At 47.8% G+C, this 116,095-nt stretch overlaps 1 protein-coding gene across 4 annotated transcripts; it reads left to right on the plus strand.

Annotated features, from left to right (window-relative positions):
- Positions 1-1,687: 1,687 nt before the first annotated feature.
- On the plus strand, positions 1,688-89,478 carry LOC140732915 (serine/threonine-protein phosphatase 4 catalytic subunit-like). Of its 4 annotated transcripts, none has more exons than XM_073055609.1 (9): positions 1,688-1,764; positions 25,321-25,459; positions 62,486-62,537; positions 63,154-63,204; positions 64,779-64,880; positions 65,452-65,625; positions 71,711-71,837; positions 79,050-79,239; positions 86,156-89,478. In XM_073055609.1, exons 2-9 carry the CDS (start codon positions 25,362-25,364, stop codon positions 86,283-86,285), a joined length of 924 nt encoding a protein of 307 aa, XP_072911710.1. In that variant the 5' UTR covers positions 1,688-1,764; positions 25,321-25,361; the 3' UTR covers positions 86,286-89,478. The 4 variants fall into 4 exon arrangements, with proteins under 4 accessions (XP_072911710.1, XP_072911711.1, XP_072911712.1 ...); XM_073055610.1 differs by lacking the exon at positions 1,688-1,764 and adding an exon at positions 1,788-1,916; XM_073055611.1 differs by lacking the exon at positions 1,688-1,764 and adding an exon at positions 14,784-14,857.
- Positions 89,479-116,095: the final 26,617 nt, after the last annotated feature.

Genomic DNA, 116,095 nt, shown 5'->3' on the forward strand with positions numbered 1-116,095 from the left:
TCAGTTCATTCTTAGTAGTGAAACTCACCCCATGCAGGTGCACAGCTCCTGCAGTTTGCCCCTCCAAATGAAGGTGCATCTTCAGCCAGCCATCTCCCTTTTAACATGCCTGATTTTGATGTCAATGCCGGAGTATTAGTGGAGTGAGGTTCTGCTCTGTCCACGGGGGTTCTGAGCTTCACATTGAGGAATGTTGCTGTTGTTCGGCTTTGCTGTCAGCTGAGTTTGACTGAGGGAGGCTTTGCCTGGCTCCAAAGCTGTTATTAAACGAGGGGCCAAAGCTGCACACACAGTACGGGTGATCCCATTTCGAGTAACAGAACTTTTCCCTCATGGAATTCACCGATCATGTCTTTCATAGAATTTATGAAGAAAAAGTAAAAAACATAAAATTTAATTTTTCCAGCTTGTTTATTGATCCACATGCAGATGATGTAGTATGGCATTACAGAAAATTGCGATTTAATAATAGGAATATATTCCCCCCACCCCATGATACTGGGTCCCCTGTACTCCCAAATCAGCCTCACCAACACCCTTCAACAATACTTCTCTACTCTTACCCACTGTGCCACACAAGATTTCCTAATCCCGTCATCCCGGTTTTCAGCTTTACTGCAACGTACTAACGTTAAAAGACTGCCAATAGTCAACGTTTTTTAAAAAACTGCGAGCATTTGTTCCCAATCTACTTTCATCAGATTCTCTCATCCCCCGTTTGAGGACTAACCTTATCCCTTTCTTTAACTATCTTATTCTGTCATTGTCTCCCTGTTCTTCGCCCTCTACCCGTGTCGAAACCCTTGAACCAAACCTCTCCGGAAGGGCGTTGAACTGAAACATGGACCGTCGATGGTGCCACCAGCTTTTGTGGGCTCTTTCCGGTCCTTGCCAGAAACGGATTTAAAATCAGACAGTCCTGCCCAGAGCTTCTCCCGTGTGTTGCTCGGATTTCCAGCATCTTTCGCTTGTGATGTGAACTATGTTGTTTTCACCGTCCCCTCCCCTCCCCTCCCCTCCGACACTCCAACCTGCAGTAAGAAAGCCGGGTTGTTTGGGAGAGCCACACCAGTTCAATCTTCATTGAACCCCGGTCATTTTAGCGAGCAGGCAGGTATCCAGTGTGGGAGGTTTGTCTCCAGCTGATGGCAGGCGGGACCGTCTCTCACTCCACGTGGGGGAGCGGCTCCTGAGCAGAGCTGCCATACGCCCTCGCTAACCTGTCCTGCTCCTCCGACAGCGCTTTATTTCCGCCCTAAGCCCCGGGCAGGGTCCCTTTAATAGAGTGGGAGGTGGTGAGTTTATAATCCCGGAAATCCATGGGCTCCCAGAGTGCGGTGAGCAGACCGGTGTCGGGGCTGTGGGACTACATTTCCCAGAGTGCTCCACTCAGGGCGGTGAGCAGACCGGTGTCGGGGCTGCGGGACTACATTTCCCAGAATGCTCCACTCAGGGCGGTGAGCAGACCGGTGTCGGGGCTGCGGGACTACATTTCCCAGAGTGCTCCACTCAGGGCGGTGAGCAGACCGGTGTCGGGGCTGTGGGACTACATTTCCCAGAGTGCTCCACTCAGGGCGGTGAGCAGACCGGTGTCGGGGCTGCGGGACTACATTTCCCAGAGTGCTCCACTCAGGGCGGTGAGCAGACCGGTGTCGGGGCTGCGGGACTACATTTCCCAGAGTGCTCCACTCAGGGCGGTGAGCAGGCGCCGTTGGCTTTACAGGCCGGTGTCGGGGCTGCGGGCTGCAGTCCGAGGCATTTCAGGTAACGACGCCGGTCCCGGGGCTCTGAGAGGTGCCCGCTACCCGCCGCGTTCACTCGCTGCTCTGAGAGCGCTCGCTTCAGAAGATGGCTAAAAGCCCAGGCGGAAAGAGGAGACTGTTTCACTGAGACATACGGCGAGCTGGGTTAATGTGGTCAGTGCCCGCCAGGGAAGATAGGGATGAGTGACCCGGGGAGGGGTGAATGACCGGGGGTGGGGGAAGGGGTGAGTAACAGGGGAGGGTGGAGGAGGGGGTCAGTGACCCGGGGAGGGGTGAATGACCGGGGGTGGGGGAAGGGGTGAGTAACAGGGGAGGGTGGAGGAGGGGGTCAGTGACCCGGGGAGGAGGAGGAGGGGGAGGGGTGAATGACCGGGGGTGGGAGAAGGGGTGAGTAACAGGGGAGGGTGGAGGAGGGGGAGGGGTGAATGACCGGGGGTGGGAGAAGGGGTGAGTAACAGGGGAGGGTGGAGGAGGGGGAGGGGTGAATGACCGGGGGTGGGAGAAGGGGTGAGTAACAGGGGAGGGTGGAGGAGGGGGTCAGTGACCCGGGGAGGAGGAGGAGGGGGAGGGGTGAATGACCGGGGGTGGGAGAAGGGGTGAGTAACAGGGGAGGGTGGAGGAGGGGGAGGGGTGAATGACCGGGGGTGGGGGAAGGGGTGAGTAACAGGGGCGGGTGGAGGAGGGGGTCAGTGACCCGGGGAGGAGGGGGAGGGGTGAGTAACAGGGGCGGGTGGAGGAGGGGGTCAGTGACCCGGGGAGGAGGGGGAGGGGTGAATGACCGGGGGTGGGGGAAAGGGTGAGTAACAGGGGCAGGTGGAGGAGGGGGTCAGTGACCCGGGGAGGAGGGGTGAGTAACAGGGGAGGGTGGAGGAGGGGGTCAGTGACCCGGGGAGGAGTGAATGGGACAAGTGAGGGTGGAGGAGGGGTGAATGACAGGGCAGGAAGGGTGAATGAGGCCGGTGTGGAGGAGAATGACGGGTAGAGGAGTGAATGATGGGGAGGGTGAAGGTGGAGGGGTGAATGACGGGGCAGGAGGAGTGAATGATGGGGAGGGTGGAGGAGGGGTGAATGACGAGGGAAGGCGGGGAGGTGAGGAGGGTTGATGAAGGATTGAATGTCTGGCTGTGGAAGGTGTGAACGGTTACAAAGGTCGTAATGAGTTATTGGTGAGGGGCTGATGAAATATGACTGGTGGAAAGAAGGGGCTATTGATTGGGTGTCAGTTGTTGCTCAGGGGTTATTGATGTTCTGTGCAGGGAAGTTGTTGGGAGTTTATGATTGGGGTCTTATGGTGGATTAATTGCAGAGCGAGGTGTTAATGGATGTGCGACAGTGGCAGAAGGTAGAGGAGGATTCAGTGGTGGGTAATCTGTGGGCAGTGGTTGATTGGGGTAGGGAATAGTGTGTGGTGGAAAGGTGTCAGTGTCAGGAAGAAGGGGTTGCTGGCATGATGGACGAGGAAATCTGGAGCAACACACACAAAATGCTGGGGGAACTCAGCAGGTCAGGCAGCATCTATGGAAATGAATAAACAGTTTACATTTTGGGCCAAGAGCCTTCATCAGGGCTGAAGAGTAAGGGGGGGGGGAGTTTGTGTTACTTTGGATGAAGTCTGATGGTTTAACGTCTGGACCAAGTCTGATTTGTGGAGAAAAGGTTGGCGTATTTCTGTTATTTTTTGGTATTGCAGATGAGTTTCCTGTCATATATACCAAGTGCGATGAACGGTGCACATGGTAATGCCCAAATGTGTGGTAGTTAATGCCGAATTGTTCTAGGTTGAGCCTGCGTCACCCCGATGAACTGGTGCGGCCCTGTTGACTGTGCTTCTGTTGTGCAAGTGAGTCCTGGGAATGTGGCTGTGATAAACTTCCCTGGAGTGATGCGGCGGGGAGCTGCAGATGGCAGTGTTGCTTTGCGCTGTCCATCTTGCACTTAGTTTTGCAGGTGATGCATACTGCACTGACTTCATTGCTGTGTCCTGAGGAGAGTTCAGGGTTTTAGTTGTTTTTGGAATGGCCTTGTGTTAGGAGATGAGTCGTTCACAGCAGTTATTCGGCTTCCAACACGTTCTTGTAGGCGTAGTATAGTTGCGTTTTCGATCAACTGTACATGAGCAAATAGAGGGATTTTGAGTAGAAACTAATGTTACTGTCCACTAGCCTTGATACTGTTTTTGCTTTACTTCTGTGGTTAACCATCTAAGTTGATGTGCTTTGCATTCAAATTGGCATTTTGGAGGAGAGGAACTCCTGACACCTGGTCGTTTCCTCCTTTCGGCTTAGATAGATAGATAGATAGATAGATACTTTATTCATCCCCATGGGGAAATTCAACTTTTTTTCCAATGTCCCATACACTTGTTGTAGCAAAACTAATAACATACAATACTTAACTCAGTAAAAAATATGATATGCATCTAAATCACTATCTCAAAAAGCATTAATAATAGCTTTTAAAAAGTTCTTAAGTCCTGGCGGTAGAATTGTAAAGCCTAATGGCATTGGGGAGTATTGACCTCTTCATCCTGTCTGAGGAGCATTGCATCGATAGTAACCTGTTGCTGAAACTGCTTCTCTGTCTCTGGATGGTGCTATGTAGAGGATGTTCAGAGTTTTCCATAATTGACCGTAGCCTACTCAGCGCTCTTCGCTCAGCTACCGATGTTAAACTCTCCAGTACTTTGCCCACGACAGAGCCCGCCTTCAATTCTTTCTGTAGTCTGTTTACGGTAATCAAAGGCCTGACCAAAAACGCTCTGCTCCATTTTGGCAGCTGGTTTAACCATCCCATTTGCTGCCTCTTTCCCCTACCCAGTCCAATCTGCTGATAGATTCTAAAGTCTCAGTTGCAAATATTCCGGAATCAATCTAGATAAGGAGCACAACATTATAAAAAAATAAAAATAATTAATGGAAGACAAAGTAATTATTGATTGCACACTTTTGCACGTGATACTGATCGCTGGAGGAACTCAGTGTGTCAGACAGCATCTGGACCAAAATGCAGATGGGAATAGTAAGCTGGTATGGATCTGAAGGGCTGAATAGCAACTTCCTGTGTCGTTATAAACACCAGACATAATATGAGAGCAGGTCTAGGCCGTTGATTAGAACAGAGATCAAGTAATTCTTGATTATTGTGTGTAGCTCTGATGACGTTGCTAGAAAGTTGTTATACTGGAGAGGTTGCAGAGGAGCTGTGACGGCTAGTGCAAGAGTCGAAAGCTTGGGTACACAGGTTTAAAGTAACCTGTAGGGTCAGGGTGAGATGGGTTTGAACTGCTTCACCAGGAACCAACTGCCTGAAGGTTTGCAGTAGAGGAAACACAAATTTCTGCAGTTGCTGGGAATCCCGAGCAAGAAACACAATTGCTGCACAAACTCACCAGGTCGGGCAGCAACTATGGAGAAAAATAAACAGTTGACATAAAATCCAACCTGGTGTTTCTTTAAACTTCCACATATTGACTGGGAATCCCATACTGTCGAAGGACTAGATGGGATGGAGTTTGTCAAATGTGTTCAGGAAAGTTTCCTTCATCAGTACGTGGAAGTCCCAACGAGGGAGCGTGTGATACTTGATCTGCTGTTAGGGAATGAGACAGGGCAGGTGGCAGAAGTTTGTGTGGGGGAACACTTTGCATCCGGTGACCACAATGCCATAGGTTTCAAAGTAAATATGCAAAAAAAAAAATAGGTCTGGTCTGCAGGTTATGATTCCAAATTGGAGTAAGACCGATTTTGATGGTAGTAGAAATGATCTGGCAGGTGTGGATCGGGACAGGCTGTTTTCTGGGAAAGGTGTATTTAGTAAGTGGGAAGCCTTCAAACAGAAGCATTTTGAGAGTGCAAAGCTTGTATGTGCCTGTCAGAATAAAAGGTAAAGATGACAAATGTAGAGAACCTTGGTTTTCAAGAGATATTGAAGCCCTGGTTAAGGAAAAAAAAGCAGATGCATACAGGTGTAGGAGCAAATGGGGTGGTTCTGGAATACAAGAAAGGCAAGAGAATACTTAAGAAAGAATTCAGGAAGGCTAAAAGAAGGCATGAGGTTGCTCTAGCGGACAAGGTGAAGGAGGATCCTAGGGGATTCTACAAGTATGTTAAAAGTAAAAGGATTTCAAGGGTCAGAATTGGTCCTTGGAAAGATCAGAATGGTGACCTATGTGTGGAGCCAAAAGAGACGGGGAGATGTTAAATTATTTGCCTCTGAATTTACTTAGGAGACAGACACGGAGTCTGTAGCAGTTGATCCGCTTTGCCTCACCCTGCACAGATTAGAGAGCTGGAAAATTGAAGTGGATAAATCCTCAGGCCCTGACGAAGTGTTCCCTCAGACCTTGTGGGAGGCAACTGCAGAAATTACTGGGGTCCTAGCAGAGATATTTAAATCACAGTTAGTGCAGGTGAGGGGCCAGCGGATTGGAGGATAGCCAATGTTGTTCTGCTGTTCAAAAAAGGCTCTAGAAATATATCAGGAAATCATGGAACAGTGAGCCTGACATCAGTAGTGGGAAAGTTACTGGAAGGTGTTCTGAGGGACCGGATATATAGTATTTGGATAGACAGGGACTGATTAGGGATAGTCAGCATGGCTTTGTGTGTGGTAGGTCATGTCTAACCAATCTTGGAGTTTTTCACGTGACAGCAAGGTTGGGGGGTGGTGGGGGGGGGGGGGGGTGTAGTGACCAGCAAGGAAGGCTTGCAGTGGGATCTGGATTAGCTAGAAAAATGGCAGGTGGTCTTGCATAGTGAATGGAAGAGGAGTTTTGGAAGAAGAAAGGGATCTGAAAACACAGGTCCATAATTCATTGGAAACGGCGTCACAAGTAGATAGGGTCATAAAGAACATTACCCTTCATAAACCAAAGTATTGAGTACAGGAGGTGGGATGTTGTGTTGAACATCGGTGAGGCCTAATTTGGAGTATTGTGTACAGTTTTACTCACCTACCTACAGGAAAGCTGTAAATGAGGTTGAAAGAGAACAGAGAAAATCTACCAGGATGTTGCTGGGACTGTTGGACCTAAGTTATGAGGAAAGATCGAATAGGTTAGAACTTTATTCCTTGGAACGTAGAAGATTGAGAGGAGAGTTGTTAGAGGTATTCAAAATTATGAGAGGGTGTAGATGGGATAAATGCAAGCAGGACTTTTTCCACTGAGTTTGGGTGGGAGTACAACCGGAAGTCATGGGTTAAGGGTGAAAGGTGAGAAGTTTAAGGGGAACATGAGGGGAAACATCTTCGCTTAGAGTCATGAGAGTTTGGAATGAGCTGCCAGCACAAGTGGTCTTCATCAATCGTGGGATTGAGTTTAGGAGCCGAGAGGTAATGTTGCAGCTATATAGGACCCTGGTCAGACCCCACTTGGAGTACTGTGCTCAGTTCTGGTTGCCTCACTACAGGAAGGATGTGGAAGCCATAGAAAGGGTGCAGAGGAGATTTACAAGGATGTTGCCTGGATCGGGGAGCATGCCTTATGAGAATAGGTTGAGCGAACTCGGCCTTTTCTCCTCGGAGGATGAGAGGTGACCTGATAGAGGTGTTTAAGCTGATGAGAGGCATTGATCGTGTGGATAGTCAGAGGCTTTTTCCCAGGGCTGAAATAGCTAACACAAGAGGGCACAGTTTTAAGGTGCTTGGAAGTAGGTACAGAGGTGTTGTAAAGTTTTTATGCAGAGAGTGGTGAGTGTGTGGAATGGGCTGCCAGCGATGGTGGTGGAGGCAGATACGACAGGGTCTTTTAAGAGACTCCTGGATAGGTACATGGAGATTAGAAAAACAGACAGCTATGAGTAACCCTAGGTAATTTCTAAGGTAAGGACATGTTTGGCACAACCTTGTGGGCCGAAGGGCCTGTATTGTGCTGTAGGTTTTCTATGTTTCTATGTGACCTCAATTTCAATGTTTGAGAAGTTTGGATAGGAAATAGATGGTAAGGGTATGGAGGGTATGGCTGTGGTCAATGGGAGTCGGCAGTTTCAGTGGTTTTGGCATGGACTAGATGGGCCAAAGGGCCTGTTTCTGATGTGCTTTTCTATGACTTTGACACCTTGGGTTGATATGTTAATTCTTCTCCATGGATGCTGCTTGACCTGCTGGTTTCCTCCAGCATTTTTTCTGTTGCTAATATTTCAACCGTAGTTGGTCATGGAGTTGGCGCAGGGCAGGAAAGTGGGGTTACTCTTACTGTCTTGGCTGAATGCCTCTTGCATCCTAGTGTTTCTGATCCAGTGAGATCAGGACTTGTGGCAGTCTGTTCTGTCATGCTGAACATAAGCAGGTTGAGGATGGGTTTGCGATGTTGGGCTTTGAGAGGAAGCAGAAGAGAATGATTCACTCTGTATCTGGAGCTGGCTGCAGGTACGTCAGCCTTGTCTCCTGCTGCAGCGGTCTATCACTCAGGGGGCATTTCTGGAGCTGCCTTTTACTTCAATGTCCGGGGACTTTGAGGAGAGGACACCTACTTCTGTCACTTTTACCACTGTGCACTTTGTAGCTGTACCAGCTTCGCTCTTCGTTTCAAAAGCCATAGTAGCAGAATTGCACCATTTGGCCCACTGAGTCTGCTCTGCCATTTGATCATGGCTGATTTATTATCTCTCTCAACCCCATTCTCCTGCCTTCTCCCTCTAACCTTTAACAGCCCTGCTAATCAAAAACCTGGCAGCTGCCACAGATGCATAATCCTTTGGCTAAAGAAATTCCTCCTCATCTCTCTTCTAAGGGAACATCCTTCTGATCTGAGGCTGTGTGCACTGGTTTTTGATTCCCCTACTGTAGGAAATATCCTCTTCATATGTACTCTATCTAGGCCTTTCAATATTCAATACGTTTCAATGAGATCCCTCCTCATTCTTCTAAACTCCAGGCTCAGAGTCATTAAATATTCCTCATGGGGTACCACAGATGCTGCCTCTGGCATTCCCTTCTCTATTGTACCAGAAAGAGCAAGAGTAGGGTGGGCAATAAGTATGGCTGTGCGTTGCAGATTATGATGCAGATCTGGTTTGGTGTCTTGTGGCTGCCCAGGTTTGAACTTGTCTCTGTTTAACATGACAGTAGCTGGCCAGTGGTGCACCAGACTACGAGGCCAAAGGTCCCGGGTTCGAATCCGGCTGGCTCCGTTCATTAGGGTTAGGGTTCCATCTGTGCTGGGCTGAGCATCGAGCTAGCAATGGCTTTGTGAAAAATAACACTCTAAGGAGAGTGTTGTTAAGGTGTATGTGTGTTAGAATTCATCAACTGTGGGATTGAGTTCAAGAGTCAAGAGGTAATATAATATAATGAAATATAATACTGACAAGTGTGAGGTCTTGCACTTTGGCAGGAAAAATAATAGAGCAAGTTATTATCTAAATGGAGAGAAACTGGAAAATGCTTCTGTGCAAAGGGATCTGGGGGTCCTGGTGCAGGAAACACAAAAAGTTAGTATGCAAGTGCAGCAGGTGGTCAAGAAGGCCAATGGAATGCTGGCTTTTATTGCTGGGGGGATGGAGTATAAGAACAGGGAGGTCTTACTGCAGTTGTACCGGGTATTGGTGAGACCACACCTGGAGTACTGCGTGCAGTTCTGGTGTCCATATTTAAGAAAGGACATACTGGCTCTCGAGGCAGTGCAGAGAAGGTTCACTAGGTTAATTCCGGGGATGGGTGGGTTGATGTATGATGAGAGGTTGAGTAGATTGGGACTCTACTCATTGGAGTTCCGAAGAATGAGAGGCGATCTTATTGAAACGTATAAGATTGTGAAGGGGCTTGATCGGGTGGATGCGGGGAGAATGTTCCCAATGATGGGTGAAACTAGGACTAGGGGGTATAGTCTTAAAATAAGGGGATGCTGTTCCAGGACTGAGATGCGGAGAAATTTCTTCACTCAGAGGGTAGTGGGGCTGTGGAATTTACTGCCCCAGAGAGCTGTGGAAGCTACTACACTCAATAAATTCAAAACGGAGATAGACATTTTCCTGGATAATAATGGCATTAGGGGATACGGTGAGCGAGCAGGTAAGTGGACATGAGGCTAGGTTTAGATCAGCCATGTGATCTCCTGGACCAGTTTTCGATAGCCTGGATGGGTCGGAGAGGAATTTCCCAGATTTTTTCTCCTCAATTGGCAACTCGGTTTTTTTCCCCGGGTGATCACATGGGTTTGGGCGGGATGAATAATAAAATAAAATGGGTGGCATGGTACCCTGTTGGTTGGCACTGTTGCCTTGTGGGATTCGGTGAAAACTAGAGTTAAGATTGGATCAGCCATGATCTTGTTGAATGGCGGAGCAGGCTTGAGGGGCCGATTGGCCAACTCCTGCTCCTATCTCTTATGTTCTTATGTAATGTTACAGCTAAATAGTACCCGGGTCAGACCCCACTTGGAGTACTGTGTTCAGTTCTGGTCGCCTCACTACAGGAAGGATGTGGAAGCCATAGAAAGGGTGCAGAGGAGATTTACAAGGATGTTGCCTGGATTGGGGAGCATGCCTTATGAGAATAGGTTGAGTGAACTCAGCCTTTTCTCCTTGGAGTGCTGGAGGATGAGATGATGAGGGACATTGATTGTGTGGATAGCCAGTGGCTTTTTCCCAAGGATGAAATGGCTAACATGAGGGGGCATAGTTTAAAGGTGCTTGGAAGTAGGTACAGAGGGCATGACATGGGTAAGTTTTTTTTACATGGAGTGGTGAGTGTGTGGAATGCGTTCTAAGAGATTCTTATATAGGTACATGGAGCTTAGAAAAATAGAGGGCTAGACAGTTTCTGGAGTAGGTTACGTGGTCAGCACAACATTGTGGGCTGAAGGGCCTGTAATGTGCTGTAGAGTTCTGTTTCTATGAGATGACAAAAAATGCCATTCGAAGAAACGTGACAGTAGATGGCGCCAGAGGGGCAGCGAAGAAGCGTGACAGTAGATGGCGCCAGAGGGGCAGCGAAGAAGCGTGACAGTAGATGGCGCCAGAGGGGCAGCGAAGAAGCGTGACAGTAGATGGCGCCAGAGGGGCAGCGAAGAAGCGTGACAGTAGATGGCGCCAGAGGGGCAGCGAAGAAACGTGACAGTAGATGGCGCCAGAGGGGCAGCGAAGTGATCTGAGTTGTGTGTGGGATGACTTGCTAACACACTTGCCCCGATTTTTTCCAGTTGATGGCCAGATTGTACTGAAGTGAGTTTGCTTTAGTATTCCAGGTTTCTGTCTCCTGGACACATGGGGCTGAACCAGCAAACTCTCTTCATTCAGAGGCATCCTGCGAGTTGTAGCAAGTTCTTGAGGCCCTGTCCAAGGATACCCTAACACTTTCAAACACTCTTTCAAACACTTTTGCCCCATTTGAAAATATACCTGACTTGTAAACTGTGAAGTAAATGTAGATCTACTTTGAGGTATTTAAATCTAGAGGATGTGTTTAAAGGTGAGTGACAGGATTACAGGAAGTCTGAGGAAGAATATTTTACCCTGATTAAATTCTATCTTGCCACGACTCCATGTAAAAATCCAGGTGCTCTGTGTCGTCCCCCCCCCCCCTTTAAACAACCGTAGTTGGACATTTTCATTTCAAATGAAAACCAGATCTGTGTAAAAAAAAACGAGGGAGCAGGTATGAAGTGGGGTCATCTTACACTGTTCCCTCTAGTTCTGCCTGGCCTGTGAGATGTGTCACTCCACCTTCTTAACCCTGAGATAGAGACATGTTCTGCAAAGGCATTTTCAGTGGGCACAAATTTCATGTTCAGGAACCCAGGCATAAACTGCTGTGCCATTTATTGATTTTGCTTTGTCTACTTTTAGTGAAAAGAATGTTTACTAAGATTACTGAATGGTCCACGATCTCTTATCTCGTTGCTCCTTGGCACTATTTATTTACGTCGTTCATTACGTTGTTCTGCTGCCACACGTTTCACAACATGTCAGTGATTCTAATTGTACACACACAAGTGCAGGTGATGAGAAAGGTGGCAGTATTTCCTTTCATTCTTGCCCGAGTTCCCCTCTGATGAAATCCTCCAGCACTCCATTTAAGATCATTGTGTTGTTTGCCGATAAAGCTGTTTTTCCTGCCAATCCATGAGAAAATAGAAAACTTCCTGGGGTATTTTACACAGATCTGGCCGCTCTGCTGTTAGGATACATTGGCTTTAGTAGGAGTGTAGTACTGATCTCCCCGAAGTGTAGCCTCAGCTCCAGGAGCCAGATATAACTCTGCTCACCCAAATCAGCAGGAAGTGAACGTGAAGAAGAATATGGGAGTGTCTGTTTTGGGTTGCCTCACCAAAGAGGATCTGGCAGCAGTTGGCAGAGTGAGAAGGTGATTCATGGAGATGTTGCTAGAGTTGGAGGAATGCAGTTCAGGAGAACTTTGACTTGTGATTATTTTTGGGACAAGGGAGAATGGCAAGGAGTTTAATGTGTAGAGAGGGTAAGCAGAAAAGATCCATTTCTCTTAGCAGAGGGCAGGAACCAAGGGGTACAGATTAACGTTGACTGGATTAGAGGGAGCTGAAACAATAATTTCACTGAGCGATTGAGGCCTAGAGTTTGCTGTCTGAGAGTGAGGTACAGTCGGCCCTCCTTATCCGTGGATTCAACCAACCGCGGATCAGGAAAACCCGCAAGTTCTCTCTCCAGCATTCGTTGTTAGAGCATGTACAGACTCTTTTTCTTGCCATTATTCCCTAAACAATACAGTATAACAACTATTTACATAGCATTTACATTGTATTAGGTATTATAAGTAAACTAGAAATGACTTAAAAGTACAGGCAGTCCCCGGGTTATGAATGAGTTCCGTTCCTGAGTCTGTCTTTAAGTCGGATTTGAAGTCGGAACAGGTACATCCGGTATTATTTAGCCTCAGTCAAGCGTTTTTCTTAGTATATAGTACATATTTTACCTGTCTATGCATATAAAACACTTAAACATACATATTTCACTAATTTAACCACTGCGTTGCTTAGTAATAAATGTAACTTTCATCGGGTCAGGGCCTTTCACATTCTCCATTAAAGTTGTTCCGATTGTTGACCGACTGTAGTCTACCGCTTTTCCAATGACTGATGGTGTTTCACCTCTTTCCGATCGCTTTATTACTTCCACCTTATTTTCAATCGCGATCGTGATTATTTTCGTGAACAGAAACACGGCAGATTCAGAGCTGCGCTGCCAGGTCCTAGTGTCCACCGCACTGAGACATGTTAAATAAAGTCCAGGGTTCCGCTGGGTCCTAAAGACCACTGCACTGATACATGTTAAATAAGGGACTTGAGCATCCGCAAATTTTGGCATCCGTGGGGCGTCCCGGAACCAGTCCCCCGCGGATAAGGAGGGCCGACTGTAAATATGTAGATGAGCACTTGACGATCTGTAACCAACAAAGCTACAGACAGAAGAGTGTTTAACCTAAGTAGCTCCTTTATATGCAGAAATGCACGCAAAGGACTGAATGACCTCTTGTGCTGTACATTTCCATGTTGCTGTCTTGTTGCTTCACAGTGGTTCAAGGTAAAACGGGAACGTTTATAGGAGATTTATGAGGATCTTTTTTGACATGAGGTAGGTAGGTGCCTGGAATGTGCTGCCCGAGGAGCTGCAGTAAAGAGGGGATGTAGGGATGTAAACGACGTGCAGGTAGATTGGCATCATAGTCTGGACAGGAATGTGGACTGGAGACTATGAGCACAAAGTATTGAGTGAGCCAAGGCGCATGTTAGGAAAGTAGAGTACAGATGTATGGTCTCAGTGGATAATGATATAAGCATGGGTCTGATTGCTTTGCCTCTGCCTGATATTTTTTGGAAAGTTTAATGTCTTATTAACTGGAGTTAATAAGTGGCAAGAGCATAATGTTTCTAGACCTGGTGTTTTGTCCAGATAATAGCCTCATTTAATAGCTGACAGCTTTTCTGCAGTTGGATGTCAGCTATTAAATAAGGACATTATCTGGACAAAACACCAGGTCCGGAAACATTATTCTCTTCACGCAGACTTCCTTCCGGGTCTTAGCTGCTATTGAGATGGACAAGACCCGGAAGGAAGTCTGTGTCTGCACTGTCGGTGTAGTCTAACAGCAGAGGTTCAAAGTAAATTTATCATCAAAATGCGTATGTCACCACGTATAGCCATAAGATTCATTATCTTGTGGGCATACTCAATAAATCCATAATAGGACCAATGAAAGATGGCACCAAAGAAGCTGATGTTAGCTGAACGTGATTTCATCCCATGACAGAGAAGAGAAACATTTTCTTATTAGTGGGAAGAACCAAGTGGCTTATAAGCTTAAGATCATTTAAGGTCATTAACAATCAGAAGTTAGCGATTCCATGAACAGGAGATGCAGAATACTGTTCCTCAAAGTCTTGAGTACCCAGTTAGTATCTTGGAGCCCAACATTGATTCAGCTGAAGTGTAGAAAATGAGAGCAGGGGATTAAACATTCACAAGGATACTGAGTACTAAATTAGTGGAAGAGTTGGTGAGTGACTCATTTCCATTTGAGAGGTAGCCTTCACTCAGCGATCAATATTATTTGTTCATGTATTTGTTTAGCAGTCCTTCGATCTCAAAATGACTTGCATTGTCCATTTTTCTGGGTCCTGAGTTGACTGATGCCATTATAGGACCAGCAGGCGCCCCTCAGATAGGGCACGAGGGGCTTTTGCAATAGCAGCTGGTAGGTAGTTTGTCCTCTTTCAACCGGGTGCAGGCTTGCTTGATGCCACCAATGCATCCTAAATACTTCTCTTGTGGGCTAGAGAGAGATTGGTCGGTATTTCAGCCAGAGGTTCTCTTCCCCCTCCCTACACAAAAGAGGCTTTCCCTTGTATTCCTTCTCCCTGTCTGGGGTTGGGCATGTAAATGTTGGTCTGGGATAAGACAGTGACGTTATACTTCCAGTGATTTGTTAGTTACTCTCCAAGGGCTTGAGGTGTTGCTGTGGGCAACCTAGGTCTCAGAAGCACAGGAGGGCAGAAATCACCGTAGTTTTGATATTAAAATATCTTTTTCTTTAGATTATACTTATTGAGATGTGGCTCCCATCGAAGGCACATTGAGTCAAAGGGAGTGGTTCAGGATCTCACTGTGAACCTTTACTTAGAGGTCAGTGTTGTACGGTAGGGATGGGTTGTTAGAAAACCATAGATGTGCAGATGTTGAGCATGAGGCCCATGCTTTCCTATACTTCGGTAAGGGAGTAGACTTTGGCAAGGAGCTCTGTCTCTGAGAACATAAACCTTCAGTGTCATTTGCACACTGTAGCTCAGCTATTGAGGTTGGAGTGACCGAGGTTCTGGAGTGTAGTTGTGGAAGGTTGAGCAGTTTCTATTAGCTTCTAAAGAAGCTTGATGGTCCTCAACTGTCCCCAAGAATTCACAAAGCAGAATCCATTCAGCCTTCAGAGGTTATTCTTGCAAAAGCAGGAATGTGGACTGGAACTGGGGCCATCTGGTTAGAAAGATGCTGGCTGGTCATGTGCATAAGAATCCATCGGCCAAACAGTAAGATCAAATCTTTCATTGCCATTTTCATGATGAGCTGGTTCACCTAATGGTTATTTGTTGTTGGACAAAGAGTAGGATTAAAATGGAGTACTTGGCTTCAATTGCCTGTAACATAATTGGCTTGAAATTGGGATTCAGTGACAGATGTATTGAACCACAAGCAAAACAGAAGTGGCGGTTATTTTTGGTCAACCAATCATTTTGGCTTGCTAGGTTGTTACTGGGAGCTGAAGTTATTCCCATACTAATCACATTTCTAAATAGAGAAAGCAGCCCTGATTCACTTATAAAACTGCTTTCTTCACCTTTGGAAAACTCTATCTTCGTGGTGTTGCTACTTCAATTCTAACATCCTTTTACAAATCTTGATGTCCCACAGCTTTGTGTAGTCTCTTTAGACTGGCTTTTGGAGAAGCTCACGCAGAAGCTGACTGGACCATAGTAAGCCGAAATGGATAACTTCTGTAATGTTTTACTTCTCTGTGCCCTGTGTTTTTTGAGCCTGGTTTTTCCATGTCACGATAATTAGTATTTTCACTGTTGTAATATTTCCTTTCCCACCAAACCAAGTCTTTGGTTGTAGTAATCATTGGTATGCAAGCTATGTGGACACTGCTAACTGGGATCTGTACTTAAAAGGAAAGAGTGTGTGTTTCATAAGAATCTCCCTCCCTGTCTTGTTGCTGAATGGACTGTAGCCTTGTCATCCTACACAAACCACAACTGGGCTACATACCCCATTCCTCTCCTACTGCTACTTCCATACCCTTCACCTTACTGTAATCCTTGTGGCTTTCTTCTGTTCTTGATTTTTCCAAAACTCCCCAGCTTTTCCTCCAACTCACCATGGCCTTTGGCTCATCCACAGCTCTGCCAATAATCCTGTAGCACCATCTTCATGGCAGCAGTTCATTGTTTGAAAGTTCTTCATCTTTGTATATCTCCTTAGATTCTGGCCTCCTCTGGACTGAGAACCTCAGATTCAATAATTAATCAAATATACATTGAAGCATATAGTGAAGTGTGTTACCTGTGTTAACAACCAACAAGACCTAAGGATGAGTTTGGGTCAGCTACAGGTGTCACCACATGCCCTCAATGCTTGGCAGAGCAGTACGAGCAATGACAACAACAGCAGCAACAAACTTCTTTCCCATTCGTACACACACAAGGGCCTCCAGCTGCTGGACAGGCCACCTCCAGGCCTAGCCTCTAGTTCTTGGCCCCAGACGCTCAGACATCAGTCTCCATTCTCTAGCCCAGACGCTCAGACATCAGTCTCCAGCCTCCATTCTGTAGCCCAGACGCTCAGACATCAGTCTCCAGCCTCCATTCTATAGCCCAGGCGCTCAGACATCAGTCTCCAGCCTCCATTCTGTAGCTCAGACACTCAGACATCAGTCTCCATTCTCTAGCCCAGACGCTCAGACATCAGTCTCCAGCCTCCATTCTGTAGCCCAGACGCTCAGACATCAGTCTCCAGCCTCCATTCTATAGCCCAGACGCTCAGACATCAGTCTCCAGCCTCTATTCTGTAGCTCAGACACTCAGACATCAGTCTCCATTCTCTAGCCCAGACGCTCAGACATCAGTCTCCAGCCTCCATTCTGTAGCCCAGACGCTCAGACATCAGTCTCCAGCCTCCATTCTATAGCCCAGGCGCTCAGACATCAGTCTCCAGCCTCCATTCTGTAGCTCAGACACTCAGACATCAGTCTCCATTCTCTAGCCCAGACGCTCAGACATCAGTCTCCAGCCTCCATTCTGTAGCCCAGACGCTCAGACATCAGTCTCCAGCCTCCATTCTATAGCCCAGACGCTCAGACATCAGTCTCCAGCCTCCATTCTATAGCCCAGACGCTCAGACATCAGTCTCCAGCCTCTAGTTCTTGGCCCCAGACGCTCAGACATCAGTCTCCAGCCTCCATTCTCCATTCTATAGCCCAGACACTCAGACATCAGTCTCCACACTCCATTCTGTAGCCCAGACTCTCAGACATCAGTCTCCAGCCTCCATTCTGTAGCCCAGACGCTCAGACATCAGTCTCCAGCCTCCATTCTGTAGCCCAGACGCTCAGACATCAGTCTCCAGCCTCCATTCTGTAGCCCAGACGCTCAGACATCAGTCTCCAGCCTCCATTCTGTAGCCCAGACGCTCAGACATCAGGCCTCCAACTTCTGTACATAATTTTTTTCCCCTCCATTTGGACCTTATTGAGTATCCTGACGTAAGGTCTTTTCCTCAAATTTCCGTTTTGTTTTCACCTGTGCTAAATTCCTTTTGTGTCTCAGTTACAAATTGTGTTCATGCTACTCTGACTTGTTTTGGATTGTTTTGCCATATTGAAAATAAGAGCACAACACATACAAAATGCTGGAGGAACTCAGCAGGCCAGGCAGCGGCCATAGAAAAGAGCAGTTTTCATTTTGGGCTGAGACCCTTCATCAGGACTGAAGCCAACTCAGGTTTGCTGAGTTCCTCCAGCATTGTGTGTGTGTGCTGCTTGGATTTCCAGCATCTGCAGATTTTTCTTGGTTGTGATTGAAAATTTTAGAGCTGGCTTCCACCGCAGTCTGTGGCAGAATATTCTGCAGATTTACTACGTTGGCTAAAAAAAAATCCTTGCTTCTGTCCTAAAGGGTCACCCCGTAATTCTGTGGCTCTGTGCCCTAGTTCTGGATACCCCCACCTTAGGAAACATTCTCTCTGCATCCACCCTCTCTAGTCCTTTCAACATTCGGTATGTTTCAATGAGAGCTCCCCGCATTCTTCTGAATTCCAGTGAGTACGGACGCAAAGCTGCCAAACGCTCCCTGTATGTTAACCCTTTCGTTCTCAGAATCATTCTCGTGAACAATCTCTGGACTCTCTCCAATGACAACACATCCTTTCTGAGATATGGGGCCCAGAACTGTGGACAATACTCCAAGTGTGGCCTAACTAGTGTCTTAGAATATGATAACAATGAGATAAAGCTATTCCCCTTGAAATAAAAGCCAACATTGCATTTCCTGCCTTTACCACTGACTCAACCTGTAAATTAACCTTCTGGGAGTCTTGCACATGGGCTCCTAAGTCCCTCTGCACTTCTGATGTTTGAACATTCTCCCCATTTGGGTAACAGTCTGCACTTTTGCTCCTTTTACCAAAATGCATCAGCATACATTTCCCAACATCTGCCACTTTTTTGCCCATTCTTCCTAAGTCCTGTTGCAATTGCTTTGCTTCCTTGATACTATCTACTACTCCATCTATCTTCATATCATCTGCAAACTTTGCCACAAAACCACCAATTCCATTATCTAAATCATTGACAATGTGAGAAGCAGCGGTCCCAATACTGACCCCTGAGGAACATCACTAGTCACCAGCAGCCAACTAGAAAAGGCCCCCTTTATTCCCACTCTCTGCCTACTGCTTGTTAGCCATTCCACTATCCATGCCAGTGTATTTTCTGTAACTTCATAGGATTTTATCTTGTTAAGCAGCCTCAAGTGACACCTTATCAAATGCCTTCTGATAGTCCCAAGTAAATGACATCCACTGACTCTCCTTTCACCACCCTGCTTGTTACTTCCTCGAAGAACTCTAACAGATCTGCCAGGCAAGATTTCCCTTTACAGAAACCATGCTGACTTTGACTTATTTTATCATTAGTCTCCAAGTACCCCAAAACCTCATCCTTAATAATAGACTCCAATACTTTCCCAACCACTGAGGTTAGGCTAACTAGCCTATAATTTTCGCAAACACGAGGAAATCTGCAGATGCTGGAAATTCAAGCAACACACACAAAATGCTGGTGGAACACAGCAGGCCAGGCAGCATCTATAGGAAGAAGTACAGTTGACGTTTCAGGCCGAGACCCTTCGCCAGGACTAACTGAAAGAAGAGATAGTAAGAGATTTGAGGGGGGAGGGGAGATCTGAAATGATAGGAGAAGACTGGAGGGGGAGGGGTGAAGCTAAGATCTGGAAAGTTGATTGGCAAAAGGGATACAGAGCTGGAGAAGGGAAAGGATCATGGGATGGGAGGCCTAGGGAGAAAGAAAGAGGGAGGGGAGCACCAGAGGGAGATGGAGAACAGGCAAGCAGTGATTGTGAGAGGGACAGAGAGAGAAAAAAGGGGAAAAATAATAAATAAATAAATAAATAAATAGGGATGGGGTAAGAAGGGGAGGAGGGGCATTAACGGAAGTTAGGGAAATCAATGTTCATGCCATCAGGTTGGAGGCTACCCAGACGGAATATAAGGTGTTGTTCCTCCAACCTGAGTGTGGCTTCATCTTGACAGTAGAGGAGGCCATGGATAGACATATCAGAATGGGAATGGGACGTGGAATTAAAATGTGTGGCCACTGGGAGATCCTGCTTTCTCTGACGGACAGAGCATAGGTGTTCAGCGAAACGGTCTCCCAGTCTGCGTCGGGTCTCACCAATATATAAGAGTTCGCACCGGGAGCACCGGACGCAATATACCACACCAGCCGACTCACAGGTGAATTCAACACATACAAACAAGCTAGATAAACTCAGCAGGTCGGGCAGCATCTGTTGAAATGAGCAGTCAACGTTGTGGGCTGAGACCCTTCATCAGGACTGAGTGACTTCGTGAGTCCTGACGAAGGGTCTCGGCCCGAAACGTTGACTACTCCTTTCAACGGATGTTGCCCGACCTGCTGAGTTCATCCAGCTTGTTTGTACGTGTTGATTTGACCACAGCATCTGCAGTGTACTTTGTGTTCACAGGTGAAGTGTCGCTTCACCTGGAAGGACTGTCTGGGGTCCTGAATGGTGGTGAGGGAGGAAGTGTACGGGCAGGTGTAGCTCTTGTTCCTTTTACAGGGATAAGTGCCAGGAGGGAGATTAGTGGGAAGGGATGGGGGAGAACGAATGGACAAGGGAGTCACGTAGGGAGCGATCCCTGCGGGAAGCAGAAGGTTGGGGAGGGAAAGATGTGCTTGGTGGTAGGATCCCGTTGGAGGTGGTGGAAGTTACGGATAATTATATGTTGGACCCAGAGGCTGGTGGGGCGGTAGGTGAGGACAAGGGGAACCCTATCCCGAGTGGGGTGGCGGGTGGATGGGGTGAGGGCAGATGTGCGGGAAATGGGAGAGATGCGTTTGAGAGCAGAGTTGATGGTAGATGAAGGGAAGCCCCTTTGTTTAAAAAAGGAAGACATCTCCTTCGTCCTGGAATGAAAAGCCTCATCCTGAGAGCAGATGCGGCAGAGACGTAGGAATTGTGAGAAGGGGATGGCACTTTTGCAAGAGACAGGGTGGGAAGAGGAATAGTCCAGGTAGCTGTGAGAGTCCGTAGGCTTATAGTAGATACCAGTAGATAAGCTGTCTCCAGAGATAGACAGAAAAATTTCCTGTGTATCCCTTTTGCCAATGAACTTTCCAGCTCTTAGCTTCATCCCTCCTCCTCCTGTCTTCTCCTATCATTTCAGATCTCCCCCTCCCACTTTCAAATCTTTTACTATCTCTTCTTTTAACCATGTGAACCTTAAGTCAGTGCTCCCCAAATTCCATCAGTATGTGGACTTTGCAACGAGGGGGGAGAACATGTTGGACCTGGTTTACACAAACATCCCCGACGCATACCAGGCAGAGCCCTGCCCCCACCTCGGATACTCAGACCACATCTCTGTTATGCTAATTCCAGCATACAGGCCGCTCGTCAGGCGCTCCAGACCAGTTGAGAAGCAGGTGAAAACCTGGCCAGCAGGAGCCATCTCTGCTCTTCAAGACTGCTTTGAGCACACTGACTGGCACATGTTCAGGGAGGCTGCAACTGATGGCAACACTACCAACTTAGAGGAGTACACAGCATCAGTGACCAGCTACATCAGCAAGTGCATCGACGACGTCACTGAGTCCAAGACCACACGCGCTAACCAGAAGCCATGGATGACTGCAGAGGTACATGCGCTGCTGAGGACCCGCGACTCCGCCTTCAGAGCAGGCAACAAGGCAGCTTTAACAACAGCAAGGGCCAAACTGTCCTGGGCCATCGGAGGGGCAAAGCGTGCATATGCCCAGCGAATCCACAGCCACTTCCAGGACAGCGGCGACACGCGGCGCATGTGGAAGGGCATCCAGGACATCACCAATTACAGGACAACATCACCTGACTGTGCAAGTGATGCCTCCCTCCCAGATGTGCTGAATAACTTCTACGCCCGGTTTGAGGTGGAAAATGACGTGGCGGCGAGGAAATCCACCCCTCCTGCGAATGACCAGGTGCTGTGTCTCACCGTGGCCGATGCAAGAAGAACCCTGTGCAGGGTCAACCCACGGAAGGCTGCTGGACCAGACAATGTCCCTGGTAGAGTGCTCAGAGGATGTGCAGACCAGCTAGCAGATGTTCTCACTGACATCTTCAACATCTCCCTGAGCAGTGCCACCATTCCAACGTGCTTCAAGGCCGCCACCATCGTCCCCGTGCCGAAGAAGTCTTCAGTGTCCTGCCTAAATGACTACCGTCCCGTTGCACTTACATCCATCATCATGAAGTGTTTCGAGAGGCTCGTCATGAGGCATATCAAGACCCTGCTGCCCCCCTCACTGGACCCCCTGCAGTTTGCGTACCGTCCCAACCGTTCAATAGACGACACCTTTGCCATCACCCTCCACCTGGCCCTAACCCACCTGGACAAAAAAGACACAGACGTTCGAATGCTGTTCATAGACTTCAGTTCAGCATTCAACACAATCATCCCTCAGAAACTGATTGGAAAGCTGAGCCTACTGGGCCTGAACACCTCCCTCTGCAACTGGATCCTAGACTTCCTGACTGGGAGACCTCAGTCAGTCCCGATCGGGAGCAGCATCTCCAACACCATCACACTGAGCACGGGGGCTCCCCAGGGTTGCGTGCTCAGTCCACTGCTGTTCACTCTGCTGACCCACGACTGTGCTGCAACACACAGCTGGAACCACATCATCAAGTTCGCCGATGACACGACCGTGGTGGCTCTCATTAGCAAGAACGACGAGTCAGCTTACAGAGAGGAGGTGCAGCGACTAACAGACTGGTGCAGAGCCAACAACCTGTCTCTGAATGTGAACAAAACAAAAGAGATGGTTGTTGACTTCAGGAGGGCACAGAGTGACCACTCCCTGCTGAACATCGACGGCTCCTCGGTAGAGATCGTAAAGAGCACCAAATTACTTAGTGTTCACCTGACGGAGAATCTCACCTGGTCCCTCAACACCAGCTCCATAGCAAAGAAAGCCCAGCAGCGTCTCTACTTTTTGCGAAGGCTGAGGAAAGTCCATCTCCCAACCCCACATCCTCATCACGTTCTACAGGGATTTCATTGAGACCATCCTGAGCAACTGTATCACTGCCTGGTTCGGAAATTGCACCATCTCGGATCGCAAGACCCTGCAGCGGATAGTGAGGTCAGCTGAGAAAATCATCAGGGTCTCTCTTCCCACCATCATGGACATTTACATAACACACTGCATCCGCAAAGGAAACAGCATTATGAAGGACCCCATGCACCCGTCATACAATCTCTTCTCCCTCCTGCCATCTGGGAAAGGCTCCGAACCATTCGGGCTCTCACGACCAGACTATATAACAGTTTCTTCCCCCAAGCTATCAGACTTCTCAATACCCAAAGCCTGGACTGACACCTTGCCCTACTGTCCTGTTTATTATTTATTGTAATGCCTGCACTGTTTTTGTGCACTTTATGCAGTCCAGTGTAGGTCTGTAGTCTAGTATAGCTTTCTCTGTTTTTTTATTACGTAGTTCAGTCTAGTTTTTGTACTGTGTTATGTAACACCATGGTCCTGAAAAACGTCTCATTTTTTTACCAGCAGTTATGGTCGAAGTGACAATAAAAGTTGACTTGACTTTCAGTTAGTTATGACGAAGGGTCTTGGCCCGAAACGTTGACAGTGCTTCTTCCTATAGATGCTGCCTGACCTGCTGTGTTCCACCAGCATTTTGTGTGTGTAGCTTATAATTTTCTTTCTTTTGCCTTCCTCCATTCTTGAAGAGTGGAGTGTCATTTGCAATCTTCCAGTCCTCCAGGACCATGCCAGAATCAAGTGATTCTTGAAAGATCATAACCAATGCAACTGTTATCTCTTCAGCAACCTCTTTTGGGTCTCTGAGATGTAGTCCATCTGGTCCAGGTACTAATCCACCTTAAGACCTTTTAGTTTGCTTTGTAATAGTAATGACACTCACTCCTGCTCCCTGACACTCATGGACCTCTGGCCCACTGCTAGTGTCTTCCACAGTGAAGACTGATGTAAAGTACTCATTAAGTTCATCTGAGATTTCTTTGTCCCATGTTACTACTTCACCAGCATCATTTTCCAGTGGTCCAATGTCAGTTCTCACCTCCCTTTACTCTTTATATAATTGATAAAATGTTGGTATCCTGCTGTATATCATTGGCTAGTTTGACCTCATATTTCATCTTTTCCCTTTTAGCTTTTTTATTTGCCTCTTGTTGGATTTTAAAAGCTTCCCAAGTATGCCCTTTTCTAGTTTTTTATGCAGTCCTTAACTTACTTTGTCAATCATGGTTGCCTACCTCTGCGATTTGAGAACTTCTTCCGTTGTGGGACATACCTATCCTGTGCCTTGTGAACTATTCCCAGAAACTTCAGCCATCTCTGTTCTGTCATCCTCGCCAGTAGCCTCCTCCAATCTTTCTGGGCAAGCTCTTCTCTCATGCGTCTGTAATTCCCTTTATTCCATTGTAATACAGATACATGTAAGTTATGCTTCTCCCTCTCAAATTGCAGTATGAATTCATATTATGATCACTATCTCCTAAGGTCTCCTTTCCATTAAGCTCCCTAATAGGATCTGGGTTATTACACAACATGCGATCTAAGACAGTCTTTCCCCGAGTAGGCTCAAGCACAAGCTGCTCCAAAAAGCCATCTCGTAGGCATTCAACAAATTCCCTCTCTTGTGATCCAACACCAACCTGATTTTCCCAATCCCCTTGCATATTGAAGTCCCCCATTACAATTGTGACATTACCCTTATTACATATCTTTTCCAGCTCCCTTTGTAATCTCAACCCCACATCTTGGATACTATTTGGAGGCCTATATATGATTCCTATAATGGTTTATTTTTACCCTTGCAATTTCTTAACTTCACCCATAAAGATTCTACATTCTCTGACTCTATGCCACCCCTTTCTAGAGATGAAATTGCATCTTTTACTAACAGAGCCTTCCTGCCTGTCCTTTTGATACAAGTATATCCTTTGATGTTAAGCTCCCAACTATGGCCGCCTTTCAGCCACGACTCAATGATGCCCACAGCATCATACTGACCAAGCTCTAATTGTGCCACGAGTTCGTCCACCTTATTCCAAATGTTACACGCATTTAAATACAACATCTTCAGTCACGCAACCTTCACCCTTTTGAATTTTGCCTCCTTGGAACAATTTAACTCCTTACTTTGTCTGCATTTCTACCCATTCGTTGGCTTGTCCTTCCTTGTTACACCCATCATCTACTTGTAAACCTGTTGGCTCATCCTCAGCTTTATCATCCTGGTTCCCATCCCCTGCCATATTAGTTTAAACCACCATCAACAGCTCTAGTAAATCTGCCCACTCCAATTCTTCAGCCACACATTTATCTGCCACCTCACTCTATTCCTATCCCCACTGTCGCGTGGCACAGGCAGTAATCCCGAGTTTACTACCCTTGAGATCCTGCTTCTCAGCTTCCTTCCTAATTTGCTATATTTTTTTCAGGATCTCCTCCCTTTTTCTACCTCCGTCGTTGCTACCACTATGTACCACGACATCTGGCTGCTCACCCTCCCTTTTCAGGACTTCTGGCTTGCAGTCCCTAAACCCCAACATTTGTCCAAGACCTATCTTTGATCAAGCTCTTTGTCACCTGGATGACATTTTGTATGGTTCAGTATTTTTTTTAAGTTTGCCTGAGTGAAAGCTAAGATTTTGTTGCCTAATAAATGGGTTGTTATATATGTACTCATTGGTTCTTTCATAGGCAAGCTATTTCTTCTTGTTTTCACCAAGTGGTCCTTGTTGTACTTCAGGCTGCTGTTGTCTTGGAGACCTTCTCGTTCCCTCTGCTGCCATGGCTAATACTAGTGACCTGGACCATCAGATAGAGCAGCTGATGCGCTGTGAACTTATCAAAGAATCGGAAGTGAAAGTGCTGTGTGGCAAAGCCAGGTATGGAATGTTTCCAAGCTGAAATCAGTAAGCCAATAATAATCACTTTACATGCTATTTACTTGAATGGTGTTAACGTACAAATGTGTTACTTGTTGCTGAAGTGGACAAGATGACAGGGATTACTGCACTGAATTAGAATTGGTTTATTATTGTTCTCTGCTGAGATACGGTGAAAAGCTCATCTCTCACGCTGTTCATAAAGATCAAACCATTACACAGCGCCTGTAGTGAAATAACAAAGCATAATAAAGTGTCACAGTTGCAAAGTGCTGAGCAGGGCAGTAGTGAGGTTGCCTCCCAGCCCATAATGTTGTCCTGATCTTTTAACCTACTGTGAGGTTCATCGAACTCTTCCCTCCCACATAACCCTCCATTACTGTGCCTATTAAATGTCTGTCTTTTAAATGTCCCTAATGTGTCTGTCTCCGGTACTCACCCCGTGTGGAGAAAACCTACCTCTGACGTCTCCCATGCTTCTAATCATTTTAAAAGTATGCTGTCTTTTATCAGCAATTGCCCCCTGGGGAAGAAGTTTCTGCTATCCGCTCACTCATGCCTCCTCATCTTATCCACCTGTAAGTCACTGTTCATCCTCATTCGTTCCAAAGAGAAAGGCCCTAGCTTGCTCAGCCTTGGCTTGTGAGATACTGCAAGCGTTAGAGTTAGAGCAGTACACAGTCGAGAAGGCTATGAACAGGCCTCCCTCATCACTATTAAGGACCCTGAACAGTGCTTCCCCTGTGAATCTATCAGGATAGTTTTTGTGACCAGTGTGACCTCTACCTTCAAGAGACCCAATCCAGAACGGGGAATGGCTTTAGAACATGGAACATAATGCACTACAGCACAGGCCCTTTGGTTCACAGTGTTGCGCTCACCTTTTAACCTACTCTAAGAACAATCTAACCATTTCCCTCCCACGTAGCCCTCCATTTTTCAATTATCCACGTGTCTCTCTAAGAGTTTCTTAAGTACCCCTAATGTTTTTAAACAGACTCCCATCCCATTCTTTCTTCCTTAAAATTATTCCCCATAATTAGCCATTTCCTCTGGCTATCCACTTGATCCGATACACCTCAATCAAATCAGCTCTCATCCTCGTTTACTCCAGAGAGAAAAGCCCTACTTGCTCAGCCTATCCTCTTTAGACATGCTCTCTAATGCATGCAGCATCCTGCAACCTCTTCAAATATCCCACACCCTTCCTATAATAAGGTGCCCATACTCCAGATGTGGTCACCTCGCAGTTTTGAACTCAACGCTTCGACTAATGAAGGCCAACAAACCATGCATCTTCGTAACCACTGTGTTCATTTGAATCTACCACGGGTGTAATTTGATAATATTCTCAGCACTGAAAGTGTTAGCTGAAGTTATTATTGCAAAAACTGACTCGATGAAAATGATAGCCAGTGAAACCATTTTATCTGTAACGGGGAAGTATCAGGTGAGCCAATTAGAGAAGGTGTGGGCTATTTTCTGAATGGGGAAGGAAGTCAGAAATCAGAGGTGCAAAGGGACTGGAGTCTGTGCAGGCTGTCCTAATGTTTACCTTGCAGGCTATATGTAGATACAGGTGGAATAAGCCCTGCTTTAAACCCTCCTAATCACGGGACAATTTACAATGGCCTATTTATCTACCAACCAGCATGACTTTGGACTGTGGGAGGAAATCGGAGGAACAAATTCTTTGCTTTGAGCAGTGCCCAGTCCGAGGTTGGAGAGCAGAAACCTGAAAAGACATAGCTTGCTTAGGTTTCCCAGCTGAGTAGAAAAGGCAGCAATTCATGGTACTTGGAGCTTTGAGCAGCACCCAATCAGTATTCAGGATTGGTTAACAAGAACAAATTAAAGTAAGGCAGAGCGAGTGGAGATTTTAAGCTTTAGGTCTCCAAAGCTTCGGTGAGGAAAGGCTTGAGTAAGAGAAGGCAAAAAAGCTGTGGGTAGAGTGGCTCTCTCCCCCACACCACAGTTTATTGCTTTTCTTCCTTTGTATTTGCTCAGAGAGATGAGTGGAGATAGGGCCTCAAGAAAATGAGGCAGGAGAAATAATAACGGGGGAACAAGGAGATGGCAGGTGAACTAAATGAGTATTTTACATCAGTCTTCACTGTGATGTGAAAGGTATTGAAGGGTGCGAGGGAAGAGAAGTGGGTGCAGTTACTGTTATAAAGGAGAAGGTGCTCAAATAACTGAAAGGCCTGGTCACTTAGACCGGATGATCTGCACCCCAGGATTCTGACAGAGGGAGTGGTAGAGATTGTGGCGGCACTAGTTATGATCTTTCAAAAATCATTGGACTCTGGCATAGTGTCAGAGGATTGGAAAATTGCAAATGTTACTTCACTTTTTTTAAAAAGGAGGAAGGCAACAGAAAGGAAATTATAGACCGGTTAGCCTGTCCTCAGTGGTTGGGAAGTTGTTAGAGTTAATTGTTAAGGAGGAGGTGATGGAGTACTTGGTGACACAAAACTAGTGTAGCCCTCTGGTAAGCCTCAGGCTCACTCAGCTCGCTTCCGTCCAGGGGGAGCAGCCTTCCAGCCCCACCAAACTGGGTAATCAGCTGGTGTAGATGCTGTGTGATGTCCCCACCAAGCTCAATAACAGACAGTACACCATATGCGATTAAATGATTACACTTTATAGATCGTACTGGAACTATGTACTTAATAGAGATACAATATAAAAGGAAAAGTAAAAGGCGCCAAACTTATCAAAGTCCAACCACTTCGTGCATAACTGTTGGAGCTCAGTTAACGATGTCTTCTTGCCACCATTCAATTCCCTCCGACCTCCTCGACCCGCTGCCTGGGACCAACAACGGTGGTCGGCCAGGCGCTCCACACAAATCTGTCCTCGGCTCCTCTCCTCGCCGAAGACCCTGGGCCTCGGACTCCCGCTCGGGGTCCGTTCCGTCGCCCAGCTTACAGCATCGCGTCTCCTCTCTCTCCAAAGCCTGCAAAACAATATCTTACAGACCCACAAGAAAGAATAACATCTATCCCAATTGGTTAACAAATGAATACAATTCTCGTTATCAGTAATTATAACCCAAACAAGCTGCGAGAGAAAAGCACTTTCTCAGCAGTTACCATAACAAAGAAGCATTTTTATTTTTAACATAACAAAGAAGCCATTTTATTAAAAAGATTCTCCCTTAATGAACATTGATGATGAACATGTTGGAATTCTTTGAGGAGATTATAAGTAGGGTAGATACAGGGGATGCAGTGGATGTTGTATATTTGGATTTTCAGAAGGCCTTTGACAAGGTGCCACACATGAAGCTGCTCACCAAGTTAAGAGCCCATGGTATTACAGGAAAGTTACTAACATGGTTAGAGCATTGGCTGATTGGTAGGAGGCAGCGAGTGGGAATAAAAAGATCCTTTTCTGGTTGGCTGCCAGTGACTAGTGGTGTTCCACAGGGGTCAGTGTTGGACCACTTCTTTTTAGGCTGTATATAAATGATTTAGATGATAGAATAGGTGGCTTTGTTGCCAAGTTTGCAAATGATACGAAGATTGGCGGAGGAGCAAGTAGTGTTGAGGAAACACGAGGAAATCTGCAGATTTCCAGCTCTTAGCTTCATCCCATCCCCTCTGGTCTTCTCCTATCATTTCGCATTTCCCTCTCCCCCTCCTACTTTCAAATCTCTTAGTATCTTTCCTTTCAGTTAGTCCTGACGAAGGGTCTCGGCCTGAAATGTTGACAGCGCTTCTCCTTTTAAATGCTGCTTGGCCTACTGTGTTCCACCAGCATTTGTAAGTGTTGAGGAAATGGGTAGGATGCAGAAGGACTTAGACAGATCAGGAGAATGGGAAAGAAAGTGGCAAATGAAATACTATGTTGGAAAATGCATGGTCATGCAATTTGGTAGAAGAAATTCACAGACTATTTTCTAAATGCAGATAAAATCCAAAAATCTGAGATGCAAAGTGACTTGGGAGTCCTTATGCAGAACACCCTAATGGCTAACTTGCAGGTTGAGTTCATGATGAGGAAGGCAAATACAATGCTAGCAAGCGGTCTAGAATACAAGAGCAGGGACGTGATGCTGAGGCTTTATAAGGCACTGGTGAGGCCTCACCTCGAGCATTGTGAACAGCTTATGGCTCCTCATCTAAGAAAAGGTGTGCTGACATTGGAGAGGGTTCAGAGGAGGTTCACAAGTGTGATTCTGAGAATGAAAGGGTTATCATATGAGGAACGTTTGTACTGGCTGGAGTTTAAAAGAATGGGTGGGGGGGTCTTATTGAAACCTTTCAAATACTCCTAGACGGAGTAGATGTGGAAAGGATGTTTCCCACGGTAGGAGTGTCTAAGGCGAAAGGGAACGGCCTCAGGATAGAGTGGTGTCTATTTAAATCAGATGAGAAATTTCTTTAGCCAGAGGGTGGTAAGTTTGTGGAATTTATTACCACAGGCAGCTGTGGAGGCCAGGTCATTGGGTTTATTTAAGGCAGAGATTGATAGGTTCTTGTTTGACATCAAAGGTTACAGGGAGAAGGCCAGAGGTGTGGGGCTGAGGGTGGGGGGGAAAGATCAGCCATGATTGAATGGCGGAGCAGATTCAATGGGCCAAATCGTCTATTTCTGCGCCTATGTCTTATGGTCTAATGCCTGGAATTATATTCTTGTAGCCAATAGTGAGACTAATGCAGGAGGGCTGGGACTGCCAGGTCAATATTTCGGGATTTAGGGGAACAAATTTGTACAGAGATCTCAGTGTTGCAAATCTGTAGAGAAATTACAGTCTGTTGCAAGAAGCGTAAGGTTGGTGTAGTAGATGATTTTAATTTTCCACATAATGACTGGGACCACCACAGTGTGAAAGGATTAGATAGGATAGAGTTTGTCAAATGTGCTTAGGAAAGTTTCCTTAATACATAGAAGTCCCACAGAACCATAGGACATTACAGCACAGAAACAGGCCTTTTGGCCCTTCTTGGCTGCGCCAAACCATTTTTCTGCCTAGTACCACTGACCTGCACCTGGACCATATCCCTCCATACCCCTCTCATCCATGTACCTGTCCACGTTTTCCTTAAATGTCAAAAGTAAGCCCACATTTGCAACTTCATCTGGCAGCTCATTCCACACCCCTACCACTCTCTGTGTGAAGAAGCCCCCCCCCATGTTCCCTTTAAACTTTTCCCCCTTCACCCTTAACCCATGTCCTCTGGTTTTATTTTTCTCCCCTGGCCTCAGTGGAAAAAGCCTGCTTGCATTCACTCTATCTATACCCATCATAATGTTATATACCTCTATCAAGTCTCCCCTCATTCTTCAATGCTTCAGGGAATAAAGTCCTAACCTATTCAACCTTTATCTGTAACTCAGTTTCTCGAGTCCCGGCAACATCCTTGTAAACCTTCTCTGCACTCTTTCAACCTTATTAACATCCTTCCTGTAATTAGGTGACCAAAACTGCACACAATACTCCAAATTCGGTCTCAGCAATGCCTCATACAACCTCACCATAACATTCCAACTCTTATGCTCAATACTTTGATTTATAAAGGCCAATGTACCAAAAGCTCTCTTTACTACCCTATCTACCTGTGACACCACTTTTAGGGAATTTTGTATCTGTACTCCCAGATCCCTCTGTTCTACTGCACTCCTCAGTGCCCTACCATTTACCTTGTATGTTCTACCTTGGTTTGTCCTTCCAAAGTGCAATACCTCACACTTGTCTGTATTAAACTCCATCTGCCATTTTTCAGCCCATTTTTCCAGCTGGTCCAAATCCCTCTGCAGGCTTTGAAAACCTTCCTCACTGTCCACTACACCTCCAGTCTTTTGTATCATAAATTTGCTGATCCAATTTACGACATTATCATGCAGATCATTGATATAGATGACAAATAACAATGGACCCAGCACTGATCCCTGTGGCACACCACTAGTCACAGGCCTCCACTCAGAGAAGCAGTCCTCCACTACCACTCTTTGGCTTCTCCCATTGAGCCAATGTCTACACCAATTTACTCTCTCACTATATAACCATATATATAACCATATAACAATCACAGCACGGAAACAGGCCATTCCGGCCCTCCTAGTCCGTGCCGAACTCTTAATCTCACCTAGTCCCACTTACCCGCACTCAGCCCATAACCCTCCACTCCTTTCCTATCCATATACCTATCCAATTTTACCTTAAATGACACAACTGATCTGGCCTCTACTACTTCTACAGGAAGCTCATTCCACACAGCTATCACTCTCTGAGTAAAGAAATACCCCCTCGTGTTTCCCTTAAACTTTTGCCCCCTAACTCTCAAATCATGTCCTCTCGTTTGAATCTCCCCTACTCTCAATGGAAACAGCCTATTCACGTCAACTCTATCTATCCCTCTCAACATTTTAAATACCTCGATCAAATCCCCCCTCAACCTTCTACGCTCCAATGAATAGAGACCTAACTTGTTCAACCTTTCTCTGTAACTTAAGTGCTGAAACCCTGGTAACATCCTAGTAAATCGTCTCTGCACTCTCTCTAATTTATTGATATCTTTCCTATAATTCGGTGACCAGAACTGTACACAATATTCCAAATTTGGCCTTACCAATGCCTTGTACAATTTTAACATTACATCCCAACTTCTGTACTCAATGCTCTGATTTATAAAGGCCAGCGTTCCAAAAGCCTTCTTCACCACCCTATCTACATGAGACTCCACCTTCAGGGAACTATGCACTGTTATTCCTAGATCTCTCTGTTCCACTGCATTCCTCAATGCCCTACCATTTACCCTGTATGTTCTATTTGGATTATTCCTGCCAAAATGTAGAACCTCACACTTCTCAGCATTAAACTCCATCTGCCAACGTTCAGCCCATTCTTCTAACCGGCATAAATCTCCCTGCAAGCTTTGAAAACCCACCTCATTATCCACAACACCTCCTACCTTAGTATCATCAGCATACTTACTAATCCAATTTACCACCCCATCATCCAGATCATTTATGTATATTACAAACAACATTGGGCCCAAAACAGATCCCTGAGGCACCCCGCTAGTCACCGGCCTCCATCCCGATAAACAATTATCCACCACTACTCTCTGGCATCTCCCATCTAGCCACTGTTGAATCCATTTTATTACTCCAGCACTAATACCTAACGACTGAACCTTCTTAACTAACCTTCCATGTGGAACTTTGTCAAAGGCCTTGCTGAAGTCCATATAGACTACATCCACTGCCTTACCCTCGTCAACATTCCTCGTAACTACTTCAAAAAATTCAATAAGGTTTGTCAAACATGACCTTCCACGCACAAATCCATGCTGGCTACTCCTAATCAGATCCTGTCTATCCAGATAATTATAAATACTATCTCTAAGAATACTTTCCATTAATTTACCCACCACTGATGTCAAACTGACAGGTCTATAATTGCCAGGCTTACTTCTAGAACCCTTTTTAAACAATGGAACCACATGAGCAATACGCCAATCCTCCGGCACAATCCCTGTTTCTAATGACATCTGAAAGATCTCCGTCAGAGCTCCTGCTATCTCTACACAAACTTCCCTCAAGGTCCTGGGGAATATCCGGTCAGGACCCGGAGATTTATCCACTTTTAAATTTCTTAAAAGCGCCAGTACTTCCACCTCTTTAATTGTCATAGGTTCCATAACTTCCTTACTTGTTTCCCACACCTTACACCATTCGATATCCTTCTCCTTAGTGAATACCGAAGAGAAGAAATCGTTCAAAATCTCTCCCATCTCCCTCGGCTCCACACATAGCTGACCACCCTGATTCTCTAAGGGACCAATTTTATCCCTCACTATCCTCTTGCTTTTAATATAACTGTAGAAGCCTTTCGGATTTACTTCCACCTTATTTGCCAAACCAAACTCGTAACTTCTTTTAGCTTTTCTAATCTCTTTCTTAAGTTTCCTTTTACATTCTTTATATTCCTCGAGCAATTCCTTTACTCCATGCTGCCTATATCTATTGTAGACATCCCTCTTTTTTCGAACCAAGTTTCTAATATCCCTTGAAAACCATGGCGCTTTCAAACCTTTAATCTTTCCTTTCAACCGAACAGGAACATAAAGATTCTGTACCCTCATAATTTCACCCTTAAATGACCTCCATTTCTCTATTACATCCTTCCCATAAAACAACTTGACCCATTCCACTCTCTCTAAATCCCTGCGCATCTCCTCAAAGTTAGCCTTTCTCCAATCAAAAATCTCAACTCTAGGTCCAGTCCTGTCCTTCTCCATAATTATATTGAAGCTAATGCTATTGTGATCACTGGACCCGAAGTGCTCCCCAACACATACATCTGTCAGCTGACCTATCGCATTCCCTAACAGGAGATCCAACACTGCCCCATCTCTAGTCGGTACTTCTATGTATTGTTGCAAAAAGCTATCCTGCACACATTTCACAAACTCTAAACCATCCAGCCCTTTTACAGAATGAGCTTCCCAATCTATGTGTGGAAAATTAAAATCTCCCACAATCACCACCTTGTGTTTACTACAAATATCTGCTATCTCCTTACACATTTGCTCTTCCAACTCACGCTCCCCATTAGGTGGCCTATAATACACTCCTATCAGTGTTACTACACCTTTCCCATTCCTCAATTCCACCCAAATAGCCTCCCTAGAGGAGCTCTGTAATCTATCCTTCCAAAGCACCGCCATAAGATTTTCTCGGACAAGCAATGCAACACCTCCTCCTCTGGCCCCTCCTACTCTATCACACCTGAAGCAACTAAATCCAGGAATATTTAGTTGCCAATCACACCCTTCCTGCAACCATCAAAAACTCTTGATAGATTTGTCAAATGGTAGGCCGGTAAATTTGACATCGGTAGTAGGTAAATTATTGGAAGGTACTCTAAGAGATAGAATCTACAAGTATTTGGATAGACAGGGACTTATTAGAAAAAGTCAGCATGGCTTTGTGTGTGGTTTAACCAATCTATTAGAGTTTTTCGAGGAGGTTACCAGGAAAGTGGATGAAGGGAAGGCAGTGGATGTTGTCTACATGGACTTCAGTAAGGCCTTTGACAAGGTCCCGCATGGGAGGTTAGCCAGAGGGTGGTGAGTTGGTGGAATTTATTGCCATGGATGGCTGTAGAGGTCAAGTCATTGAATATTTTTAAAGGGAAGGTCGATAGGTTCTTGGTTAGTCAAAGGTTACGGGGAGAAGGCAGGAGAATGGGGTTGAGAGGGATAATAAATCAGCCGTGATAGAATGGCAGCACAGACTCGACGGGCCAAGTGGCCTAATTCTGCTCCCATGTCTTATGGTCTTGTGGTCTAATACCTGTTCTAAATAACCAGTGAGCACAACAAATAGTCTTTGCAATAATTGCAAGGTATTTTCACAATGAGGCAATCACTGCCTTCAGTACTCTGCCACAGAACCTACTAAGCTGGCCTCAAGAACCTACGAAGCTGGCCTCAAGAACCTACTAAGCTGGCCTCAAGAACCTACTAAACTGGCCTCAAGAACCTACTAAGCTGGCCTCAAGAACCTACTAAGCTGGCCTCAAGAACCTACTAAGCTGGCCTCAAGAACCTACTAAGCTGGCCTCAAGAACCTACAGAACTCCAGTCTTGCTCTGTCTGGTGCTTTAAGGTCAGACCAAGATCCATAAATCTTGATTGCAATCCAAAACTGATAGTGCCAGGGTGGTCTGTGGATGGAAAGGATTACAATAATGTGACAGGTTATGAAGTTTGTAATTATAGACTGAAGATGTCCTGGCCTGGATCCCAGAAGGAATTAGGCATATCCTTCTGCACCATTTCACTGCCAGACACAGAAAATAAAATCCTCTGACAGGATGTGATCAATAAAGAAGGGGCAGCGTCACCACACAGTACCCCAATCATTGTGGGGAGGAGGACTCGCTGTTGGTTACAGTCACCACCCTGCTTTAACAGAGGTAAGTACAGCAGCTCATTGCAATATCCTGATCCAGGCCTGTCACCTGTTATTAAACTAGACAGTCTGAGGACATTTACCTCACCTATTCTTCAACAACTGTACTGGCAGCTCTCTCATCTCTATCTGCATTGTCCCAAGATGGCAGCTCTCTCATCTCTATCTGCATTGTCCCAAGATGGCAGCTCTCTCATCTCTATCTGCATTGTCCCAAGATGGCAGCTCTCTCATCTCTATCTGCATTGTCCCAAGATGGCAGCTCTCTCATCTCTATCTGCATTGTCCCAAGATGGCAGCTCTCTCATCTCTATCTGCATTGTCCCAAGATGGCAGCTCTCTCATCTCTATCTGCATTGTCCCAAGATGGCAGCTCTCTCATCTCTATCTGAATTGTCCCAAGATGGCAGCTCTCTCATCTCTATCTGCATTGTCCCAAGATGGCAGCTCTCTCATCTCTATCTGCATTGTCCCAAGATGGCAGCTCTCTCATCTCTATCTGCATTGTCCCAAGATAGCAGCTCTCTCATCTCTATCTGCATTGTCCCAAGATGGCAGCTCTCTCATCTCTATCTGCATTGTCCCAAGATAGCAGCTCTCTCATCTCTATCTGCATTGTCCCAAGATAGCAGCTCTCTCATCTCTATCTGCATTGTCCCAAGATGGCAGCTCTCTCATCTCTATCTGCATTGTCCCAAGATGGCAGCTCTCTCATCTCTATCTGCATTGTCCCAAGATAGCAGCTCTCTCATCTCTATCTGCATTGTCCCAAGATGGCAGCTCTCTCATCTCTATCTGCATTGTCCCAAGATAGCAGCTCTCTCATCTCTATCTGCATTGTCCCAAGATGGCAGCTCTCTCATCTCTATCTGCATTGTCCCAAGATAGCAGCTCTCTCATCTCTATCTGCATTGTCCCAAGATAGCAGCTCTCTCATCTCTATCTGCATTGTCCCAAGATGGCAGCTCTCTCATCTCTATCTGCATTGTCCCAAGATGGCAGCTCTCTCATCTCTATCTGCATTGTCCCAAGATGGCAGCTCTCTCATCTCTATCTGCATTGTCCCAAGATAGCAGCTCTCTCATCTCTATCTGCATTGACCCAAGATAGCAGCTCTCTCATCTCTATCTGCATTGACCCAAGATAGCAGCTCTCTCATCTCTATCTGCATTGTCCCAAAATAGCAGTGCTAATAAAAACATTGCCCATGCAAATTTAATAGTGATGGCCTGAAGGACCCTACAAGATAATTCTCCTCAGACAATTAATTCCTCGGTGATGCCAACAAACTGAAGCCTCAGGAATGCCTAACTGCCCCAACGTATTATCAAAACTTCTGACAAATTCTGGTTCTCCAGCAGAGAATACCAGGGCAAGTTTTCTGAGACCCATCACGCCAGAAGCCACATCCTCGACATGGAAGAGATTTTCCACTGCCTTCAGTGCCTCGGTTTGTGACGTTTACTGGGAGCACTGCAGTCTGAAATGTTGTTGAGGATCTCTCATCCATCCCAAGATCACAACCATCAGGATCAGGACCAGGACTGCCAGCCTGGGTAGCAGCTTCGTACTACAGGTTGGCCACCACTGAACTCTCGTCACCAGGACAACAAGCTGTTCACTGAACAGTTTACATTTCAAAATTGCCAAATTTGCCAAAGCCAGTGCCGCCAGTGGGAGACTCCGTGAGAATGTATGAGAGCGGAGAGGACTCAGCCTTACCACCAAGCTGAAGGTCTACCGAGCAGTGGTTCTCACCACCCTCCTCTGTGCCAGCGAGACCTGGACTGTCTACAGCAGACACGCTAAACAGCTCAACCACTTCCACTTGAGCTGCCTCCACAGACTTCTCCACGTACGATGGCAGGACAAAGTCCCAGATGCGGAGGTCCTGGAGCGGGCTAGCACCCACAGCTTCTACACCCTCCTACAGAAGGCCCAAGCCAGATGGGCTGGCCATGTTGTCAGAATGTCTGACAGTCGACTACCAAAACAGCTGCTGTATGGAGAGCTGAGCCAGGGCAAGCGCTCAATTGGAGGGCAGAAGAAACGTTTCAAAGGCTGCCTCAAGGTGTCCCTCAAAGACCTCAACAACAATCCCAGTAGCTGGGAATCGCTTGCTCTGGACCGCCCAACCTGGTGGAGCAGGACCACTAAAGGAGCGTATGCAGCAGAAATCAGACGCACCGCAGAGGCTCAGAGGAAACTTGCTGCGCGCAAGGCTCGAGCTACCTCCACTTCCACTGCAGCACCTACCCTCATGTGTCCCACATGTGGGCGAGCTTTCAGGGCCCGGATTGGCCTCACCAGTCACCTCCGGACCCACAGTCACAAACCCTCCACCTGACAGAAATCGTGGTCATCTTCGACGCCAAAGGACGAACAACAGCAACATTTCAAGTTGCTGCTTGCTCACTTCACGTGCATTTTGAATTGTATTTTATTATATAATAGCCCCAAGCAAATTAGATATAGAAAGTCAGATGACAGTAAGCATGAACTTGATGTTATCTACAATGTAAACAACATTATAAATAGTGTTTGCAGTGTAGTGACTGGAGGTGGCGGGGAGGCTAACTGGTGGCGGCTCAGATTTACTGCCTGGAGCAAGAAACTTTTAAGATGGTGTGAAGTTTTTGTTTTAATAACCCTATAGCACTTTCTAGAAGTAAACTTTTGGAAAAGGCAGTTTGCAGGGTGGATAGTCTGTCTCCAGTGTCTTGAACTGTATCTTGATATCACGAAGCGTGCATCAAATTGGTTGAAGACTTTCATCAACCATTCTGGGGACTGCTGCAGAGGCCGAGGTGGATTGTCCACTTTGTACTTCAGCTGAAGGTTCTTGCAAAAGCTCCAGCTTTTCCCTGCTCTGATGTACTGGGTTCCCTTGCCATTAAGAATGGGGATATTTGGCCCCGGCTCCTGCAGTGAGTTAGTTGTTCAAGTGTCCACCACTGTTTGCCTTAATGAGGCCTGGCTGCCAAGCTGGGGTCTGAGCTGTTGGTAGTGGGGTAACATGGTTATATCATCTCAAGTTGTCTTGGGTTTGGCATGCAAGTAATTTTGTCCTGCAGGTTAATTCCTCATTCTGTGGTGTGCTAGGTGCTACTATCGGGAATGTCATTGAACTGAGGTTTGACAGTGATGGTCCAGCCAGGGGTATGCTGGGCAGATTGTGCTTTGAGTATAATTCTGCTGCAGGTGACCCGCTGTGCCTCATGGGTGCTCAGCCTGCCCCCAGAGTATGGTGGTATTGCCACACAACACCGTATTCTCACTGGGACAGGAGTTCATTTCCACAAGTGTAGTGGGCACCTAGCTATACTGGAATGGTCAGATGCATCTCCCGGAGGATGAGATCAAGTTGCATCTTTCCTCGCTGTCTGTTCAGTAGTGGTGCCTCTGAGCCACACCCGGGTGCCCGGTGCTCTCTCTGGTTGGAGTAGTAAATGCAGTAGAGTTGGTTCATCAGCTGGTGCTTTCCTTGCCCAAGCTTAACCTGTTGCCATGAGATTTCATGCTTGAGGACTCTTCCCACTGTATATTGTGGATTCTGTCTTGATGGTTCAGGAGAGGTGAAGCAACGGCGACTATGATGTCTGGTGACTGCAAGATACGATTCCATGAGTATGACTGTAGTAGGCTGTTGCTTGCTTCATTTGGGAGATGACTCTGCAACTTTGGCTCAAGCCCCCAGATATTTTTAAGATCTTGATAGGGTCAACGGGGCAGTCTTTGTTATTTGTTGTTCCAAGTACCTCAGTCAATTCTGGCTTAGTAAATAGTCAGCCACAACACTCCAGGTCTGGAGTCAGACCTGGTACAGATGGCAGATTTCTTTTTTCCCCACCCTTTGGCTTGCGGGATATGAGTGAGATAGGTCTTTACAACAATGGTTTTCCTAAAACATTTTCATTATCACAATCTGTTCTGGAGGGAAGGTGACCATGAACAAAGTCTAATATCTAGATTATTTGAATCCAGTGGCTCAAATCACTTTGAAGTTTGTGACGATCTGAAACACTGACAGGCTTCTATACTGCGGATATAATACGGACACTGTACTGACTCTGTGTTTTTGTGTGGCTCACTGTTTTGAATCTGCTGTCCACGTTTCGTGCCTTGCACCTGCCCCCAGAGGAATGCTGTTTTGTTTGGTTGTAACCACGCATGGCTGAATGGTCATTAAACTTGATTTGCATCATGGCCTGGTATGGAACAGCTTGAATGGAAAAATCCTTCAAAAAGCATAGAAACAGAAATCTACAGCACATTACAGGCCCTTCGGCCCACAATGTTGTGCCAGTCATGTAACCTACTCTACAAACTATCTAGAATTTCCCTACTGCATAGCCCTCTATTTTTCTAAGCCTCATGTATCTATCCAAGAGTCTCTTGAAAGACCCAATTACATCCACTTCCACCACTGTCACTGGCAGTGCAATCCACATACCCACCACTCTGTGTGGACAAACTTGCCTCTGACCACCCCCTTGGACCTACTTCCAAGCACCTTAAAGCTATGCCCCCTTGTGTTAGCCATTTCAGCCCTGGGAAAAAGCCTCTGGCTATCCACACGATCAATGCCCCTCATCATCTTGTACACCTCTGTCAGGTCATCTCTCATCCTCTGTCACTCCAAGGAGAAAAGACCAAGTTCACTCAACCTATTCTCATAAGGCACGCTCCCCAATCCAGGCAACATCCTTGTAAATCTCTTCTGCACTCTCTATATAGTATCCACACCCTTCCTGTAGTGAGATGACCAGAACTGAACACAGTACTCCAAGTGGGGTCCAATTAAGGTCTTATAGAGGTGTAACATTACCTCACAGCTCTTGAACTCAATCCCACGGTTGATGAATGCCAACACACCATATGCCATCTTAATAGCACAGTCAACCTGTGCAGCAGTTTTGAGTGTTCTATAGACACGGACCTCAAGATCTCTTTGATCCTCCACACTGCCTAGAATCTTACCATTAATGTATTCTATCTTCAAATTTGACCTCCTGAAATGAACCACTTCACACTTATCTGGGTTGAACTCCATCTGCCACTTCTCAGCCCAGTTCTGCATCCTGTTGATGTCCCGCTGTAACCTCTGACAGCCCTCCACAACATCCCAATTTTTGTGTCATCGGCAAACTTATTAACCAACACTTCTACTTCCTTATGCATAGAAACATTGAAAATAGGTGCAGGAATAGGCCATTCGGCCCTTTGAGCCTGCACCGCCATTCAGTATGATCATGGCTGATCATCCAACTCAGAACCCTGTACCTGCTTTCTCTCCATTCCCCTTGATCAGCCACAAGAGCCATATCTAACTCCCTCTTAAATATAGCCAATGAACTGGCCTCAGCTGTTTCCTGTGGCAGAGAATTCCACAGATTCACCACTCTCTGTGTGAAGAAGTTTTCCCTCATCTCAGTCTTAAAAGGCTTTCCCTTTATCCTTAAACTGTGACCCCTCGTTCTGGACTTCCCCAACATCGGGAACAATCTTCCTGCATCTAGCCTGTCCAATTCCTTAAGAATTTATACGTTTCAATAAGATCCCCCCTCAATCTTCTAAATTCTAGTGAGTATAAGCCTAGTCGATCCAGTCTTTCTTCATATGAAAGTCCTGCCATCCCAGGAATCAATCTGGTGAACCTTCTCTGTACTCCCTCTATGGCAAAAATGTCTTTCCTCAGATTAGGGGACCAAAACTGCACACAATATTCCAGGTGTAGTCTCACCAAGGCCTTGTACAACTGCAGTAGAACCTCCCTGCTCCTGTACTCAAATCCTCTTGCTATGAATGCCAACATACCATTTGCCTTTTTCACCGCCTGCTGTACCTGCATGCCCACTTTCAATGACTGGTGTACAATGACACCCAGGTCTCGTTGCACCTCCCTTTTTCCTAATCGGCCACCATTCAGATAATCTGTTTTCCTGTTCTTGCCACCAAAGTGGATAACCTTACATTTATCCACATTAAATTGCATCTGCCATGAATCTGCCCACTCACCTAATCTATCCAAGTCACCCTGCATCCTCTTAGCATCCTCCTCACAGCTAACACTGCCACCCAGCTTCTTGTCATCTGCAAACTTGGAGATGCTGCATTTAATTCCCTCATCTAAATCATTAATATATATTGTAAACAACTGGGGTCCCAGCACTGAGCCTTGCAGTACTAGTCACTGCCTGCCATTCTGAAAAGGTCCCGTTTATTCCCACTCTTTCCTTCCTGTCTGCCAACCAATTCTCTATCCACATCAATACCATACCCCCAATACCGTGTGCTTTAAGTTTGCACACTAATCTCCTGTGTGGGACCTTGTCAAAAGCCTTTTTAAAAATCCAAATATACCACATCCACTGGTTCTCCCCTATCCATTCTACTAGTTACAACTTCAAAAAATTCTATAAGATTCGTCAGACATGATTTTCCTTTCACAAATCCATGCTGACTTTGTCCGATGATTTCACCCCTTTCCAAATGTGCTGTTATCACATCTTTGATAACTGACTCTAGCATTTTCCCCACCACCGATGTCAGGCTAATTCCCCGGTTTCTCTTTTTTAAAAAGTGGGGTTACATTAGCCACCCTCCAATCCTCAGGAACTAATCCAGAATCCAAAGACTTTTGAAAAATTATCACTAGTGCATCCACTATTTCTTGGGCTACTTCTTTAAGCACTCTGGGATGCAGACCATCTGGTCCTGGGGATTTATCTGCCTTTAATCCCTTCAATTTACCTAACACCACTTCTCTACTAACATGTATTTCCCTCAGTTCCTCCATCTCACTAGACCCTCGGTCCCCTACTATTTCCCGAAGATTATTTGTGTTCTCTTTAGTGAAGACAGAACCAAAGTAGCTATTCAATTGGTCTGCCATGTCCTTGTTCCCCATGATCAATTCACCTGTTTCTGACTGTAAGGGACCTACTTTTGTCTTAACCAATCTTTTTCTTTTCACATATCTATAAGAGCTCTTAGAGTCAGTTTTTATGTTCCCTGCCAGCTTTCTCTCATAATCTTTTTTCCCTTTCCTAATTAAGCCCTTTGTCCTCCTCTGCTGGACTCAATTTCTCCCAGTCCTCAGGTGTACTGCTTTTTCTGGCTAATTTGTATGTTTCTTCTTTGGACTTGATACTATCCCTAATTTCCCTTGTCAGCCACGGGTGCACTACCTTCCCTGGTTTATTTTGCCAAACTGGGATGAACAATTGTTGTTGTTCATCCATGCGATCTTTAAATGCTTGTCATTGTATATCTACTGTCAACCCTTTAAGTGTCATTTGCCAGTCTATCTTAGCTAATTCACGTCTCATATCTTCAAAGTTGCTCTTCTTTAAGTTCAGAACCTTTGTTTCTGAATTAACTATGTCACTCTCCATCTTAATGAAGAATTCCACCATATTATGGTCACTCTTACCCAAGGGGCCTCGCACAACAAGATTGCTAACTAACCCTTCGTCATTGCTCAATACCCAGTCTAGAATGGCCTGCTCTCTAGTTGGTTCCTCGACATGCTGGTTCAGAAAACCATCCCGCATACATTCCAAGAAATCCTCTTCCTCAGCACCCTTACCAATTTGGTTCACCCAATCTATATGTAGATTGAAGTCACCCATTATAACTGCTGTTCCCTTATTGCACGCATTTCTAATTTCCTGTTTAATGCCATCCCCAACCTCACTACTACTGTTAGGTGGCCTGTACACATCTCCCACCAGCGTTTTCTGCCCCTTAGTGTTATGTAGCTTTACCCATATTGATTCCACATCCTCCAGGCTAATGTCCTTCCTTTCTATTGCGTCAATCTTTTCTCTAACCAGCAACGCTATCCCACCTTTTCTTTCCTGTCTATCCCTCCTGAATATTGAATATCCCTGGATGTTGAGCTCCCATCCTTGGTCACCCTGGAGCCATGTCGCTGTGATCCCAACTATATCATATTCATTAATAACTATCTGCACATTCAACTCATCCACCTTGTTACGAATGCTCCTCGCATTGACACACAAAGCCTTCAGGCTCGTTTTTACAACAGTTAGCCCTTATACAATTATGTTGAAAAGTGGCCCTTTTTGATTTTTGCCCTGGATTTGCCTGCCTGCCACTTTTACTTTTCACCTTACTACTTTTTACTTCTACCCTCATTTTACACCTCTCTCTGTCTCTACACTTGTTCCCATCCCCCTACTACATTAATTTAAATCCTCCTGAACAGCAGTAGCAAACGCTCCCCCTAGGACATTGGTTCTAGTCCAGCCCAAGTGCAGACCGTCCTGTTTGTACCGGTCCCACCTCCCCTAGAACTGGTTCTAATGCCCCAGAAATTTGAATCCCTCCCCCTTGCACCATTTTTCAAGCCATGTATTCATCTGAAATATCCTCCTATTTCTGCTCTGACTAGCACGTGTCACTGGTAGTAATCCAGAGATTATTACCTTTGTGGTCCTACTTTTTAGTTTATCTCCTAACTCCCTAAATTCACCTTGTAGGACCTCATCCCATTTTTTATCTATATCGTTGGTACCTATGTGTACCACGACCACTGGCTGTTCACCCTCCCACTCCAGAATGTCCTGCAGCCGCTCAGAGACATCCTTGACCCTTGCACCAGGGAGGCAACATACCCACCTGGAGTCTCGTTTGCGGCCGCAGAAACGCCTATCTATTCCCCTTACAATCGAATCTCCAATCACTATAGCTCTTCTGGATCCATAAAGCAAGGTCTCCTTGGATTCATGCCGCCTCACTTACTGAATGAGCCTGGCACGGGGAACATTATCAAATGCCTTACTGAAAACCATATATACTACATCCACTAGTCTACCTTCATCAATGTGTTTTATTACATCCTCAAAAAATTCAGTCAGGCTCGGAAGGCATGACCTGCCCTTGACAAAGTCTGTCTCTAATCAGATTATGTCTCTCCAAATGCTCATAAATCCTGTCTCTCAGGATCGTCAACAACTTGCTCACCACTGAAGTAAGTCTCACTGGTCTATAATTTCCTGGGTTATCTCTACTCCCTTTCTTGAACAAAGGAACAACATTTGCAAATTTCTAATCATCTGGTACTTCTCCCGTCCCTATTGATGATGCAAAGATTATTGCCAGAGACCCAGCAATCTCCTCCCTCATTTTGCACAGTAGCCTGTGGGATATCTTGACTGGTCCCAGTGACTTGTACAACTTAATACCTTTCGAAAGCTCCAGCACATCCTCTTTCTTAATGTCTGTACACTCAAGCATTTTGGTCTGTTGTAAGTCATCCCCATAAATGCCAAGGTCCTTTTCACTCGTGTATACTGAAGCAAAGTATTCTTTAAGCACCTCCACTACCTCCTCCTGTTCCAGGCACATGTTTCCACTATCGCAACTGCTTGGTTCTATCCTCACACAGCTTATCTTCTTGCTCTTCACGTACTTGGAGAATGCCTTGAGGTTTTCCTTAATCCTGCTCGCCAAGGCTTCCTCATGGCCCCTTCTGGCTCTTCTAATTTCATTCTTAGTTCCTTCCTGGCATCCTAGTAATTTTTTTGGAGCTTTAACAGTACTTGAACCTTTCTTAAACTTCTCTTCTTAACTAGATTTTCTACATACTTTGTACACCGAAGTTCTTTTACCCTACCATCCTTCCTATGCCTCAATGGAACATAACTATGCAGAATACCATGCAAGTGTCCCCTGAACATCTGCCACATTTCTGCCGTGCATTTCCCTGAGAACATCTGCTCCCAATTTATGTCCCCAAGTTGCTGCTATTGCCTCAATTAAATGTTTTCCAAAATGTTCTGCTCTTATCCCTCTCCAGTGTTACAGTAAAGGAGATAGAGTTGTGATCACTACCTCCAAAACGCTCTCCCACCAACTGATCTGACACCTGACCAGGTTCATTTCCCAATACCAGATCAATAACAGCCTCTCCTCTAGTTGGCTTATCTACATATTGCATCAGGAAGCCTTTCTTTTCTTTTTAAATCTTTTTATTAATTTTCAAATACATAAGCATAATAACAATAGTGGTACAGAGAGATTGGGATTACATTGTTGGTAAACAGTATATACGAGTATCAGCTATAGATAACACAAATGTACTAAGCCTCCCAAACTCCTAATGTAATTAAACATGATAGAAAAATATATCAATAAAAAACTCCAAATTAGAATTAAAAAAAACTAAACTAAACTAAACAAAGCTGGGCTATTATATTACATCGGATACAATCAATGTCGATAACTCCGCTCCTCTATCCAAATATTTAAGGATAATAAAAAGGATTCGGAAAAGGTCCAAGTTTCTTTGAATTTAACTGAAAGCTCAAAAGTGACCATATAACCATATAACAATTACAGCACGGAAACAGGCCATCTCGGCACTTCTAGTCCGTGCCGAACGCTTACTCTCACCTAGTCCCACCGACCTGCACTTGTCGTGGTTTCTTGAAATAACCAGGAGACGCAGAAGATTCTTCGAGAAATTTAAGCCTTTATTTGCAAACAAAAGCTGAGACAATTAATGAACTTGTCACTAATTGCCCGCCGAGCCTAGTACACAGTATTCTTTATCGTAATTTCTTATCTTAGTTTCATTAACATACCCTATCTCCTATCTTAGTTTCATTAGCATACCCCATCTCCTATCTCAGTTACATTAGCATACCCCGTCTCCTATCTCAGTTACATTAGCATACCCCGTCTCCTATCTCAGTTACATTAGCATACCCCGTCTCCTATCTCAGTTACATTAGCATACCCCGTCTCCTATCTCAGTTACATTAGCATACCCCGTCTCCTATCTCAGTTACATTAGCATACCCCATCTCCTATCTCAGTTACATTAGCATACCCCGTCTCCTATCTCAGTTACATTAGCATACCCCGTCTCCTATCTCAGTTACATTAGCATACCCCGTCTCCTATCTCAGTTACATTAGCATACCCCGTCTCCTATCTCAGTTACATTAGCATACCCCGTCTCCTATCTCAGTTACATTAGCATACCCCGTCTCCTATCTCAGTTACATTAGCATACCCCGTCTCCTATCTCAGTTACATTAGCATACCCCGTCTCCTATCTCAGTTACATTAGCATACCCCGTCTCCTATCTCAGTTACATTAGCATACCCCGTCTCCTATCTCAGTTACATTAGCATACCCCGTCTCCTATCTCAGTTACATTAGCATACCCCGTCTCCTATCTCAGTTACATTAGCATACCCCGTCTCCTATCTCAGTTACATTAGCATACCCCGTCTCCTATCTCAGTTACATTAGCATACCCCGTCTCCTATCTCAGTTACATTAGCATACCCCGTCTCCTATCTCAGTTACATTAGCATACCCCGTCTCCTATCTCAGTTACATTAGCATACCCCGTCTCCTATCTCAGTTACATTAGAATACCCCGTCTCCTATCTCAGTTACATTAGCATACCCTCGTCTCCTATCTCAGTTACATTAGCATACCCCGTCCCCTATCTCAGTTACATTAGCATACCCCGTCTCCTATCTCAGTTACATTAGCATACCCCGTCTCCTATCTCAGTTACATTAGCATACCCCGTCTCCTATCTCAGTTACATTAGCATACCCCGTCTCCTATCTCAGTTACATTAGCATACCCCGTCTCCTATCTCAGTTACATTAGCATACCCCGTCTCCTATCTCAGTTACATTAGAATACCCCGTCTCCTATCTCAGTTACATTAGCATACCCTCGTCTCCTATCTCAGTTACATTAGCATACCCCGTCCCCTATCTCAGTTACATTAGCATGCCCCGTCTCCTATCTCAGTTACATTAGCATGCCCCGTCTCCTATCTCAGTTACATTAGCATACCCCGTCTCCTATCTCAGTTACATTAGCATACCCCGTCTCCTATCTCAGTTACATTAGCATACCCCGTCTCCTATCTCAGTTACATTAGCATACCCCGTCTCCTATCTCAGTTACATTAGCATACCCCGTCTCCTATCTCAGTTACATTAGCATACCCCGTCTCCTATCTCAGTTACATTAGCATACCCCGTCTCCTATCTCAGTTACATTAGCATACCCCGTCTCCTATCTCAGTTACATTAGAATACCCCGTCTCCTATCTCAGTTACATTAGCATACCCTCGTCTCCTATCTCAGTTACATTAGCATACCCCGTCCCCTATCTCAGTTACATTAGCATACCCCGTCTCCTATCTCAGTTACATTAGCATACCCCGTCTCCTATCTCAGTTACATTAGCATACCCCGTCTCCTATCTCAGTTACATTAGCATACCCCGTCTCCTATCTCAGTTACATTAGAATACCCCGTCTCCTATCTCAGTTACATTAGAATACCCCGTCTCCTATCTCAGTTACATTAGCATACCCTCGTCTCCTATCTCAGTTACATTAGCATACCCCGTCCCCTATCTCAGTTACATTAGCATACCCCGTCTCCTATCTCAGTTACATTAGCATACCCCGTCTCCTATCTCAGTTACATTAGCATACCCCGTCTCCTATCTCAGTTACATTAGCATACCCCGTCTCCTATCTCAGTTACATTAGCATACCCCGTCTCCTATCTCAGTTACATTAGCATACCCCGTCTCCTATCTCAGTTACATTAGCATACCCCGTCTCCTATCTCAGTTACATTAGCATACCCCGTCTCCTATCTCAGTTACATTAGCATACCCCGTCTCCTATCTCAGTTACATTAGCATACCCCGTCTCCTATCTCAGTTACATTAGCATACCCCGTCTCCTATCTCAGTTACATTAGCATACCCCGTCTCCTATCTCAGTTACATTAGCATACCCCGTCTCCTATCTCAGTTACATTAGCATACCCCGTCTCCTATCTCAGTTACATTAGCATACCCCGTCTCCTATCTCAGTTACATTAGCATACCCCGTCTCCTATCTCATACCCTATCCGCTTGCAACGCTTATCACCAGCACATTAGCTTCTCGATTCGCCACCAATATTTCTGCTCAGTCGCCCATAATTGCTCTAGTCTATTTCCTGGAACACGTGTCCCTCTTCCCGGCCTTGACTGGTCCCCATACCATCACACCACTCCACGATCCCATCTACCACCGTTATCTCTACATTGCTTACTTTCACAGTTAGCTACATTCTTAAGGCACTGAGGCAATACAGAGATTACATTCTGGCCAATAAGTTGGATACATAGCAAATAGCAAACACAAGGCTGTTTACATAGTTTTGGTTACACAACAAACACTGCAACTTTATTCTCCAATACACTCAGCCCATAACCCTCCATTCCTTTCCTGTCCATATACCTATCCAATTTTACTTTAAATGACAATATCGAACCTGCCTCTACCACTTCTACTGGAAGCTCATTCCACACAGCTACCACTCTCTGAGTAAAGAAATTCCCCCTCATGTTACCCCTAAACTTTTGCCCCCTTAACTCTCAACTCATGTCCTCTTGTTTGAATCTCCCCTACTCTCAATGGAAAAAGCCTATCCACGTCAACTGGATCTATCCCCCTCATAATTTTAAATACCTCTATCAAGTCCCCCCTCAATCTACTACGCTCCAAAGAATAAAGACCTAACTTGTTCAATCTTTCTCTGTAACTTAAGTGGTGAAACCCAGGTAACATTCTAGTAAATCTCCTCTGTACTCTCTCTATTTTGTTGACATCTTTCCTATAATTCAGTGACCAGAACTGTACACAATACTTCAAATTCAGCCTTACCAATGCCTTGTACAATTTTAACATTACATCCCAACTCCTAAACTCAATGGAAATGATCTTTCTTTTCGGTTAGTCCTGACGAAGGGTCTCGGCCCGAAACGTCGACAGTGCTTCTCCCTATAGATGCTGCCTAGCCTGCTGTGTTCTACCAGCATTTTGTGTGTGTTGTTGTTTGAATTTCCAGCATCTGCAGATTTCCTCGTGTTTGCTCCTAAACTCAATGCTCTGATTTATAAAGGCCAGCATACCAAAATCTTCCTTCACCACCCTATCCACATGAGATTCCACCTTCAGGGAACTATGCACCATTATTCCCGGACCACTCTGTTCTACTGCATTCCTCAATGCCCTACCATTTACCATGTATGTCCTATTTTGATTATTCCTACCAAAATGTAGCACCTCACACTTATCAGCATTAAACTCCATCTGCCATCTTTCAGTCCACTCTTCTAACCTGCCTAAATCTCTCTGTAAGCTTTGAAAACCTACTTCATTATCCACAATGCCACTTATCTTAGTATGTATCTATCATCTGCATACTTACTAATCCAATTTACTACCCCATCATCCAGATCATTAATGTATATGAAAAACAACATTGGACCCAGTACAGATCCCTGAGGCACACCACTAGTCACCGGCCTCCAACCTGACAAACAGTTATCCACCACTACTCTCTGGCATCTCCCATCCAGCCACTGTTGAATCCATTTTACTACTTCAATATTAATACCTAACGATTGAACCTTCCTAACTAACCTTCCGTGTGGAACTTCTGATTTTTTCTAAATTTAAACAAGATACAGTTTGGGAAAACCATTAGAATGTAGTAGGAGGATTAATCTCGTTCCAATTCAATAAAATGGATCTTCTGGCCATTAATGTAACAAATGCAATCATCCGACGAGCTGAAGAGGATAGGAAACCTTCCTGAACACACCTGACAAACTCCTCCCCATCTGAACCACTTGAGATGCCAATCGATATTAGGAAAGTTAAAATCACCCATCACAAGAACCCTATTATAATTGCACCGTTCCAGAATCTGCCTCCCTATCTGCTCCTCGATGTCTCTGTTACTTTTGGGGGTCTATATAAAAAAAACAATTGAGTTATTGCCCCCTTCCTGTTTTTGACTCGGTAGACAATCCCTCCGTGACTTCCTCCTTTTCTGTAGCCGTCTCTGATTAGTAGTGTCACGCCCCCACCTCTTTTGCCTCCCTCTTTTTTTTTGAAACATATAAAGCCTGGCGCACTCAGCAGCGATTCCTGCCCCTGAGTCATCCACGTCTCTGTAATGGCCACAACATCATAGTTCCACATATTGATCATGCTCTTAAGTTAATTCGCTTTGTTTATGATACCCCTTGCATTAAAATAGACACATTTCAAACCATCTGGCTGAGTACTTCTTTGCTCTATCATCTGCATAGCCTTCCTCATAAATTCCCTACAAGCTGTCTCAACTTGTGTGCCAACTGCCCCACCCTCTGCCTCTTCACTTTAGTTCCCACCCCCCTGCAAATCTAGTTTAAACCCTTCCCAACAGCAGGATATTGGTTTTCCTCCAGTTCAGGTGGAATCCATCCCACTTGTACAGGTCACCCCTTCCTCAGAAGAGGTTCCAATAATCCAGGAACTTGAAACCCTGCCCCATACACCATCTCCTCAGTCACTCATTCATCTGCGCCATCTTCCTGTTCTGACCTTCCCTAGCTCATGGCACCGGGAGTAATCCGGAGATCACCATCTTGGAGATTCCACTCTTTAGCCTTCTTCCTAACTCCCTAAACTTACTGTGCAGAACCTCTACCCCCTAAACTTACTGTGCAGAACCTGTACCCCTCTCCTGCCTATGTCATTGGTACCAACATGTACCACAACCTCCAGCTGCTCACACTCCCCTTCAAGAATATCCTGCAACCGCTCGGAGACATCCTGGACATTGGCACCTGGGAGGCAACACGTTATCTTGGTGTCTCTTTTTCTGTCACAGAATCTCCCATCTGTCCCCCTAACTATAGAGTCCCCACCTGACTTCAGCCTACCCTTCTGAGGCTCAGAGCCGACCACAGTGCCATTGGTCTGGCTGCTGCTGCCTTGCCCAGATAGGTCATCCCCCTCAGCAGTATCCGAAGGATTATACCTGTTACTGAGGGGAATGGCCACAGAGGAACCCTGCACTGACTTCCCTCTCCCTTTACTTCTCTCGGTGTTCACCATCTATTCCTTGAATTCTGCACTCTAGGTGTAAACACCTGCTCAAAAGTCCTATCTATCAAATGCTCTGACTCCTGGATGATCCTAAGCTCATCCAACTCCTTAATGTGGTGTTTCATGAGCTGGAGCTGGCTGCACTTCCCACAGATGTAGTCATCAGGGAGACTATCAGGTTTTACGAATACCACATCCGACAGGAGGAGCTTTCCACTGCCAATGGACAACCAAGACCAAATCCTCTAACCTGTTTCTTTGGCCTCGGCCTTTTCTCATTGAAGGCTCGAGTCAGAGTCTGACACTCCTACTCTCACCGCTGGCCTGCTCCCAACAATGGCCCCGCTTGCCCCTTCTGTACTTATTTAATTCACAGTGCTCTGCTCCCGAAGCTGATTGGACCTCTGGAATATCCGAACACATGTGAAGCCTTCTTTTTATACTAGCGTCACCAACCTGCAAGTTCATCGCAGATACGGCGCTCCCCACCACTGAGCACACCCCCACCACCCAGGCCATGCTCTCTTCTCACTGCTGTCATCAGGGACCCCCACCACCCAGACCGTGCTCTCTTCTCACTGCTGTCATCAGGGACCCCCACCATCCAGGCCATGCTCTCTTCTCACTGCTGTCATCAGGGACCCCCACCACCCAGACCGTGCTCTCTTCTCACTGCTGTCATCAGGGATCCCACCACCCAGACCGTGCTCTCTTCTCACTGCTGTCATCAGGGATCCCACCACCCAGACCGTGCTCTCTTCTCACTGCTGTCATCAGGGATCCCCACCATCCAGGCCATGCTCTCTTCTCACTGCTGTCATCAGGGACCCCCACCACCCAGGCCATGCTCTCTTCTCACTGCATGCCATCAGGGACCCCCAACACCCAGACCGTGCTCTCTTCTCACTGCTGTCATCAGGGATCCCACCACCCAGACCGTGCTCTCTTCTCACTGCTGTCATCAGGGATCCCACCACCCAGACCATGCTCTCTTCTCACTGCTGTCATCAGGGATCCCACCACCCAGACCATGCTCTCTTCTCACTGCTGTCATCAGGGACCCCCACCACCCAGGCCATGCTCTCTTCTCACTGCTGTCATCAGGGACACCAACACCCAGGCCGTGCTCTCTTCTCACTGCTGTCATCAGAACCCCCACCACCCAGGCCGTGCTCTCTTCTCACTGCTGCCATCAGGGACCCCCACCACCCAGGCCGTGCTCTCTTCTCACTGCTGCCATCAGGGACCCCCACCACCCAGGCCGTGCTCTCTTCTCACTGCTGCCATCAGGGACCCCCAACACCCAGGCCGTGCTCTCTTCTCACTGCTGTCATCAGGGACCCCACCACCCAGACCGTGCTCTCTTCTTGCTGCTGCCATCAGGGACCCCCAACACCCAGACCGTGCTCTCTTCTCACTGCTGTCATCAGGGACCCCACCACCCAGGCCATGCTCTCTTCTCACTGCTGTCATCAGGGACCCCCACCATCCAGGCCATGCTCTCTTCTCACTGCTGTCATCAGGGACCCCCAACACCCAGACCGTGCTCTCTTCTCACTGCTGTCATCAGGGACCCCCAATACCCAGGCTATGCTCTCTTCTCACTGCTGTCATCAGGGACCCCCAATACCCAGGCTATGCTCTCTTCTCACTGCTGTCATCAGGGACCCCCAATACCCAGGCTATGCTCTCTTCTCACTGCTGCCATCAGGGACCCCCAACACCCAGACCGTGCTCTCTTCTCACTGCTGTCATCAGGGACCCTCACCACCCAGACCGTGCTCTCTTCTCACTGCTGTCATCAGGGACCCCACCACCCAGACCGTGCTCTCTTCTCACTGCTGTCATCAGGGACCCCCACCACCCAGGCCGTGCTCTCTTCTCACTGCTGTCATCAGGGACCCCCAACACCCAGGCCATGCTCTCTTCTCACTGCTGTCATCAGGGACCCCCAACACCCAGACCGTGCTCTCTTCTCACTGCTGTCATCAGGGACCCCACCACCCAGACCGTGCTCTCTTCTCACTGCTGTCATCAGGGACCCCCACCACCCAGGCCATGCTCTCTTCTCACTGCTGTCATCAGGGACCCCCACCATCCAGGCCATGCTCTCTTCTCACTGCTGTCATCAGGAACCCCCACCACCCAGGCCGTGCTCTCTTCTCACAGCTGTCATCAGGGAACCCCAACACCCAGGCCATGCTCTCTTCTCACTGCTGTCATCAGGGACCCCCAACACCCAGACCGTGCTCTCTTCTCACTGCTGTCATCAGGGACCCCCCAACACCCAGGCCGTGCTCTCTTCTCACTGCTGTCATCAGGGACCCCACCACTCAGGTCCTGCTCTCTTCTCACTGCTGTCATCAGGGACCCCCGACACCCAGGCCATGCTCTCTTCTCACTGCTGTCATCAGGGACCCCCACCATCCAGGCCGTGCTCTCTTCTCACTGCTGTCATCAGGGACCCCCACCACCCAGGCCATGCTCTCTTCTTGCTGCTGTCATCAGGGACCCCCAACACCCAGGCCGTGCTCTCTTCTCACTGCTGTCATCAGGGACCCCCACCATCCAGGCCATGCTCTCTTCTCACTGCTGTCATCAGGGACCCCCAACACCCAGGCCGTGCTCTCTTCTCACTGCTGTCATCAGGGACCCCCAACACCCAGGCCGTGCTCTCTTCTCACTGCTGTCATCAGGGACCCCCAACACCCAGACCATGCTCTCTTCTCACTGCTGTCATCAGGGACCCCCAACACCCAGACCATGCTCTCTTCTCACTGCTGTCATCAGGGACCCCCACCACCCAGGCCGTGCTCTCTTCTCACTGCTGTCATCAGGGACCCCCACCACCCAGGCCGTGCTCTCTTCTCACTGCTGTCATCAGGGACCCCCACCACCCAGGCCGTGCTCTCTTCTCACTGCTGTCATCAGGGACCCCCACCACCCAGGCCGTGCTCTCTTCTCACTGCTGTCATCAGGGACCCCCACCACCCAGGCCGTGCTCTCTTCTCACTGCTGTCATCAGGGACCCCCAACACCCAGACCATGCTCTCTTCTCACTGCTGTCATCAGGGACCCCCAACATCCAGGCCATGCTCTCTTCTTGCTGCTGTCATCAGGGACCCCCAACACCCAGGCCATGCTCTCTTCTTGCTGCTGCCATCAGGGACCCCCACCATCCAGACCGTGCTCTCTTCTTGCTGCTGCCATCAGGGACCCCCACCATCCAGGCCATGCTCTCTTCTTGCTGCTGCCATCAGGAAGAAGGTACAGGATCCTTAGGCTATCAGGTTCAGGAACAATAATTACCCCTCAACCATCAGACTCTTGAACCAGAGGGGATAACCATTCAACTTCACTCACCCCAACACTGAATTGGTTCCAAACCTATGGACTCTCTTTCAAGGACTCTACAACTCGCTCTCTATATTTATTTATTTTAATTTTGTTTTTTTCACTTTGTATTTGCAGTTTGCCTTTTGCGCATTGGTTGGTTGTTCATCTTTGTGTGCAGTTCCTCGTTGACTATTGTATTTCTTTGTAGTTACTGCAAATGCCTACAAGAAAATGAATCTCAGGATTGTATGTGGTGATAGACAGGCAGACGGACATACTTTATTGATCCCGAGGGAAATTGGGTTTCGTTACAGTCGCACCAACCAAGAATAGTGTAGAAATATAGCAATATAAAACCATAAATAATTAAATAATAATAAGTTAATCATGTCAAGTGGAAATAAGTCCAGGACAGCCTATTGGCTCAGGGTGTCCTTAGAAGGTTGGTGTCATTCAATGTCTGTAGTGAGATGCTGAAGATGTTCTATAGGTCAGTTGTGGAGAGCGCCCTCTTCTTTGTGGTGGCGTGTTGGGGAGGAAGCATTAAGAAGAGGGACGCCTCACGTCTTAATAAGCTGGTAAGGAAGGCGGGCTCTGTCGTGGGCAAAGTACTGGAGAGTTTAACATCGGTAGCTGAGCGAAGGGTGCTGAGTAGGCTACGGTCAATTATGGATAACTCTGAACATCCTCTACATAGCACCATCCAGAGACAGAGAAGCAGTTTCAGCGACAGGTTACTATCGATGCAATGCTCCTCAGACAGGATGAAGAGGTCAATACTCCCCAATGCCATTAGGCTTTACAATTCAACCGCCAGGACTTAAGAACTTTTTAAAAGCTATTATTAATGCTTTTTGAGATAGTGATTTAGATGCATATCATATTTTTTAATGAGTTAAGTATTGTATGTAATTAGTTTTGCTACAACAAGTGTATGGGACATTGGAAAAAAAAGTTGAATTTCCCCATGGGGATGAATAAAATATCTATCTATCTATCTCTGAGGGAGGAGTTGTAAAGTTTGATGGCCACAGGCAGGAATGACTTCCTATGACGCGCAGTGTTACATCTCGGTGGAATGAGTCTCTGGCTGAATGTACTCCTGTGCCAAACCATATGCATGTACTTTGATAAGAAATTTACTTTGAACTGTGATAAATCTGCTGTGCCAAAGCCTCCTCTTGCCTTGGGCTTTCCAAAGACGTTTATTGTTTCAATTGGTTTCCTTTCCAGCACTTGTTGGCATTCAGCTGACAGGCAGCCAGCCCCAAAAGTGCCTTCCACTCCTGTCGTGGGTGGTGTCGTGAACCAGTAGCCCACCTGCCATCTGCAGCGCAACGCAAAACCCAATGGCACTCACGGGCCCCAGTTATGCTGGCCTTTTTATTGGCTACTTAGAACAGTCCACATTCCCTGGTAGTGTTTCCTAACTCTTTCTGTGCTACAATGGTGACTGCATTGTACTGCTTCATGTCTCCACGCTGAGCTCATCAATTTCACCTCCAATTTCCACCCTACCCTTAAATTCATTCCCTTTTCTCAGTTCCTTCATCTCAGCTGTACCTGCTCCTAGGATGAGCCTTTCCTCTCCAGGATATCAGAGATGTCCTTCTTCAAAGAGTCGAGTTTCCATTCCTCCACCATTGATGTCACCCTCACTTGCATCTCCTTCATTTCCCGGACGTACAAGCTCATGCTACCTTCCTGCACCTCAACAGTGATCTCGTTCTCACCTACCACCCCATGAGCCTCTGCATCTGCACATCATTCTCCGTAACTTCTCCCATCTTCAACAGTACCCTATCACTAAACACATCTTTACCTCCCACTCACTCGCTGCTTTCTGCTGGGATTGCTCCCTCTGTGACTCCCTTGTCCATTCATCCCTCCCTCCTGGCACTCATCCTTGCAAGCAAAGTAAAGTGCTGTACCCGTCCATACACCACCTCCACCTCCATTCAGGGCCACAGACAGTCCTTCAGGTGAGGCAACAATTCACCTGCAAATCAGTTGGGGTTGTCAACTGTATCTGGTGCTCCTGATGTGACCTCCTCTAAATAGGTGAGACCTGAAGTAGATTGGGGACTACTTTGTCGAGTACCTTTGCATCATCTACATAAAACAGGATTTCTCAATGACCAACCGTTTTAATTCCAATTCCCAATACTACTGAGATGAGGCCACCCTCAGCTTGGAGGAGCAACACCTTGTATTCTGTCTGAGTAGCCTCCAACCTGTTGGCACGAACATTGATTTCTCCAACTTCTCGTAATGCTCCCCTTCCCGCTCTCCCATCTTCAATTCCCCATTTTTGCCCCGCATCTCTTCTCTTCTCACCTGCCTATCACCTCCCAGTGCTGCCCCTCCTCCTTCCCTTTCTTTCATGCTCCACTCTCCTCTCCTTATCAGACTCTTCAGTCCATCCCCTTTCTCTACCTATCGCCTCCCAGCTTGCCTTATCTCTTCTCTCCCCATCTACCTGGCTTCAGCTATCACCTTCAAATTGTACTCCTTCCCCTTCCATTCCAGTCCATGGGTGCTGCCTGATCTGACTGTTTCCTTTCTTACTATGTTGGTCTTTGGTTTTGTCTGGTATCCGTAGATGACTGGTTGAGCTTGCCCCTCAGTGTGAATGTTTCCTCATTCCTCCAGTGTCCGTTGTTTCTGGCGATCATGGAGAAACCTGTGTGGGTGAGTTTCTGAAGTTGAGAAGCTGTTGCACTCTCTAGTCTTTGTAAATCCGGGTCTAGTAGTAGCAATAGTTATTACAACTTTGGTCTTGGTTGCAGTGGATGGCTTTCTGGCAGAGGTTAGAGGGTTTTGTTTAAACAGGATCTCATGTATTCATCTTCCCATCAATCCTTACCAGATTGCCAGTCCCTGCTGCTGAAAAGCATCCCCAAGGCATGATGCTACCTTCACCATACTTCTCAGTAGAGATGGCGCTACCTGGCTGATATGCGGTATTAAATTCACGCCAGACGTACGGCTTAGTGTTGAGGCCAAAAAGTTTCACTTTAGTCTCATCCAACCACAAGACCTTCTTCCACACTTTTACAGTATCTTCTAAGTACCTTTTGCAAAATCTTGACCGGCAAGGATAGGCTTTTTTTGTGGCCAGGGCTTCTTCCTTGCACACTTGTATAAAGACCCTTTTTTGTGCAAGACATTAGAGATTGCAGAGCCATGAACTTCATCTGCAGTTGTAGCCACTGACTTTTTCAGCTCACTCAGTGACTGTTGGCATCACAATTGCCTCTCTTACAAGTGTCATTCTCCTCTGGCGACTGATTTCAGACTGGCAGCCTGACCCAGGCGATGCGACTGTAATTTCATATCTGTTCCACTTTTTCACGATGGGCTGCACTGAGCTGAGGTAGGTTGATTGCCTTTGAGGTGGTCTTGTACCCTTCCCCAGATTGGTGCTTCTCTATTATCATTTCCCTAACTTGTCTTGAATGCTCTTTTGTCTTCATTTTGTTTTGGTCTGTTGAAAATTTGCCATATTGTTAGACCTTTCAGAGAATGGGTATTTATTCTTGTAAATTCATTGAAAACAGGTGATCCTCCAATTTTCTAATTTAACAAATTGGGTGAGTTGGTAAGGTAATATATTGCACCTGAGGAAAGTTAGCATAGTAATTACAAAGGGAGTGAATATTTTCAGTTTCACAATTTTGGATTTTAATTTTTAGTAAATTGTTGATAAGTTATGGAATTTTTCTTTTGAATTGATGCACGATATTTTGTGATTAGCTCTAAAAATACTACTTCAATATATTTTAAATTTAGAAAATGAGACAGTGAAATGTGAACAAGTTGTGAGGGCTGACAGCATTTGTGAGGAACAGTATATCCTATACATGCATAATACACACGTGCATGTGTTCTGCTAGTTGGGATGTGCTTCCATTGTAAATATGTAATTCTACAATGTCACCTGACTACATTCAAAATGTTAAAATTAAGTAGGTAATTATAGCCATTGAAACTGTAGTTAATTATTTATTATTGTCTTTGTGCTCAAAAGTGTAAAATTGGAAGAGGAGAGCTCGATCCTAGTTGAATGAAATCCCCCTTTTATCTCCTGGGTACAGCTTTCACATGGCTCAGTTCACCAGTTACAACAATACTGAATGAGGGAGCGGAATGGCTTATTCTTGCTTAAAATCTTGCATTTGCTCTTGTTGGGTGGCCTTACAACTGTTCCATTGTTTCCCACAATCTGCTTGAAGATCTCAGTGGAATTCCAGTAGATTATGTGTTGATCCAGACTTCAACATCTGCAGTCTCTTGTATCTCCTGCTCAGTTAGTTTTAACTTTTATTAACATTCTGTTGCACAAACTTATTACAACTTCTGAAGATTACCATAACATTGGAGAGGGATAGGAACAGACAAGTTAGGGAAGTGTTTAATTGCAGTCAGGGGAATAATCAGGCAGGAACTCGGAAGCATAAATAGGGAGCAGATGTTCTCAGGGAAATGTACGGCAGAAATGTGGGAAATGTTCAGGGGATATTTGCGTGGAGTTCTGCATAGGTCCGTTCCAATGAGACGGGAAAGAATGGTAGGGTACAGGAACCGTGGTGTACAAAGGCTGTTGCAAATCTAGTCAAGAGGAAAAGAAGAGCTTACGAAAGATTTAAAAAAATAGGTAATAATAGAGATCTAGAAGATTATAAGGCTAGCAGGAAGGAGCTTAAGAAAGAAATTAGGAGAGCCAGAAGGGGCCATGAGAAGGCCTTGGTGGACAAGATTAAGGAAAACCTCAAGGCATTCTACAAATATGTGAAGAGCAAGAGGATAAGACATGAGAGAATAGGATCAATCAAATGTGACAGTGGAAAACTTTATGGATCTGGTGGAGATAGCAGAGGTACTTAATGAGTACTTTGCTTCCATATTCACTACGGAAAAGGATCTTGGTGATTGTAGGGATGACTTGCAGTGGACTGAAAAGCTTGAGCATGTAGATATTAAGAAAGAGGATGTGCTGGAGCTTTTGGAAAGCATCAAGTTGGATAAGTCACTGGGACCAGATGAGATGTACCCCAGGTTACTGTGGGCCTCCCTTGCCTCGAGGGAGGAGATTGCTGAGCATCTGGCATCATCAATGGGGATAGGAGAGGTTCTGGAGGTTTGGAGGGTTGCAGATGTTGCTCCCTTATTCAAGAAAGGGAGTAGAGATAGCCCAGGGAATTATAGACCAATGTGTCTTACTTCAGTGGTTGGTAAGTTGATGGAAAAGATCCTGAGAGACAGGATTTATGAACATTTGGAGAGGCATAATATGATTAGGAATAGTCAGCATGGCTTTGTCAAAGGCAGGTCGTGTCTTATGAGACTGAGTTTTTTGAGGATGTGACTAAACTCATTGATGAAGGTAGAGCAGTAGATGTAGTGTATATGGATTTCAGGTACCCCATGCAAGGCTTATTGAAAAAGTAAGGAGGCACGGGATCCAGGGACCATTGCTTTGTGGATCCAGAATTGGCTTGCCCACAGAAGGCAAAGAGTGGTTGTAGATAGGTATATTCCGCATGGAGGCCGGTGACCAGTGGTGTGCCTCAGGGATCTGTTCTGGGACCCCTACTCTTCCTGGTTTTTATAAATGACCTGGATGAGGAAGTGGAAGGATGGGTTAGTAAAATTGCTGATGACACAAAGGTTGGGGTTGTTGTGGATAGTGTGGAGGGCTGTCAGAGGTTACAGTGGGACATCAATAGGATGCAAAACTGGGCTGAGAAGTGGCAGATGGAGTTCAACCCAGATAAGTGCGAGGTGGTTCATTTTGGTAGGTCAAATGTGATGGCAGAATATAGTATTAATGGTAAGACTCTTGGCAGTGTGGAGGATCAGAGGGATCTTGGGGTCCGAGTCCATAGGACACTCAAAGCTGCTGCTAAGCATGTTGACTCTGTGGTTAAGAAGGCATCCGGTGCATTGGCCTTCATCAATCGTGGGGTTGCGTTTAAGAGCCGAGAGGTAATGTTGCAGCTATATAGGACCCTGGTCAGACTACACTTGGAGTACTGTGCTCAGTTCTGGTCGCCTCACCACAGGAAGGATGTGGAAACCATAGAAAGTGTGCAGAAGAAATTTAAAAGGATGTTGCCTGGATTGGGGAGCATGCCTTATGAGAATAGGTTGAGTGAACTCGGTCTTTTCTCCCTGGAGCGACAGAGAATGAGAGGTGACCTAGTGGAGGTGTCCAAGATGATGAGAGTCATTGATCATGTGGATTGTCAGAGACGTTTTCCCAGGGTTGAAGTGGTTAGCACGAGAGGGCACAGTTTTAAGGTGCTTGGAAGTAGGTACAGAGGAGATGTCAGGGGTAAGTTTTTTTTACACAGAGTGGTGAGTGCATGGAGTGGGCTGCTGGGGGCGGTGGTGGAGGCGGAAACAATAGGGTTTTTTAAAAGACTCCTTGATAGGTACATGGAGCTTAGAAAAATAGAGGACTGTTGGTAACCCTCGGTAATTTCTAAGGTAAGTACATGTTTGGCACAGCTTTGTGGGCCGAAGGGCCTGTATTGTGCCGTAGGTTTTCTATGTTTCTACTTCTCCCGCTAATTGTCCATGTTAGAGAAGTTTTAAGTGGTAGTTTGGTAGTACAGTGCCTGGGCAGTGTTCCTTGTTTGAAATTGGGCTCATGAGCATGTACATCTGTATTAGAGGGTAGTTACTGATGTAGCACCTACTTTCCTCAAAGGCAGTCATTTAGATTCTAAATGGTTGGGAGGTGGGCTTCATACTGATTGGAAATCCTTCTGATCTGGACCAGAATGAACTCTCGAACCACTCTGACCAGAGAGGCTACTTTCAGTAAAGAAACACAAGAATATCTGCAGATGCTAGAAATCCAAAGCCACACACAAAATGCTGGAGCTGCGCCCCTTCCTTTCCAGTCCTGGTGAAGGGTCTCAGCCCGAAACATTGGCTGTTTACTTCTCCATAGATGCTGCCTGGCCTGCTGAGTTCCTCCAGCGTTTAGTGTGATGGTTCAGTAAAGAACATTTGTTATTTGTTTAATTGCTTCAAGAAATCCTGAGCAGTTACCTGGTTGATTAAAGACAAAAGACTGCAGATGCTGGAAATCTGGAGCAACACATAATTCTGGAGGAACTCAGCAGGTCAGGCAGTATCTATGGAAGGAAATGGTCAGTATTTTGTATTGATACACTTCATCTGAACTGGAAGGAGAGAGTAGATAGTCTGTATTATATATGTATATTGGTATCAATATATATGTACAGAGAGAGATTGAGATTTTATATAAAAATGGTGAAGGTGGATCCAGCTGAAAATGATATGGAAAGCTAGGTGATAGGTGGAAGTGACAAAGAAGATGGAATCTGATAGAAGAGGACAATGAGCCATGGAATAATGGGAAGGAGTTGGGAGGGAAATGGAGAAAAATGTATAGATGATAAGCAGATGGAGTGGGTGGGGATGGAAAGAGCTGGGGGGTGTTGTGGGATAAGAGGGAAGTAGTGAAATTGATGTTCATGCTATCTTATTGGAGATTATCAAGGCAGAATGAGTTGTTCATTCTTTGATCTTTGTCTAGCCTCAACTTGATAGTAGAGGAGGCTGTGAACCACAGTGTTAGGGGAATGGGAACTGGAATTAAAATAATTGGCCATGGATTAATTTCTTTTGATGTTACAGCATATAGAAGGGTTCTGAAGTGAAATGTTCCTGGCATTTTTTTTTAGCATCACTGACTCAGCAGTGTGAACTTGGGGTAATAATTAAATACTTTATGAAAAGAGTGACATACAATATCCTTTATGCCTGAACAGGGAGATTCTTTCTGAAGAGAGCAACGTTCAACAAGTGAATTCTCCAGTCACTGTGAGTTAACTCATTTTGTATGAAATTGTTGTCAAACCTGTGATTATTACATTGGAGTGAAATAAATTAAAAGATGGCTGTTTCCTTGATTCTCTCTGGTGTCTTGTCAATGTGCAGGAAAGGGGTGCAGGAAAGGGGAGTGTTCCCTCACACTCCTGCCTTGCATTTTGGAGATGGTGTAGAGACTTTGAGTTGAATTACCTAGCATAGGTTCTCCAGCTGTCTTAATGTGGCCAGTCACATTGAGTTTTGGTCAACCCTCGCTCTCTGAACACTGGGCTGCAGTCGAAGGTGGCCTGACTCCATCTCCCTGAATTAAACTGGAGCAGCATTCTGCTCACTTCCTAGTAAGTTAACACCTGCGAACACTTCCATCAACACTTGCTCACTAAAGCAGTTGCTTAAAATTCAGAGCTGTCGCAGATTTGGGTCCTGCAGTATTTCCTTCTTTAAAGGTGTGCTTAAGAATGATCTTCCCACTCGTAAACTGGTCTGTTCTGAAGTGTTTTTGAGCAACACATGAACTTCTTCCCTGAAACCTCTGAGGAAATAGGTTCATGGAGGTACGCCCAGAAGTAATTGTTTATCTTCTCGGTTTGTTTCTTTTTCCTTGTAGGTATGTGGAGACATCCATGGGCAATTCTACGATCTCAAAGAGCTTTTTAAAGTGAGTTACATTCAATTAGGTACACAGGTGTAAATCTGAATGGTGTAATTCAATGTCCTAGGGAGATTGTTTGCTAGTGCTGTTGGGGAGGCTTTAAACTACCGGTAATATGGCAGGGGGATGGGAACCCACACAGAAAAGAAGAGGGAAGTGATGCAGAGACTAAAGCTAGAGTTAGTGAAGAAAAAAGTAGGATTAGAGTGCATAAAAGTAAAAAGCAAAAATCGCATAGGTCACTAGATTCTAAAAGGACAATGAGTATAAGGGCACTTTATCTAAATGCCCGCATTATTAGAAACAAGGTTGGTGAACTTGTGGCACAGATCAGTACCAAGGCATATGATTTAGTGGCCATTACAGAAACCTGGTTGCAAGATGGAGATGACTGGGAATTAAATATCCAAGGGTATCAGGTAATATGGAAAGATAGGAAAGAAGGCAGAGGAGGTGGGGTGGCGCTCTCGATTAGGGATGAGATCAGGACGATTGTGAGAGACGATATAAGATCTACGGAGCAGAATGTTGAGTCCACCTGGGTAGAGATTAAGAATAGTAAAGGGGAAAAAATCACTGGTGTGAGTTGTCTATAGGCCAGCTAATAAAAATATTGCAGTGGCAGAGGCGATTAGAAACCTAGAAAACCTACAGCACAATACAGGCCCTTCAGCCCACAAAGCTGTGCCGAATGTGTCCTTAACTTAGAAATTACCTAGGGTTACCCTTAGCCCTCCATTTTTCTGAGCTCCATGTACCTGTCCAGGAGTCTCTTAAAAGACCCAAATTAACCAAGAAATAACTGAGGCTTGTAAGAACAGAACGGCAGTTGACATGGGTGATTTCAACTTCCACATAGATTGGGTGCATCAGGTTGGTCAAGGAAGTCTTGAGGAGGACTTCACAGAATGAATCCATGATGGCTTTCTTGAGCAGCATGTTAGTGAACCTACAAGGGAAAATGCTATCTTAGATCTAGTCCTGTGCAATGAGACAGGTAAGATTAATGATTGGAAAGAGTGATCATACTATGATTGAATTTCGCATACAGATGGAGGATGAAATAGTTCTAAAACTAGTGTTTAACGCTTGAACAAGTTGTTTCCATTGGTAGGTGAGACTAGAACTAGGGGACATCACCTCAAGATTCAGGGGAGAAGATTTAGGACGGAGATGAGGAGAAACTGTTTTTTCCCAGAGAGTGGTGAATCTGGAATTCTCTGCCCAGGGAAGCAGTTGAGGCTTCTTCACTAAACATATTTAAGATACAATTAGATAGGTTTTTACATAGTAGGAGAATTAAGGGTTATGGGGAAAAGGCAGGTAGATGGAGAGATCAGCCATGATCTTATTGAATGGCTGGGCGGGCTCGATGGGCCGGATGGCCTACTCCTGCTCCTATTTCTTATGTTTCTAAATATTCTAAATACCATGGTAGTTGAAGTCCTTAGTGATCTTGTGATGCTGTCTTCCAGTAATTTTTGTATGTTCTCTCGTGCTTATCATAGCCTTGGACCTGGGTGGTCAGACTCTGCAAGATCAGGATTGATTGTCCTGAACATCTGCTTTGTCTGCCACAGGTTGGAGGAGACATTCCTGAAACTAACTACCTGTTCATGGGAGATTTTGTTGACAGAGGCTTCTACAGTGTTGAGACATTCTTGCTGCTATTAGCACTGAAGGTGAGCTCATTTCTGCCAGGTTGCTGACTCCTCTCCTTTGCGTGGCGTGACTGCCCTTTCTTCCACCAGACCACATTACTTCCTTTCCCACCATCTCCTAAATTTTTGCCCTTGGTGTCCCTTTCCACATATGGTGGTCCTCTAATCTTGCTTTTCCATCTGTGTATCATCAGCACATTTTGGCTTCAGTACACTCAGTCATTTCAGCCAAGTCATTATATTGAAAATAGTTGAAATCCCAGTGCTGACCTTGTGCTGTCTTAGCTACAGTCTGCCAACCTGAAAATGACCCGTTTTCCTGAGCCTGTTCTCGAGCTAAAATTCTGCATGTTAGTGTCTTCTCCACATCATGAGCTCTCAACTTGTGTGTGCAATAACTTCTTTTGACCACCTTATAAAATGCCTTACAATCCATATAGTTATAACCCTGGAACTGGAATCGAATATAATGTTCTTTCCAAAAAGTGTGATTCTGCTTTAGCTCATATCCTGGGTTTCTGGTCCAACACTGTGACCAGTGGACCATCAGCTGGTTCTTTCATCACTAACCAAGATCTGTTGTGTGCAATAGGTTCGCTATCCTGACAGAATCACGCTGATCAGAGGGAATCACGAGAGCAGGCAGATTACCCAGGTGTATGGTTTTTATGATGAGTGCTTGCGTAAATATGGGTCCATAACTGTGTGGAGGTACTGCACCGAGATCTTTGATTACCTCAGCCTTTCTGCTGTTGTGGATGGAAAGGTAAGTGCTTTTGTTAAAGAGGTTAACTGGGTGTAGGCATTGTATACTGATGGAAAGGCTTGGTATAATGTCTGTGCCTAGATTTTCAAGTGATTGGTTCCATGTTTAGTTCTGGGGTTTGGCAGTCTGAGTTGTGGGTGTACTAAAGGAGACGTGAGTTCTTTGTGAACCCCACCCTTTGTCCCTGTAATGATCAAACTGTTATCAAAGATATTTTAGCCAGCCAGGAGTTGGTGGGGGTTCATGGAGGCTTGATCTTCTCAGTGCCCAGCTGGAGGTGTGTTCCTTTGGCAGAGCTTTGACGGTCAGCTTTGGGAGTTGATGATGGGTACGTGAAAACTATAGCCTGCCCAACTAACCCACAACCAAGCAAGTAACTTGGCCTCTGTGGGAGGTGTTGGGCTGGGAGAATATGTTGACACTGGTTCCTTATTTTTTTCTCTAGTGGATCTGGAGGGTTGCAGAGATGGTGGTAGTAGTTATCCAGTGCTTGAATGCCTGTTGCAGGCGGTCCAGGCCTTGAAGCGTATAGGAGAACAGGGATTACTCAGGACTGGTAGACAAGAAAGTTTGTGTGAGACACTGGTAATATCATATCTAGAAAATGGTGCAATGTGTGGGTCTCCATTTTTTTTTTAAGGAAGAATGTAAATACAGTGAAAGCAGCTTGGTGAACGTTTATGAGACCTGAACCTGGATCGAACAGATAGCTGGGCTGGCTGGGCTTGAATGTGCCAGTCAGTGACAGGGGACAGTGGATCCTGAGGAACTTTGAATGGCTGGGTGTGAAGAGCTTGTTTCTGTCGAGGGAGAATTTAGAACTGGGGTTCATAGGCACAAGAGATTCTGCAGTTGCTGGAAATGTTGAGCAATGCAAAATGCTGGAGGAACTCTGCAGATCAGGCAGCCTCTCCAGAGCGGTGGAAGCAGTCAACATTTCGGACTGAGACCCTTCATCAGGACTGGAAAAGAACGGGGCAGAAGCCAGAACGTGAAGGTGGGGGGGGGGGGGGGGGGCAGGAGTACAGGCTGGCAGGTGGTAGGTGAGAGGAGGGGGGCAGGAGTACAGGCTGGCAGGTGATAGGTGAGAGGGGGCAGGAGTACAGGCTGGCAGGTGATAGGTGAGAGGGGGGCAGGAGTACAGGCTGGCAGGTGATAGGTGAGAGGAGGGGGGGGCAGGAGTACAGGCTGGCAGGTGATAGGTGAGAGGAGGGGGGGGCAGGAGTACAGGCTGGCAGGTGATAGGTGAGAGGAGGGGGGGAGCAGGTGTACAGGCTGGCAGGTGATAGGTGGGGGGGCAGGAGTACAGGCTGGCAGGTGATAGGTGGGGGGGCAGGAGTACAGGCTGGCAGGTGATAGGTGAGAGGGGGCAGGAGTACAGGCTGGCAGGTGATAGGTGAGAGGAGGGGGGGAGCTGGTGTACAGGCTGGCAGGTGATAGGTGGGGGGGCAGGAGTACAGGCTGGCAGGTGATAGGTGGGGGGGCAGGAGTACAGGCTGGCAGGTGATAGGTGAGAGGGGGCAGGAGTACAGGCTGGCAGGTGATAGGTGAGAGGAGGGGGGGGCAGGAGTACAGGCTGGCAGGTGATAGGTGAGAGGAGGGGGGGAGCAGGAGTACAGGCTGGCAGGTGATAGGTGAGAGGGGCAGGAGTACAGGCTGGCAGGTGATAGGTGGGGGGGGAGCAGGAGTACAGGCTGACAGGTGATAGGTGAGAGGAGGGGGGGAGCAGGTGTACAGGCTGGCAGGTGATAGGTGGGGGGGAGCAGGAGTACAGGCTGGCAGGTGAGAGGTGAGAGGAGGGGGGTGGTGGGAGGGGGTGGCTGATCAGTAGGTCAAGGCTACAGAAGGAGGATAAAAGACAGTGGGCCATGAGATAAAGGGAAGGAAGAGGAAAACAAGAGGGAGGTGATGAGGGTGGAGGATGAGAAAATGATGAGAGGATAACCAGAATGGGGAATGGACAGGGAAAGTAGTTATGGATGTTAGAGAAATTGATGTTCAAGCTGTCAGGTTGGAGGCTACCCATACGGAGTAAAGTGTTGCTTCTCCAGCCTGAAAACTGGTAAACTTAAAAATAATATCAACATTACCTGCCCACAACGTTCAGCAGAAGAGCAACAGCAGCAGCAACGTCCTTTCCCATCCTCCTTCCATGCACGCACACACATAGTCCTTGACCCTGAACTCTCAGGCTTGTAGACGTGAGGCCTCCACCTTCCTGGCCCTGGCCTGCAGACATCTGGCCTACAACTTCTGGAAACACTGACCCACGGAGCTTTAACTTTCGAGCCTCAACCTCCAGATTCACTGACTTCTGTCTTTAATCTTTGAGCTTTGGCTTCTTGTATCGGCTCCAGGACTTGTAGATCATGGGACCTCGGGCTCATGTGGACTCCTGACTTGCCAAACTGAGTGTTCATTGCTCCTCATGCCTCCTGCCTACATGGACTTCCCACCCCGCGTCCCTCTCCCTAAAAACTTAACTGACCCTTAACTCAGTGTGTTGTTCCTAAAACCATTCCCTACAAACCTGAACAAAAACAACTAAGTCGGAGCCACAATCTTGGCGGACATCGCAGCTTGGTGCTGTCTTGAGCTGTGAGATTGACACATGTCATAACACATTTAATTTGCTTTTTCTGAGAATATTGCACAGTTTAATTTTAATTTAGTGTTACAGCACAGTAATGGGCCTTTTGGCCCAATGAGCCTGCATGGTCCAGTTACACCCATGTGACCGATTGAGCTGTGAGAAACCAGAGCACCCGGAGGAAGTCGAGCGGCCAGGTGGAGAGCGTACTTTAAAGTGATGCACTATGCAGCCTTTATGGTATTATAATAAACTTCCCATCGCTCTGGTGGCGATTTTTAATTGGTGAGAAAAATGCCAAACCATTAGGGTATTGAAATAGTCTGATAGCAGGTGATTGGAGTTTTATTGAACAAGAGTATAAGGCAGGTGAAGACACAAAATGTGGAGAAACTCAGTGGTCAGGCTTCTGTCACGGGAGTCACAGCAGAATGCAATGGTCAGCCTGAAGTATCACTAAAGTTTGACCTCAGTCTGAGCATTGTGTTCTGCTCCAGTCACCTCACAGGCATTAAGAGTTGTACAAAAATGAGGGACTACAGTTAAGAGGATGGATTGTGAATTTTATTTTATTTAGTGATACAGCGCAGAGTAGGTACTTCTGGCCTTTTGCCCCAACATCCCCATAAACCTGATTAACCCTAGCCTAAGCACGGGGCAATTTTCTATGACCAGTACACCTTTGGGTTGTTGGAGTCTTGTGAAAGTGCATAGAATGATGACTAATTAGGGCAGTGATTAAACATTTTATGCAGCATGTGATTGGAATGTGTTGACTGCAGATGTGTCGAATCCAAGAGAGAAGGATCAAATGATTGTACTGGAGATTTGGCTTGGGCACAGAGAAGTTGACAGGTTACAGCTCTAGAGGCCAACATTCAATGATTCTAGGAAATCCTAACTGATGTAAATTCATTGAAAAGAAAATAAATATTTGTAGCTTTATGAAGCTGAAATCAGGCAGGGTCCTAAAGGATTATAAAGTGAGAAAGAACTAACAGGAAATAGGGAGAGTCAAAGGAGGTAAAAAATGTCCTTGGTGTGTAGGATTATGAAAAATTGACAAATGTTAAACATTCCTGGAAAATGAGGATAACCATGGAGAAGTATGACACTCAGGGGAAATGGGGGGAATTTAAATTTGAGATAAGAGGATATGAGTGAGTTAGTAAATGATTACTTTGCTTCAATATTTACAAGGAAGGAGGACAATGAGATCACAGTGGGCTATGTTATTAATCAAGAGCGTGTGAAATCGAGGGGGGGTGGTGGTGGTGATGGGTCTGTTGAGAATCATTAATATGGGATCTAGTTCGAGGAGTTTGCTAGGGAACTGGCACGTGAAAATCTTTTTGATTTAACTGAAACGATGCTGCTTCCATCTGTATTCTATCACCTAAAATTCTGTATAAGAAACAGGAACCAGAGGAGATCATGACCATTTGTAATATAAAAATCATCTATATTATGGCTAATCCTGGTCCTTTGCCTCATTCTCTTGTCTGTTTCCCAGATCTTCATCTTCCTCCTTTGCTGAATGGTTAAACATCCACAGCCCTCTCGGAGGGAATTTAAAAATTTACAAGAATACTTAGCAATTCCTCTGGTTTTCAAATGTCTGTCCCCTTAACTTGAATCTCTGGCTACTTCAAGATGTTATAGTTGAGAAAAGTTTCCCAGCAATTTATCAGCTGTGTTTTCTTAGTCATAACCCCTGAGGGCTTATCCCCCATGTTCAGCCTTTGACACCAGAGTGTGTGGCCATACTCATGGGCAGCCCCAGCATATCTTCAATGCAAATGATGCATTTCACTATATGTTTTGATGTGCTTGTGATAGATAAACTTGAATCTTGTGTCATAACCTCCATACCCCACCATATGTTTTGTCATGTCCATGATGTTGTGGGTACGAATGTCCGAGTCGGTTCGATAGTGAGGAGGGTAATCCCAGATTACAGAACAATATTGGGTGGAGTAATGGCCGATGAAATTTAATACTGAGAATTGTGAGGTGATACATATTGGGAGGTCTCATAGGGGTAGGACATGAACCATGAGAGTCGAGGTTCTAGGTGGCATTGAAGAGCAGGGGCCATTCCAGAGACCCTTCAAAGTGGCAGCACAGGTAGATAGTATTGAAGGCATAGGTAAGCCGGTCTGTAGCCAGGACACAATTATAGTAGCATGCTGTTTACGACACATTGCTTTACAAACATTGGTTAGGTCACATTGTGGTCAATTCTGGTCACTACATTATACAAAGAACATGATTGCACTGGGGGGGGGGGGGGGGCAAAGTGAATTAATCAGGATATTGCCCGAGTTACACTGTTGTGAAGAGAAATTGCTTTTGTCTCGATTTGTTTCTTCCTTTGAGTGGAGGAAACCAAGACTGGTATTGAGAGGTTATCAAAATTGAGTGACTTTGTGTGGATGGTGAGCTTTTCCCCAAAACAGAAGTGCCTCTTAAAACCAGAGGGCATGAGTACAAGGTTCGGAGATCTGAGGAATGTTTTCTTCACCCAGAATTTTGTAATCTGGAGCACTGGAAAGTGATGAGGTCTGTACTCTCACAACTTTTAAGTATTCAAAATTGTTTATTGTCATTTGCTACGCTACCTGCTGCCTGATGGTAGGGAGTCAAAGATTATGGGATGGATGTGAGAGGATCCTTGCTGATGCTGAGGACCATGTGTATGCAGTGCTCCTGATTAAATATCTCTGATACATGGAAGAGAAAACACAATAAGCATTAAGAACATAATATAAATATATATATATCTGTACAGATACTTGAGTCACCAAAGTATAGTAGGCTGCAAACCGAGAGCAGAGAAATGAGGTTAACATAACTGTATCATACTTGACGGGTGGCATGTATGTGGTGTCTGAAGATCCTGTTTATGTTCTGAATGAAAATTAATCTGATAAACCATTGCATTGCATTGCATTTAAGGCAAGTATATACTTCCCAAGATGAGACAAACTCTGCTTTTATCAATGTCACTCCCATAGCTTACCTCTGACTTCATCTGATTTGGTCTTTGATATTCTGGTCTATCCTGTTCTAGGCTGATGTTACACCTGACTGATTGTGGATCCTGTGTTTGCTTCACTTTTTGGAGGAGTGGAGAAGAGTCTTGTCCCGATTTACCTTTGCACTTGGGGTCTCCATCTACCCTTCATGTCGTCCCCCCCCCCCCCCCCCCACCGTGTTCTTCCTCTGCTCACACTGGTGCCCTCCTTTGCGAGTTTGCACACAGTGAAATCTGATTCATTCTGCTCTAGAGTTTCCCAGTAAATCGCATTTCACCTGCTCCTATCAGTGAACGAAATCACTCTGCTGCCAAGTTGAGGGAAGTGGTAATCTGTGCCAGAGTGACTCTTCCATAGGCCCTGAACTCAGTAACAGGTAGAAAAAGTTTGTTCAATTCAGCATTCTGAAAATCCTTTTTCTTTTTCAAACAAACACCTTCTGCATGTTCTCCTATAGATCTTCTGTGTGCACGGAGGCCTGTCTCCTTCCATCCAGACCCTGGACCAGATTCGGACGATCGACCGGAAACAGGAAGTGCCCCATGATGGCCCAATGTGTGATTTGCTGTGGTCTGACCCAGAAGGTGAGTGTTGGGGATTACTCAAAATATTGAGAGCGAGTTGTCAAACAGCCACAATGAATTCAAATCCTCTCGTGGTGGGAGCTGCTCTTGAATAACCCATGCTGATGTTCAATCTCTAATGTCATCAGCTCCGTCATTAGGAACTTTTGTTTTGCAGATGCACTGGGTAATATCGGGACTGAATCTCCATGGTAACCCCATGGCTCTCGGAGTGATCGTGCTTGGATGTGTGGAATAGTTTTATTATTGTAAAGTGCTAAGATAATGAAAAGCTTACTTTTTGTACCATTCATACAGATTAGATCATTACACAGTGAAATCAGGCAGAACAAAATAAAATTAAAGTACATTTGTCATTCAACCATACATGACCACCCATAAATCGAGCCAAATGCAAAGTTTCTCCAGGGCCAGAGGCAAATCTCAGCACAAGGCACATATCAGGCAGTGAGCACATACAAGATTACAGTAAAATACAGTCCAGGACCCTGTGTCCATGAATGTTGCAGTCAAACACAATTTGCTTGTCTTCTGCTGATCAAGCATGGAGTGGGGCAGACAGACTCCAGCGTGGGTGCTGTGCCACACTGCCCTGGTACTCCACACAGACTCCAGCGTGGGTGCTGTGCCACGCCGCCCTGGTACCCCACACAGACTCCAGCGTGGGTGCTGTGCCACACTGCCCTGGTACTCCACACAGACTCCAGCGTGGGTGCTGTGCCACACTGCCCTGGTACTCCACACAGACTCCAGCGTGGGTGCTGTGCCACACTGCCCTGGTACCCCACACAGACTCCAGCGTGGGTGCTGTGCCACACTGCCCTGGTACCCCACACAGACTCCAGCATGGGTGCTGTGCCACACTGCCCTGGTACCCCACACAGACTCCAGCATGGGTGCTGTGCCACACTGCCCTGGTACCCCACACAGACTCCAGCGTGGGTGCTGTGCCACTCTGCCCTGGTACCCCACACAGACTCCAGCGTGGGTGCTGTGCCACACTGCCCTGGTACCCCACACAGACTCCAGCATGGGTGCTGTGCCACACTGCCCTGGTACCCCACACAGACTCCAGCGTGGGTGCTGTGCCACACTGCCCTGGTACCCCACACAGACTCCAGCGTGGGTGCTGTGCCACACTGCCCTGGTACCCCACACAGACTCCAGCGTGGGTGCTGTGCCACACTGCCCTGGTACCCCACACAGACTCCAGCGTGGGTGCTGTGCCACACTGCCCTGGTACCCCACACAGACTCCAGCATGGGTGCTGTGCCACACTGCCCTGGTACCCCACACAGACTCCAGCATGGGTGCTGTGCCACACTGCCCTGGTACCCCACACAGACTCCAGCGTGGGTGCTGTGCCACTCTGCCCTGGTACCCCACACAGACTCCAGCGTGGGTGCTGTGCCACTCTGCCCTGGTACCCCACACAGACTCCAGCGTGGGTGCTGTGCCACACTGCCCTGGTACCCCACACAGACTCCAGCATGGGTGCTGTGCCACACTGCCCTGGTACCCCACACAGACTCCAGCGTGGGTGCTGTGCCACACTGCCCTGGTACCCCACACAGACTCCAGCGTGGGTGCTGTGCCACACTGCCCTGGTACCCCACACAGACTCCAGCGTGGGTGCTGTGCCACACTGCCCTGGTACCCCACACAGACTCCAGCGTGGGTGCTGTGCCACACTGCCCTGGTACCCCACACAGACTCCAGCATGGGTGCTGTGCCACACTGCCCTGGTACCCCACACAGACTCCAGCATGGGTGCTGTGCCACACTGCCCTGGTACCCCACACAGACTCCAGCGTGGGTGCTGTGCCACTCTGCCCTGGTACCCCACACAGACTCCAGCGTGGGTGCTGTGCCACACTGCCCTGGTACCCCACACAGACTCCAGCATGGGTGCTGTGCCACACTGCCCTGGTACCCCACACAGACTCCAGCGTGGGTGCTGTGCCACACTGCCCTGGTACCCCACACAGACTCCAGCGTGGGTGCTGTGCCACACTGCCCTGGTACCCCACACAGACTCCAGCGTGGGTGCTGTGCCACACTGCCCTGGTACCCCACACAGACTCCAGCGTGGGTGCTGTGCCACACTGCCCTGGTACCCCACACAGACTCCAGCATGGGTGCTGTGCCACACTGCCCTGGTACCCCACACAGACTCCAGCATGGGTGCTGTGCCACACTGCCCTGGTACCCCACACAGACTCCAGCGTGGGTGCTGTGCCACTCTGCCCTGGTACCCCACACAGACTCCAGCGTGGGTGCTGTGCCACACTGCCCTGGTACCCCACACAGACTCCAGCATGGGTGCTGTGCCACACTGCCCTGGTACCCCACACAGACTCCAGCGTGGGTGCTGTGCCACACTGCCCTGGTACCCCACACAGACTCCAGCGTGGGTGCTGTGCCACACTGCCCTGGTACCCCACACAGACTCCAGCGTGGGTGCTGTGCCACACTGCCCTGGTACCCCACACAGACTCCAGCGTGGGTGCTGTGCCACACTGCCCTGGTACCCCACACAGACTCCAGCGTGGGTGCTGTGCCACGCTGCCCTGGTACCCCACACAGACTCCAGCGTGGGTACTGTGCCACACTGCCCTGGTACCCCACACAGACTCCAGCATGGGTGCTGTGCCACACTGCCCTGGTACCCCACACAGACTCCAGCGTGGGTGCTGTGCCACGCTGCCCTGGTACCCCACACAGACTCCAGCGTGGGTGCTGTGCCACCCTGCCCTGGTACCCCACACAGACTCCAGCGTGGGTGCTGTGCCACGCCGCCCTGGTACTCCACACAGACTCCAGCGTGGGTGCTGTGCCACCCTGCCCTGGTACCCCACACAGACTCCAGCGTGGGTGCTGTGCCACACTGCCCTGGTACCCCACACAGACTCCAGCGTGGGTGCTGTGCCACACTGCCCTGGTACCCCACACAGACTCCAGCGTGGGTGCTGTGCCACGCTGCCCTGGTACCCCACACAGACTCCAGCGTGGGTGCTGTGCCACACTGCCCTGGTACCCCACACAGACTCCAGCGTGGGTGCTGTGCCACACTGCCCTGGTACCCCACACAGACTCCAGCGTGGGTGCTGTGCCACACTGCCCTGGTACCCCACACAGACTCCAGCGTGGGTGCTGTGCCACGCTGCCCTGGTACTCCGGTCGAGTGCGCGACTCCATTGCCTCTCTCCTGGATAGCTACACTGCAGCTTACGGCAGTATGACAGAGGTCACACAGCTCCCCTGCTCTCCAGCAATGAATCTGCGTTCTACATTAACAATGTAACACAGGAAAAGCAACTGAAACTATCACAGCACCTTCCTGCACTGACCCCCCTGATGCAGGCAGCAGCACAAGCCACACCAGTCTGGTTCCTTCAGTTGCTCTTAACGAGCTACTCGCTCGTTGTGTCCCGCCGGGTCTTGAGATTGTATCAAAAAAGTATGTACATTTTAAAAAAGACACCAACACCTTAGATGCAGCAGTTTCTACAGGGCCTGAGAGCACCCCCATCTTCCTGGCAGGATAGCAGTAACAATGCTGAGTGAAATGTCAGCTCCAGGGAAAATGCAGGACAGGTGAACGGTAAGGTGCAAGATCATACTGACTAATGTTGGACTTTATGGTCCTCACAAACACTTCTGTGTGCACAAGCAATCCCACCAGCCTGTGTGGAATTGTATTCTGCCTTTTCATCACACTAACGTACTGCTGCCTGACCTAAATGTGCCCATAGACAAGTCCGCTTAATCTGTGAAATTCCCTTTCTAGGCTGAGCATGCATTGTTCAAGTACTGTAGACACATGGGTGTGCAACTAAGTAGATGTAGTCACCGGTAACCAACCAGAACAGGTTTCCTTTATTCCCACTCGTCTCCTACCAGTTAGCCAATGTTCTGTCCATGCTAGTATCTTTCCTATCTTGTTTAACAGTCTTACGTGACACTTTGTTAGAGGCCTTCTGAAAATCCAAGTAGACAATTTCCACTAACTCTCCTTTGTCTATTCTGCTAGTTATTTCCTCATAAAGTTCCAACAGGCTTGAGGCAAGACTCTCTCTTAAGGAAGCCATGCTGACTTTGGCCTATTTTATCACATGCCTGCAATTACCCCAAATCCTCATTCTTAATAATGGACTCTAACATCTTCCAATCATCGATGTCAGACTAACTGGCTTATAATTTCCTGCCTTTTGCATCCTTCCCTTCTTGAGTGGAGTGACATTTGTGACTTTCCAGTCTTCTGAAACCATTCCAGAATATAGAAAGGTAACTACTAATGCCTCCACTACCTCTTTCAGAACCCCGGGTTGTAGACCTTTCAGCTTTCCAGGCTCCTCCTCCTTAGTAAGAGTGACCACAATCACTTCTGCCCCCTGTTGCTCTCAAATGTGTGGTGTACTGCTGGGGTCCTCCACAGTGATGTCTGTCATTTCTTTGTCTCCCATTATTACCTCGCCGATGTTACTCTAGCATGGTCTGATATCCGCTCTCACCTCTCTTTTGTTCTGTATGTATCTGGTGAAAAAAAATTGGTATCCTTTTTTATGCTGTTTACTACTTTATTTCAAACAACAGAAAATATGCAGATGCTGGAAATCCGAGCAACAGACACAAAATGCTGGAGGAACTCAGCAGGCCGGGTAGCATCTATGGAAAAGAGTAGAGTCAATGTTTGGGCCGAGACTGGGGAAAAGAAGATGCAGTCAGAGTAAGAAGGTGGAGGGGAGGGAGAAACACAAGGTGATGGGTATAACTGGAGGGGCAAGGGACGAAGTAAAGAGCTGGGAAGTTGATTGGTGAACGGGATACAGGACTGGAGAAGGGAGAGTCTGATAGGAGAGGACCAAAGACCATGGAAGAAAGAAAAGGGGGGAGGAGCACCAGAGTGAGGTGATAGATGGGTAAGGAGATAAGGTGAGAGGGGAAAAATGCCCCCCCTCACCATTCCACATTCCCATTTTTCCTGTAATACTGATACATCTGAGTTTATCTTCTCCCTCGCAAACTACAGGGTGAATTCTGTCATATTATGATCACTGCTTCCTAAGGATTTATTTACCTTAAGCTTCCTAATCAAACCTGGTTCATTACACAGCACCAAATCTAGAATTGTCCTTTCTCCAGCGGGCTCCATCAGATGCTGCTCAATAAAGCTATCTTGTAGGCATTGCAGAAATCCAGTACCAACCTGATTTTCCAATCTATCCACAAGGATTCTACACCTTTTGATCGTACATATGTCACATGCTTCTAATCCTCTGGAAGGATATGATTTCACTTTTTTACCAACAAAGCCACCTTGCCCCTCCATTGCCCTTCTTGTCTTTTCAATAGGATGTTTAGTTTACAGCTGTAATCGTCTCTCAACCACCACTCTGTGATGTTCATACCTGCCAATTTCTAGCTACACTAGAAACTTGTCAGTCTTACATGGTTCATGTAATAATCCAGAGATTATTACCCATTTGGTTCTGTTTTAATTTAGTCCCTAGCTGCTCAAATTCCCTCTGCAGGACCTCTTTCCTTGTTCTTGCTCTGTCATTGGTACCTGCACAGACCACATCAACTGGATTGTTCCCCCCCCACCACGCGATTCCTAATTTCTCTGCAGCTTCAGGACTCCCAATCCTTGTGAGAGTATTGTCTATTCCCCTGACTGTATTATCCCCAATTACGACTACATTTCTCTTATCTTCACCGCCACCCCCGCAAAACACGGTACTCACCCTTCCTCTGACTCCCACTCACAACCACTCAGCGAGCAAGACTCTGAGACCTGTTGAAGACGAGCCCTTCCTAGCAGTACCTCTCGGTTCCCCCTATCTGCCTCGCTCACTCACATTCGCACCATCTTGTCCAACTACAGACAGAATTGGAACTAGTTAACTTGGGTGTGACTGTCTCCTGAAACACGTCCAGTAGATCACACTCCGTCTTTCCATTAAGTGCATGCTGCCCATAGTTAATTAATTTTGTATTTCTCCAGAATGCGTGCTAACTCTCATGTCGAAGTGGACCTTTTCACACATTAAGCCTGCTAGAGTGATGCCAGTGATTTTTTTTACAACGAGACTGTACACAGTGCAGCCATTGCAGAGCACCATTGAAGATTTTGTACTGCACTGTTCACTGTGACCCCAACTACTCTCCATTGTCAGCTTGAAGATCAGCTTCATTTGCCGCACATGCATTGGAATAAACTGTGAAGTGTCACATCAGCTGCAAGTGTCGATATGCTTCTGGTGCCCCTTTTGTATTGTACAGGTCTTTCCACAATGCAGTTCATTGTTGTCAGTGGTGAGCTGCAGAAGTCAGACAGCTAAGTATCAAATGTAAAAGCACACACAAAATGCTGGTGGAACACAGCAGGCCAGGCAGCACCTATAGGGAGAAGTACAGTCGACGTTTCGGGCCGAGACCCTTCGTCAGGCCTAACTAAAAGAAAAGATAGTAAGAGATTTGAAAGGGTCTTGGCCCGAAATGTTGACAGTGCTTCTCCCTATAGATGCTACCTGGACTGCTGCGTTCCGCCAGCATTTTGTTCGTGTTGCTTGAATTTTCAGCATCTGCAGATTTCCTCGTGTTTGCATTATCAAATGTAAAAATATGGTTTTCTCTGCTTCATCCTTGGCCACTGTTGCAGCCTTCTCCCATTTCCAGTTCTTGTTTGGATTGAATTTCACCTGAGTGTGCCATCTGTAACTTTGTCCAAACTAGCTGGAATAGAAGGAAATAACAGATGGTGGGCGTAGGTATGTGGTTCAGTTGCTATTTATAATGGATTTGCTCCCACTCTGTTTAACCAACGTTAATGGTCAATGACACAGGAAGCAGCAAGCGGCTACTCTTGACCCTTTGTTCCTGTTCCCATCTGAACAAAGGGCAGACATTTGATTTCCCCCACCCCAATTTGGTGAATGCACTGAGGACAAAATTCCACAGTTCCCTGGCTTGTCATTTCCACATATCTCTTGGGATCACTTGGTTTACTCAGAGCTTTTCGTACAGTCTGGGCCCTCCAGACCTGGTCTGCTATAGCTCCTCTATCCAGAATGAGCCATGTTCATGTCCCACACAAGCCTCCTCTAAACCCAGCTACAATGTGATGCACTGATAGTCATTGTCTCACTGGGAAAACCATAGTCACTGAACTTTAGTGTAAAATGGCTGTCAATGGATTTTTGCTTTCAGATACAACTGGCTGGGGCATCAGCCCCCGTGGAGCTGGCTATCTCTTTGGCAGTGACGTTGTTGCCCACTTCAGCGCTGCCAATAGCATTGACCTGATCTGCCGTGCCCACCAGCTGGTGATGGAGGGCTACAAGTGGCACTTCAATGAAACTGTTCTAACTGTCTGGTCAGCACCCAACTACTGTTACAGGTAAGGGTGAGCGCAGAACCTATGGATGACTCTCTTTTGCTTCGTTAGAACATGGTTTAAAGTAGACTGCACGGTGACACAAAAATTACTGGAGGAATGCAGCAGGCCGTGGAGGGGAATAACTGTTTTGGGCTGAGACCCTTCATTGGAACTGGAAAGGAAGGGGGAAGAAGCTAGAATAAGAAGGTAGGAGAAGGGAAGAAATGCAGGCTGGCATGTGATATGTGAGTGGGGAGGGGTGTATGATTAGTCTACCTTAGAATTTTTATTTCTTACATCCATCTCACGACATGAGGGATAAATATTGTGTCTCACTCACTATGTACAAGCAATAAGGAAGGAAATGTGGAGGGATAGAAACTTAGAAATCTACAGCATATTACAGGCCCTTCGGCCCACAATGTTGTGCCTACCATATAGCCTACTCTAGAAACTGCCTAGAATTTCCCTAGCATATAGCCCTCTATTTTTCTAAGCCCCAAGTACCTATCCAAGAGACTCTTAAAAGACCCTATTGTAAATGCCTCTATCACCTTTGCTGGCAGTGCATTCCACACACCCACCACTCTCTGTGTGAAAAACTTACCTCTGACATTCCCCTTGTACCTGCTTCCAAGCACCTTAAAGCTGTGCCCTCTCATGTTAGCCATTTCAGCCCTGGGAAAAAGCCTCTGACTATCCACACGATCAATGCCTCTCATCATCTTATACACCTCTATCAGGTCACCTCTCATCCTCTGTCGCTCCAATGAGAAAAAGCCAAGTTCACTCAACCTGCTTTCATAAGGCATGCTCCCCAATTCGGGCAACATCCTTGTAAATCTCCTCTGCACTCTCTCTATAATATCCACATCTTTCCTGTGACCAGAATTGAACACAGTACCCCAAGTAGGGACTGACCAAGGCCTTGTATAGCTATAACATTATCCCATAGCTCTTGAACTCAGTCCCACAGTTGATGAAGGCCAGCACAACATACTCCTTATGAACAACCTGTGCAGCAGCTTGGAGTGTCCTATGGACACAACCCCAAGATCCCTCTGATCTCCACACTGCCAAGAGTCTTATCGTTAATATGATATTCTGTCTTCAAATTTGACCTACCAAAATGAACCACTTCACACTTATCTGGGTTGAGCTCCATCTGCCACTTCTCAGCCCAGTTTTGCATCCGATCGATGTTGCGCTGTAATCTCTAACAACCCTCCAGACTATCCACAACACCCCCAACCTTTGTGTTATCAGCAAACTTACTAACCCACCTTTCTAGTTCATCCAAAGGGCAGGGGTCCCAGAGCAAATCCCTGCAGAACACCACTGCTTACCAACCTCCATGCCAAATACAACCATCCACAATCACCCTTTGCCTTCTGTGGACAAGCCAATTCAGGATCCACAAAGCAAGGACTCCTTGGATCCCATACCGCCTTACTTTCTGAATGAGACTTTCATGGGGAACCTTATCTAATGCCTTACCTGAAATCGATATATACTACATCCATTGCTCTACCTTCATCAATGTGTTTTGTTACATCCTCAAAGAATTTCAGGTTCTTAAGCATGATCTGGCCTTGACAAAGCCATGCTGACTATTCCTAATCATATTATGCCTCTCCAAATATTCACAAATCCTGCCTCTAAGGATCTTCTCCAACAATTTGCCCACCACTGAAGTAAGACTCACTGGTCTATAATTTCCTGGGTTATCTCAACTCCCTTTCTTGAACAAGGGAACAACGTTTCTAATCTTCCAATCCTCTGGTACTTTTCCTGTCCCTATTGATGATCATCACCAGAAGCTCGGCAATCTCCTCCCTCACTTCCCACGGTAGCCTGGGGTGTATCTCCCAGTCCCAGCATCTTGTCTATCTTAATACCTTTCAAAAGCTCCAGCACATTCTCTCTTAATATCTATACACACAACCATTTCAGTCTGTTGTAAGTCATCCCCACAATTGCCCAGGTCCTTATCACTGGTGAATACTGATGCAAAGTATTCATTGAGTACCTCCGCTACCCCCTCTGGCTCCATGCACGTGTTTCCACTCTCACTCCTGATTGGTGCTATTCTCACACATCTTATCCTCTTGCTCTTCACATTGCTCTTGTAGAATGCCTTGGGGTTTTCCTTAATCCTGCTCATCAAGGCCTTCTTGCTCTCCTAATTTCATTCTTGAGCTACTTCCTGGCACACTTGTAATTTTCTAGAGCTCTAACAGTACCCAGTTTCTGGAACCTTTCATAAGCTTTTCTTTTCTTCTTAACTGGGTTTTCTACATCCTTTGTACCCCATGGTTCCTTTACCCTGCCATCCTTTCCCTGCCTCAATGGAACATACCTATGCAGAACGCCCTGGAAATGTTCCCTGAACATTTGCCGCATTTCTCTTGTGCATTTCCCTGAGAACATCTACTCCCAACTAATGTTCCTAAGTTCCTGTTTAATAAGATCAGATTTCCCTCTACCCCCAGTTAAATGTTTTCCCAAATTGTCTGGTCCCATCCCTCTCCAGCACTATGGTAAAGGAGATAGAATTGTGATCACTATCTCCAAAACGCTCTCCCACTGTGAGATCTGACGCCTGACCAGGTTCATTTCCCAATAGCAGATCAAGTACAGCCTCTCCTCTAGTTGGTTTGCCCACCTGCCTGCAAATCTAGTTTAAACCCTCATTAGCATTAGCAAACCTTCCTCCCAAACACTGAGATTGTAAACAGAATTGTTTTGTATACATGTATGTAGAGTCAGATTATACATTCAGATCAATGTGCATTGATAAATCCAGTGGCCTGGTGAAAGGAGCTGTCCCGGAGCCTGTTGGTCCTGGCCTTAATGCTGTGGTGCTGTTGGCCAGACAGAAGCAGCTGAAACAGTTTGTGGTTGGTGTGGCTGGATTTCCCGATGATCCTCTTTCCGCTCTAAATGTCCTGAATAGAGGGAAGTTCACATCCACAGATTCTCCAGGTTGTCTGCACCATTCTCTGAGATTGAGGGCAGACAGTTCCAGTACCAGGTGGTGACACAGCCAGTCAGGATGTTCTTGATGGGTGATGCCCCTGTAGAAAGTCCTGAGGATTTGGGGACTCACACCAAGCTTCTTCAACCATCTGAGGTGCTGTTGTGCTTTTCTCACCACACAGCCGGTATGTACAGTCCAGTTGAGATCCTCAGTGATGTGTATACTGAGGAATTTGAAAGTACTCGCCCTCTAAACTACAGTCCCACTGATGTCAATCCTGTTTCTGTTTTTCCTGTATTCCACGACCAACTCCTTCGTTTTTTTGACATTGAGGGAGAGGTTTGCTTGGTCCCACTCTGTCACAGCGCTGTCTTCTCCTCTGAAGGTTGTCTCCTCATTGTTGGAAATAAGGCCGATCAATGTCGTCATCTGCAAATTTGATCAGCAGATTGGAGCTGTGCGTGGCAACACAGTCGTGGCTGTATAGGGAGTAGAGGGGGGGGGTCTCTTGTGTTGAGGGACTGAGAGATGGAGACAAGGGAGCCATGCCTTACCACCTGCTGACAATCCTATGAGATGAAAATCTAGGAAAAGGGCTGAAAGAGAGTGAATTTGATTGAGGAGAGTGGACCACGGGGGAATAGATTTGATTGAGGAGAGTGGAACATGGGGGGTTTGGGGAAAGGGATTTGATTGGGGGGATGGGGGAAGGGATTTGATTGAGGAGAGTGGACCATGGGGGGATGAGGGAAGGGATTTGATTGAGGAGGGTGGACCATGGGGGGATGGGGGAAGGGATTTGATTGAGGAGAGTGGACCACGGGGGAAGAGATTTGATTGAGGAGAGTGGACAATGGGGGAAGGGATTTGATTGAGGAAGGTGGACCATGGGGGGTTTGGGGGGAGGGATTTGATTGAGGAAAGTGGACCATGGGGGGATGGGGGTAGGGATTTGATTGAGGAGAGTGGACCATGGGGGGATTGGGGAAAGGGATTTGATTGAGGAAAGTGGACTGTGGGGGGATGGGGGAAGGGATTTGATTGAGGAGGGTGGACCATGGGGGGATGGGGGAAGGGATATGATTGAGGAGAGTTGACCATGGGGAGATGGGGGAAGTGATTTGATTGAGGAGAATTGATCATGGAGGAAAGCATTTGATTGAGGAGAGTGGACCATGGGGAGATAGAGGAAGGGATTTGATTGAGGAGAGTGGACCATGGGGAAAATGGGGGAAGGGATTTGATTGAGGAGAGCTGATCATGGAGGAAAGCATTTGATTGAGGAGAGTGGACCATGGGGAGATGGAGGAAGGAATTTGATTGAGGAGAGTGGACCATGGGGAGATAGAGGAAGGGATTTGATTGAGGAGAGTGGACCATGGGGAAAATGGGGGAAGGGATTTGATTGAGGAGAGCTGATCATGGAGGAAAGCATTTGATTGAGGAGAGTGGACCATGGGGAGATGGAGGAAGGGATTTGATTGAGGAGAGTGGACCATGGGGAAAATGGGGGAAGGGATTTGATTGAGGAGAGTTGACCATGGAGGAAAGCATTTGATTGAGGAGAATGGACCATGGGGAGATGGAGGAAGGGATTTGATTGAGGAGAGTGGACCATGGGGAGATGGAGGAAGGAATTTGATTGAGGAGAGTGGACCATGGGGAAAATGGGGGAAGGGATTTGATTGAGGAGAGCTGATCATGGAGGAAAGCATTTGATTGAGGAGAGTGGACCATGGGGAGATGGAGGAAGGGATTTGATTGAGGAGAGTGGACCATGGGGGGATGGGGGACGGGATTTGATTGAGGAGAGTGGACCATGGGGGGATGGGGTAGGGATTTGATTGAGGAGAGTGGACCATGGGGGGATGGGGAAAAGCATTTGATTGAGGAGAGTGGACCATGGCGGGATGGGGGACGGGATTTGATTGAGGAGAGTGGACCATGGGGGGATGGGGTAGGGATTTGATTGAGGAGAGTGGACCATGGGGGGATGGGGAAAAGCATTTGATTGAGGAGAGTGGACCATGGCGGGATGGGGGACGGGATTTGATTGAGGAGAATGGACCATGGGGGGATAGGGTAGGGATTTGATTGAGGAGAATGGACCATGGGGGGATGGGGTAGGGATTTGATTGAGGAGAGTGGACCATGGGGGGATGGGGTAGGGATTTGATTGAGGAGAGTGGACCATGGGGGGATGGGGTAGGAATTTGATTGAGGAGAATGGACCATGGGGGGATGGGGATAGGGATTTGATTGAGGAGAATGGACCATGGGGGGATGGGGTAGGGATTTGATTGAGGAGAGTTGACCATGGGGGGATGGGGGAAGGAATTTGATTGAGGAGAATGGACCATGGGGGGATAGGGTAGGGATTTGATTGAGGAGAATGGACCATGGGGGGATGGGGTAGGGATTTGATTGAGGAGAGTGGACCATGGGGGGATGGGGTAGGGATTTGATTGAGGAGAGTGGACCATGGGGGGATGGGGTAGGAATTTGATTGAGGAGAGTGGACCATGGGGGGATGGGGTAGGGATTTGATTGAGGAGAATGGACCATGGGGGGATGGGGATAGGGATTTGATTGAGGAGAATGGACCATGGGGGGATGGGGTAGGGATTTGATTGAGGAGAGTTGACCATGGGGGGATGGGGGAAGGAATTTGATTGAGGAGAATGGACCATGGGGGGATAGGGTAGGGATTTGATTGAGGAGAATGGACCATGGGGGGATGGGGTAGGGATTTGATTGAGGAGAGTGGACCATGGGGGGATGGGGTAGGGATTTTAATTGAGGAGAGTTGACCATGGGGGGATGGGGGAAGGAATTTGATTGAGGAGAATGGACCATGGGGGGATGGGGTAGGGATTTGATTGAGGAGAATGGACCATGGCGGGATGGGGGAAGGAATTTGATTGAGGAGAATGGACCATGGGGGGATGGGGTAGGGATTTGATTGAGGAGAATGGACCATGGGGGGATGGGGTAGGAATTTGATTGAGAAGAATGGACCATGGGGGGATGGGGTAGGGATTTGATTGAGGAGAATGGACCATGGCGGGATGGGGGAAGGAATTTGATTGAGGAGAATGGACCATGGGGGGATGGGGTAGGGATTTGATTGAGGAGAATGGACCATGGCGGGATGGGGGAAGGAATTTGATTGAGGAGAATGGACCATGGGGGGATGGGGTAGGGATTTGATTGAGGAGAATGGACCATGGGGGGATGGGGTAGGAATTTGATTGAGGAGAATGGACCATGGGGGGATGGGGTAGGGATTTGATTGAGGAGAATGGACCATGGGGGGATGGGGTAGGGATTTGATTGAGGAGAATGGACCATGGGGGAAGGGAGCTCATTCCATGCACTCACCACTCTCTGCTTTTTAAAAAAAACACACACAACAACAACAACTTGCTCTGGCATCTCCTCTGTACCTACTTCCAAGCACCTTAAATCTATGCCCTCGTGTTAGCCATTTTAGCCCTGGGATAAAGCCTCTGACTACCCACATGAACAATTCCTCTCATCTTATACACCTCTATCAGGTCATCTCTCATCCTTTGTCACTCCAAGGAAAAAAGGCCAAGTTCACTCAACCTATTCTCATAAGGCATGCTCCTGGTTCCAGGCAATATCCTTGTAAATCTCCTCTGCACCCTTTCTATAGTTTCCACATCCTTCCTGTAGTGAGGTGACCAGAACTGAGCACATTCTTCCAAGTGGGGTCTGACCAGGGTCCTGTACAGGGCATAAATTATTATAGGTTTGAGGGTTGGAGATGTGTGACCATTTTATTGAAGCCATATATTAAACTGTGCTAATTGGTTAAACTAAAATGCCTTGGTATTTAATATTATATTGATATCTGGTTATATATATATCTATATATCTGATTATATTCTGTAAAAATTTCTATTTGATCTAAGTGTGTCCCTGTCCCTTTAGGTGTGGGAATGTGGCTGCAATTCTTGAACTGGACGAGCATTTAGAGAGAGAGTTTACTATTTTTGAGGCTGCTCCTCAGGAGTCTCGAGGCGTGTCAGCCAAAAAGACGGTTGCTGACTACTTTCTCTGAAGGTGCTCCATAATGTCGTGGAACTACACTGTCAACACTGGGCCTGCCTCAGGAGGGACCGATGTGACAAAATGGTGTACTTTGTGAACTGCCCTTGCATTCGGAAGACAGATTAGGCCATCTGGCTGCTCCTGGGAAAATGCCACCTTGCCCAGTGCCATAGCAATGAGGCCATGGTGATCTCTTGCAATCCTTGTGGTTCTTCCTTACATTGAGGAAAATAAATAACTTTGCGGAAATCACACACCTCTCCAAGCTGAATAGCAGTGCTGAAGAAATTATTTGCCCCTGGTGATGCTGGTTTCCTCTGGGTCGAAACAGAATTGGCACTTTTTAAGAGAATTTTTAGAAGATTTTTAAACAAAAAATTACTTTGAAATTTCCTCTGTGCTATGATCTATAGTCCTTGTCCAGACATTAAGAATTGTAGTAGCTATGTTTTATTTGTGCAGGGAGATCCAACTTGTTAAGCAATCGTGTAAAACAACTTTTGTCTGGAAATAATTTTATTTGGAGGAGTTACCTTGAATTATTTTTATAATTTAATTTGAACTTGCTGTGCAAAATTGGGTTGGATTTTGTCTGAGCCACATGATATGTTGTGTCATCGCATTGTCCTCCATTCTCCACCAGGCTGGGTACATGGTGTAGCTGACTGTAATTTGATTTCTCTTTGCACTTTGCCCCCTGACCTGTGGAAGCCCCCTCTACCCCAGTCTGGAGCCTGCAAGTATGAAAACCTGACAGGCTTGTATCCCACTGGAATTCTGTGTAGTAAGAGTGCTTAGGGGAAATCTGGTTTCAGTGAAAGCAGCTGAAGTCTGGATAAACTCCCACAATCAGAACATTTCCAGTTTTAATCACACCATTTCTGGGCCAATGTAGTATTGTGTGGGTGGGAAGAAGCTTCAGCTTTCAGGCAGCACCAATAGATTTGTATCATCTTGCAATGTATCTTTAGACAATGCTGTTCCTCAGCCCATGCTAGGAGGCTTGATCCTTTACTCAGTGAAATATTCCATTGGTTTTGGAAGCATTGAATTAATTCGAACATGTTAAATTGAGTGAGAAAAGTTTCTCAGCATGTGTGAGGCACTTGTACCCCGTAAACCTGTCACATCACTTATCTAGTCTTGTGCAGTGGGATAGCATTGACTGTGATTATTGGTAATTACCTCAATCTCTCACCTTCTAACCACCACTTTTTTAAATGGTTTTGATTTTCAAAGCATTAAAAAGGGAAACTAAGACCAGGAAACATTGATTTCTAGCAGGTTGCATGTGTTTTTAGTGTGTGGTGGGAAGGGAGAACATAGTAAAGTGTAATTGAGCCACTGGCTTTGGGTAGCAGTTGATACAGTATGAAAAGGAAAGTTGCCAGATTCCCATTGCTCAAACAGCTGGGGTGGTCTCGTTGCAGACATTTGCAACAGGATCAAATTGCAGTCGAACTGTTTGCTCCCATAGTGCTGTTATCAGTGGACATGTAGGCAGTAATCAATCTGTGCCCAAGGAATTGAGCAGGGCAGACAGCCTTGAAAGAAATAGGGTTTCAGATCTGACCTTTTGTCAGCACTGAAATATGAACTTACTCTCCACGATTGCTTCCTCACTAAGCCATCCAACATTCTATTTTCAGATTGAAAATAGCTATGCTTCCTTGTTTGTGGTGCGGCCACCCTGAGCAAAGTTCCCTTCTGTTGCTGGAGCTTCTAAAGCACCTTCCAATGGAGCATTACACACCATAAGGCGGGAAACTGATTGAGAGTAACTTGTGTTCCCCAGAGGAACATCTAACATCTGGAGAACAGGGGCAGTGGGTGACAGGAATGAAGGAATTCCCTCACCAGGCAACAGGAGGGGTTACTGCTGCAATCACGTCCCTGATACCAGACTGGAGACATGCATGCTCTACTCCCCGCCCGGCAAAGATCATCTGGGGTGGGGTTGAACTTGTGCAAACCCAGCTCCCAGATATGGCCTCTGGCTGCCTTGTCTTGCTTTGCATTCTGCTCCACAACCGCTGAAAGACTCTTCAGTTAGCAGACAGTTCCATATTGGTGGGCAGCAATACAGTGTCTCTTGCTAGGAGTGGTTTCCACCTTGTGCCACTACCACTGCTGCTCTTGGTTAAACCGTGTAAATTAGTTTCAATTCTCACTCTCTAGTGGCAAGGCTTTCAATTCTTCTGTCATCTTCCCTTCTCTGGGAAGTATTTCGTTAGACGTGAGACTGTGGGCAGAAACTTGTTACAGTGATTGTGACTGGGACTTGAGGCCTGATCAGTGCAGGGGAGCACTGAAGCAACTACTGTACATGGTTTTAAGCTCTTATTTAAGGTTCTGTTGAGGCAGTAAGGGAGAAAAAATCCTCAGTGTGATTTAAACTGAGATTGCGGTCACTTTCTTGTGGTTCTGACACTGAGTGCTGGGGTTTGTGGTGAATTTAAACTGAACTGACTGCTGTCTGTTTAATTCCTGAACTGTGACTTTTGTAAACCTGCTTCCAGTAAAACATGGGGGTTTGCAGGTACTGGAATTAAGGACATTGAGAGAAATCTTACGTCTGATCACCCAGTGATGACCTGTTGCTAGCAAAATACAGCAGATCAAATTCTGGTTAGAATGAAATTGAGTAACGAGAATGAGTAACGGGTGGTTAGGTCAGTGATAGGTAGGAGGGGGCTGATTAACCCTTTCATTGGGCATTTGTCAAGATTCTGGTGAGTTCTCCCAATAGTCCACACCCCATTTGAGCTTGCCTGTTGGCCAGTGCCTCTTGCCTCACAGAACACTGTCTGTTGAAGCTGTATTGCTAAAATAGGGCAAGGTCATTGGGTTTCTGGTGAACCATTTTCAGGGAGAAGCTGAACTGATAATCACTTCAGGAATTACCAATTAGTTTCTTTTTAATCCATGAATTAGTTTTGCATAAGTTACCAGTTTTTCCAAAATACATTAATATTGTAATAATTTATATTCTGTTTTCAAATATTTTGGTATTTACTGAAAAATTCTGGTTTGCTGTACTATATTGAGCTGTACCACAGACATGTGCAAGCAAGACCAGTATTGTATTTGGTCATCTATTAAATCACTACCAGTTTTGAATAGGAATTTGTTATATCAATAGTGTGATTTTCCCCCCTCCCCCCTGTGTGTGGCTCTAAATAAAGATTGTCACAATATTAAAACTTTATTTATTTAGCACATCAGAACATACAGTGAGATGCAGCATTTGCGTTAACAACCCAAGGATGTGCTGAGGGCAGCCCAGAAGTTCAAGGTTCAAAGCAAATTTGTTATCAAAGTGCATATGTCTTCATTTACTACCAAGACTCATTTTCTTGTGAGCATTCACAGTAACTACAATTAAAAACTGCACACAAAGACAAACAACCATTGTGCAAAAGACAACAAACTGCACATACAAAAGAGGTAAAACCCGAATAATAAATAAGCAATAAATATCAAAACCATGAGTGTGGAGTCCTTGGACGTGGACCCATTTCAGTGTGGAGGTGAGTGGCATTTTCCCAGTGGGGGAAATGTGTATTCTCTTTGTTTTGTTTTTTATATTCTGCTTCCAATTGCAGAAGTTAGTTATCCACTCTGGTTTGAAAGCCTGTTGGTAAGTGTAAGATATTGTAAGATTCAAAATTAAGATGTGCGTTTCTGACAGGTCTGGGTTAAAGTCTAGGGACAAGTATGATTTAATTATGTCTAGGGACAACTGTGATTTAATTATATCTGGGTTAAAGTCTGTAAACAAGTGTGATCTAATTATGAATGCAGAAGCCTTGACAAAATTAACTGTTTGTGGAATCATTGAAGTCCTGAGATATGGACTATTGTTTTACAGAAACGTGTAAAAAAACAACTCCAAATATGGAATGGGAAAACACTATGTACCTCCCGGGTCAGGGAGGGGAGGGGTAAGGAAGAAGGATAAAACCTGCTGCCCTGTAAGGTTCAGGGTTCCCTTCTCTGAAGGGGCCCAGCTCTGCAGAACTGTTAATAAACTTTGTTTCCTTGAATTTGTCTTGAAGCCATTATTCGGGAGCGTGGCTCGTTTCTGACAACTTGGGGCGCTCGTCCGGGATCCACACTCCAGCCGTGAGGGGGGCAAGGAAGGACATCGGAGAAGGTGCACCCTGCCGAGTTCGGCAGTCCCTGATTCCTTGCTCGTCGCCCCGCGTGGCTTGAGCGAGTGATATCCGGCAGACTCAAGGAAACAAAGAGGGGTTGTCGAGGCAGTTGAGACAGTGAGCGATCGAGTAATTTCTGTGCACAGGACCCAGGTAAGAAATTAAATTCCTGTAGAGACGTAGTGCACGAGAATCGTGGAACTGCGGGGTTCCTGCAGGTGATTTCTCCTGTAGAGACGTAGTACACGAGAATTGTGGAACTGCGGAGTTCCTGCAGGTGATTCTTCCTGTAGAGACGTAGTACACGAGAATTGTGGAACTGTGGGGTGCCTGCGGGTGAATTCCTGGGCGATCGCGGTAATACAGGTTCCGGAATTGGACAGGAGTGACCGAGCTAGGTGGGTCACATTCAAATTAAATTCCTGCAGAGACGTAGTGCACGAGAATTGTGGAATTACGGGGTGCCTGCGGGTGGATTGGAACCGGGCAAGTCCTCGAGATGGGGAATAAGGGGTCTAAGAGAGAAAAGGGTAAAGGAAATCCAGGCGCCAATGATGAAAAATACCCCGGGGTACCCCCTGATAGTCCGTTGGGACGGATGTTAGAAAATTGGGATTATGGGAGGCGAAAAGGGAAGTCAAAGAAAAAATGATACAGTACTGTGAATTCTGGTCCCGCCAGCCGATCCAAGGGTCGGCTGTGTGATGGCCTAAGTTCGGGTCTAGCGAGGATTGGGTACAAAAAGCCCTTAATCTGTACGTGAATTCAAAACCTAACGTTAAACCCGAAGAAAGTGATTATGCCCTATGCTGGTTACCAACGACAAATAGTTATAAATTGAAAACGATAAATGAAGGGGGACAGAAAAAGAATACATGGGAGGTGCTCGACCACCTGCCGCCCCATATGTGCCCCCTACCGCTCCGCAAATCGAAGACCCTGAGACGGAAGTTGGCCAACAGCTGATTCGTGTTGAATTTGTATCGAAAGCATGGGCAGAAAAAAAAACTGGAAAAACTAGAAATTGGAATACTAAACCCTTAAGTGAACTACTTAGGGAGGCACAGAAAGTGTTTGTAAGAAGGGATGAAGAGAAGCAGAAGACGGCAAGGATAATGGTCCAGACAGTGCAACAAGTAACCGCAGATAGTAGAGAGAGAGACGGGGACCATGGTTGGATCGAGGTAGTAGCCCGGAGCAAGGAGGAGGGCTAAGGAAGGCTTTAAGATGTTTTCACTGCAACGAAGAGGGACACTTCAGGCGCGAGTGCCCCAGATACCGACGGGAAGTGCGCTCGTACGCTATGATGGAAGATGAAGACTAGGGAGGTCGGGGATTCCACCCCTTGGGGATGAATTATCGGCAGGAACCCCTGGTAAATTTAAAAGTAGGTCCCCAAGGGTCAGATACAACCTTTGTGGTAGATTCGGGTGCCGAAAGATCTAGCGTAATCCAGATACCTCCCGGCGCCCGAACCGGAACAAAGGTAATGGGAGTATCCGGTATTGGAGGCAAAATAATACAAGTACCTGTTATAGAAAACGTGAAAATTGAACATGAGGATAGGGTAACGGGACAGGACCTACTTTTGTTATCCTCTGCGAGATTCAACCTGCTTGGGCGGGATCTGCAAGTCAGGCTAGGCATCGGGACTGTGCCCAGGAACGGGAAGATAATGGTACAGCTGTTTGCCCTCAGGGAAGAAGACGATAGGAAAATAAGCCCAGAGGTATGGTACCAGGAAGGGAACCGGGGGGGTTTGAACGTCCCCCCTTGCAAATCTCACTATTACCTAACAGTTCGCCAGTACGGAGAAAACAGTACCCTATTTCAAATGAAGGAAGAAAAGGGCTGCAGCCGGTGATTGAAGGACTGATCGCTGACGGACTACTGGAGGAATGTATGTCACCGTATAATACCCCAATACTCCCGGTGCGAAAGCCAGATGGGACTTATCTGATGGTACAAGACCTGCGGGGCCTAAATGCAGTAGTCCAAACCCGATACCCGGTAGTGCCCAACCCTTACACACTGATGAGTAAGATCTCCCCTGACCATGAATGGTTCAGTGTAATAGATCTAAAAGATGCCTTCTGGAGTTGCCCGCTAGAAGAGAGCAGTCATGCCATGTTTGCGTTCGAATGGGAAAATCCTACGATGGGGCGGAAAAGACAACTCCGGTGGACGGTCCTGCCACAGGGGTTCACCGGATCACCTAACCTATTTGGGCAGGTCTTGGAGCAAGTACTAGCAGAATTCCAATGTGCTCCAGAGAGCCAACTGCTACAGTATGTGGACGATCTATTACTATCCGGGCCAACACAGGAAGGGGTGCAGGAAGACACCATCAGACTACTGAACTTCCTGGGGAAGCAGGGGCTACGGGTCTCAAAGAAAAAGTTACAATTTGTAGAAAAGGAAGTAAGGTATCTGGGACACCGGGTCAGTAAAGGACAGCGATGCATTACCCCAGAAAGGATAGCTGGAATAACGGGAATGTCACTACCACGTACCAAGAAGGAGATACGCACCAGTTAATTTGCGATGCACTTGATATCGAATGGAAGTACCATACCCCGTGGCATCCCCAGAGTTCGGGAAGAGTAGAACGAATGAACAGCACCCTGAAGGCACAGCTAACCAAGTTGATGTTGGAAACCAAGCTACCATGGACCAAGTGTTTGCCGATCGTTCTCCTGAGAATACGAACTGCACCCCGCAAGGATATAGGAATATCTCCTTATGAGATGCTCTTTGGACTGCCATATTGGAATAAAATAGAGGGGTATCCCACACTACAGGGGGGGTGATTTATTTGTAAAGAACAATTTACTGGCACTGTCCCGTTCCTTTGCAGAACTGCGGAAAAAGGGTCTCTTGGCCCAGACTCCGCCGCTCGACTTTGCTTTACATCAGATCGTGCCTGGAGATTGGGTTCTGGTAAGGACCTGGAAGCCGGAGAAGTTAGAGCCACAGTGGGAAGGCCCTTTCCAGGTCCTGCTAACAACAGAGGCGGCTGTACGGACAAAAGAAAAAGGGTGGACACACGCATCCAGGGTAAAAGGACCGGTGAAGCCCGAAAGCCACACTGAGTGGACCTGTGTTGCCGGTGAAGAACCGATGGTGGTGAGGCTAAAAAGGCAGCAAAAATGAACTCTATGTGGACTGTAACATTATTGACTGTAATATATTTGATTCTATATGTCGGGGAAATTGAAGGGAAATGTGACAAGTGCAGAACCGTGGTACGAGTGGGGCAGAGGGTGTTCCCAGGATCATCTGTGTCCCACTCGCATGTGAATGATCGATGCTATGATCTAAGCAAGAGAGAAACATGTTGGGAGAATAGTAAACCTTATTACCGAGTCTATAATAAAGGATACATGGGACAGGGGGGGACCATGAGAAGTCTCAGCTGTCCCAGGAAAGACCGGTGGTTGTGTATAAACAAGGGAGGGCAGTGGGACATCCCATGTACACTGGTTAAGGAACATGCAGATAAGGTAAAGGAGATTATAATACAGGATGAGAAGAAAAAGGAGGCGGAAGAGCGCGAGCAAAGGAAGGCGGCAGTGGTCTCCACGGACCCGTCTATATATCAGGAGATAGAGATAGAGATATAGTCCTCCCCGATGTTAAAGAGAACCTCTTTATAGACTTAGCGACTCGGATTGCCACGAGCCTAAATGTGAGTGGTTGTTGGGTCTGTGGAGGTCCGCACATGAGTGAACAGTGGCCGTGGAGGGGTGAGAGCTTGAGTGTGTGGGAGTTGCTTGCGCACAATTGGACAAATGTCCCAGACCGGAAGAAGCAAAGGTGGAAATTGACCAATTACCCGGAGGGACAAGTATGTGTTGAAAGAAAGGGGAAAGTAAAGGTGGGAGAAAGTCCCTGCCGAAGCATTAAATTAGCAAAGAGGGAAGGTAATGTTACCTGGTGGCCAGAGGAGCCAGCATGGTACATAACCAGAGAACCGAATGGCAGTTGCGAGGCCGTAGGAAACGGCTCTAAATTCTGGAAGTGCAGCGGAACGAATCCGTACGAAGGGGTCCCCAGGGTCAGGGAAGTATGGAAGGAAGCAAAGAAAGGAGGATTTGCCCCAGAGGGGTTATTCTGGATCTGCGGTAATCAGGCGTATACCAAACTACCGTGGGACTGGGCGGGTGTTTGCTTCCTGGGTCTCATAAGACCGGAGTTCTTCCTCCTGCCTCAGGAGGGTGACCGGAAGCTGGGAATTAAGCTGTTTGATTCATTAAGGAGAGAAACACGGGAGATAAAGGTGGGCGAGTGGGGTGATGAGTGGCCACCGGCTCGCATCATTGAATACTATGGGCCAGCGACCTGGGCCCAGGATGGGTTGTGGGGGTATCGCACTCCTGTTTACATGTTAAACCGAATTATTAGACTGCAGGCGGTGGTGGAAGTGATAACCAATCAAACGGCACTGGCATTGGAGCTGTTGGCAAAACAGCAGAGTCAGATGTGAACAGCAATATACCAGAACAGGCTGGCTGTGGATTACCTATTGGCCTCTGAAGGCGGGGTATGTGGGAAGTTCAATCTTACAAACTGTTGCCTTAAGATAGACGACAGTGGAAAGGCCGTGTTAAAAATATCCGACAAAATTCGGAAACTGGCCCACGTGCCAGTACAAACCTGGAGATCCCTGGGGAACATGAGTTGGCTAGATGGGCTACTGGGAGGTAGTTGGTGGCGCACCGCTCTCCTAGTAGCAGGCGGGGGTCTAATGATTCTCTTACTTTTGCCGTGTTTGATTCCTTGTATACGAACACTGATCAGGCGCAGTATATTCCAGCTCCAGGCAGTAGCGATACCCCATCATGGGACAAACGAGCTAAAACTTATGCTATTAAAGAAGAAAGTGGGCCCCCTGGGAGTGAGAGAAATGCTAGCTGAAACGCACATCTTAAAAAGAAAAAGGGTGGTATTGTAAGATATTGTAAGATTCAAAATTAAGATGTGCGTTTCTGACAGGTCCGGGTTAAAGTCTAGGGACAAGTATGATTTAATTATGTCTAGGGACAAGTATGATTTAATTATGTTTAGGGACAACTGTGATTTAATTATGTCTGGGTTAAAGTCTGTAAACAAGTGTGATCTAATTATGAATGCAGAAGCCTTGACAAAATTAACTGTTTGTGGAATCATTGAAGTCCTGAGATATGGACTATTGTTTTACAGAAACGTGTAAAAAAACAACTCCAAATATGGAATGGGAAAACACTGTGTACCTCCCGGGTCAGGGAGGGGAGGGGTAAGGAAGAAGGATAAAACCTGCTGCCCTGTAAGGTTCAGGGTTCCCTTCTCTGAGGGGGCCCAGCTCTGCAGAACTGTTAATAAACTTTGTTTCCTTGAATTTGTCTTGAAGCCATTATTCGGGAGCGTGGCTCGTTTCTGACAGTAAGGGAAATAAATTATTTCCTGAACCTGGTGGTGTGGGACCTGAGATACCTGTACCTCCTTCCTGATGACAGCAGTCTGGACGTTTGTGTGTGTGATCGATCGGTCTGGATGGTAGGGGTTTTTGAAGATGACTGCAGCAGTACTGGGTGTAAATAGTGCCATCACGCATTCCAGTGCTAACAAAGTAGTAAAAAATTACTGGTTAGTTAATGATACTTGGAGACAGAACAATGCTACTGCCTGTTCTACACACCTACTGCTCAGCTAAAAGTGATAGTACCAGACTCTGCTCCCGTCACTTGATAGCAGAGAGTGTGGGTTGAGGTGGTCCAAAGGTTAATATGTTTGACTGCCAACTCATTTTGGAATGGTGATTAAAGCATTAAAAAAAAACACAGTCTGTTGTTAGTGTTCCAACTATCAGTGGTTAATTCAGCAAGTCTTGAAAGAGTTTCAGAGTTGTGAAATAGAGGCGTGAAAGAATTTGTCATGTCTCATTGAATGCTGCTGTTTTGTTGTTTCATTTGAATAAGAGCAAATCCCATTACTCCAATATCTGGGCCTTGTGCTCCATCACAGTGCATCTACACAAACCTCTTGAGGGGGTGGGGTGGCTCAATTGGTACAAAATGAAATCAAATTGTTAGAGGTTACATAGGATCCGAAGATGTAGAATGGGTGGTTATGAAACAGCAAGGGTAAAAAGACCCTGGTGGGAGTTATATGCTGGCAACTGTTTGGAAGTCTGTATGAGGGCTACAAATTGCAACAGGATAGGTGGGAAAGGCTCATAAAAAGGTTAATGCTACAATAGTCCTGTGAGAATTTTGATATGAAGGTAGATTCAGAAAATCAGGTTGGTGCCTATAAGATGGTTTTTTCGAACAGCTTATCACACTAAGGAAAAGGCAACTTGGGATCGGTTGTTGTTTAATAAGCCATATTTGATTAGGGAGCTTGAGGTAAAGGAACCCTTAGGCGTCAGTTATCATAATATGATAGACTTCACCCTGTAGTTTGGGGGAGAGAGAAGCTAACGTTGATGTATCAGTATTACAGTGGAATAAAGGAAATTAGAGGTATGAGGAAGATGCTGGAGAAAGTGGATTGTCAGGGGACACTAGCAGGGGTGATGGCAGAACAGCAAAGGTTGGAATTTCTGGGAGCAATTCGGAAGGTGTCGGATAGAAACATCCCAAAACTGAAGTAGTGTTCAAATGGCATAAAAGTAAAAGAGAGGGTATAGAAGATAGCAAAATTAGATTGGGGTGCTTTTAGAAAGCAATAAGGTGAAAAAAGATGAATTCTTTGGTGATACAGAGTGGAGTAAGCCCTTCTGAGCCATGCTTCCCCAATAACCTCTGAAAAACCTGATTACTCCACTCCTAACCTAATCATGAGACAATTTACTTATCTGCTATTCCATAAAATATAGGAGTAGAATTGGGCCATCGCGTCTGCTCTGAAGGACTGTGGGAGGAAGTTAGAGGACTTGAACAAAAGCCAAGTATCCCACGGGGAGGCTCCTTACAGGAATGTTGCTGGAATTGAACTCCGAACTCCCAGACACCCCAATCTGTAGTAACATTGCTAACCACTACCAACTATGAAGGCGAGCTAGCTAATAATATAAAGGAGGATATTACATTTTTAGATATACAAGCATAAAAGAGAGGGGAGAGTAGATATTAGACTGCTGTAATGGAGACAAAGAAATGGCAGATTCACTGTGCAAGACACCAGTAGTATGCCATGAAATTGAGAATGTCCGGGGTGGGAGGGGGGGGGGGGGTGCAACAGAAGTGAGTATGTGAACAAACTTCACGGGCTTCTGGCCGGGTATAAATGTCAATTATAATCAACGTTTTGGTGACAAACTTTACCATCTTCACAAGGGATGATCACTTGGCCTAGCTAGTTCAGTGGTATTTATACTCGCACAGTCCGACTCTCCTGATTGGTTAATCCTCATCCAATCAGGTTTCCGCTCTCCCACCTTGTTTACAATTTGAAACTTGATTGACTGGTCCTCATCCATCAGAAGAACAGACTACGAGGGTGTAAATACCACTGGACTGGACGTGCCCACCGGGCATCATCCCTGATGAAGACGGCAGTTCATGTTTTGGCTGTTGCCGGCGAGGCACACGGAGACAACCATCCGGTGCTGCTGGCAGATCATCAATTGGGTTAAAGACTCTCTTTTGTCGGCCCGGGACTTGATGGTCTACCAGCACAAGGCGATGCCCGTGGCAGAATGCTGCCGACTGGCACATTCTCGGCTGCAGGAGGGGAAGGACCACAGTTTCGGGTTCATCTCCCGCGGGAGTGGGTGGCGGAAAGCACACCCCTCTCAACTGTGGTTGTATTACACAATGTGAACCAGCAGAGCGCCACATGGGTGGCTGAAAATTTCAAACTATCGGTAATGTCTGTAAAGAATTTAGTTATTGCATGGTACATTGTAAATAATTTATTGTGAATAAAGTATATTTTGATAATTGAAAAATATCAGTTATAATCAATATCTTTACCCGGATGAGAAGAGTTAATTTGTCATCTACGCCTGGAAAGTACTAGATCCTTTTCCAGAAGAGAATGTAGTTGCTGTCAGGAAGAAGCCTGCACCCAGCAGTGGAGGCGCTGGAAAGCAACACTGAGCACCTGAGGACAAGATCGGAGGGAAGTGAGGGGTTTGGTGTCTGAGCGAGACCCCAGCAAGCCAGGTACAGTGATCAAACCTAAAGTTGGCTCGATTTTCCACATGGACTGAACTGCTGATTTAGAAAAGGGAAAAGATGGAGGTGTTTGTTTCATGAGAATCTCTGTGGGTGTTGGGCTCCTGTTCACCCGACTATGTCATCCGTTCTATTTACCCAGGGAGTTCTCCATCATCCTGACCACACCACCAGCGGCCAGCTACAATCAAGCACTTGAAATACTGCATGATGCCGTCTCCTAACAAGAAACAGTCCACCCCGACGCACTTCCGGGACTATAATTGGGAAATCCCCGCCATTACCATCAGTTTACAGTGCCTATAATAAATATTCAACCCTCTTCGAAGCTTTCATGTTTAATTGTTTTACAACATTGAATCATAGTGGATTTAATTTGGCATTTTGACACTGATCAACAGAAAAACACTCTGAGCCACACACAGAAATGTTGGGGGGAACTCAGCAGGCCAGGCAGCATTTATGGAAAAAGTACAGTCGCCTTCGTCAGGACTGGATGTGGGGGAGGGGAGAGAGAGACACACCAGGCGATAGGTGAAACGGAGGGGGAGTTGATTAGAGAGAGACAGAAGGCCATGGACAAAAGAAAAGGTGGGGGGGGGGGGGGAAGCACCAGAGGGAGGCGATGGGCGGGCAAGGAATTAAGGTGAGAGAGGGAAAGGGGGTGGGAAATGCTGAGGGGGGAGGAGGCATTACTGGAAGTTAGAGAAATCAATGTTCATGCCATCAGGTTAGAGGCTACCCAAACAGAATATAAGGTGGTGCTCCTCCAACCCAAGTGAGGCCTCATCATGGCAATGGAGGAGGCTATTGATGGGCATATTAGAATGGGAAGTGGAATTAAATGGGTGATCACAGGGAGATCTCGCTTGTTCTGGTGGACAGTGTTGTTGCTTGGTGAAGCAGTCTCCCGATCTACGTTGGGTCTCACTGACATACAGGAGGCCACACCAGGAACACCGGACATAGCAAATGACCCCAACAGACTCACAGGTGATGTTGCCTCATCTGGAAGGACTGTTTTGGGGCCCTGAATGATAGTGAGGGCAGGTGTAGGGGCAGGTGTAGCACTTGTTCCATTTTCAAGGATAAGTGCCTTTCAGCAAGGCATTTGATAAGGTTCCCCATGCAAGGCTTATTGAGAAAGTAAGGAGGCATGGGATCCAAAGGGACATTTCTTTGTGGATCCAGAATTGGCTTGACCACAGAAGGCAAAAAGTGGTTGTAGAGGGGCATATTCTGCATGGAGGTTGGTGACCAGTGGTGTGCCTCAGGGATCTGTTCTGGGACCCCTTTGTGATTTTTATAAATGACCTGGATGAGGAAGTGGAGGGATGAGTTAGTAAATTTGCTGATGACACAAGGTTGGGAGTGTTATGGATAGTGTGGAGGGCTGTCAGAGGTTACAGCGGGACATTGATAGAATACAAAACTGGGCTGAGTAGTGGCAGATGGAGTTCAACCCAGATAAGTGTGAGCTGGTTCATTTTGGTAGGTCAAATATGAATGCAGAATATAGTATTAATGGTAAGGCTCTTGGCAGAGTGGAGGATCAGAGGGATCTTGGGGTCCGAGTCCATAGGACACTCAAAGCTGCTGTGCAGGTTGACTTGTGGTTAAGAAGGCATACGGTGCATTGGCCTTCATCAATCATGGGATTGAGTTTAAGAGCTGAGAGTTAATGTTGCAGCTATATAGGACACTGGTCAGACCCCACTTGGAATACTGTGCTCAGTTCTGGTCACCTCACTACAGGAAGGATGTGGACACCATAGAAGTGGTGCAGAGGAGATTTACAAGGACGTTGCCTGGATCGGGGAGCATGCCTTATGAGAATAGGTTGAGTGAACTCAGCCCTTTTCTCCTTGGAGTGGCGGAGGATTAGAGGTGTATAAAATGATGAGAGGCATTGATCCTATGGATAGTCAGAGGCTTTTTCCCAGGGCTGAAATGGCTAACACGAGGGGTCATAGTTTTTAAGGTGCTTGGAAGTAGGTACAGAGGAGATGTCAGGGTTAAGTTTTTTACGCAGAGAATGGTGAGTGCGTGGAATGGGCTGCCAGCAATGATGATGGAGGTGGATATGATAGGGTCTTTTAAGAGACTCTTAGACAGGTACACGGAGCTCAGAAAAATTGAGAGCTATGGGTAACCCTAGAAAATTTCTAAGGCAAGGACATGTTTGGCACAGCTTTGTGGGCCAAGGGGACTGTATTGTGCTGTAGGTTTTCCATGTTTCTATGTCAGGAGGGAGGGATGAATGGACAAGGGAGTTGCATAGGGCGTGATCCTTGCGGGAAGCAGGAAGTTGCGGGGGTGGGGGGAAGAACGAAAGGTGTGCTTGGTGGTGGGATCCCGTTGCAGGTGGCGGAAGGTTTGGAGAATTATGTTCTCAATGCCGATGCTGGTGGGGTGGTGGACAAGAGGAACCCTATCCCTGGTAGGGTGGCAGGAGGATGGGGTAAGGGCAGATGTGCGTGAAATGGAAGAGAAACAGTTGACTCCTTCGGGTTAAAGTGAAAACATCTCTACAAAGCATCTAACTTAATTACAAGTCTAAAACACAAAATAATTGATTGCATAATTACACACCCCTTCCAAGTCAGTTTTTAGTAGATGCACCTTTGGCAGCAATTACAGCCTTGAGTCTGTGTGGACGGGTCTCTATCAGCTTTGCACATCTGGACACTGCAATTTCTCCCCATTCTTCTTTACAAAACCGCTCAATGTCTGTCAGGTTGCACAGGGATTGTGAGCCTTTTTCAAATCCAGCCACAAATTCTCAATTGGATTGCGGTCTGTACTCTGGCTTGGACACTCCAGGACATTAACATTGTTTTTAAGCCATTCTTGTGTAGCTTTGGCTTTATGCTTGGGGTCATTTTCTTGCTGGAAAATAAATTTTCTCCCAAGTCACAGATCACTTGCAGACTGCATCAGGTTTTCCTCCAGGATTTCCCTGTATTTTGGTGCATTCATTTAACCCTCTACCTTCACAGGCCTTCCAGGGCCTGTTGCAGTGACGTATCCCACAGCATGATGCAGCCACCATCACGCTTCACGTAGGGATGGTGTGTTCTTGATGATGTGTGGTATTTGGCTGATGCTAAACATAGTGTTTAGTCCGATAGCCAAAAAGCTCAATTTTGGTTTCATCGGACAACACAACCACCTTCTAGTTGACTTCAGAGTCTCCCGCATGTCTTCCAAAAAACTCTAGTTGAGATTTCATGTGAGTTTTCTTTCCCAACAGTGGCTTTCTCTTTGCCATTCCCCCACAAAGCCATGACTGGTGAAGCACCCGGGCAACAGTTGTTGTATGTGTAGTCTCTCCCATCTCAGCCACTGAAGCTTGTAACTCCTCCAGAGTTGTCATAGGTCTCTTGGTGGCCTCCCTCACTACCCCCTTCCTGCACAGTCACTCAACTTTTGAGGATGGCCTGCTCTGGGCAGATTTACAGTTGTGCCATATACTTTCCACTTCTTGATGATTGACTTAACTGTACTCTAAGGGATATTCAGTGACTTGGAAATGTTCTTGTATCCATCTCCTGACTTGTGCTTTTCAATAACCTTTTCGCAGAGTTGCTTGGAGTGTTCTTTTGTTTTCATGGTGTAGTTTTTGCCAGGATACTGACTCACCAGCAGTTGGAATTTCCAGACACAGGTGTATTTTTACTCCAATCAATTGATTAACTTTGACTGCACACAGTGATCTCCGTTTTACTAATTATGTGACTTCTAAAACCAATTGGCTGCACCAGTGACCGGTCATATTAAAGGGAGTGAATACTTATGCAATCAACTATTTTGTGTTTTATATCAGTAATTAATTCAGATCACTTTGTAGAGATCTGTTTTCACTTTGAAATGAAAGAGTCTTTTTCTGTTGATCATTGTCAAAAAAAACCCCCCAAATTAATGTTGTAAGACAATAAAAGAAGGGAACTTCCAAGGTGGGATGAATATTTTTTATAGACAATGAATATCCTGTAGCACCGGAGATCCCAACACATGAGATCACTTTTACTAAGATAAGGATATTTCACATACCCATTCCATGTCCAGAACTGCATTTTGGTAAATCTGATCGCTTGACTGTCCTTCTATCTCCATACAAGCAACGTTCCAGAGATTGGCACGATAGAGAGGTGGTCGCACAAGGCAGAGGAGTGGCTACGGTATTGTTTTGAGTCAGTGGATTGGGCTGTGTTCAAGGAGTCTTCTGTGGATCTGAATAAATACACCCTGGTGGTAACAGACTTTATTAAAGCAGCTGCAGATGAGTGTGGCCCACAAAATCATTCAGAGTCTTCCCCAATCAGAAGCCCTGGATGAACCATGAGAACTGCAGTCTTTCAAGTCTAGTCTCAAGAAAGTTACAAGAGGTCCAGGTACGATCCCCAGAAAGCCATCTCACAGGCAAAGTGGCAATTCCGGACTGAAGTTGAATCAGTGAAGGATGCTCGACAGTGTGGCAGGACCTGAATACTATCACCTCTTATAAAGTTAAATCAAATGACCTAGGCAACAACAGGGCAATGAGCAAGAGCAAAAATGACCAAGCCCAGATGAGAAAGTTCTTATTGACAGTGTTTTGCTAGCTGTTAAAATCGATACCCCTGTATATAAAATTCAGTGTGTACATGTCATTGGGGAAAGATATTGCACAGTACAAGATTTTTGCACACACTGGTCATTACAAATCAGAGGGAACATTGGATCTAAGTATTCATTTTGGTCCGGAATGCTGCTGTGACTCGCTTCTATTGTTTGCACGCATCGTTTGTGCTTTTTCCCTCTTCTTCTGTGTGACCGGGTGCTGGTATTATTTTCTTCATTGGCTTCCTTCTTTTGCCTGTTAGCAAACAAATCTCAAGGTTGTATAAGTTATGCATTCACTGATAATAATTGCAGTTTGAAACTTTGAAGAGAAACTGTGCAAATACAAAAAATATTGATAAATAAATAATACTTTGAACACAAGTTGTAGTATTGTTGAAAGTGGTTGTGAAATTAGTTCAGAGTTGAGGTGAGTGGAGTTATCCATGCTGGTTTGGGGGCCCTGATGGCTGAAGGGTAACTACTGTTAAGGAACCACGGTGTGCTTCTTGTACCTCCTTTTTTAAGACAACAGCCTGGTTATTGGTAGGTGGGTAGGCAGTGGGGAGGTGTTGTCTTTGATGGATTTGATTTTAATTGAGTCTATTTCTGCTCTCTAGTTTCTTGGCCAATATTTTTCCTCCAAACAATTTTACCAAAAAAGAATAGTTGTAAATATGAGGTTCCGTAGCTCCGTAGGAAATTCAGAGGAACTCAGCAGGCTAGCAAACGTCTATGAAGATTATGTGTGTAGGCTGCTGTTTTCCCCTAATCATAACACAGGTTGTCCCATACATGGGAGCAATTCATCAGCAAGGAACAAGGTCAATCAAAAAAAAAAACAAGACCTCCGACAGACTTCTCAACCTCATTCACAGGCTCGTCAGGGAGTGTGAACATGCCCAGTGATGGGGTAAGGGCCTCACCACTTCCCAGACCCCTTGCCTGCTTGCCAGGGCATCAGTGGTCATGTCCGTAATCTGTGTTGGCATAATCAGGCATCTCCAAGCTTTTCAAAGTGAGTCCTCTCTGATCTGCAGAGGCTCTATAAGAGAGATATTTCTTTCAATAGCGCAGATCTATCTGGCTGAGAAGTCAACTGGGACTTTTTTTGTAAGCCATATGATCTCCATTTAATGTGCGTAGTCTTGTTTCCCTGAAAAAGTACATTATTTCCTTTCTAAATCAGAGAGGCTCAGGGAGACTAATATGGGAAGCCAGCCAGTTTATGATAGCTCAGTCTCAACTGAAAACAGATTTCATGTTGAAACAAGTAATTAGAACAAAGGACTGAACCATTCCAAAATCCTGAGCTGCCAACATCAAGCATTTCTGAGTCAACCTCACAAACCTGCGTGCACTTTCACCTTGCCTTGACCATCTTAGTCCGGGATATTGCTTTTCTGCGTTAGAAGTGAACTGAGCCATTTAACTGGCTGTGAGGAAATCTCCTCAAACTTCCTCAACCACCTGAGGTGAAAGAGGTGCTGTGCTGTCTTTCTCACCACACAGCTGGTGTGTACAGACCACGTGAGATTCTCGGTGATGTAGATGCCAAGGAACTTAAAGCTGTTCACCCTCTCAATCCCAGATCCATTGATGTCAATGTGGGTTAGCCCGTCTCCATTCCTCCTGTAGTCCACAACCAGCTCCTTAGTTTTTGTGACATTGAGGGAGAGATTGTTTTCTTGACACGGCTGTGTCAGAGAGATGACTTCTTTCCTGTAGGTCACCTCGTTGTTGTTTGAGATAAGCCAATCAATGTAGTGTTGTCGGCAAATTTAATTAACAGATTAGAGCTGTGGGTGGCGATATAGTCATGGGTATACGGGGAGTGTGTGTAGGCCTCCGTTAGTCTCGATAGACCGTGGATTTGCGCCTTAGAAAGTTTCCAGGCCGCAAGCCTGGGCAAGGTTTTTTTTAATATGGAAGACCAGCAGTTGCCCAAGCTGCAAATCTCCCCTCTCCACACCACCGATGTTGTCCAGGGGAAGGGAGTAAAGGAAAAGGGGGCATGCACTGGGTGGTGGGCGTCCTTAATGATGGATGCCATGATTTCAAGGGATCGCCTCTTGGCTATTGGTTAGAGCTCTTGGTTAGAGCTGGCTGAACTAATAACCCTCTCCAGTATTTTTCCGATCCTGTGCAGTGGCCCCTCCCTGTCAGATGGTGATGCAGCAAGTTAGAACGCTCTCCTCAGTACACAATGTTCAAGAGTCTGATGACATTAAACCACAAATGAAATATCACCGCTGCCTCGCCTTTATAATTGCATTAGCATGTTCAGCCCAGAGACACACACAAAATGCTGGAGGAACTCAGCAGGCCAGGCAGCATCTATGGTAAAGAGTACAGTCGACGTTTCAGGCCGAGATCCTTCAGCAGGACTGGAGAAAAAAAGGATAAAGAGTAGAGTTAAAAGGGGAGGGGGAGGGGAGAGAGAAGCACAGGTGAAAGATGAAACCAGGAGAGGGAGGAGTGAAGTAAAGAGCTGGGAAGTTGATTGGTGAAAGAGATACAGGGCTGGAGAAGGGGAAATCTGATAGGAGAGGACAGAAGGTCATGGAAGAGAGAAAAAGGGGAGGAGCGGAGGGAAATGATAGGCAAGCAAGGAGATAAGGTGAGGGAGGTAAAAGGGGATGGGGAATGGAGAAAGAGAAGGGGAAGTTTGAGAAATTGCCATCATGCCATCAGGTTGGAGGCTGCCAAAACGGAATATAAGGTGTTGCTCCTGCAATCTGAGTGTGTGGCCTTATCATGACAGTGAAGGGGGCCCTGGATGGGAATATCAGAGTGGGAATGCGAATGGGAAGTGGAATTAAAATGGGTGGCCACTGGGAGATCCCACTTGTTCTGGCAGATGGAGGGTAGATGCTCGGTGAAGCGGTCTCCCATTCTATGTTGGGTCTCACCAGTATACAGGTAGCCTTAGCGGGAGCACCAGGTACAGTAGATGACGCCAACAGACTCACAGGTGAAGTGTTGCCTCACCCGGAAGGACTGTTTGGGGCCCTGAATGGTGGTGAGGGAGGAGATGTAAGGACAGGCGTTCCATTTTCAAGGATAAGTACCAGGAGGGAGATCGGTTGGGGAGGGATGAATGGACAAGGGAGTCGTGTAGGGAGTGATTCCTGCAGAAAGTAGAAAGTGGAGGGGAGGGAAGGGTGTGCTTGGTGGTGGGATCCCGTTGGAGATGGTAGAGGTTTTGGAGAATTATGTGCTGGACATGGAGGCTGGTGGAGTGGTAGGTGAGGACAAGAGGAACCCTATCCCCTGGTAGGGTGGTGGGAGGATGGGGTAAGAGCAGATATTGCTGCAATGGAAGAGATGCAGTTGAGGACAGCATTGATAGTGGAGGAAGAGAAGCCCCTTTTTTTGAAGAAGGAGGACATCTTTGTCCTGGAAGGAAAGCTTCATCCTGAGAGCAGATGCGGCTGAGACGGAGAATGGAGAGAAGGGGATGGTGTTTTTACAAGTAAACAGGTGGGAAGAGGTCTAGTCCAGGTAGCTGTGAGAGTCCATGGGTTTATAATAGACATCAGTAGATAAGCTGTCTCCAGAGATAGACTGAAAGATTGAGAAAGGGGAGGAAGGTGTCAGAAATGGACCAGGTAAATTTGACGTTTAGAAGTTGGAGGCAAAGTTGAAGTTGACAAGCTCCACGTGGGTGCAGGAAGCAGCACCAATGCGGTCATCGATGTAGCATTGGAAAAGTTGGGGAGCGATACCAGTGTAGGCTTGGAACACAGACTGTTCCACGTAGCTGACAAAAAGGCAGGCATAGCTGGGACCCATGCGAGTGGCCATGGATACCCCTTTTTGTTTGAAGGAAATGGGAGGAGCCAGAGGAGAAATTATTTAGATTGAGAACAGGTTCTGCTAGGCGGAGTAGAGTGGTGGTGGAGGGGAACTGGTTAGGTCTGGTGGTCCAGAAAAAGATGGAGAGTTTTGAGTTCTTCCTGGGTGGGGTGTAGGATGGAGGTGTATGGTGACTGGACATCCGTAGTGAAAATAAATACTCGGGGCCAGGGTACTTGAAATCCGTGAAAAGATCAAGAGTGTGAGAGGTGTCATGGATGTGGGTAGAAGGGACTGAACTGGGTGGGGGGAGGGGATAAAAAACGGAGTCAGGTTTTGCTGGTGTGAGTTCAGTGCAGCAGGAACAAGCTGAGACAATGGGGTCTACCTGGACAAGCAGGTTTGAGGATTTTGGGTAGGAGGTAGAAATGGGAGATGTGGGGTGCGGGGACTATGAGGTTGGTGGCGATAGATGGGAGATTCCCAGAGTCAATAGTGATGGTGTGGGAGACAGTGGCCTGGTGTTCTGCAGTGGGGTCCTGTTTGAGGGGTAAGTAAGAGGAGGTGTAAGAGGAGCTGTCTGTCGCTTGGCCTCAGCAGAGTAGAAGTCAGTCTGCCAGACTACTACAGCAACCTCCTCATCTGTGGGTTTGATGATGAGTTTTGGATAAGTGTGGAGAGAGTGGAGGGCTGAGTGTTTGGAATGAGTGAGGTTGTAATCGGAGAGAGGGGTGGTGAAGTCAAGACAATTGATGTCTTGTTTGTAGCTGGCAATGAAAAGATCCAGTTACCCTCGTAAGTAGAACGAGTGCTACACCTGGCCCTACACCTCCTCACTCACTACCACTCAGGGCCCCAAGCAGTCCTTCCAGATGAGGCAACACATCACCTGTGAGTCTGTTGGGGTCCTCTTCTTCTTCTTCTCCTTCTTCTTCTTCTATTTCCAGCAGTTTAGACGCATCGAGGCGTATAACTGCCCTCTGTAGGATGTATAATTAATCTCATTAGCTAGCAGTGCCACACACTGATTTTCTTCCCTAATTTTAACCATATAACATATAACCATATAACAATTACAGCACGGAAACAGGCCATCTCGGCCCTTCTAGTCCGTGCCGAACGCTTACTCTCACCTAGTCCCACTGACCCGCACTCAGCCCATAACCCTCCACTCCTTTCCTGTCCAGAACCTATCCAATTTTTTAAATATATCACATAGTTTTGCCACATGGTTTCCAAGTAATTGCATTCTCAATTACATTGATTACATCTGCATCATTTGCAAGACTGAAATCTTGTTTTAGGACGCTAATTACCGCATGCTTAACTTTTAGTAATTGCTGTTTTTCTAGTCTGCCATTTCCAAGTTCTCCTTTACTTGAATCATAGCCTGTAGTTGTTTGCTGAGATTGCGAAGTTCAATTGTTTCCACATTTTCATTTTATAATCTGAGTGTAGATAATTCACTCCGCAACAATTTCTTTTTGTTTTGTAATAAGTTCCTCCATTTTCCAATCTCTTTTCCCACTCACAGCTGTTCTTATTGAGTCATTGACTGTGTTCAGTGTTCCCAGTGTGGCCTCCTGTATATCGGTGATACCCGACGTAGATTGGGAGACCACTTCACCGAGCATCTACGCTCTGCCTGCCGGAACGAGCGGGATCTCCTGGTGGCCGCCTATTTTAATTCCACTCCCCATTACTATTCCTATATTGCCATCCATGGCCTCCTCTACTGTCGCAATGAAGCCATACTCTGGTTGGAAGAGCAACACTTTAGATTCCATCTGGGTAGCCTCTAACCTGATGGTATGAACATCGATTTCTCGAACTTCTGGTAATCCCCCCCTTCTCTATTCCCATCCCCCTTTCCATCTCTATTCCCCATCCCCCTTTCCATCTCTATTCCCCATCCCCCTTTCCATCTCTATTCCCCATCCCATTTTCCCTCTCTCACCTGCCCATCACCTCCCTCTGATGCTCCTCCCCTTCTTCTTTCTTCCATGGCCTTCTCTCCTCTCCCATCAGATTTCCCCTTCTCCAGCCCTGTATCTCTTTCACCAGTCAACTTCCCAGCTCTTTACTTCACCCCTTCCCCTCCCGGTTTCACCCCTCACCTTGTGTTTCTTTGTCCCCTAACCCCCACCTTCTAACTCTGACTCCTCATCTTTTTTTCTCCAGTCCTGGCGAAGGGTCTTGGCCCGGAAGGTTGACTGTGCTCTTTTCCCGGAGATAATGCCTGGCCCGCGGAGTTCCGTGGGTGCTGCTTGGCTTGCCAGCATCTGCAGATTTTCTCCTGTTTGTAATCAGATCTTCAGAGATGTTGGCACCCAGGAACAGAAGCTGCTCACCCTTTCCACTGTTGACCCCTCGATGAGGACTGTTCCCTCGACTTCCCTTTCCTGATGTCCACCATCAATTCCTTGGCCTTACTGACACTGAATACAAGCTTGTTGTTGTGACAAACTAGCTGATGGACCTCGTTTACGCAAGAGATTCTGCAGATGCTGGAATTCCAGAGTAACACACACAGAATGCTGGAGAAACTCAGCAGGTCAGAGAAACATCTATGGTAGGATGCTTTGGGCTGAGATCTTTCAGGACTGGAGATGAAAGGGAAGGATACCAGAATAAGAAGATGGGTGGGGTGGGGGGGGGGGGTGCTGAAGGATAAGGATTACAAGCTAGAAGGTGATAAGTGAATCCAGGTGAGGGGAAGGTAGGTCGTTGGGGAAGGAGGGTTGAAACCAAGCTAGCGGGTGAAAAGATAAAGGGCTGAAGAAGAAGGAATCTAATAGGAAAGGAGAATGGACCATGGGAGAAAGGGAAGGTAGACGGGCACCAGAGGGTGGTGGTGGGCTGCTGAAAAAGGGAAAAGAGAGACGGGTAGGGGAGGAAATTACTGGACATTAGAGAAATCCATGTTCATGCCATCGCTTCGCAGGCTCCCCCGATGGAATATGCTGCCCCTCTAACCTGAGAGTTGCCTCATCTGGGCAGCTGAGGATGCCATGGGCTGACCTTGTGGGGGAAGGCAGGCCATGGGAATCTGCAGTCAGCTACGGAGAGAATGTGGACTGGAATTAAAATGGCTGGTCACCAGGACGTGCTGCTTGCTGCGGCCGGAGCGAAGGTGCTCAGCCGCTCTCTCTACGATGGATCTACCTGACTCCTGTACGTCTCCTCGTCACCGTGAGACGCTACTGACAACAGTTGCTTCATCAGGCACAAAGGGGTTTGGGGGGGGGAGCCGGCTCAGTCTCAGGGGTTTGGGGGGGAGGAGCCGGCTCTGTCTCAGGGGTTTGGGGGAGGAGGAGCCGGCTCAGTCTCAGGGGTTTGGGGGGGGGGGGGAGGAGCCGGCTCAGTCTCAGGGATTTGGGGGGGGGAGGAGCCGGCTCAGTCTCAGGGTTTGGGGGGGGGGAGGAGCCGGCTCAGTCTCAGGGGTTTGGGGGGGGGAGCCGGCTCAGTCTCAGGGGTTTGGGGGGGGGGGGGAGGAGCCGGCTCAGTCTCAGGGGTTTGGGGAGGGGGAGCCGGCTCAGTCTCAGGGGTTTGGGGGGGGGAGCCGGCTCATAATTAATGGGTTTGGGGGGAGGAGCCGGCTCAGTCTCAGGGGTTTGGGGGGGGGGAGGAGCCGGCTCAGTCTCAGGGGTTTGGGGAGGAGGAGCCGGCTCAGTCTCAGGGGTTTGGGGGGGGAGGAGCCGGCTCAGTCTCAGGGGTTTGGGGGGGAGGAGCCGGCTCAGTCTCAGGGGTTTGGGGGGAGGAGCCGGCTCAGTCTCAGGGGTTTGGGGGGGGGGGGAGGAGCCGGCTCAGTCTCAGGGGTTTGGGGAGGAGGAGCCGGATCAGTCTCAGGGGTTTGGGGGGGGGGAGGAGCCGGCTCAGTCTCCGGGGTTTGGGGGGGGGAGGTGCCGGCTCAGTCTCAGGGGTTTGGGGGGGGGGAGCCGGCTCAGTCTCAGGGGTTTGGGGGGGAGGAGCCGGCTCAGTCTCAGGGGTTTGGGGGGGAGGAGGAGCCGGCTCAGTCTCAGGGGTTTGGGGGGGGGGAGGAGCCGGCTCAGTCTCAGGGTTTGGGGGGGGGAGGAGGAGCCGGCTCAGTCTCAGGGGTTTGGGGGGGAGGAGCCGGCTCAGTCTCAGGGGTTTGGGGGGGTGGAGGAGCCGGCTCAGTCTCAGGGGTTTGGGGGGAGGAGGAGCCGGCTCAGTCTCAGGGGTTTGGGGGGGGGGAGGAGCCGGCTCAGTCTCAGGGGTTTGGGGGGGGAGGAGCCGGCTCAGTCTCAGGGTTTGGGGGAGGGGAGCCGGCTCAGTCTCAGGGGTTTGGGGGGGGAGGAGCCGGCTCAGTCTCAGGGGTTTGGGAGGGGGAGGAGCCGGCTCAGTCTCAGGGGTTTGGGGGGGGAGGAGCCGGCTCAGTCTCAGGGGTTTGGGGGGGGGGAGGAGCCGGCTCAGTCTCAGGGGTTTGGGGGGGGGGAGGAGCCGGCTCAGTCTCAGGGGTTTGGGGGGGGAGGAGCCGGCTCAGTCTCAGGGGTTTGGGGGGGGAGGAGGAGCCGGCTCACTCAGGGGTTTGGGGGGAGGAGGAGCCGGCTCAGTCTCAGGGGTTTGGGGGGGGGAGCCGGCTCAGTCTCAGGGGTTTGGGGGGGAGGAGGAGCCGGCTCAGTCTCAGGGGTTTGGGGGGGGGGAGGAGCCGGCTCAGTCTCAGGGGTTTGGGGTGGGGAGGAGCCGGCTCAGTCTCAGGGGTTTGGGGGAGGAGGAGCCGGCTCACTCAGGGGTTTGGGGGGAGAGGAGCCGGCTCAGTCTCAGGGGTTTGGGGGGGGGAGGAGCCGGCTCAGTCTCAGGGGTTTGGGGGGGGAGGAGCCGGCTCAGTCTCAGGGGTTTGGGGGGGAGGAGCCGGCTTAGTCTCAGGGGTTTTGGGGGGGAGGAGGAGCCGGCTCAGTCTCAGGGGTTTGGGGGGGGGAGGAGCCGGCTCAGTCTCAGGGGTTTGGGGGGAGGAGCCGGCTCAGTCTCAGGGGTTTGGGGGGGAGGAGCCGGCTCAGTCTCAGGGGTTTGGGGGGGGAGGAGGAGCCGGCTCAGTCTCAGGGGTTTGGGGGGGGGGGAGGAGCCGGCTCAGTCTCAGGGGTTTGGGGGGAGGAGCCGGCTCAGTCTCAGGGGTTTGGGGGGGAGGAGCCGGCTCAGTCTCAGGGGTTTGGGGGGAGGAGCCGGCTCAGTCTCAGGGGTTTGGGGGGGGAGGAGGAGCCGGCTCAGTCTCAGGGGTTTGGGGGGGGGGGAGGAGCCGTCTCAGTCTCAGGGGTTTGGGGGAGGAGCCGGCTCAGTCTCAGGGGTTTGGGGGGGAGGAGCCGGCTCAGTCTCAGGGGTTTGGGGGGGGAGGAGGAGCCGGCTCAGTCTCAGGGGTTTGGGGGGGGGGGAGGAGCCGGCTCAGTCTCAGGGGTTTGGGGGGGGGGAGGAGCCGGCTCAGTCTCAGGGGTTTGGGGGGGGGAGGAGGAGCCGGCTCAGTCTCAGGGGTTTGGGGGGAGGAGCCGGCTCAGTCTCAGGGGTTTGGGGGGGGGGGAGGAGCCGGCTCAGTCTCAGGGGTTTGGGGGAGGAGACGGCTCAGTCTCAGGGGTTTGGGGGGGGGGAGGAGCCGGCTCAGTCTCAGGGGTTTGGGGGGGGGGGAGGAGCCGGCTCAGTCTCAGGGGTTTGGGGGGGGGAGGAGGAGCCGGCTCAGTCTCAGGGGTTTGGGGGGGGGAGGAGCCGGCTCAGTCTCAGGGGTTTGGGGGAGGAGGAGCCGGCTCAGTCTCAGGGGTTTGGGGGGAGGAGGAGCCGGCTCAGTCTCAGGGGTTTGGGGGGAGGAGCCGGCTCAGTCTCAGGGGTTTGGGGGGAGGAGCCGGCTCAGTCTCAGGGGTTTGGGGGGAGGAGCCGGCTCAGTCTCAGGGGTTTGGGGGGGGGGAGGAGCCGGCTCAGTCTCAGGGGTTTGGGGGGGGGGAGGAGCCGGCTCAGTCTCAGGGGTTTGGGGGGAGGAGGAGCCGGCTCAGTCTCAGGGGTTTGGGGGGGAGGAGCCGGCTCAGTCTCAGGGGTTTGGGGGGAGGAGGAGGAGCCGGCTCAGTCTCAGGGGTTTGGGGGGGGGGAGGAGCCGGCTCAGTCTCAGGGGTTTGCGGGGGGGAGGAGCCGGCTCAGTCTCAGGGGTTTGGGGGGAGGAGGAGCCGGCTCAGTCTCAGGGGTTTGGGGGGGAGGAGCCGGCTCAGTCTCAGGGGTTTGGGGGGAGGAGGAGGAGCCGGCTCAGTCTCAGGGGTTTGGGGGGGGGGAGGAGCCGGCTCAGTCTCAGGGGTTTGGGGGGGGGGGAGGAGCCGGCTCAGTCTCAGGGGTTTGGGGGGGGGAGGAGGAGCCGGCTCAGTCTCAGGGGTTTGGGGGGGGGAGGAGCCGGCTCAGTCTCAGGGGTTTGGGGGAGGAGGAGCCGGCTCAGTCTCAGGGGTTTGGGGGGAGGAGCCGGCTCAGTCTCAGGGGTTTGGGGGGAGGAGCCGGCTCAGTCTCAGGGGTTTGGGGGGAGGAGCCGGCTCAGTCTCAGGGGTTTGGGGGGGGGGAGGAGCCGGCTCAGTCTCAGGGGTTTGGGGGGGGGGAGGAGCCGGCTCAGTCTCAGGGGTTTGGGGGGGAGGGGGGAGGAGCCGGCTCAGTCTCAGGGGTTTGGGGGGGGGGAGGAGGAGCCGGCTCAGTCTCAGGGGTTTGGGGGGGGGGGAGGAGCCGGCTCAGTCTCAGAGGTTTGGGGGGGAGGAGCCGGCTCAGTCTCAGGAGTTTGGGGGGAGGAGCCGGCTCAGTCTCAGGGGTTTGGGGGGGGGGGGGGAGGAGCCGGCTCAGTCTCAGGGGTTTGGGGGGGGGGGAGGAGCCGGCTCAGTCTCAGGGGTTTGGGGGGGGGAGGAGCCGGCTCAGTCTCAGGGGTTTGGGGGGGGGGGAGGAGCCGGCTCAGTCTCAGGGGTTTGGGGGGGGGAGGAGCCGGCTCAGTCTCAGGGGTTTGGGGGGGAGGAGGAGCCGGCTCAGTCTCAGGGGTTTGGGGGGGAGGAGCCGGCTCAGTCTCAGGGGTTTGGGGGGAGGAGGAGCCGGCTCAGTCTCAGGGGTTTGGGGGGGGGAGGAGCCGGCTCAGTCTCAGGGGTTTGGGGGGGGGGAGGAGCCGGCTCAGTCTCAGGGGTTTGGGGGGGGGGAGGAGCCGGCTCAGTCTCAGGGGTTTGGGGGGAGGAGGAGCCGGCTCAGTTTCAGGGGTTTGGGGGAGGAGGAGGAGCCGGCTCAGTCTCAGGGGTTTGGGGGGGGGGAGGAGCCGGCTCAGTCTCAGGGGTTTGGGGGGAGGAGGAGCCGGCTCAGTCTCAGGGGTTTGGGGGGGGGGAGGAGCCGGCTCAGTCTCAGGGGTTTGGGGGGGGGGAGGAGCCGGCTCAGTCTCAGGGGTTTGGGGGGGGGGAGGAGCCGGCTCAGTCTCAGGGGTTTGGGGGGAGGAGCCGGCTCAGTCTCAGGGGTTTGGGGGGGGGGAGGAGCCGGCTCAGTCTCAGGGGTTTGGGGGGGGGGAGGAGCCGGCTCAGTCTCAGGGGTTTGGGGGGAGGAGGAGCCGGCTCAGTCTCAGGGGTTTGGGGGGAGGAGGAGCCGGCTCAGTCTCAGGGGTTTGGGGGGGGGGAGGAGCCGGCTCAGTCTCAGGGGTTTGGGGGGGGGAGGAGCCGGCTCAGTCTCAGGGGTTTGGGGGGAGGAGGAGCCGGCTCAGTCTCAGGGGTTTGGGGGGAGGAGGAGCCGGCTCAGTCTCAGGGGTTTGGGGGGGGGGGGGGAGGAGCCGGCTCAGTCTCAGGGGTTTGGGGGGGAGGAGGAGCCGGCTCAGTCTCAGGGGTTTGGGGGGGGGAGGAGCCGGCTCAGTCTCAGGGGTTTGGGGGGGGGGGAGCCGGCTCAGTCTCAGGGGTTTGGGGGGGAGGAGCCGGCTCAGTCTCAGGGGTTTGGGGGGGGGGAGGAGCCGGCTCAGTCTCAGGGGTTTGGGGGGGAGGAGCCGGCTCAGTCTCAGGGGTTTGGGGGGGGGGGAGGAGCCGGCTCAGTCTCAGGGGTTTGGGGTGGGGGAGGAGCCGGCTCAGTCTCAGGGGTTTGGGGGGGAGGAGGAGCCGGCTCAGTCTCAGGGGTTTGGGGGGGGGAGGAGCCGGCTCAGTCTCAGGGGTTTGGGGGGGGAGGAGCCGGCTCAGTCTCAGGGGTTTGGGGGGGGGGGAGGAGCCGGCTCAGTCTCAGGGGTTTGGGGGGGGAGGAGGCCGGCTCAGTCTCAGGGTTTGGGGGGGGAGGAGCCGGCTCAGTCTCAGGGTTTGGGGGGGAGGAGCCGGCTCAGTCTCAGGGGTTTGGGGGGGAGGAGGAGCCGGCTCAGTCTCAGGGGTTTGGGGGGGGGGAGCCGGCTCAGTCTCAGGGGTTTGGGGGGGGGGAGGAGCCGGCTCAGTCTCAGGGGTTTGGGGGGAGGAGCCGGCTCAGTCTCAGGGGTTTGGGGGGGGGGAGGAGCCGGCTCAGTCTCAGGGGTTTGGGGGGGGGGAGGAGGAGCCGGCTCAGTCTCAGGGTTTGGGGGGGGGGGAGGAGCCGGCTCAGTCTCAGAGGTTTGGGGGGGGAGGAGCCGGCTCAGTCTCAGGAGTTGGGGGGAGGAGCCGGCTCAGTCTCAGGGGTTTGGGGGGAGGAGCCGGCTCAGTCTCAGGGGTTTGGGGGGGGGAGGAGGAGCCGGCTCAGTCTCAGGGGTTTGGGGGGAGGAGGAGCCGGCTCAGTCTCAGGGGTTTGGGGGGGAGGAGCCGGCTCAGTCTCAGGGGTTGGGGGAGGGAGGAGCCGGCTCAGTCTCAGGGGTTTGGGGGGGGAGGAGGAGCCGGCTCAGTCTCAGGGGTTTGGGGGGGGGGGAGGAGCCGGCTCAGTCTCAGGGGTTTGGGGGGGGGAGGAGCCGGCTCAGTCTCAGGGGTTTGGGGGGAGGAGGAGCCGGCTCAGTCTCAGGGGTTTGGGGGGGGGAGGAGGAGCCGGCTCAGTCTCAGGGGTTTGGGGGGAGGAGGAGCCGGCTCAGTCTCAGGGGTTTGGGGGGGGAGGAGCCGGCTCAGTCTCAGGGGTTTGGGGGGGGAGGAGCCGGTTCAGTCTCAGGGGTTTGGGGGGGAGGAGGAGCCGGCTCAGTC

This window comes from Hemitrygon akajei, chromosome 9 (assembly GCF_048418815.1).
Source record: "Hemitrygon akajei chromosome 9, sHemAka1.3, whole genome shotgun sequence".
NCBI classification, from domain to species: Eukaryota; Metazoa; Chordata; class Chondrichthyes; order Myliobatiformes; family Dasyatidae; genus Hemitrygon; species Hemitrygon akajei.

Excerpts from the sequence above, each read along its gene's own strand:
- LOC140732915 (XM_073055609.1), top strand. The coding sequence starts at position 25,362 with ATGGCTAATACTAGTGACCTGGACCATCAGATAGAGCAGCTGATGCGC. Across the intron at positions 65,626-71,710 it reads CTGCTGTTGTGGATGGAAAG|ATCTTCTGTGTGCACGGAGG; the intron begins GTAAGTGCTTTT and ends GTTCTCCTATAG. Across the intron at positions 79,240-86,155 it reads GCACCCAACTACTGTTACAG|GTGTGGGAATGTGGCTGCAA; the intron begins GTAAGGGTGAGC and ends CTGTCCCTTTAG.